Source organism: Ipomoea nil, unplaced genomic scaffold (genome assembly GCF_001879475.1).
Source record: "Ipomoea nil cultivar Tokyo-kokei standard unplaced genomic scaffold, Asagao_1.1 scaffold1026, whole genome shotgun sequence".
Classification (NCBI taxonomy): Eukaryota; Viridiplantae; Streptophyta; class Magnoliopsida; order Solanales; family Convolvulaceae; genus Ipomoea; species Ipomoea nil.
Window position 1 is genome coordinate 3,439,486 of NW_017617454.1, and position 143,757 is coordinate 3,583,242.

Below are 143,757 nucleotides of genomic sequence, written 5' to 3' on the forward strand. Positions count from 1 at the left end.
TATCTTGAAAGTGTAAAAAGGTAAAATTTTTTATTAATTAATAGGTGATGTAAATAGCCAAATGGTGATACATTTTGCTATTTGCACCACTTGGTCAAACTTACAATTAATAATTTTTACTAATTCAAAATTTAATTAATTAAAAAAAAAACTAAACTAAACATCACCTTCTCTGGTGAGAAGGCAACCCCTCGCCCTCTCACCGGAGAAGGTGACCGGTTTTTTTTTTTTTTTTTTTTTTTTTTTTTTTTTAACTGGGCTGCCTTGGAGAAGGCAGTCCGGTGGGTCACCTTCTCACCGGAGAAGGCGACCCAACTGCCTTCTCCGGTGAGAAGGTAGTCCGTCGCCTTCCCACAGGAGAAGGTGATGGGTTAATATATATTTTTTAATTAATATTTTGATGGTTGTAAAAAATGAATAATAAATATTAATATTTGACCACATTTAATGATGGTGGACTTTTTTATTTGTACCACATATAAAGCTATTATACCTATTAAATAGGTGATTTAAATAGCAAATTGGGTGGTGCAAATATAATTAACCTAAATTTAACTATTTAGTATTTACGTTAAAATATATCAAAATTGGTAATTCACTTTTAAAACTCATTACTTCATTTAATGATTGAATTTTGTACTAAATTTATTTATGACTAAATGTGAAATTACGAAAAGTTTTCAAAATTAAATATATAGATTTTTGAATACTACTGACTCTATTACATTGTCTTTCTCAACCTAATGAAGCGCAAAGAGTCAACAACACCTTCACTGAAACTCGATCTCATGACCTCTCTCATATGAAGCGTAAAGAGTCAACAACTCCTCGAAATCACTACATGTCATCTTAGCACAGGACGCTTGGCTATTATTATTTTATTTTATTTTTTTTGAAAACATTAAATATTAAATTTGATTGATTCAAAGTAAAATAGAACAAAAGTTGTTTCAATAAAAAAATGAGAGTTTTAGGCTAGGTTTGACATAGCTTATAGCTTATTTTAATCTACTAATAAGCTATAAGTTCTATTTGGTAATATCCCCAAAATAAGCTCATAGCTTAAAATAATACTAGCTTATTTTGGAACGCTATCTCAGGTAGCGTTTCAAAATAAGCTCATAGCTTCCTAACTTTTTTTTTTTTTCAATCTTTATCCATATTATTTTAAAGAAATAACATAATTTACCCTTACCAATTAAAACCTTTTTTTTCTCTTATCATTTATCCGCAACTTTCACCTTTCACCACAAATAATAATAATAATAATAATAATAATAATAATAATAATAATAATAATAATAATATTATTATTATTATTATTATTATTATTATTATTATTATTATTATTATTATTATTATTATTATTATTATTATTATTATTATTATTATTATGCCCGCATGGTAGCTCAACTGGTCATAGAGGTGAAATTTTGGAAGAATGACCAGAGATCGAGTCTCATCAGCGGCAGTGTGGGAGCAACCTCTTAAAGTGAGGGGGGGGCTCCTTGTGCGCAGTGAGCACCGGTCTAGCCTCTGTGGTTCATGTTCAGTTGAGTCACCATGATTTACATCCTCCCAAATGCTTAGCCTCTGTGGTTCATGTTCAGTTGAGTCACCATGATTTACATCCTCCCAAGTTGAGTCACCATGATTTACATCCTCCCAAATGCTTATGTTGAGTTGAGTCACCATGATTTACATCCTCCCAAGTTGAGTCACCATGATTTACATCCTCCCAAATGCTTAGTCTCTGTGGTTCATGTTCAGTTGAGTCACCATGATTCTGTCGGGCCGGAGTGGGGGGCTCTTAGGGTTGGGGATGATTTACATCCTCCCAAATGCTTAGCCTCTGTGGTTCATGTTCAGTTGAGTCACCATGATTCTGTCACCATGATTTACATCCTCCCAAATGCTTAGTCTCTGTGGTTCATGTTCAGTTGAGTCACCATGATTCTGTCGGGCCGGAGTGGGGGGCTCTTAGGGTTGGGGATGATTTACATCCTCCCAAATGCTTAGCCTCTGTGGTTCATGTTCAGTTGAGTCACCATGATTCTGTCGGGCCGGAGTGGGGGGCTCTTAGGGTTGGGGTTCAGCCTTTTGGAAGAATAATATTAATATTATTATTATTATTATTATTATGATATTTGCAACAATATTGCTACTTCATTATAAGATGTTAGATCATGATTATGCTAATAGTTTTATTTCAAAATATTATTTTTTAAAAAAGATAAAATGTTAAATTTTAATATGTAAACAAACTAATTTAAATTTTATGAAGATGGCCTTGTTAGTATTTTTACATTTATCAGCTTATCAAAAAGCTAATTTTACTAAAAACTTTCCATCATAACAGCTAGCTTAACAGCTCTTCAGTTTTCAGCTCCGAGCTTATAGCTTTTTAGCTAAATTTGCCAAACAGAGTCTTATACTTTTGGTCTCACAACTTTTACTTTATTTATTTATTTATTTATTTATTTATTTATTTTTATTTTTTATATTTGATCCCATGATTTTTAAAATCTTGGCACATTTGGTCCTTCAATTTAATTTACGTTCACTACCTCACCGGTGAGTCAGTGACAAAGTACTTATCAGATTTATGTATTATAGTGTTTTGTTCAATTTAGTTATTGGCCCTGTTTGGTAAAATGGCTGTTAGCTGATAGCTGTTTGCTGTTGGCTGATTGTGTTAATTAGAGGGTATAAATAGTTGATAACATTAGCTGATGGTAGAAAAGTGTTTGGTAAATTAGCTGTTAGCGGATAGCTGTTTGGTATAATTTATTTTCTCAAAAAGCTAATTGAAAAAGTTGCTAGGAGTAACTTTTTTAATTTTAGCCTTTTGGAGTTGCAAAAAGCTAATTAACCAAACATTTATATTGATATTTTAACTAAATCAAACAATTAATAGTGGTCAAATAGGCCAAAATTGACATATAGGCCAATTTTTTACCAAACAGGGCCATTATATATTTATTTTGTTCAATTTAATCCATGTAATTTGAAAAGTGGTGCAATTAACTGAATTAAGAACAGTAATTAACTAAATTAAAATAGAGGCACAAAAATTAAATTGAACAAAATATTAGGTGATGGTTCAAATTTGGAGATGTGGCTAGAGGGACGCCGAACAAAATTTTACTTCTGAAACAGGGTTTAGGGTTTAATACTTTAATCAAGAATTTTTTTCAAATTCCAAAAATAAAATTCGAAGAAAAGAAATTTAGGATTTGCTTATCTAGTTAAATTTATACTGTATACAAATTCCAATGATTTTCCGGCGAGCAGCTGCTAAACTACTCGGAGGATTCCGGCTATCTTCTTCTGCCACGTCACTTCAGAAAAGATCTTCCATTTTTCTGTCCAATGCAGGTCTTTGTTAACTCTGTTCTGTATAAAGAAGAAGAAAAAAATCTCAAATTGAAGTTAGTTTATCTAATCTAAATGAATTCTTTAATGCCTCACTGTTTACATTTCAGGAATCGCGTTTGATTTATATTGCTTCTAAGTGTAATATTTGGCATACTTCTGAATAGTGTATAAGTATAATTAGCAAGATGATTCATATTTTATTGCATTAAGGAGTTTTATTTTTTTATTTTAATTTTAATTTTTTATTTTTATTTTGACACATAGTTTAACACTTTCCTTGTATTTGTGCATTTGCAGTTTTCCAATTTCCTTGTATGCTAATCCCTCATCATCCTACACTAATTCAGTTTCAGGAAAACTTGAGTGTGTTAATCAACATGGCTTTGAAGGTGATAGTTTGAGTAGGCACCCATTCAAATGGATATTTCTATTTGGACAAGCTGGTACAATTTTTTTTTCTTCAGAGTGTTATCTACATATATTTTGGTGTACATCCCAGCACACCTTGTTACTATGGCCTTCCATTAGAAAAGTTGATCTTTTGGCTTACAGTGTTAGAAACATATTTCATTAAACATATGCAACATAATTCTTATTATATCAGTAATCCTTGGAGGACAAGCTACTGTTGTGATGGCTGAAGATGTTTCGACTCCTGTGAGTTCTAATGATGCAAATGAGGCTAAAATAGCTGGATTGCAAAAAATTGAGGATGGCTCTATCACATCAAATATACACACTCAGAAATGGAGAGTCTTTACAGACAGTGGAAGGGATTTATTCTTACAGGTATGTCTTACCTGACTGTTTTGCTGATTCTCTAGTGTAAGCTGTTTTTGTTCTCATTTTCTAATTTCTATTATTAGTGTGGTTCACATCTGATCTGCAGTTCTGATCCTATTTTAACCAGGGAAAGATGGAGGATGCTGAGAAACTTTTCCTTGCTGCCATCCAGGAAGCTAAAGAAGGTTTTGGGGACACAGATTCGCATGTAGCATCTGCATGCAACAATCTGGTGGGTATATGTGCTTTCTGCATTCTCTAATGTTTGTCAAGGCTCATTGAATCTTTGATTTACACTGTGTCCTATAAGGTCTTTTTTTTGCCGCATTTTCCTTTTTCTTTCCCTCTTTTCCTTTAATAAATTCTCTTCTGCTGCCTTTCCTGAGGGATATGCTTGGGTATGTGGAGAAGACCATTACTGAACTTCCATTCTGCAACTGTTCATATTATGTTCTCTATTTTCTTCTGGAGTATTATCTACTATCTCTTTGGGAAATCTCTATCTATGAGTTTGTATCTGTGACAGGCAGAGTTGTATAGAGTTAAAAAGGATTTAGACAAAGCAGAACCTTTATATTTGGAGGCAATCAGTATCCTCGAGGAATCATTTGGACATGATGATATACGGTAGATGTTAATTTTCAAAGGTTATGAGTGCCTTTTCTTTATTAATGTGCTGCTTAATTCCATCTTCTTACCACTGCTAATGTGAATTTTGCGACTTGAAAGTTATAAAACTTGTACATTCCATAACAATCATAAATCCCTTTTTTTTTTTTTTTGGCATGCTTCTTGTTAAAACAGCGATTGCAAATGTAACCTGCATATTGATCAGTTGTTTTTTTTTTTTCTTGTTCTCTACACCACATGACATCTTGTTTGAGGTTGGGAGGTCTGTCATCAGATCCTTATAATTTGTACTTGTTCTTGATCTAGGGTTGGGGCAGCGCTTCACAATTTAGGTCAATTCTATCTTGTGCAACGAAATTTAGAACAAGCTCGTGTTTGCTATGAGGTAAAGCCACAAAAGAAATGGCAGATACCTTTTGCTTCTTTTTCTTTTACATCAGATGTGCTCATCCTTGATTGAGTTTTTCTCTAAAGACACATTCTGGTGTTTTAAAATCATGAAAATATGTGTTAAGTCCCTATAGAATAAAAATTTTCACCATAAAGATAGTGGCACACTTCTGACTCATTTTAACCCTTGAAAGATATGGATAATAAATACTATTAATCAGTGAGTAAGAATACTGTTTATTAATGCATAATAAAATGCTCAAATCTTTTTATGAATGTTTTCAAGTGTAGCCTATTTTCCTTGTCGCTAAACTAATATTCAAAATATATTGGCTACTCCTTAGAATATGGCTCTCATCTGCAGACACTTATTGGCTTTAGGTTGGTTTATAAGCTTCCATAAACAGAAGAAATGGCATAATATGTTAAAAGCACAGCTTAACTTGTGCTGTTTAACTGAAGAATGAAAATGCTTTTGTGTTGATAACAATACATATTATTATATTGATCAAAGTGCTAAAAATGGTCAATACACAGACTTATATATAAAATGACTCTGATTACAACCTATATTACACTCTTAAGGTTTATTTAGTAGTAAAAACAAATTAAAAAAAGTGTTGACAGAAAGATTAATTTGTTTCCAACTTAGTTACTCCGTATTATCTTTTGCAGTCAAATATAAGGCTTATTTAGAATGTGGCTTCAACTCAGAGGCATGTATATAGCATGGTTTGAAGCAATCTGTAGATGAGTAGACTCTTATTTATTCATTTACTTTACCTGGACTTTAGGCTGGACTAAGCCCCATGGTTTATGCCAAGTGCCTCCTCCGTATACATTAGGCAAATCTCCAGGTTGTGTAACTGGATGGCATGGCCCCAAGGAGTCAACTCCTAGACTTTAACCTTGTCTTTCTAACAATAAATAGGAAGTTTATATCAAGTTGGATATGCTACTAAAAATTTATATCTTGCATTTCTTGTCTGAGAACATTTGCTCTGGTTTTTTATCACTTTGATGGTTTTGAATCAGGTTGCCCCTTTTACATTGTAGATAGAAATACTTTGTCATAGAGAGCATTGCATGAAAATTGAAATGCATTTCCCCACTACTGATGCTATTTTATTTTCTTTGTCCAATATGCTTGGCAGCGTGCTTTAAAGGTATGTGGTTAATGGTTTAACTTTAAATTTGTCATTTATTGTAATTAATGTTTCTAATATTGTCATACCTTCACCCTTTTGATTGTTCAGATAAAGAGGCGTGTGTTGGGGGAAGCTCACCCTGACTATGCTGATACAATGTATCATCTTGGAACTGTAATGTCATGTTCTTTATATCTTCCCAATGCATATATCTTCTCCTTTTATATGAAGTACTGCTAATTAGATGTTTAGATGTCATACATCTTATATCAAGGCTAGGACGTATATGCATGCAAGATGTTATGTTCTCCCGTCATGGGCAAGAAATCATAAGGAAAAATGAACAATGAATAATAGTTGGAAAAGGAAAAGAAGAAAACACTGGGTTTGCTTGAGACCCAGAACTCCGTTAGACCCAATGCATATATCTTCTCCTTGAGACCCAAAACATAATGATCAATTGTACGTTGCTGCTTCTAAGGTTAGCAATCTAAATGGATTGAAAGTATTAATATGTAGTGACTCGAATACTATTAGTACTTCAACTACTAACGTTGTTTACCATGAAGTTTTTAATAATGTGTAATAATCAATTTACTTAGCTTCTTATTATTTAATTATAAATTTTTATTTTTGTAAATTAAATTTTAATTCAGGTATCTATTTATTATACTTAAATTAGGTCTATCATAAAGAACTTAAAATTTTAATTCATGTATCTCTTTCTTTTATTATAAATGTTACAACAGTACTTCATATTTAATTATATAAATTTAGATCGTGCATCGCACGGGACAATATGATATGTTCACGAGATATACTTCTCGTTATGGGCCTATGAGAGACAGAGTTTGAACGATTGGTTCTGTTCTTCCCAATCGTGAAGAAGGGAAAACAGAATGAGAGAAGAGAGAGTTGGGGAGAAGTTGGAGGAAGAAACTTCCTTTTGACTTTATTCAATTTCCAACTTGTCTTTCAATCATATATTGCTGTCCTATTTAAGGACTACCAACATAATTAACTAAGGAAGGAAAGATAATTACCAACTATAAAGAAATTCTGAAATAATACTAATTGAGATAAAAAAGTAAAGAGAATAAATCAGATTGCTTAAATCGAGGGTGCCAATCTGTAAGATTTGCGCCCTTTTGCAGTAGTACTGTTGACCAACGAATGCATCATCACCCCCGTCCTGGAGATCAAGCTTGTCCTCAAGCTTGAAGCAGGTGACAACGTTCAGGTTGAATTCAGGTGATGCCATCGCGTGCGTCCAGGCTGAATTCAGGGAAGTCCTCTGTGGATGCAAGCCCACCAGGCGGTTCTTCACCATCCTCTAATGTCCACAACATAAAAAGGTTGCGGCATTTATGACCCTGAAAAATTTTTTCATCACAGTTGTAGCATAAGTTTTTGGCCATGCGCTCGGCCTTTTGTTCGGGTGTGAGGAATTTAAATTTGGGTTGTTGCGAGTTGAGTGATGGATGTATGGGTAATGGAACACGGGCGGATGACGGGGCATTTTGTGTACTGGCTTGTGGAGGGGCAGGCTTGGATGACAAAAGGCCTAACAAGTGGCACTTGCGCCCTTTTGCAGTAGTACTGTTGACCAACGAATGCATCAGAATATCTAGTTATTCTAAATAATACTCCCTTTTATAGGGTTGATTACAAAGATTCCTAAACTAAGAATGATTAATTATTTGGTAGTTTCTAAATAATTAAACTACCTAAGCTAATTCGAAGACCAAGAGTAATAAGTTAAAATAACTATTTAGTTTAGTAATTTCTAAATAACTATTTAGTAGTTTCTAAATATCTAAACTATGTAATGCAATAGTAATAAAATAAGACTTCCTAAATAATCTTGGCATCAGCATGTATCATAAGATTTAATTGAAGCCTTTGTTTCTAGATCATGCCTACAAATAAGATTCCTATCTTTATCTCATGCAGTTTTTTCCTCCATTAATATTTAAAACACTGTGTTTCCTTATCAGTTCTAGGAGACACTCAATATGTTTAAGCGCCTTCCAGATTCAACTGCTATTCATTCACTTAGGGTGCACTTGGGAGAGATTGAAGTGTTCCAACTCCAAAAGGCTGTTTGGATGAACTGTAGTTAGAGCAGTATACCACTCCAATCTCACTGCCACCTTCTCTCCCAAATGCACCCTTAATTAGTTGATACTCAATTGGCTTGCACACTGTTTAATTTTCAGTGACCATTCTTGATGTATTTGGCTGTCAAATGTGGTTTTCTTTTGGAGAAAACTGCAGTAGTGGTTAAATCCTCAAATTTCTTTTACTGACCAAAAATACAAATAAAATTCCAGGTTCTGCGCCTCCAAGGGAAAGAGAAGGATTCTGAGACCCTTATTTGGGATTCTATTCGGATTTTAGAGGTTTGGTATAAGTTTCTTAGAATGACAGATTATGGGTAACCTATTGTTAAATAATTTATGCTACTTTTCTTAATCTTATGTTTGGCAAGGTAGGATGTTGGTCAAGGTGAATCTATCATATGCACCAAGAGGATGCAGCATCTTGCTGAGGTTGTTCTTCCACTTGTTGTGTCCATAGGATGCTTCTGTGAAACTTTCATTATGCAGGAAAACAAAACTATTTTTTAAACTTACAAGCTAATGGTTTAACTTTCAAAAAAAAACTTATATGACTTATCTTAGGGTTTACTCCTTTATACAGATGTACTTGAAGTCCAACCGAATTGCAGAGGCATTGAGCCTGCAGAGAAAGATCTTGCATAAAATGGAACTGTCTAAGGTTATCAACTTTTTGGTCATCTTCTTTAATCTTTAACATTGTCTCCTATTAAATTAATTTATGCAACTTTTTTCCTCATGTTGTTTCAACTACTTTTGCTTTTCATGTTTTTATGAAATGGTTTATCTCCCTTATAGTAATCCTCTATATCCATGCATTTTCTTTTTCTGATTTTTAGGGATGGGGTTCTCTGGACACAGTACTTGCAGCAGATCGCCTTGCCCTAACCCTTCTGACTCAAGGGAGCTTAACAGATGCTCAACAGCTTTTAGAAAGGTGAATTTCAGTATTTTAACTAATTGTTGAGAGGTTAGAGTGGTGTACTTCCTGGTGTGTATAATTTGGTATGAATTTCTGGTGCAGATGTCTTGATGCCCGGAAAACTCTACTTCCTGAAAATCACATTGAGGTTTGTGAAATCTCAAACTTGTACAATGGCCCAAATTCTGTTAATTTATATGCCGTGGTTGCATAAAACTGCTATGGAAACTAGTGGAATATCTTGCCATCCGATGCCCCCTCAAATATATATATGATCGAAGGTGTGGTGCATGGTGATAATAATGAGTAAAATATATGACATTTTAAAATATGGACAGGATGGGACTATGAGAGCAACCCTGCCTTCTATACAACAACAACAACAATAATATATGACATTTATTTTATTAAAAAATACTCAGTAATTCAATTCAAAAGTACTTTTCCAAAATAAATATATTGTTTTTTGTTTGAAAATATAATTCAAATAAATATTGATGAATATTTTAGAGAGTCTCAAACATCTTCAATAATCAATTATTATTAATACATGTCTAAATAGATAGTATGATTAAGAGAATGCCTTGTTTTTGTATGAATATAATTTAAATAAATTGCAGGATAGTTATTATGAGTATTGTTTAACTTTAACAAGAAACATTAATTAGGATTTCAAACATAATTGTTAACATGATGTCAATATTTTATTAGTAAGAATATATATTTGATCTCAATTAAGACTGAGAAGTGTTACTACAACAATGTCCTTAATTTATACTCCATACATACATAGAGTATATGTACTTTTTTACAAAAATATTATAAGAACAATAATTCAAACATATGATGTCCTTTTTATTGGAGAAATAATTCTACTCAAAATTATTTTTAAATAATAGAGAAATCATTTTGTTTCAAAAACTAACGGAGTAATTTAAATGAGAGCAAATTCCACTTTTAGTTCTTGACTATTGTGGCGTTGCCACATTTAATCCTACTCTTTTAATTTGCCTTGTTACATCATTGACTTTCATTTGCTTGCTACAATTAGTCATCTATTTAAATTTTTGTCATGCCTCCATTAATAAAGAGGGCTGACATGTAATTCATCATTCAAGCCTTTTGCTCCAACATGTAATTTTCTCTCCCTCTCTTGTAAACTCTTTTAATTAAATGATAAAATTACACGTTAGCTATCTTTATTAAATAGTGGAATGATAGAAATTTAAATGGATGACTAATTGTGTCAAGCAAAGGAAGGTCAAGGATATAATGAAACAAAATAAAATGAGTAGGATTAAATGTGGTAATGCCACAATAGTTGATGACTAAAAGTGGAATTTGCTCTTTAAATGAATAGCAACGAATAGTTTACATACTCTTAAGTTTTGTTTTTTGTTTTTATTTTTATTTTTTTAATAAATTTTTTATAGTCAATTATGGAACTTATTTAAATTATCAATGTGTGAGTAACAGGAATCTGTTATCTTCACATTATTGCCCTAATTCCCAAGTAATGTTTGCATATCTTGAAATGCAAGAAATTTTATTTACTTTATGATGTAAATTATATTGTTTATAATAATTTCCATGTTAAACATGCCTACTTTGCATTGTAATTTTTAATAGATTTATCTCATTTAGTTCTTTTTTAGTAGATTGCAGGCAATATTCTTCATATAGCTAGACTGAAAATGCTTAGCTCCAATAAACTAAGGAAGACGAATGTTACTCAAGCAATCACTGAGCTTGATATGGCAAAGGATCTTTTAAGCCAATCAATTAGGTAAATGGGGTATTACCTTCAATTTCCTTTGCTTGTATTGTATTCTACTATTCTCTTGAACACTCAATTACTGAAGTCAAATTCATGAGTAACCTATGTGTTTACAAAGTTTTCTTTCTTTTGCTTGTATTTTAGTCTCTTGAACACTTAGTTGTTAAAGTCAAATTCATGAGTAACCTATGTGTTTACAGTTAACAACATCTTGCTTATGCTTCTTTCATGTTGCTATGTGGGTCACTATCGCTAAAAACTGCCTTCCTTTGGTTCTTCCCAAATCCTAACAACCCTTGTCATCTATAATACATTGAATTGTTTAGTAGGTTGATTTCCAACGACCCTTTTCCTCAAATTGATATAAGCACTGGATGAAAGAGAGTACTGAATTGATATGGGGGACAAGTATAGAACAATGCAGCTAATTAATTATTAACACTTAACAGTGCCATCAAATACAATTTCCTAAATCTGTGTTTATTCGAACATGGCTCTTTTTGCGGTATGATGTGTGTGTGTGTGTGTGTGTGGGGGGCGGGGGGGGGGGGGGGGTGCTTAAGAAGGATATGCTTACAATGGGTTTATCTATCTATGACTCTTTGTAGCTGGCCTCGTTTAGATTGACATTAAGTCTTAACTAAATTTACTTTTCATTCTCTCTATATAATGCAATGGTACAACAGAACTGCTTTCTGAGTTCTAAAGATAGAACTTCCACTTTTTGGAATGAATATGTTTCTTAAATGCACTGAAAGTCAAGGAAAATTCTTACTGAATTTAGCATTCTAGTTAGTCATATACTTTGCATAGTGATGGCAATTGGTCAAGGATGGCTACATCCACCACCAGACCCACCCTTACACTTTCTCCGCCCACTCCTATCCCTGCAGGCCGACCTGCAGCAGGTGGACTTTTTAGAAACCCATCCCCGGCCCAGCAGATGTGAGTACCCACTACAGATACCTATCACTTATTATCTTATTAACAAATTTTAAATAATAATAATAATAATAATATTTAAGTTATTTGCACATAATAAAATAATAAAATTCACTACTTATACTAAAACATAAAATTATAAAAATATTCAAATATAATAACTAAATTGTTAATATTTTTTTTTTTTCAAATAAACTTATTAGTTTAGAATTAAAAATAGTAAAAAACTTAATGACAATTATAAAAAAAAAAAGTTTTAGAATTAACTACATACTAGTATTTATTTTACTATTAATATATATATATATATATATATATATATATATATATATATATATATATTATGGTGGGTCGGGTTGGGTTCTATGTGGGTTTTGTATATAATTTTTTAAGACCCACCACTCGCTATCATACAAAAAACCCTATCCACGTCGGTGGATATCCACAAATGGATTGAAATTGTCATCCCTAACTTTGCATAACTCACAGATGATATTTAATGGTGCCTTTGCAGAACTTTTCGTGAATTTTTAAAGGACAATGCAATTATTTCTTTGTGATTAACTATATCCAGAAAAGTGCTTGATACAAAGAGGTAAAAATTCATCAACTTTCTTCTTGTTTGCCACCAGTTTTTGATCTTTAATAATTTTTGGTCATAGGGTAGCCCGAAAAGTTCTAGCTCAAACAGTAAAAGAGAGAGGACAGCCGAAATCCTTTGGAGTATCCAAGCAAACTGGAAGATACAGACAGTTAGCACTAATGACCCTGGTCAGCTTACCTGTTTAAGTATTTTACTGTTGTAAAATGGAAAAAAAAATCTTGTGGATATCCCTTTTCTTCAAGTTTTTCACCAACATTTCTCTATGAAGTTGTGCTAAAAATTTAATGAACATGTTAAAATTGTTGAAACCTTACTATTTCTCTTGTTTATTCTACAGTAGCTTGCAATTTATTGCTGTATGCCTGTATGACATTTGTTTTCTTGTTTGTTATGCTTACCTTCTATAAGGTGCTGATACACTATGTACCAAGCTGCTTGCTTCACTGCTGCTTCCACAGGACTCATTTATTAACCAGCAGTGGTGAAGAAAGCAAATCTATATATTATTTTCTCCTTTTCTTCTTGTCAACTATAACATTATTTTGTATATGCTGTTGTTTTTGCGTTGGGTTATACCTTGGTTACTGTTCTGGTGTAATTCTAGTTTCTGCTTGGATGTTCCTGCAGTTGAAATCACTTAACACCCTTGCATTGTTGGAGGTGGCAAAAGTGGAACTTCAGGAATCAAAGGTCAGTGTACTTTCTGTGACCTCTTATAGATATCCATTTTCTTCCTTTGGAATGTTAAGTGGATGCTCTTGTGATTATGTTATCAATTATGTGGAAGCTGTTCATTGAATCAGTTATGCCATTGCATTATCATGTTGGAGAATGGAGAACAACCTTTTGTATGCTACTGTCATATTGTTTCATAATCATTGTTAGTTGAAGATCCTGCCTATTTAAATATATGATTTGTCTTTGGTGTCTTCCAAATATAGGATTGATTGTTTACTTTTCAAGAGGTTGGTTCATGTTAAACTTCATCTGAATGCACATTTTTTATTTAACTCTAAGCATACCTGTTCTGCCTTCAGTTCCTTGGACGAACATCCATCCAACCAAAGAACTCTCCTTTTTCAGCTTTTATGTAAGTCTATCCTATGAAGTAGTCCATCCTCCAGCACCAAACTGATATGCACTCTGATGAAATTAGGTTTTACTTCTGTGGTTCCTTGCATTTTGTCTCCAATACAGATGAATATCAGTCCTTTATGCAACGTTACAACAAGGATAAGACTTATGATAGACCGTTTGTATTTCAATTCATTTTCTTGAAATCCAAGCTTGTCTTTGTATGTATTCTGATGGGCATTTTTTATTAGGAGCATTGTTTTCAAAATTCTAGAAACAAGATGCTCATAAAATGAGAAATAGGACCACCATTTTAGCTGTCATAGTTAATATTCCGATGTATTTTTCTTTCTTTGTCATCTCAAATAGGTGGATGGTCTTGTTGGTGAGGCTGAGAATGCTCTTCATCAATGCATTTCTGCTTTCAGGGAGGTATGCATAATTCATTTTTCAAAATCCTTGTTAACTTTGGATTTTAGTAGTATGACTACTCTAGGCTTTAGCAAAGGAAGAAAAGAACCTTTTCTATTTGCTCCAAGTCATTCCTAATGCCCAATCTTGCAAGTTGAATGAAACTTGACCGTAGATCTGAAACTCTTATGATTATAATGCTTTGTAGAACTGTTTGATGAAGACGGTATACAAGTTAGCTACGCAATACATAATAGACATACTATTTCATGATAGCAATGTTAACGATAGAAGTGTTTTTGGATGACTTAAGAACTTGTACTCATCTAGTTCTATATAGTGGTGAAATAATATCACCAGGAATGCCGTAGAGTCCATATAAATGTGAACCGATTTGGGTTTTTTGCAGTTTGAGACAGAGAAATCGTTGGCTGATATCCCTGAAGTAAAATCGGATTATCTTTCATGCCTGAAGCATCTGTTTGTTCTAATAAACAGCGGTGGCAAAAGCCTGACCGCTGATCAGTCCAGAAAAGCCGATTTACAGCAACTGAAAGCCGAAATTATCCGCATGGAAATGGAACTCTCAGCCAAAGGAGGACCCATAAGCTAAGTCTTTACAATATTTAATTTTAATTTTTAGACCATTCGAATAAATATATTTTATGAAATGACTAATAATGCATTCATTAACGAGCCGACAGTCTAAATAAATAGTTTTTATTTGTGGAATTATTATTATTATTATTATTATTATTATTATTATTTGTCCTTATAGTAGTTATACGTCACTTGATGTTGAATTGTTTGATCACATTCTTCTCATTAAAGACAACATGCGACTGTACGATTAAGCAATTCGGACATCGGCTACGTGCCGTGCAAAAGACTCGCGGGATTATTTAACACCTCCTTCGAGCCCTTCCCTTTCGGCCTTAATAAATTATTTTTATTTTTTATATCATGAATGTTAGAAAGGACAAAAATCTAAAAGGTGAAATCAATTTCGGATCAGAACGCTTGTGCAATGGCCCATTTAAAGATTCCAACTCCATATAGTAATAATTAGTATAATAAGACACTTGTACTGTATGTTTTATTATTATTTTTTTTGTTAGGTCAGTTACCATCACCAGCACAGGGGTTAGTATACTAGTATTGTACTACTGTCTTTTAACAACTGAGCATACCATTAGCCCTTTTCTCAGTTAGAGAATCACCCTTTCATGTGGTGTTTACGTTAAATACTAAAATTTTTAAGACGGCTTAAAGCAATTTTTTCAATTAGCTTTTTGAGAAAAGAAATTATATCAAACAGCTATCAGTTAACAGTTAATTTACTAAACACTTTTCTACCATCAGTTAATATTATTAACTAGTTAAATCCTCTAATTAATGCAATCAGTTAAAAGATACGCTAAATATTAACTAGTTAAACCATCTAATTAACGCAATTAGCTAAAAGCTATCAGTTAACAACTATTTACCAAACATGGCCATTAGCTACTCCGTATTTAATATAGTTTAAAGCTACAATAATTAATTCTTCGACCTTGTATTAGCAGATCGGGTTTCATAAGAGTAATTTTCATATAAGGTTAATATGATTTATGATGCAGATGCATCATTGTTTAGTATATAATAATATAATATATAAATATAAATGTACAATTCATCTATTTGCTTAACTTTTTAGTTGGGATAAAACATATTTTTTTAATTTGATATTCAAGTTTATTATATAGAGGTCAAGTAATCAACTTGCACACGTAACTACGTAAGAGGCATGTTGAATATATAATATATAGTTGTTCATCTATTTTCATTTATCAGTTTAGACTTTTTTTTTTTGAGACGTAAAAATGGCATTCAATTACCACTGAGTTTATTTAAAGCTGAGTTTTTCAACTATTGAGGCCAGAATATTTGTGATGGAGAGAGCGGCAAGCAGACCAAATTTCTTGACCCCATATTGCCACCCAACACAAGCCTTTCCAATGGCCCAGTGAAATAAATGGCCATTCAAGTCTGACATGATCACTAAAATGTAGGGAATCAATGATCTAACACTAGTACACTACCAACCCAACCTCTTCAATTCATTTCCATATTTTTCTCTCAAACAAACTAAAGTACTAAAAGGCGGTTCCTTTGACCCTTCTGGGCAATCTTCAAGAACAAGAAACATGGCGTCTTCTGCTCCTTTGAACTTGTCGGACAGAAGAAAAGGTAGGAGAAGAGCCAGCGCTGATGACGCGGCGGCTCTGGTGAAAGCGGCGGCGTGGGCATGGTATGAACATGGGTCAGGGTCGGAACGGCCGTTGCGTGAAATGGATTATCAGCTGGAAAGGACTGAAAAGATTATTCAGAGACCTTCCAGGTATAAGCTGGAAGCTATAAGGGAAGTAGAAGAAGGCAAAAGAATGGCGAATCATCATCAACGCTCAAGTTCGACGATTCCGATGATATTGTCGTCGTCCCCTACCCCACCTACCCACACTTATATCTCCACCCTTCTCGACAAGTACGAGATTCAGCGAATATCGCTGCAGCTGGACCGCTACATAGAAAACAGCCACGGTGACTACTGTTACGGCGTTCTCGGCAACGCTACTGATCGCCGGAGAGTGGCGTCGGTGTCGGAGAGTGGGACCAGCAGCGAAAGGAAGACCAAGAAGCCGCCGCCGCCGTCGTCGTTTAAGGGGTTTTGGCTGAGGCATGCAGCGGTGTGTGGGTCGAGCAGTACTGATGTGGTGGAAACTGGAAGCGTTGGCCGTTCATCACGGTGGCCGCCGAGAGGGAAGCGTGTTTTTCCGGCGGTGAAGACCGTCGGGTGTGGACCACGGCCATCTTGCATCTAGCGAAACTTGGCTACTAGCCTTTGTAAAATAGGGCGTCGTACGTTGGTAAGCGCGCAAAAAGTGTCACGTTGTTTCTTTATCGTACGGTGAATATAACCGTGTTCTACTGTATTTTCAAAATTTATCTCATTTTTACATGATGTAGCAAATAAATATTTGATATTTTTATCATATGGATTTCAGAAAAAATTTCTATATCAAAAATTTGTGAGAAAAATAGACATTAAGAATAAAAAATAAGAGTTCAAGTAGTATTTTTCATATATTACTGTCTAAGTTTGAGGTTGAAGTTTAAAAATATGTTAGAATGTATTCAAATATTTTCTGTAATAATTAAAGTAAATGATACTTATATTCAAATTTAATTGCATTTTTGCCTTCATTAGATTAGTGTTAAAGCATTGATGAAAATTTCTCAATTTTTAATTAATAAATATGAAGAATTATATATTTTCACCAATATAATCATTTTTAAAAATTATAATTATAATTACAATTGTTATTAGTTATATTTAAATTAAACATGTGAAAATTTAATTTAATTAATAATTATAATATTTTAATTCAAATAATATGTTATTAAAATTATATATTACATTGTATAATTTTTAAAAATTTAATAACAACATTAAATAAGAAAATTTGTAAAATAATAATAATAATAATAATTACAAGGCCGTTGCCCGTTGCATAGCAAGCCAATGACCCCAATTGGCGCCTAGCGGGCGCGTGTTGCCGTGTTGGTGGAGCCGTGAGTTTTTTTTTTTTTTTTTTGCAAAAACTTTGTTTTGTAGGATAAGTTTTTTCTCAAAACCCCACCTCCCATCATTTACCCCCCTTCCCTTCTATTTTTAGCTCCGCAAAACCCCACCAAAAAAAGTTAAGTTGCTCTTAGAAAAATTTCAAATATGCAAGATTGAGATTTGGGATAGAGCCTATATTGAATCGACAAAATTAATAACATGAACTTAAAATTAAGAAGTTCAAATTGAGTACACAGTTTAAAATAATAAGTGAATTTTATTACTAGATAATATTAATAATAAGTTTAAGAGACATATTTTTTTACACTTTTAGTAATGTTAACATAATATATATATATATATATATATATATATATATATATATATATATATATATATATTAATTTAACCATTTAGTTTGGATGAATTTGTATTCGGATGCAACCCCAACCAAATTGGTAGAGTTGTTGACTTAAAGTTTCAAGTTCAACTCTCAGTAGTAGTGAAAAATCTGCTGATGCAAACTCTCCTCAAGCTTAGAACTCGCTCTTATGTGGTAAATCATGTGCAACAGATTCAAAAAATTAAAGATGATAATGGTAATAATATTGACAATAATTTTAAAATCATACTTCACTTACTTAGTCACACCTTTCGAGATAGACAATATATATTTTTAAAAGTACAAATAGTCATATATATCTTCCGAAATATTATTATTATTATTATTATTATTATTATTCTAATATAATTGAGATATGATGATATGTTGAAAAGTCTTAAGTAAATTTCCGGCCTAAACAAATTAGTGTGGTACTATAAAAGTCCAAACAAAGCACTATAAACACTTGGAAGGACAAAAGCCATAAACTTAATCACTAGCTACGGTAATTAATTATTGTTTGACTAAATGCATTTAATTATTAATGGCTATAGATGCTAAGATAACGCTACACATTATTAACCACCATTTTTAATTTCTGCACACTCAATTTATGTGAAAATTGTTTATACATCATATTTCTCAATAGAAGACAATGCAACTGTCCAGTTTACCTAGATATATAGGTATGCTCCGATTGATCTGTAAGGATGCATGCATGTTAATTACATTTAATATTATTATTATTATTATTATTTTTTGAATAGTTATTACTTTAATACTCACTAAATTAAAATTAAAATTTTAGTGTTGTAATAGAAATTATTTTTGATATTGTAAATATGATTAATAATACTTGGGCTAAAGGCCTAAAAAATACAACTCCTATCACATAATTGGGCTTGCATAGTAATAATCCATGAAATAATATGTGGAGTTTTTTTAATTGCACGCAACTCCTTTACGTTTTATTATTTACACTCTCACCCCAGTAGTTTTTCGTGGAAGCTAAATTTGGCGATCTATTTCGTGGCACGACGCCGATCGCCGGAGATGAGCGCAGTGCGGCTGAACTTCCGAAGAGCACCTCCCCAACTCCACCAATCCTTCACCACCGCCGCCGCCGTTAAACCTTGGTTCGCCGCGCCTCCGCCGCCGCAAAAGCGCTACCAAAACGATCGTGTCGATCCGATCCTCACAACCCTTTCAGAAGCCATAGCCAACAAATCCTTCCAAGCTTCCCTCAAGAGCCTCCTCCCATCTCTTAAGCCCAGCCATATCGTAAACCTAATCAATACTAACCCTAGCTGTCTCTCCCCTTCCTCTCTCTACTCTTTCTTTACATGGCTCTCCTCTCACCCCTCCCTTTTCCGCCACACCCTCCACACCTACTGCGCCATGGCCCACTTCCTCTGCGCCCACAATATGCTCCCGCAGGCTCATGCTCTTCTCCGAACCGTTGTTTCCAGAAAAGGAAAGGACTCCGCTTCTGCGATTTTTGCCTCCATTCTTGATTCTAAAGGTACCCTAGATTCCACTCTTCGGCTTGCCAATTTCCTTATCATTGTTTATCTTGATTCCGGTTTTATTCCCGATGCAATTCAGTGTTTTCGGATTATTAAGAAGCATAGGTTACGCATTCCGTTTGAAGCTTTTTATCGAGTTATTGATCATGTGATGAAAATGAATCCACCGTTGGTAGCTTGGGGTGTTTATAAGGAGATTTTGGAATCCGGGTATCCTCCTTGTGTGTATTGTTTTAATATATTGATGCATAGACTATGTAAGGAAGGAGAAATGAAGGAAGCTCATTTGGTGTTTAATGACATTGGGAAATGGGGTTTAAAGCCTAGTGTTGTTAGCTTCAATACTTTGATTAATGGATATTGCAGGTTGGGTGATTTAGATGCAGGGTTTAGGTTAAAGAGTGTAATGGAGGACAATGGGGTCGTTCCTGATACTTATACATACAGTGCTCTGATCAATGGGCTCTGCAAGAAGTGCTCAATGGGTGTTGCAGATGACCTGTTTGAAGAAATGTGTGAGAGAGGTTTAGTTCCTAACGGTGTGATCTTCACAACATTGATTAATGGGCACTGCAAGGCCGGGAGGGTTGATCTAGCCATGGATTTCTATCAACGCATGCTCAGACAGGGCGTCAAACCTGATTTGATTACGTATAATACACTAGTCGATGGGCTTTCTAAGAGCGGGGACTTGATCGGAGCACATAAACTTGTCACTGAAATGAATGAAAAGGGTTTAAGGCCTGATAAAATTACATACACTGCACTTATCGATGGGTATTGCAAGGAGGGAGATTTGGATGCTGCATTTGAGGTCCGAAAAGGAATGGTTGAAAATGGAATAGTTCTTGATGGTGTGTCGTACACCTCCTTTATTACAGGTTTATGTCGGCAAGGGAGAGTATCGGTTGCAGAGAGGATGCTAAGAGAAATGTTGGGTGCTGGTATAAAACCCGACGATGCAACATATACCATGGTCATCGATGGCTTCTGCAAGAAGGGCGATGTTAAGATGGGTTTTAAGCTTCTGAGGGAGATGCAAAGTGACGGGCATGTGCCTGGAATTATAACCTACAACGTGCTTATGAATGGTCTATGCAAGCATGGTCAAATGAAGAATGCCGATATGCTCTTGCATGCTATGCTTAATCTAGGCGTTGTCCCAGATGACATAACGTATAACATTCTGTTGGAGGGACATTGCAAGCATGGAAAGTCTGGAAAGTCCAGGAATGTTGATAAGCTACGCAGTGAAATGGGGCTGGTTTTTGACTATGCGTCATATAGTTCACTAATTAGTAGCTTAAATAAAAGTTAAGACACCACGATGACGGACCATATGATGTGTTCGTGTAAATGGATCAAGTGATGGCTATACAAAATGAAGCTTGGTAAAGAAATACAGAGGACTGCAATAAAGCTACATAGTGAAAGGGCTTGTGTTATACTTCGGATTTGCACCTCCATAAAATCCTCGACGCCCTGCCCTGCCCCAGAGCGTGGTGAGTGGAACAGAAAACTGCAAGGTTCCAAAGTTAACTTCCCGTTTTATCGAGGATCTATTAGATGGTGTAAAGGCAGCTCAAGTAGTTTTGAGTTTGCTAACTCATTGAATTCGGGGTGAGGATCAGTGTAACAATGCCATACCTGGGTCTGCATGGCTGCATCCTTGCATTGTAAGGAACTGGGTAATCTGGCAATACATGTTCAAACTCCAAACAGAAGCTACATGATGTGATATGAGACTTAGAATGATGATATGGGAAAGTTTTGCCTATATTATAGAAGAGCAACTTTCTCAATATCATTTCAGAATCTGCAGATAGGAAAAGAGGCTATTAGTTGATATGCCTGCAGGCAGGCTGCAGCAAATCTGAACAATCATTATACCATGGACCATATGTACCATTGACATAAGGTTCATTATTAATATGCTGAATATTCAGTTTTAGTACATTGAATGTTTATTTTTTGTGTACTGAATGTTCATTTTTAGAATTTTAGGTAAACTACTAAAAAAGTGAACTTTCAGTACACTAAAAATGAAACATTCAATATACTAAAAATGAACATATTTATCTGTGGTTCATATCGCAATGTGGACCATTTTCCATAGTATAATTTGCAAAAGTTGATCAATGGTTATATCATGGACCTGGGCCCACCTTATATTGTGGACCATGCTCCAAAAATTATGTCTACATTTAATATATTATGTGTCTTCAGTTAACAAATTAAATGCACATAATATGTTAAATGCATATTATATGCTTGCAGTTGACATATTATGTGTCTATAGAATATATGGCTTGGATTTATGTACATGCACATAATCGGTTAGTTACAGACATATACTATATTAATTATAGACACATAATCTGAATGTTAACTTGGGTCAGGATCTACCATGAACCCTGGTCCATGGTACAATTTGCCAAAGTTTGATATGCTGGGGTGAGCAGCTTTTGCATGTAAATGATGATACAGTAAGTATATGTTCATCTGGCAATCTTTAGTTGCAGATTAGATTATTAAAGGGTTTTGCGATGCTATGTGATATTTTTGTAGGGTACTGTAAGTGCATATATAGCCTCATGGCCCTCATATAATCATTTTAATTTTTACTTACTCCGTAAAAAATATTAATGGTGGTCCAAGTTGTAAAGCTGAAAATGGGTGGTACATGTCTACAAGATTGAATAATGGAACCATTCCAATCTTGAAAATGAAAGTCACTTTGGACATTGGCACGGGTTTTAAGATTATGAATAATTGCTAGCTTTCATAATTAAATCATTATCTTCTTTAATACTATAAAATTATATCATGTATACTGCTTAGAGCATCCATATTTGTGGATTATTTGGAGATATTTTAGACATTAATTCTCCCCACTCAAGATAATAGTTAATGTGGGGAAGAATTATTTGAGAGATAATTCTCCTGCAAATGAAGGGAGATTTCAGACAATGGTGGGTCCCACCAAAAAATTAAAATAAACCATCACAGGTGACAGCCACGCGTGGCTGTCACCATAGTGCCTGACTAGCGCGTGCAGTGCACGCGCCAGTCAGGCGCGCCTGACATTTTTATTATTATTTTTTTTTTATTTTAAAAATTTAATTTCCCTTTTTTTTTTCCTTTTTTTCTCTCCCCACCCATCTTCTCTTTCCTAATCACTCTTACATTATCCCCCAATTCTCCCCAACAAATGTGGATGCTCTTAGGAGAATATGTAATTATTACTTTTTAGGATTATATTTTTCTTTTTCTATAGGGTATCCTATCAAAACTTTCTCCACTGCACTTTATGAATTACGGAGTCTTAATTATGTCTGAATTATAAACTCAAATTATGCAAATATTGATGCAGTGTATATTATCTAAGGAGTAATATTCAACGTTTCACAACAGTTATGTTAAAAGCAAAGAATAAAAAACCCCAATGAAGTTGCTTTAATATTTCATACCTTCATGGAGTACATTGTAAAAACATTATATTACATATAAAGATAAATGACATAAAGATAAAGTCAACTATTTAAATACAACTTATTATTATTAAATATTATTAAATTACATTTAAAAATCCATTAATTCCTTATCAGCTTGGAGTTTGGAAGTAGAAAAGCAGTAAGAACAAAGGCGTTGAGTTTGAAAAATGTGTACCTTTTGAAAGTTTTGCATTGGATCCAGCACAATAATTGATGTGGGGGCTGCTTGCCAATTGGCTGCTGCTGCTTGTCAATATTATGGATTATGACATTTTTCCAATTCAATTTTTTTTAAAAAAAAATATTAAATTTTGAACCTTATAAACCTGTGATCCAGACTCATGAAGACATAAACCGAGTCGGCTTAAAATCAAGTTGAGCCTCACACCAAACTATCTGTGGTGGAGTTCGATCCCCCACCCAGTCGCCTAGCTATTCATCTACTAGGCCACTACCTAAGGGCAATTCACCATTTTCTTCCTTGTGACAAAGAGGTGACCTGAAATCACCCATCCCAGGCGTCTCCACACCTGACCTAATAGGATTGTGGATGAATAAATCATAGTGATTCAATTGATCAACAGAGGCTAGATTTTAATTTGCTCACTGTGCATAAAGGAATCGCGCTCCCAGCCTCCCATGCCCTAAATTTTTTTCCTTGTATATATGGCTTTTGTCATCTTCCTTGAAAGTGATCTTAGGTTGTAGATACAATCATGCATTAAACTGTGTTGTTCCATTTGCAATACGGAGCTGAGTTTTTGAATTTGAAACTTGAAGAAATCAAATTTAGGTTATTGACAGATGTTTCTTGTGTTTTGTCTATACTGTTTGTCGTGTCAACTGTCAAGAATTAACACAGTGAAGAGATATGGTCAGATAGATTAGATAGCTAGCTAGCAAGTATATATATATCTACTTAATTAAACAATAATTTTGACATGTTTGTATTATATTATCTCTTTGAGCATACATAGTATTTCCCATGTTAATGTCATGAACAATTCAAGATTGGTTTAGTTATAAAACTTTAAATAATTGATAGGTTAACTTAAGCCAAGTAAATTTCTATCCATCGATGGTTTAGGGTTTAGCGACTGAATCTTTAAAAATTGACAATGAGGGACTAAATTATATAACGAGCAATATTTAAGGGACAAAAAGTATGATTTTCTCAACCCTAGCCTATTTCTACTTTTTCAATCATTGATGGTAGAAAATTGTAAATACCTCCAACAATCTTAGTTGACAAAAATTTTCTACAATTCGCATTCATTAGTAGTCAATGTAACACCAATAACTTTTAAAGGCTAGTCAGTAATAGCAACAAGAATTTTTACAGATCACTTAGTGATTGCAAAATTAACTAAAAAGCTATCTATTTCTTATCAAAAATTTCAAGATTTTGATTACTTTAGAGTTTTGAGTAATCGAAAAATACCATTATATTTTTTTTAACAGTAAAACATGCCATAACAATTATTTTACTGTTTTTCTGGGTAAACTAGCTAGATCTATGAGTACAAGATTGATAACTTCCTGATCCCACAAGAGTCCATGGATAGCTACATTTAGTATTTGCTACAGCTAACCATTTACTATACGTCAACATCGTGTATGTAAATGGTGTGGATGATCTTGGAAGTCATATTTATCTTTCTGGCGCCAACCTAGACCCAATTCACTAAACAATCATTTTGCTTTTTGCACTTTGTTCTTGTTAAAAGAAGCTCGTTTCTTGAATTGGTGCCCAATATATTCCTTTTCCAAACAGACATACTTTATTTGTCATGGAGTGTGTGTCCATATACATATATGTGTTCAAAACTTCAATTCAAATGTCTAGCATCTAACATAATATGAGTTTGGCCATGTTTAACTTCTTCAAGTCAGAAATATGCATTCAAAGTCTTAAAAGGAGTGACCAAGCTAAGTGGGTGTAGCTAGTATATATGGTTTTAATTTAATTTGTAGACAATTACTCCGAAGCCGAGGGTGTATATTGAGTAAATTTTGCTTTGTAACCATATATTATCTCACAAAGAACCACAAGAAGGTAAACTAATATATTTAGATTACCTATGACCACCAACAAGGCAAATAGGCCACTCATGCCGAGAGTCGAACTTATAACATTATAATTATCAATTAAAATAACAACTTAGATCAGTTTCCTCATTCTCCTTTCTTTCTTTCTTTTTTATATTTGGGTCGGACCAAATTTTTGCCATCCTATATGGAGTCTGAGTTAGAGATATAGGGATGTCAATCTTAGCTCTAAACCAACGGCTAGCCCAATAACCCTTGAAAATTGTAAGATTTGGACCGAAAAAATCAACCCAATAAAAAATCAAGTTAATTGGACTGGTCCTATAGGGTTATCGGATTGAGTCGGGCTAACCCAACGGCCTATCGGGCCCAACCATTGGATTATGTGTGTGTGTGTGTATACACACACACACGTATTGTTTATATATACATACACATTAAACATAATTTTATCAACATTATCCCGTTCTAACTCATCGACGTGGTAGGTTGGATTTTTTTTTTTAGAACTCATCTCGCTCCACTGGATTTGGATACATATTCTTATTTTTTAATTTTTGTTTAGTGATTTAGCCTGCTGGATTAGCCTAATAACCCGCAATTTAGGGTTAGGGCAAAAAGAAAAAAACAAAAAATTGTTTAGCCCAAACCGATAAACCTAACAACCTGCGTGGCTAGTTCAAAATTCAGCGAGTTGCCCTAGTTGACATCCCTAGTTAGAGATATGAAACACACTACTATACAAAGTAAGATAGCATATTTATGGTGATGTGAATGCATCTTAATTATAGTGGGCAATAGTCAACAGTGTAAAAGGTAGAAGGATAACAACAAGTCGAGGTGGGGGGTGGATGAAAGCATGCATGCATATAATGTGAATATATGTTATTTTACAGCTAAGAAGTTTCTCATAGTCCACCTAGTGATGAATGAATAGTCATTTCATGATACTTTTTTCAAGCTAAGGTTGTTGGCACATATAATAAACAAATTAAAGTTTAAAGTTATGGCAACTGGCTGAAGCTAAGTGAGCTACAATCAACCCAAACACTTACAAGGAAAGACAAGACACACACCACGAGGTTTATATATAAGCCAAATTTCTACTACATACTGCCTTCCACTGCACCCAAGGGCGGCGTTGTATCTTTTTCACTTTGGACTTTCATTCTCTTTGTTACATGTAATAATTATTAACTTAATCACCTCTTTAAATTCACAAGTTGCCCCGTTAAGAATATGAATAATAAATGTAGTGCAATTTAACTAGTAATAAACTCCACTTATATTTAATAGTTGCATACCAACATGATAAATATTATATACGATGGGTTCGATTGAGATGGTATTTACAAGAATCAAATCTGTAATTTTTTTGGTACGAGAATCATACTTCACACATTCAATTGCTCCTTTTGAGATAGGAATATAATTTTTGTTTATAGAGATGTTTAGTTTTTCTAATTGATTAAATATTTTGTTGGGCGGAGACCTGTGAAGGGGTAAGTCCAGCACCATGCCTCTCAAAAATGTGACGGTTTGAAATAAAGTTGCGTCTTAATCGTAAGTTATAACTTTTGGCATAAGTGGTAATAGGAAAAATTGTAGTTAAGAATTGTGATGGATATATTAGAAACGGACTCGAGGCAAACCGACTCGAATAATAAATACGATCCGGGATGCTTGGGGCGACTTTGGTCAAGGTTGACCTCGGCTAAGGTTGACCACGGCTAGGTTGACCTCAACCTCGGCTGGGATCGACCTCGGGTTGGGGTCGGCCTTAGCTGGCCGGGGGCAGCCACGACCCGGGAGGGGGGGGGGGGCTGTGGTGAATGGCGGCCTCGGTTGAGGTGGCATCGGCCTCAGGCGTGTTCGCGCGGACTCGGTCAAAGTAAATCTAACCGCCCACCTTATTCTCATGGGACAGTTGGAGGAGGCTTTGTTATAAAAACATCCCTTGTTGTCTTAAGGAGACACCTGATTCCTATGTCTGAATATTACATTTCCTTGTAATTCTCCTACAAACGGTTATCAATACAAAAGTTGTCTCCGTGACCTATATTCTTTGTCTTTTCCCATTTTACTATTTATCATTTATTATCGGGTTTAGTAATTCGGGCTACCCTGAGTTAATTAAATCCATCAAATTGAATGACAGGGGGAGGGGGAATTGTAGTTAAGAATGCCAAGTGGAGGGAGAAATATTGGATGAAGGCCGGTGAAAGGCAAGTACAACAATTGGTGGTTAGGGGACTGTGTGGCAGCCTATAAGGAAATAAATGGTCAAGTCCAACAATTAGTATAGCTAGAAAAATTGTACAATGATCTATAAGGAAATTAAGTTGCGCTTGATCTTAATATATTTCAATATTAAAGTATTGTGAATTGTAATTAGTACCTAAAAAAATTGTAATTGATATATTACGTACGTAAATTCGAATATTTATCTTATGCTATGGATTTGACATTTTGCTTTTATTATGCTTTGTGCCTTGTTGTGTTGTTTTCAGTCACGTTTCAATCCAGTCTGGAAAATGAAATAGGGATAAATCATAGGAGTATATATTTGTCGTCAAAGTGACCAAGTAAAGAGAAAGGGAGATACGTAAAAAGACTATTAAAAAAATATATTGGAGAGAAAGAAAGATATATTCAATCTCAATTGATAGTTGTAATATACATTTATTATTTATATTAATCATCATATTCTACATGCGCAAAAGTAAATATTCAATGTAAAAAATGATTATATTAAAATAATTCAAAAAATAATAAATAAATGACACAAGTCATATAATCTATATTATATTTATCTACAAGTATTTAAAATAGTTTAGATAAAATATTGTATATAGTTTATTCATTTGTGATAAATTTGATAATTTTGATCAAGTTTATTTGTACGTGTTGATTAGTTATATATTATAATGGGTAAATATGTAAATGAACTTTATATTAACATATATTTGGATTAATATAGTATTCAAAATTAGGTAATTTTTTGGTAAGTAATGTATTCAAGTTAAATATATTTAATTAACGGAATATTTAACGGTGGAAGAAGTCAGAAGATGGCAAGTAAGGTTCAGGAAGTTGGAGTTGATCAGAACTATCCTCTGTGATCAGGATGTTGCGGCTGATCGCCTTGCTTCCATTGGAATTTAGTAATTAATATTTAATTAACGAGTTAGGCTTGTTTGCCTGGTTTCCCCCATCACTGCTGGAAATCTCGCGTTTTCCGTCCAACATTTGTTGGACGGAAAACGCGATATATTGGTCGGAAACGACGTTTCCGTCCAACATACCGACCAAAAGGAACGTTCGGAAAAACTTCCGTGGAAAATTCCGTCCAACTATGATTTTTGGTCGGAAATAGCGTTGAACGAACAAAAATTGGACGGAAAATTCGGCAAGTATCCCACCATTTTTAAAACGTGAGAATTTCCGTCCAACCATGTGCGTTGGTCGAAAATTCCGTCCAACTACGTGCATTGGTCGGAAATTCCGACCAATGTTGGACGAAAAACTCACATATTATATTTTGTAATTTTCCTTCCAACCGTTGGTAGGAAAATCTTAAATCATATGGAATGTTTTTATTATTTTTATATTACCAAAATTTTATTTATATATGTTGTAAATAAATTATATGTCATCAACAAATTCATGGACACACTAAATTGAAAATTGAAAATATATTTAAACATCAAAATTCTTTACAACAAAAATTATGGTCATGTTCATTAAAAATAAAAAGGTCATGAAAATATATACTACTCAATTGATACTACTTAAGTATGTTGCACCCAAATAAGCCTTCAAATCCGGCACTACTTCAATGGCTTTTCTCTCTTGCAACTGCAAATGATCCAGCAGCAACAAAATCATCATAAGCAACCTGAGATAAACATTTCATCAATTAAACTTGAAATGCACCACCATCCATCAAAAGCACCCATACATGTTAGGGATAAATAAATTGGGATCTCAACTTTAATTCTTAACAGACTGAAAAATGTTACAAAAGCTAGGCAGGGAAGAGCAAGACCATATATAATATGTAATAGTCCATTCTATCTACTCAAGTACTTACAGCTCAATAATGTAACAAGTCACTACTCACCTGGGCATCAACGTTAGCATCATATCCCTGCAACAAATTAAGCTGCAGCCTCCAATATATCTTGATCCAGGGAGTAAGTAGCCATTGCCTCCAATAAGTGCAGAAATTGCCTACAAGTAAAACAAGGTGAAGTACCGTCACTTGATGAGAAGATTTACAACTCCATCCCCACTCCGATCCATATCCATCCATGAGAAATCGTGGGAATAGGAAGAGAGAAATCCACCTCTCGGCACTAAAATCATAGTGAATTATTATCATAAACTCTATCATAGCTTGAGCATCATCAAGCAGCTTGCATTTCATTTAGCCAGTGGCAGCAGTGCAATAAATATATCAGATGCCTGTCTCACTACACATAGTTGGTTTTACTTTAGTTGGCTTATTACTGACAGTAAATAGCTTGATCTATATGGGGCAGAATTGGTTTAATTTCAGTCCCAAGTTCTTGCTCAATTTTATACCTATCCATACGACAAGTATGAACAAGGAATGATTAGCACATTATTAGTCTCTCTATCCTTGAAAATGAATTAAAAATCAATTATATAATAGTAAACTACAAATCCTACAACTCTGCAAGGATGAATTTAATATACCCTGTGCAGATAAGTTTCTGAGTTCTTAGGAAATCAAAATTAATCACAACATTGAAAGCTTGAATGTCTATTCCTCTTGTGAATAAATCTGCAAATAAAAAATAGCTTTGAGATTCAAGTATCACCTATGCAACAAGGAACATATTTCCATATAGAGAACCACAGGAAAAGGCATACCAGTACAAACAAGATTCCTGCAGAAACCATTGCAAAAGTCATGAAAGACGTTAAATGGGGAAACAGAAGGGCTCAACATCCGCCTATTATATCATTGAAAGTTAGTTACTTGTAGAAATAAAAACCTTGAATGAGATTGTTGTCTGGATCAATTTTTTCTAGTGCAGCAATACAGAAGGCAAATGTTTTGCCAGTTCCATTTTAAACTCTAGCAAGAATATCACTCCGAGATGGTATTACTTCATCAGAAAAAAATAATCATATCTTACTTGAATTACTTCATCAAGAAGATTAACTTCCAAAACTCTAGCTCCAATTCCCTGGATCTTGTGTGGACCTTATGAATTAAATCAAAATCAAATGTCTAAGTTCACTTCAAAATAAAATTAAGATCTTGAATTCTCAAGAACAAAGTTATTGAACAAAAATATCCACATGCATACTGGAAAAATTAAAGATACCAAACAGAGGCCTCTGGAAACTTCTAATTTATAATCAGTTATAGCCTGTGCTCTTTAAGTTCATAGATTCTTCAGCTTGCATTCGCTTTAAAATGTTAGCAACACAAACAAATGCTTTCCCTTTGGCCCTCACATTTGGTATGCCACTGCAGTCAAATGAATAAAATAAAAAAAAATAAAAAGGAAAGTGAATAAAACCCTTTGGCCCTAAGCTGATTGCATATTCAAATCAACAGCAAGAACAGGTGATTAAGTTAATAAGTTTATCATCCATGGCCCTCCGTTCGCTATTCCCTGAGATATCCATTTCTAATAAAGGAGAAACCAGAAAATCCAATTGTAAAAGAATAGTTTACAATATTTGTTTTAGTTTTCTTTTCATAACCCAAATTCACATCTCTTGTGCGTATATCCTTCTATAATACTTAGCAAACTATATAAACATGATAACAACTGTATAATGGGCTATTCAAACCATATAGCCTCAGTATAAACACAAAATTTGAAAATCAATTTCTTTGCCTTTCGGCTGTACAAATATATATGTTGTCTATAACAATGATTATCATCACTAATCAATACTTAACCCTAATCAAATGATAACAATAATAATAAAGAAAAACCTAAGTGTATACTGTAGACTAGAAATTACCGGCTGTGCTGCGAAGGGGAAAGCGCCGGAGGTGGCGATGGCTGCTTGCGACGAACGAACAAAGCTGTGTGGAAAACTGGGCAACTGACGATGGAGGTCTGGAGGTGGCGATGGCGGTCTTGAGGCGGCGATGGCGGTCTTGAGGCGGCGATGGCGGTCTTGAGGCGGAGACGGCGGCTTGCGAGTTGCTACGATTTGAAGGAAGAGGAATGACTAGGTCTGTGCATATGCGGCTTAGGAAAAGAACTAATGTTTTAGGGATTTAGGAGAGGTTGAAAAAGAAGAGAGCGGAAGATGCGTAGGTTGTAAAGTTGTATGTACCAAGAAGGCGCCCAAGAGCAAAATTTTGGTGGGAATTTAAAATTCTTACCATTTTTAATTTATACCTATTAGTCAATTTGAGTTTACCAACCAACACTACAGGTTGGACAGAATTTCCTTCCAACATTGGATGTTGAACGGAATTTCCGTCCAACGCGCGAATGTTGGACGGAACTTCCGACCAACTTTCCGTCCATCCTTCTTTTGCGATTGAAAGTTGAAGTTTTTATTAAAATACCGACCAACTTACGGTTGGACGGAAATGTTGGACGGAAATAGCGAGATTTCCAGCAGTGCATCCCCCCGATCTAAAAAAAAAAAAGATAATTTGGTCCAAAAAAGATTAAAGTACAACATCTTTAACAAGCATTCTCACACATGTAGATATATAATCTCTTTATTCGTGATAATTCAAACTTATGACATGAATTTTGTTTCAACTAAAAGCTGAATTGATAATCGGACTATACACATACATACACACAATCGCGCACACATAATGAAGAATAATTTTGGTCGAATAATTGGAATATATTATATATTCGTTGTATCCATGGAGTAAAAAAGTGGGATATTAGTAAGTTAAATAGTCAGGTGAATGTGGATGAAACAAATGAAAATGGAGACACTTTATAGTGAGACGGGAGAAAGGAGTTGTCTTCCGGATAGCATGCAATTCAATTGCCCAGCCATGGCGTGGACCACAATATTGTATCTCATTTTATCTTTAATTCCATGAGTTAAATTATGTTTGAGTTTTTAAAATAAGATCAAACACGCTTAAAAAAACTCTTATATGTATTGTTTTTTTTTTTTTTTTTTTTTTTTTTTTTAACATTCAATATCAACATGTAATTGTCATTTATATATATCATTGCTATTGGTCTAGTTCTAGTTCCAATCACATTATTTTGATTTCAAGTTCAACTAGAACTTGTGATGTATAGATTAACAAATGATAATTCTCTTGAATATAATTTTCAATTCAAGAATCTATTTAAAATAAATTGTTATAAGCATTATATATATTATATAAAACTTAATTGAATATAATGTGGTTTATATTTTTGGTATTTTTATTCTGATTTTATGTAAAAAAAAAAAAAAACAAATTATATTTAACCTAACTTATTGATGAATTATAAGGCAATTCAATTTCATGAACTAATCCAATAACCTAAATAGTAGGTCCAATCTCATAGTTCCAACTTCCAACGATCAGTTTTATAGAGATTTAGCTCGACTCTTGTTGATCAAGAAATTTCTTAGTCAGCTTAACTTGGTTTACAAGAATTAGCCAATATGCACTTACAATACTAAGCTAACTTGGATGGTCGGGAAATTTCTTGAATGTCTTAATTTGCTTGATAAAAAATAAATAAATTAACACAGTGTCAGTTCCGATTATGTCTGGCCAGTGCGATCGCACAGGACCCTCAATTTTTGAGGGTCCAATATTTTTAAATATATATATATATATATATATATATATATATATATATATATATTAGACAAAATCTATTATTTTTTATACTTGATAATTTTTTTTTTTTTTGAATTCATATATTGGTCTTAAATAATAATTAGATTGGACCAATCAAATTAAAGCCAACATGAATATTTCAACACAAAAAATTAAGAAGCGTTACAATGACTAGGACTAGGACGATACGACTAGTCTGCCAAAAGTCTAGAAGTGGCATCCACTAAACACAATTGAATCATTGAATGGACCGACCACGGCATTTCTACTACCTTAGTGCTGCATGTTAGGTTTACTCTTTCCATAGAGTCATACATTTCAATTGTTGCCTACATACACAGCTCAGTTAGTTACAGAATAAAATTTAGAAATAATAATTTGGGATCAAGTCTTATTAGCGATAGTGCATATGGGAGTAACCTCTCAAAATGAGGGGATTTCTTGTGCTCAGTAAATAAAAGTCTAGCTTCTGTGCTCAACTGAGTTACTATGATTTACATCCTGCCAAATGTTTTGTCGGGCCGGGACGTGAGGAACCCTTGAGTCCACTTGAATTTGATTTTATTTTAAATTTTCAAACTAGTAAAGGACAATTTGGTCATTTTGTAAAATTTTTAAAATTCCTCTCCCTTTGTCTTCATATATATGCTATTCTTATTCAAAACCTTCACTAAATATTGTCTTGATTGAGGAGGATCTGAGAAGCAAAAATGAGAAGCATGAGATTACCTTATAATTGAAGATACACCGAAATGTAAATTAATACGTTAGTTTATTACAATTTTTCTATTTGTTTTATGCAAACTACTCTTTTTGATATCATATTGAGTTCATACCTTAATGTGTAATAATGTATGTAATTTAATGATTTTAATATACTAATTGATTGTGTGCAAATGTTTATACAAAAGGTGAATGCAGTGAATTATTATTATTTTAATATAAACAATATTTGCCAAACACTTTTTGTTCAATTAACACCTTTGTTACTTTTCTTAAAAAAAGATCATAGAGTTGTATAACTAATGGACTAAAAACATTATTTTCTCTTAAATTTATATTATTTTTTTAAAAAAAAAACTCTATTCATAATTAGGTTTATAATATTAATGAAAGATAATAAATTTTGCAACTTATCTCTATAGTATAAGATTTAATGATGAATAAAAAAATGTTGGCAGGGCACGTTATAATGCCAGACCCTCTACATATACATATATCACGAGTACAACATATTTATACAATCACACCATATGTACCGCAAAAGAACATCCTATTTTTTCTCAAAGAAGAAATAAAATTAAAAAAATAATAATAATAATAAAATAAGCTTAGTTTTAACTCTACACAGCCTTGCTACAATCGGCTTTTCCGAAGCCAATTCTGCGTCTGATCAAGTCAAACTCCACCCAGAGATTTTGCTGATGGAAGTTTCCGATGATGTTGCTCGCCACTCCGAGCGATTCCGACCGTCCGATGCCCAGACAATGGACCCCACCTTCGACGTTGTCGGATATCCTGTCTCTGTTGACCACGAGGTCCACCCTGTTTTCGAATTCGAAAGCCATGTCGCCTATCAGCCGTCCGATCTCCGTCGGGTTGCCGTCGAAGCACATGTCCAGGGCTCCGGCGTAGACGTAGTCCTTCTTCAGTTTGGAGCCGGCGAGGCGGACGACTTCTTCCCGGACCTTGTTGTACGCCTCGTCCACTAGGAACGTGTACTGCGTGCCGGAATCGATAATGGTCTGGCCGGACCCGCCGGCGTCCGGCCGGAAAACGGCCGCCGAGATGTTGAGTTTTTTCCCGCCAATTTTGATCCCGGTGAACCCGACGGTGTAGGCTAGGGGGTCGAGGTTGGGGGAGCGGCGTTGGGTTAGGGAGAAAGTGAGGAGATTGATGTATTGGAAGGTGGGGGAATTGGGATTCCGGCCGAGGTAGAATGCTCCGGTGGGATTTATTCCCCGGCCGGGTTGCCGGACGGGGACGCAGTAAGAGAATTTTTGTATCTTCGCCTGGGAGGCAAACGATAACCTCCCGGTGTTCATGCCCAAAATGCCCTGCGCCTCCGCGGATTCCGCCGCGCATCCAAGAACCAGGGGAGGGGTGGTTTGGGAATTGGGGAACGAGAACTTCTCTCTGACCAAATTGCCCTCCGCTAAGGTCCCATCCGCGTAGAAATACGAGTAATGGCAGAGGCGGTTCTGGTCACAAGTGGTGGGAAGGGTAAAATCGGGAATTCTGGGCTTGCACATCGGGTGGCTGCAAGGAAGAACAGAGAAAGACGACGACAGAGACGGGTCAAACGCCGCCGTGGGCGGCGGCTTCCGGGGAACTTTCTTGTTGCACTGAATCCACGACAGCTGGCTCCCGGTGTCCAACACCATCTGTTGATTCTGCGGCGGCGTCCCGATGGGGAGAGTGACCACCAGCGCCATCGAATACTTAAAACTCGACTTATAATTCAAAGACCGCGTCCCCGCCGCCGACCCTCGGGGGACCAGTCGTTTACCCATCAGAGACGACGCAAAAACCTTCCGCGCAGAAGAGCCGCCGCGCGCGATAGGAACGGAAGTGAGAGGGAACGAAGCAGAAAAAGACCCGCTCTTTCCATGAGCCGCAAAACTTGAAAGGAAATTCAAGAAGAAGAGAGATAGAAGCAAGAAAGAGGCAAAGGAAGCCATGGGAGATGCAGAGAGAGAGAGAGAGAGAGAGAGAGAGAAAGTAGGTAGGGTTTTATCACAGGCAATATTAGGGCGAACCCAAGAAGAAGCTATGGAGAGTGAGGTAGGGGAGAAGATAGAAGCTTAGTATTTATATGAGTTTGAATGGAAGAAAGATCGAGAAGAAAATAAAGCAACGCGGTTTCGTTGTAATGGGGATGTATGTATAATGTATGTATGTAATGATCACCGTTACCTACTTAATGTCATGCAGTTTATTAAGAATTGCATTCCAAACCACTATCCTAAGTCTCGGGGATTGGACGGTAGTCTCTAATTTGACCAGCATGAGAGGGAGTTCGAACTTCCAACCTCTTAGAGACAAGAGTATACGACCACAACAAAGTAAATCACGGTAAATCAATGGCTTAATAGCGGTGTTACAAAAATCACACCTAAGCGCTAGGCGGTCGGTCTCCTAGGCGTTCTAGGCACCCGCCTAGGTGGTCCCCAGGTGCCTAGCGATTTTTTCAACATTGCTCAGCAGACATGACACGACAAGAGATTTGCCTACTTTGAACATAATCTCTACACTGTCGATACTAACTTTTAAACCTTGATTTCTTCTTGCAAATACTATCTACTGAATCAGTGAGCTAAGCTTGTACGGACAGAATCACATTAATCTTGAAATGTTAGTGGAGGGGAATTGTCAAAGCTTATTTCAATTATTTACAATTTCTCCAAAGTGCTGATATTTATAATATGACCAATTCCATAGAAATTTGAAATTTTGCGCCCACACCCCAATTATTGTGGGCAAAGATATTAATGTGATGCAGTTAATTAAGCCAGCAAAGTTTTGTGTACTTGTAAGGTTTGTTTTGCGTGTGGTCCTCCAAATTTGAATTTCTTTTACTTTTTCAGCTTAGTTTAACTTATACCAAATTTGTTTGTACTCTGTCCTTGATGGCTTCATTAATCTTCTCCGCTACAAATATATATTATTATATATATATTATTATATTTTCCTGGTTAAAAATGGTGGTACAATAAATTAGCTGTTAGTAATTGACACTACGGAGTAGCTAATTTGATGAATCCAAGAAATGAGACAAAGGAAGGTGCGGCGTGTACATTTTTCCTTAAATTGTCCCTTTCTTGATGCCCTTTATTACAATCTCAATCTCCATCTTTCCCTACAATACTTGTCAACCCAACAATTACAACTTGTTTACTTAATTCAAATTATAATTATATTTGCCAATGACTTTGTAGTCCTATGACACGAAGTGGTTCTCCATAATGTGAAGTCATAGGTTCGAGCCCCATGCATTGAAGTGATATTAACTTTCTATACTTCAGTATAACAGAGTCAATCTAATGACGGGGACCTGAATTTCTTTCAGTTTTACTACAAACAATCAATACTTACTTTAATTTTTATAAGTATCGAGGACAAATCGAAATGGGGCGTCGCCAAGTGGTAAGGCAACGAGTTTTGGTCCCGCCATTCGGAGGTGATTGATTTCCTTAAAGGAGGTGGTTTTGAAGCTGCTAAGCACAAAAAACACGTTAATTACTTTCCAAGATCACAAGGTAAGAAAAGCTAATTAAGATGCTTGGCAGCATGCCATTTTTATACCTATCCTTGAAGCTTTCTTCATTTCTTTTTCTTTATTTTTTTGGGGTAATAAATTATGGATTATTTAAAATAATTGAAATAATTTATTTGAACTTTAGTCATTTCTTTACAATTCTAAAGAAATGATGCAAGAAAAGCTATGGTTCTGGTACGCTCACCTACTCGAGCACTGGAATCTTCTATACACAAATGTATGAAATGGAGTTATGATTGTTCAACAAAGGGGGATCCATTCCCTTCAAACTTGCCCTTTTAGCTGGCTTTTACTTTTACTTTCCTATTAATAAAACACAATTACTATATATCAAAACATGCATATATATCTATGGTCGTCTTCTTCAATGACCTATAGACCGACACTGGTTGCTAGTTGTGAATTTTACGCGTTAAAATTTTAATAACGAGCTATTATATGTGAATAGTTAATAATTAGTTCCACATACATAAAAATCATATGTTGATATGGAAAAAATTGACATATATATATATATATATATATATATATATATATATATATATATATATATATATATAATATGTGGCATACACCCACACTCTTTTTTTTTTTTTTTTTTTTTAGTTAGCCGTTTAGACATTAGACGCTACGCTACCACCAGATTAGCGTTTATTGTAACCATAATTATTACTTTTAAAAATTTTAAAATTTAATTGATTTTTTGTTTAAAGTTCAGAACTTCATAATATTTTTTAATAGGAGTGGGGGACTGGGGTGCACTCACTTTGAAAGGAAAAAAAAAAAAGTTAATTAACTCAAATTTTGATCGATGAGTGTTTTTGGGTACTTAGCTTCTAACACGCACATAGGCCAGGCCATATGTGATATGTCTATTTTCATAATTTGATCGGCGGTAATCCTAGTTGTGGGACAGAAAATGTGGTGGGTCCCCCTGCACCTAAATCATACAATATGTTACTAGTAATAATTTTATAGGAGATGTTGGTGCACATAATATGTCACTAAATATCATATTCCATTTCCTAATTAGTTAAGGGAAATAAAAATTAAAAGAAGCTCCCACATGGTCCATTCTCGTTAGCTTGATCTTTTGCAGACACTGATAATCTCTTCCCATCCCATTTAAATGCCTCCAAATCTAATCAAATATTTGATTTGGATAGGATGAACAAAGAACATAAAACGATTTCCTATATTATATTATATTATATATATATATATATATATATATATATATATATACTTTTGTTCAAATACGGTTGTGCCATCCCATGCGGTCGCTTGACAAAATACACCAACAGTGTTAACAAAAGGTCCCAATAGTATTAGAAAAAAACACAATAATGAAATGTACAAATACACCAAAAAACACATAATATATCCCAAAAAATGCATCATATAACTCTCCATCCCCTAATGGTGTATTTCTGAACACTGTGTGGTGCTTTTATTTATACCTAATGATGCGTTTTTTGTGATGCATACCTAATTTGTGCATTTCCTAACATGGATGGTGTATATTTGTATAACTATTGGTGCGGCCGCTTGACAAAATACACCAACAGTGTTAACAAAAGGCACCAATAGTGTTAGGAAAAAACACAATAATATAATGAAATTCACAAATACACCAAAAAACACATAGCACACCCAAAAAATTGCACCATATAACTCTCCACCCCTAATGGTGTATTTCCGTACACTGTGTGGTGCTTTTATTCATACCATATGGTGTGTTTTTTGTGATGCATACTTAATTTGTGCATGTTTTTTGTTGTGCATTTCTTAACATGGATGATGTATATTTGTATAACTATTGGTGCTGCCACACCTGAACTCGCCTCTCTCTCTCTCTCTCTCTCTCTCTCTATATATATATATATATATATATATATATATATATATTCAAATTAATACAATTTCTTAATATAATTTTTTATTCTTGTCTTGAAGTATGCCAAAAATTAATACACAGAACACGCTGAATATTTAATATTTTACAACAAATTATAATAATTAAATGAAATAAGACATTAATTCCAAATATTCACCAGGACTATGTGGTCTAATGGTATCCAGATTGGACTTCCTTTTGGAAGGTTGTGTGTTTGAGCCTCAGTGGAGGCGTTATTGGTTCTTTGTGTTTGGTTCTTTGTGTTTCAGTAGGTTGAGAAAGTTCCAAATATTTGGGATTATACAATATAATTTTCTTGTCTCAAAGTATGATGAGAAGCAATATAATATAATAACCTAGTAAGTAATGCATGGGCACTAAGCATTAGCATTCCCATCTAATAGGTTGCTAAGTCGTCATGATTTATCTATTCACTATTTTGTCGAGTCCGGAGATGAGGAAATTTCTCATTTAGGGTCATATCGGAATTAATTGTATTTGAATTTTTTGGTACATTCAAACTTGAAGAAGAAGCTATGTGCATTAATGGTTTGTGCTAGCTCATACCCATGATTTCACAAGAAAACCTTGTAGGTGAATTAATTATGTTGAATTTGATAAGTAGCAATAATTTTTTCCAACTGCAATCGTGTCTTGGTGTCCAAAAACTATCAGTGGTTTTTAGAGGTACATGGTACAACTATATCCCATTTTCACAACATCTAGTAACCTACTTTTACCAAATATATTATTTAGGAGAAAATACTATATCGAGTGTTATTTTTTACTCTTAATTTCTACTCTTAGTTTTAAGTTTGAGTTAATACCCAAAATCGTCCTCGACTATAGTGGTTTTTCTTAATTTCGTCCTAAACGACTTTGGTGATCTAATATCGTCCCAGACTTTTGTGTTTCGCTCAATTTAGTCCCAGACTTTTGGTGTTTTTGCTCAATTTAGTCCCTCATTTGTTATTATGTCCATTTGGTGTTAAATAAATAAACAATTTAGTAATTTTAATATTGGCATCTCTTTACTCATAGACATGTGAACTGCGAAATCCTTTTTTTTTTTTTTTTTTTACGAATTACTCCCAGAATTACTCCTAAAATTGCGAATATAAAATTTGATTTGCAGGTCCGGGAGTAATTCTGGTGTAATTCGTACAAGAAAGAGGAATTTCGCACTTCACAAGTTGAAAGTAAAGAGAGATCAATATTGACATTACTGAATTGTCCCTTAATTTAACACCAATTTGACGGAATAACAAATGGAGGACTAAATTGAGCGAAACACAAAAGTCTGGGACGATATTAGGTCACCAAAGTCGTTTAGGACGAAATTGAGAAAAACCACTATAGTCGAGGACGATTTTGGGTATTAACTCTTTTAAATTTTTATTGTAGACATTGTTTTTGGGACCAACGTGATGTGAATTGTATATCCTTGTTTGACAGATTAGAAAGATTAAGTGAGAGCAGAATTTGAGAATATATATAGTAGAACTCTACATGAGAAACCTGTAATCATTAGAAAGATCTCACTAGAAAGATTCTATACGACAAACTCGACTGAGAGGGTGTTGATGACAATAATTGAACTTCTGACTTTCTAATATAAAAATCATGGCACATCCACTCAACCACCCCTTTCGCGACTCTACTATACATATATATTATTTGATTTTCTTAAGATGTCAATAAGTATCCATACCTTTTATACGGGATATATTCATACTTATATGTCTGCTGTACCAAATATTGACTCAACATCATAAATTTGTTGAGCGTATAAGATCTTATATTCCTTATATTATGAGATTGATATGAATTCGACTAACCTAGAGTTCTTTATCCTAGTGTGCACATATATATAAGAGTCAATGTAACTATACAACTTTATAGTTGTATTAACAATCTATTCACACTGTAAAAATTTAAATATTATTTTTCATAGTGTATATCGAGTATATTTCAAAATTAATTTCCTTGTTGACAATTTAAAAAAAAAAAAAAAAAATATTCTCTCCAATTAGTATTTTAAGACCTCGATAAAATTAAGAACCAACAAAGATTTGCGAGCTTACCTACTACATCGTGTATTCATATTTGGGTGTGGATGACAGCACAAGCTTTATAAATTTTAAAATGATGAGAAAAATATAGAAGTATTTTATATTATTTAAGTTTGGCACAAAGCTAAATAAGACCAATTGGGGCAGGGAATTCAAACTTTAAATTAAAGAAAAAGCTACCTAAATTAATTAGTTGACCAATAAAATGTTTTATATGTTTTTTAGAGTTTATTTTTCACCCAAAAAAAAAAGGTATTATAAGACAGTGTCATAATAACAATTATATAGATATATACCGAGTTAAAACTCAATAGATGTTGTACAAATATGACTTTAAATCATAAACTTAAAGATATTGGTAAATAATTTTTTAGATTAGCTAGTCAAACAACTAAAATAAATGCTTAACAATTAATTTTTTTTTTCTCTTAACGTTTTGATCTAAAATACTAAAATAGAAAATGCTTGTTTGAGTAGCGTTTTAATCGTTATTTTGGATTTATTTTTTTTACAAGTAGTTTAAACTTACTTTAAAATATGGTTGGTTTTAAGTTGGTTAACAACAAAAGTAAATAAATAATAAATAATAAATAATTATCAAATTTCAACAAGTTAATGAACTTTGTCTACCTCAAGTGATCCGATCGATCATAACTACATAAGAAATTTTTGCTGAAAATAACATATGGATTCAACACGTTTATATATAAATCATACCATAGCCAAATTAGCATGATTTCATTGTTAAGATTAGACACAACCGAACCATTCTTCCACATAAGCTTCAATCATAAGTATGAATTATTGGGCTCCGACCTAATTGAGCTTGCCAGATAGTAAGTTTGTGATCTTTGATCACAAGCATGGTTGAAAAAATCGCTATAGGCGCTCTTACGGCACCTAGCGCCTAGACGTCCGTGTATTTTTTATTTTTTAAAAATTTATTTAATTTTTTTAAAATTTTTTAAGACCTGATAATTATAAACTATTTAATACTTTAATAGTTAAAACTAAAATATAAATATTAACTTTAAAAACATATAGAGTTTGAACAATTTAGAGTTATTTCATTCAAAACGATATTTTTTTTGAGTAAAATAACTCATTTAAAAAAGAAGGTAACAATAGCTAATCGGTCGACTAGGCGTTTAGGCTACCTAGTCGGTGCCTAGGAGACCTAGTCGACGCCTAGGAGGCTTAGGCGGCCTAGTTGGCCGCCTAGACTACCGATTATGGTAATACGTAGGCGGTCGGTCAAATCGGTGCCTAGGTGGAAATTTTGCAACACTGGTCACAAGTTCGACTCCTAGTTGAGGGCTGCTATTGAACTCTAAGTTGAGCCAGTCAGTCAAGACTTGCCTAAACTGATTTATCTCTTTAAGGTCTTGGTGATTTTCACTCAATGCGATTTTCACTCAATGCGCACACTTAGATAACGACTTCTATCACTAGGATTATATGGTCTAATGGTACCCGGGTTGGGCTTCCATTTGGAAGATTATGAGTTCGAGCCTTAGTGGAAACGTTATTGGTTCTTTGTGTTTCAGTAGGTTGAGAAAGTATATGAACAGATACTACAATGTATTAGAGTCAGTAACTTTCAAAAAAAAAAAAAGATAACGACTTCTATCATTTACTAAAACAAAGTATGAATTATGGATAAGCTTGAGCCAAATGGCACAATGAAGTACCCATCTTTTTTTGGCTTTATTGTGTTACAATAATCTTATATTAATTTTTGAAATAATAAATAAATGATCCTGTTTTTCGCAATTGTCACTGTCGGACTGAAATATAAATCAAGGGTTATGATTATGCACATGAGATAAGGATGAATATAACACATTGACAGTTTGACGCCTGCTGGATACATTGTTAATGATCATTCCGTCGTTATCTTTGAAAATTACTTGTGATTGCATTGTTAAAATTTTAAAAATTAAATTTATATCGCAAATAATTTTTTTGGATGACTACAATCTGATGTATCTGTAGCCTGAAATTTGAATATGTGAGTCGGTGACTTTCTATTTAAAATAGAAACAGTGATATAATTAAATCATAAGATATTTGGTTATATATATCATCAATAATTAAAAAGTTAAATTTACACCAATCGTAATGGAGAGTTGAGACATAAAAGTGTGATTTATCTTATTTCACACCCCTCTCATGACAGAAAAGATGGAGGTAGGATAGATCTGATCTAGATATTTATGAGGTTGTTGAGAATAAAGCAAAATTCTTCTTTTTCTGCGGTCCTTCCCAAGTATACTATGGTGGACACATGTCTTGTATCTATCCGGCTGGAGTCCAGTGAAAATGCATGCATATGTTTTCTTCATTAATGTCTCTTCATAATGAAAAACTTGGACCAAAGAATATAAATATGATGATTTAATAGTTCAGCAGGCATGATTAAATTTTAAAATATTTTATAGTGTAAGCTCACTATCTGAGAATATTTAATCCTAACAAATTTATATAATAAAAAGTATAACTCTTTGACATGTTAAAATTTAAAATCTTAGTTACTAAAATTTAATCTGATTAATTAGACTAAAATTCTTTTTATATTCTGAACCTCATAAATTTGTCGCAAACCCTAGAGAAGATAAATCATATTTATCTAGTTTTGCAAGTTGCAACCCACCGAACTGTAGTGTTGATGGTTGCGTCAGGCAATTTATATCCTACACCACGGCACGCGTTGCACTATGCGCCCAGATGCGAAACGACGTCGTTTTAATTATTTTTTTTTTTTGAAATTTCCCGCCCCAGTGAATGACAGTAATTTTTTCTTTAAAAAAAACCCGCTGTTCAAGAATGTATATAATGTTATACTAGAATACACATAATGTTATACATGAATGTACATAATTATATAACAAAATATACATACTCTTGTTAAAAGATAATACACATAATCTAACATAATACATAATAAACATAAACTTTTAACATAATACACATCAACTCTTAACATAATACACACAAATTTTCTGATTCGGATGTACATAATTGTATAAAAAGAATATACATAATTGTATAAAAAATACGCATAACTGTATGAACCAATACACATAACGTTGTGAACAAATACACATAATCTCAGCAACTTCCTACCGCGCCTCCCAACACTACCTCAAAACGACGTCGTTTTGAGAGGTGCGCGACGCACATTGCTATGTGCGCCGTAGTGTAGGATATAACCATTGGTTGCGTCAGGTGGTGATGTGGCATTACACCCAGATTTGGCAGTCGGCAGGTAGAAGTGTGTATGAGAAATGAATACAAATATATTATATTATTTACAGCTCCATTTTTATATGCTCAAAGTATGCCTGCTTTAGAGGGGACATGATTGAATATATGTACTCATTCTATTATAATATTATTACTAGGTTTTTATTTTTGTATGAATCCACTTTCGATTTTAACGATAAAATAATAAGACTAAATAAATAAATTTCTCTTTTAATATACACCACTCACTTGACTATAGGTCATGATTGGACACCAATCTATATAAAATTTTCATCACTAGAAAATGCTTCAATCACAATAATCTTTGTCTATTAAAAATAATAATTAAATCAAACCCCAACTTTGAGATTCCTATATTTAGGGAAATAGCTAAGAAAATAAATTACGAAATGTTAGTGAATCAAATCAAAAGATTACCACCCTGAACAGTAAATGGCTGTTAGTTGTTACTTGATTGGGTTAATTAGAGGGTATAACTAGTTTATAATATTAGTTGATTATAGAAAAGTATTTGATAAATTAACAATTAGTTGATAGTTGTTTGGTATAATTTTTTTAATTTTTTTTTTAAATTCAAGATCTTATAATTACGTAGCACCAATTCATAACTTTAAATAAATTTACTTTTTTTAAGGGTAAACTTTGGCTTATTCTGGCTAATTTAAGTTGCAAACCATGTGACAAAAAGTGTGTTAAACCTTAATTAACTTTTTTAACAATGAAAACAAATACATATGCATTGTACATTGTCTGATACCAACAAACTTATAAACCCGTGAATATAAATATATTGTTGCCTACCTAGAATGACTTTGGTCTGCAATTTGCAGGATGTTTGTTGCACTGTCTAATATTTTTAATTCCAAAATAAAAAAATTAAAATAAATTAAAATAATATATTAGACCACTTGTACCAAAACTGCCTTATCAAGTTCAATTCCAGTACATTGAATATAATGCACAATTAATTTTTGTATTTATTGTGTTAACTTTCATGTATAAAATATGGGCAGCACTAATGTACACAACTCACACAAGTCACGACATCTGTATATGTACGAAGCCAATTAAACAGCTAACAGTTTAAAGTAAACTGTAAACACCTTACAAGCTAATGTAATTATTGATCCCCAAATATGGTTATTATATATCGGTGTTGTTTGGTAAAATAATTAACCTATAAAATGTAATTTTAGTTTATTTGATCACTATTAACTATTTGACTTGGTTAAATAACCAATATGAGTGTTTGATTAATTATCTTTTTGTAATAACTTATTGATTCAAAATGTTAAAATTTAAAAAGATGCTCAAAGTAGCTTTTTCAATAAGCTTTTTGAGGAAGTCATTTTGTATGTAATCAGTTATCAGCCAACAACTAATTTACCAAACACTTTTCTACAATTAGTTAATGTTATCAACTAATCAAACTCAATAACCCAATCAACTAACCGCTATCAACTAACATCTATTTACCAAACATCCCCATTATCATTTGACTAAGTTTTAAATTTGAGGACAAAACTAAAATTTTAATAGTTGTGGTACCATTTTGTGTATTATTTTAATAGTTGAGGAATCAATTTGAGACTTAATTTGTTTAAGAATTTCGTTATATTTGTTTTGTTTTTATTTTATTGTATTTTTATTTTTGAATTGTAAAAAATGAATCACTCCATGACTATACACTAATTATGTGTCTATTTTACTTTTTTTTTTTTTTCACTTATAAGATTTTTCACTTGTTAAGTACATGTTTATAAAATTAATATCTTAAGTCCATAATAAAAACTTACTAATTTTTAATTAAATATATATTTAAAACTATACCATAATTATATAATTATATGTCAAACACTCAATTTATGAACTTTTAGCTTTAAGCTTATTTACTTATAGTTGTGGCACTGTTTTGTTTTTTTTGTTTGTTTTGTTTTTTTTGTTTGTTTTTGTTTTTTGTTTTTTTTTTTTGTTTTTTGTTTTTTTTGCACAATAAAAAACAAAGTTGATACTACAAGTACATAATTTATTAGTTTCATATATATAATATATTAACTGCATGCACATAATATGTTGTGTTGTTAACTATAGATTTATAAACACAGTACACTTTGAAGTTCCTAATAAAAACTTTTTAATTTTCAACCAAAGATTTATTAAGACCATATTATATTCATGATTACATGTCAAGCACTAAATTTATGAACATTTAGCTTTATGTAGATTTATATACAATTCACATAGATTAGTGATAAAATTAATTGACATAATATATTTATAATTAATAGATTATGTATCTGTAATTAACCAATTATGCATCTAATGCAAAGGTGAATTTTGTTAGAATGACAAAAAATTAAAAATCCGCTAATTTAAATAAAATTACATTATTTTAAATCAAGATACACAATACAAAATGAATATGATCCATGTTGAAATGCAATAGACATGCATTTAAGGTAAACTGTTAACAACTTACACTTATAAGCTACTGTAACTATTGATACTCTTAAGAACAGCCATAACTATACAGCCCAATCCGACTACTCATCTGAATGGGCCAATCCTTTACCACTCGTTATATTATAGACCGTGGTGCATGTGCACCGCGGTAAAAAACGACGCCGTTTCTTTAAGTAAAGAAACGGCCCGCCGTTAGAGTTAACGGAGTCCGTTTGTTTGGTGTATTAAACACCAACTGACACTACAGTATATCCAAACCGACACTGCAGTTATATCAAAATGATACTATAGTTATAGTGAAATGAAACTGCAGTGTATATAAACTGAAACTGAATAACATTTCACATATTTGAATGTATATTCTACAATGAAGCTGTAATTATATCAAAATAATCATGTAGTTGTGTTTTAATGAAACTATAGTGTATATAAAATAAAATTAAATAACATTTTATCGAATGAAACTATATTTATATCGAAATGAAACTGTAGTTGTGTTCAACTGAAACTGCAGTGTATACAAAATGACACTGAATAACAGAGTTACTTTTTGCAAAAGGGTGCGAAACGGCGGAAATAAACACTGTTAATTTTCATTTAAAAAAAAGACGCGCGGTGCATAATATAATTTGCCTCCTTTACTGCTTTTTTCCTGAATACAAATTGAATCCCATATATTATCACGAGTTAATACCCAAAATGGTCCCTCGACTATGCTATAATTACCAATTTGGTCCTCAACTACCATTCTTACCCAATTAAGTCCTCAACTATGTAACTTTTACTCAATTAAGTCCTCAACTATACAATTTTTACCCAATTTAGTCCTCAACTATACAATTCTTACCCACTTTAGTCCTCTGTATTAATTTGACTGTTTGTTGACTGTCAAAAGTCGGGATAAAATTATAATTTTACAAGATTTTTCCTTCATCTCCATTTAGCAGCGCCAAACCATGCAGCAATACACTCCGATTAGATTTCGATCGTCAAAAAATCGTTGGAAATCAAATTCATGGGCTATCCGATGCATAACCACTACTTCAATTCTGACAGGTTTAGAACCCAACCGGAGCTTATTGCTACATGGTTTGGCGCTGCTAAATGAGGAGGAAGGAGAAAACTTGTAAAATTACAACTTTATTTTCACTTTTGACAGTCAACAAACAGTCAAATTGACAAAGGACTAAATTGGGTAAAAATTGTATAGTTGAGGACTTAATTGGGTAAGAATGATAGTCGAGGACCAAATTGGTAATTACGACATTGTCGAGGGACTATTTTGGGTATTAACTCTGTTATCATAGTAGTAAGCAAGTATTTTATTTGAGTGACGAGGGAAATCCGTAACCACTACTCAAGGGTATGTATTGAGTAAATCTTGCTTTGTGACCTTAGTGAACAAAGGAGCATAAGGAGGTAATATAAATTTCATAGTTGACTGGCTCCAACCAAAAAGGCCAATAGGGCGTTTCTGTTAGGAGTTGAACTTGTAACATTGTGATTACCAAGTTAACAGCCTGACCGAATTGGTTGGAGTAAGCAAGTTTATTAAGAAGGTGAATGGTTGAAAGATTGTGGACATCTGGGGTGAAGCTTTGCTTAAATTCAGTCCAGTGATATAGTGTGGTCTCCATTTTCTGCATTTGGAAAGGTTTTATAAGGTGCGTGGAGGCTTTATGTTCCCTTGGGGAGTTGAATCTTACACTCTTGGTATCACATCAATCTGCGTTGTGTAATACATTGCTAGTGATGAGTACCGGTATACGCCCTCCGCGACTCTTCGGTCAGGCGGTCACTCCCTCACCTTTTTCCGACCTTCGCCCTCGCTCCTCAGTCCTCATAGGCTCATATGTGTTTGAGAAAATTAATCCTGGAGTGTCTTGTATTGCACAATAGAATTTTTAATTATTAATTGTGGAATAATTTGTTAATCTTTTGGATTTTCAATAAATTAATCGTTTATTTTTAGTTGGGCCTGCAAAATGACCACGGCCTAAATCAAGGGGCCCTAACATCAATCGTACAGCCCAAAACCCCGAGAAATTTTTGAAGCAGCGAAGCACCATGATTCGTGGCAATTTTTTCCTCTCATTCTTAGAAGATCAATTGTGAAGCTGGTGAAAGAAGAAATCGTATCAGTAGCAGAGCTCCATAGAAACACTGTCGCGACTCACGGCGAGCTCTCAATTCCAGAGCATAGCCTGAAATCTGCTCAGCTGAGCCCTAACATCCATTGAAAGATTCACAGCGCCAAGTAAGATTATTGAGTACTAGAGCATATGAATATGAATTATGATTTACGAAGCAGGTTATTTTCTCTGTTTTGCTTGTCTTTTTGTCTATATCAATAACATTTAACTATGGTTTCAGAACGAAGTTGCTGTATTTCAAAAACTATTGCTATGGCTGATAAGAAGGCACTTTTTCGGGCAAAACTAGCACAGAGGAAAGAGAAGCGAATTGAGAGTCCTCTTGTAAGGTAACTAAACAAATTGTTTTGTGCAACAAAATTAGTGAAGGAAAAAAGTGAACTTTGATGAACTATGTGAGTGGGGATTCATGTAGGTAGTTATGGAATAATAATAAGTTGTAGGGAGTATCTTGCCTTTGGTACAATGAAATGATAGCTGGGGCTGGAGGGACAATAGATCCTAAATCATTTATTTAGGGAATGCACCTTTGCAATGGCATGTTGGAACATAAAATTATGAATAGTGGGAAGGATTCCTTATGGGACTGGATATGGATTTTAGCTATAAACAAACTATAGTCTACACGTATTGATTGTGATCCATCACCCCTTGGGTATTTCGAGTTGAATACTGTACAAGCAGTGGATGGAAGAGCAAGTACAGGTGCTTGATTTGGAACTTGAATGGAATGTGGGTTGCAGGCTGTGTGGTTAATATTGGTGTGGTGATGCATACCTGCATGGTGGAATTTTGGGGAATATGTGAAGGCATCCATGTGGCCAAGGTAAGGGTTAACCAAAACCTCCTGGTAGAGCAATGACAGTTGCTAGAATCATGGAAAATTCAAATTTGGCTGGGAATAGAAATACATTGATTGTGGACTGTTGATTGCTAATCCGGTAGGGCTGAGTGAACAAAATTCAACATGCCTTTCAGAAGAGGATGAAGTGTTGGGACCTTCTGGCCACCATGGGACAGGAAGTGGTGGGACGCTTAAGTGCTCTAGTCTTCTAGTGTGAATGCCGGATATGCTTTTTGGGTGATGCCATGAGTAATGAATTTTGGAGAATTTTTCTTTTCTTTTTTTGGGCGATGCACCCAAAAAAGAAAAAAAGGCTTAGGAATAAGTCATTCTGAAATAAGTTGAACAATATTTTGTATGTGTTGTTTTGCATCAGCAAGAATGGCTAAAACAGTAATATGAGATTATAGCTTAGAGGAACTAATGCTGTGGGTTGTTGTCATAAATAATAAGTAATCTGCTAGAATAACAAGCTATGGAGTACTTTTTAATGCTAGTTTAACTAAGTTGATGATCTGAACATGTAAAAGTGGGCACACCTAAATTTGGATTACATGTACCCAAACAGTTGTTTGTTATCTCGATTGTTATTGACTATACGTTCCAATTTTAGTCATTAGTTTGTGTACCCACTAATGACTTTATGTTCCGCTGGGTACACAAACTCCTATGTTACTGCTGACTGCAATCACTAATTCTTCCTTCTTCTTTTGGGGGTATCTTCCTTTTTCTTTATGTATTTGTGTTTTTTATTTTTTTTTCGGGTGCACCTTATTCGAGCTCTTTATTGAGATTTGCAATATTTCATTTTTCAAAAATATGACTGAAGTTTCTACTTATTTTAAATAAAAAATAAAAAAAAGTATTTCTCTTTTGGATACAGGTATAATGAGCTTGAGCAACCTGTCTGTAGAGTTTGTGATGTTATCCTGAAATCTGAGACAGACTGGACTGTTCACCAAGCTTCTCGTAAACACAATGCGGTAGGATTTTATTGTATTTATTTGAAGTGCTAGGCTGACTTTCTATATGGGATGAAAATGTACTCTACTCAACAGGATACTATTCTAGGTTTGCTGTTTCAATAAACGATATTTCAGGAATAAAAAAAAAAAAGGAAAAATAAGCAAAACCCAATTTATCATAATCGGTTATTTAATGAGCTAGACATCATCCTTTTATTCACTGAGCTTGACATGCATCCCTTTATTGTTCTGGTCTTCCAGAAATAGTTTTAATGCATTGCTTTTATTTTTTACGTCATGTTGTTTGCTTTTCATTTTGATTTCCATGCTTATGCTTGCACAGGCAATCAATAATCTCAAAGCCAATGCTGCTGCACTAAAGCAAACCAAGAATCTGAAGCCTGGGCTTTCTAAAGATTTAACTAGGCCTGAGCCTGAGAATCATGAAGAGTTGCATAATAAAGAAGCTGAACCTGCAGGATTGTCTAAACGTCGACAATCATCTTCTCTTCCTCCCAACTTCTTTGATAGTAAAGAAACAAAGAAACAGAAAAGTGGTAAGACTTTTATTGCTGGAATCTGGCCTAAAACAGAGTAATAGTTTAGACCCTTCATTAGGATGTATACAATGAAGAGAAAGAATAAATTGTTCCTTTTGCAAATTGTACTGATTTACAAGGTTTAGCCATTTAGGTATCTTAGGATTTTAAGTCTGTAGGACATGCCATTTTTTAGCAGCCAAGAGAGTAAAAGGAATGTGTAAATTTACCTCTGACAACTTTTACTCCATTTAGTGGACATGCTTTATGCATACATCAAGTTTCTGGTATATCTTATTTCTGAGCATTCTTTTTACTGCACACTAAGGACTTAAATAACTCAAGTAATATATTGTTGGAGCATCTCATCTGATTGAGTTGAGAGGTCATGACTCTTGCAAACATACTGCAGTCAATGCTCAAACTGAAGAATTGCAGCCACCTATATCAAGGAGCAAAGTGGACATAGCAAATGAAAATGTTGACTCAAAGATTTCTGAATTGGGGCCATCCAGGGAACAACTAGCAAAACAGAGTCTTGGTTCAGAAGCTAGGAAGGCCAAAGGAATTCTTCCTGAAGGATTTTACGATAATAAAGATGCTGATTTGCGTGCACGTGGCATTACACCAGTCAAACCTGATGTCAAGTAAGCTTTAAGTTGTTTGTCCTTGTATCTTGATTGTGTTCTTACTCTCCCTCTAGAGTACATACACTTGGATATGGATTACTGATAGAATGAGATACTGTAATACCCCATAAAATGTGGGAATGCCCACTTTAGACAGCCAGAAGTTCATTAAGCTTTTCTTTTTGGGTAGGGGTGTGGGGGAGGGGGAAAGGAGGGGAGGAGGGGTGGTGGCACCCGCCACCCTCTCAAACCTCAAATGAAACCATTGTGCTATCTTGTATGGAATTGGCAATTCTATATTTTTGTAGTCTTCTATTCATCTGTTATGAACTTCCTGAACAAGGTCTGCCTAGCAGCCATTGTATAAAGGGTTCTTGGACATGCTATTTCTGCAGTAGATTGTGCCATACTGCTATTTTGATCAACTTGATATACTGTCAAGTCAATTGAACGGCAAATAGATTGTCTAGCCATATGGTCTTCTATGTTCTCACTATTTCTATTGGCAATTGTTGGTGACTGCAATCATAGTCATCCAGATGCAAGAAAGTATGATGTTGACTGTATGTAAAATTGTGGACAGGGATGAGTATAAGGAATTTGAGAAGTTGATCCAGGAGGACTTACAGGAGGTTGACAAACGTTTAGAGGAAGAGGAGGTCAAATTTCTAAACATTTTTGCTGAATTATCATTCCTGTTTCATATGATTTCTGTCATCCATCAAACTTGATTTATTAACCTTTAAGGTGCTCTATCTTGCAGTATGATGCAGCTGATACGATTGAAGAGGCTGAGACTGTGGAACAAAGGTAAAGCTTTCGGTGTGGTAATAACAAGTTAATGCTTTGTTATGTTAAGCTTCTGTTAATTTCTGTATGGCATTTTACCTAACATTTTCCTTCTCATGACTTCAGGGCCTGTAAGGAAAGAGTGGAGAGGTGGAAGAAGAGAAAGATTGAACTTAAGGCTGCCAAGTCTACCATTCGTGGCAAAGATACTAAGATCACTAACAAGGAGTCTAGCGATGAAGAGTCATCAAGTGATGCTGACAGTGATGAAAATTTAACAGTTGATTGGAGAGCTAAACATCTGTGAAATTCTCATGCTTTTGTTTTTCGGTAATGCTCTACCTCCCTGGTTCTTCCTTGCTGTAGTAGTAATAGTTTGTTTGTAAGATCTGAGAATCTGACACATTGTTTTAAGCTGAATCATTGTCTTCCTGTTGCAGATCTGAAAGTTGACTGAACCATTATTTGGTAGGAATTTAGATGCTTGTGTCTCCAAACATGAACTGCGAATTCTCATAGCTTTGTTGTTACGTAATGCAAATTCTAACACATGCAGAAGCTGTTTTATTGTCAACATGGCAAAGTTCAACCTCTGTAAGCCTCAAAGAATCAAATACGAGAGACATAACACAACACATGCTCATCTATCAATATGGCAATTTTGGGATATTTAGCTGATACATATATGTTTGCACAATCAAAGCTTCTTTTATGCTATCTGTTATTCTCCAACCGGTCTTAAGGTAAGGCTGCTCCGCTCTTAAGTTACTGTAAAAACAATTACTTATTTTGGGGTCTCAAGCGTCATATAAGAATCAAAAAGTAAACATGTCTATTAATTATTGTTTGTGTTGAATACTTTATTTTGTTTTACCCATTCTTAAGTGATGCAGATGTTCATTGTTTATTATTTCCATGATGTCTATTGAAACGAGGAACAAAAATGAGTCATTGCCTTGTCATCCAAAGTTCAGTTAATCTCTTGATAAATTAACAAAGATTTTATATGTTTCTTTTGCCAGTAAGATGCTTTAGGCTTCTTCAAACTCTATCGTCATTTGAATTTACCAATTGATCAAAGTTGTCGTGGTTAGCTGGAGATGTATTTTAAAAATTGGGTAAAACTGTTAGCAGCCATAATGGGAAATGTGAATCTCATTATTATTGTTGTGTTTTTCTGTTGCTTGAAATTATGGAAATATTTATAATCATTGAACACAAGATGCATTGAGTTAATTCGGGTCATGTAGACAAAATATTTAATAAGCAAACTCCATCCAGATTCATTTGTTGAGACTTTAACAATAGATCTATTCCATTGTTTGTTTTTGCATTTTACGCCAAAAAAAATCTTATTATCCGCAAACATAACAAACAACAGAAATGAGTTACCGTAACAATACTAACTCGTGAACAAATATGAGAAAAAAGAAGAGAAGAAAATATGATGGGGGAAAAGAAGCCCATAAGAACCCTCACTTATAGATATTTTCTCTTTAGTGAAAATTTTCAAATGTTATCATTCCTTGAAAAGTTGTGACTTTCTATTTTTACCAGTAAAAAACGGAAACTAATGTATGGAAATACAAAACAACGAACTGCCAGTGCTTTTTGTCAGTATTGGGACTAATTAACTACTAGCAATTCAGTTTGGCTCTCAAGTCGCAAGTCAGTGGCCATGTTGGTAAGAAACATTTGACTATTTCATAACTCTAAATCTAAACTTAAGAATCCCTCATAGTTTTTGTTCTAAAAATTAATGAAGCAAATAAATCGCATGAGGTATCTCAATTAGCCAATAAATTTTTAAGTAATCAAATTCATAAACTTCTCAACTTATTTTGAATTAGTTGACCAATTAAGTTGTATCTTGAGACGATAGAACTATTTCATGAAACGAAAAGATGAAACAATTGTTTTAGAGCGGGTTGGCGTATCGGCTGCCATGTATGTGCCTGTATCTCCCGTCTAGTCCCCCAACTGACTACCTCGACCGTCTTACCGACTGCTCATAGGTTTCATCCGGCTACCCGGCTGGCTGCCTGCAAGTCCCGCCCGGCTACCTGATTGGCTAGACCGACTGTCCTTCCTCCCGCCTGCCTCCGTCAAGCATCCTGCAATACGACTGATCGGTTCCATCATCCTGCCCAACCGACTGCCTGCTTTCCTGTCTTCGCCAACCTAGCTACCCACAGTCACTTGACCGACTAGATAATACTCCAACTGGTACTTTACCTTCCGTACTCGGCCTACCCGCCAACTCCATATATCTTCCATTGCCTAGTCCGACTGGGTGTATCATGTATGTTCATCTCATCAATAACTAATTTTAAACTACTTGAAACTTGATCGATATCCTGGGCTCGTACCATTTTTTTAATATTATTTTAAGATTTTAATATTTGTAGTGACACCCAAGTAAATAGGATTAGAGACGTACTAATGTAAATCTATCGCTAACTTTTTTTTTTTTTTTTTTTAAATGTAAATCGTTAACCATTCGGAGCTAAAAAGTCAACCTTTCATTTCTGATCGTCCCTTTACCTTTCAGCCGCATAAGCAGTACGTGCGGCGACAGAAATCTGCCAACGTTAAACTCCGTCCTAGTTCAAACCTGTCCGGCTACATAAACCGCAACTTATTAAAATATTTGCGGCACGTTAAACGTACGCACTGTCTATTAATTAACTCACTAAACAATCATTATCATAGATGCAAATGGAAGCTTAAGGTCAACGACCCCCATAAAATTAGCAATTTTTCTTGGTGACAACTGTAAAATATCCATATGAAAATGGCAGCGGCATGACGTCGTCAAGATCGTCTAATTAGTAATTACCTCGTTGTTCTATGTTGATTAGTTGCGTGAAGACACACGTTATTAATTCAAACGCACGCATGTTTAGCTTATCTTAATTCCCGGTGCTTATTTGATCGCATGCTTTGATTATCTTATCATGACAGTAATTAAAAACTTTGTTAATCGCAACTTGGTTGTTACCGTCATGGATTTTTTACCATGTTGGTCCTTAATCTTATCATGACAGTAATTAAAAACTTATTCAATTATATATTAAATTATTTATTATAACAAAAATCGGTGTGAGATCGATTCACAGATCCTTATCCGTGAGACGGATTGTCGGGTTGTAGATAACTGAGTGTATAAGTATCACAATTTCAGTTATAAATATTACAATATTTATCATTAGTAACAATCAATTTTATCATAAATAGTATCACAATTTCACATATAAGTACTACAAATCATAAGTAATGATTTATTTTTAATTCAAATTGATATTAAATTTTATATAATAAGTATCACTCCGATCCATACAATTTATTTCTTAAATAACATTTTATATATAAGTATTACGGGGTACAATATTTACATTAGAAACATATTTTATACATATATATCACAATTTCAATCATAAATATTACAATATTAAAATATTTATCATTAGTAACAATCATTTTTACTCTAAATAATATCACAATTTCATATATAAATAAATATTACAATATGAGTTAATTCTATTTTTTGTCATAGATTTATAGTGACAGTTTACTTTTAATCTTTTTTTTTTTTTTGTTTCCAGAAAACCCCCCTTGGATCGTAATATTATTGTGGCATGACCATTTTCAATCCCCTGTCAACAAAATCGTTGAAATGCCCTTAAATACGAGGATATTTCGCTCTTTTTTATATTTTACAGAATTTAAAAAGTTTTGAGTGACCAGGAAAACTCGTGGTCATGATCTGAGAATGTGCATAGGAATTTTATCCCACCTTGTGAGTGACTGACCATGATTAAAAAGTCAATAATTATCAAGTCAACAGTAAAATCTAAAATTGTCCCTTAACCTTGGGGTATAAATAGTTAACTATCCACAAAGAGTTGAACAATGTCCATTTTCCTCCTTCCTTCTCCTTCTCTCTCTAGATCCTAGCCAACAGATTTCCTAGATCTTCCACTAGTTTTCAAATCTCCCTTCACAAATTCAAACTTCAATGCACACAGCAACTTTCCAGCTTTAATTTACCAAACATATATTATATACACACACTCTTTATATTTCGAATGCTCATCAATGCACTGAAGCAGCAGTACCGTCTCCGTCGGTTACGCGGGCCAAGTTTAAATTGATTCCGGCATTTTCGATCGTCGGCGGGAGGTGTGGATCGGCGGATGATGACTAAGAGATCAGGTGTAGGGCAGGCGCCGGCGGAGATTAACGGTGGTAATGGAATCGAGGAGTATGCGGCGGATGATGATGAGTTGAGAGATAATGGAGTGGAGTATGAATCGTCGTCGAGAGGGAGCCGATTCAATTTGATCCGGAACGCGGTAGGACTGGCGTCGACTCGCCGGACGTCTAGCCGACAGACATTCATCGACGGCTTGAGAGATCTCTCGCGTGGTCGCGTCATTCTTCCCGATAACAGGTCAGTACATGCATACATTTCTCCCCCGGTGATTATTTGTATTGCAATCTCAACTAGATCATCTTTGATCTTATCATCAAATGCACCAGTATTGCTTCGCAACCAATCCAGTACTAAATACAATATGATGAAAAATTATAAAACTATATGGTTAGATAATAAAGTGAAAAATTATAAAATTATATTGTTAGGTAATACAATGTATTGCTTTAGATTCTAAAACAAGTTATCGTGAAATTAAATGAGTTATTCAGCATTTTTACTTTATTAGATGGATAATGATTACTCACTTGCTGCTTGACACGTGAAGATTTGGTGTATCCAGTAAAATTTTTTATTATTGATAACTGAAATCATTTTTGAGCCATAAGTCAGGACTGATGTTGAGCGTGATTCCCGCCAACGGCTTCATAGGCAGGTAACAGCTGGGCCTAGAGCGCTTTCACAAATTTGACAATTTCATGATATTTTAAATGAAGAAGGCTATCTTATCTCTACAAATCTTTCTTAGTCTAGAAAAAATAAATTTCACATTCACATTATTTAATTTGTAAATCTTTACTATTCACACTACAATCTACAAATTCAATTAACTTTTAAAAGTAGATCTCAATATATTAAAATAATATTATTAATTTATATTAATTACATTTAAATATTAAAAACTAAAAACTAAAAAAACAATTTTTTTTTATAAGAGAAGTACAAAAGCTGCCGCAAAGCTACGACGCGGCAGCTTTTGTACAGGATTTACAAATTTGTAGCAAATTCAAATTTGCAAATCCTATTAACAAAAAAATATATATATAAATGATGTGACAAATGCCACATCATCTTACAAAATGGGTAAATTGACTCGGATAATGTTAGTTTAATACTACATTTATTTCTATTTTTTTACTTAATTTTTTACTCTCTGGTGAAGTGTCATGGTATGATTAATTAAAAAACAAATAAAGAGAATCATTATTTTTATTTATTCACTTATAGGAATATACCCAGCTCTACCTTGTACTGTAACCTAGTTGGATCAGTATCGGATTTCGATGTCGAGAGGAATCATTTCCAACTCGGGCCGACTAGGAACCACGTGGCCTGACCACCTTGCAGAGAACCGACTAGGGCTTGGTTAGTAGCCATATTTCCTAGATCTTGAAACCTTCCCAATCATCTTGGGTCATGACGACTTGGGAAGCCCGACCCCGGCCACTTAGGAGATTAGGTAACAACTCTTCTAGCCTAGCAAAACAAAGGTAAAAAGCAAAGGCGTCAGGAATCTTCGGACATACGTAAGAATCAACAAAGGCCTTCTGTTTGTCTCTCTGCATGAGCCATAGTGTCCCACATGCCGAGCTTCCGGCATGTGTTCCCCAGCTCCTTATTGTGAGGAGGGGCTTTTTGGCATTGAATATCTTTGCATCCTAAGGTTGAGACCCTCTAACGCGCAGTTAAGTAACCCGAGCATTATTACTTAAATCAACAAGCAAACTGAGAAAGGATCTTTATACGATTTGACCCGAATATCTAGCATATTCGTAGGAATTACCGCTACATTATTCACTTTTCTTTACTAAATAATTTTTTTACACATAATGGGAGTTATACTTCATGAATTGAAATACATCTATCATTTTCCTTTTTAAATTTCATTAACCTGGTCCCGTTGCTCGTCGGTGACTAACTACTACTATATCTACTGCGGGTCGTTGTTAGCATGCAGTTGATCACTCTCTGTAAAGGTTAAGGCCAATGTATAAATGTCTAATATTGATAACAAATTAACAATTATAATTGAAAAGTTAATAGGATTTGATACGAGCTATTAATAGACCATCATTTTCTTTTAGTTGCATGCATTAAATGAGTAAATGACAAGAACTACAAGTCCGGCCACCCCTATGTATGAGGAGATAACATTTCATAAGTTTTTAATTTCTTCTTTATATCTGCATAGAGCCGAAGATATAATTATATTTTTGAATGGTAGGAGCCATCTCAGCCAAGTTGATTGATAATTAATTTGATAACTATTGTATAAAATTTTAAGTTTGACTCTAGATGAGAATTATCTATTGGCTATTCATTATAATGTTTTTTTTTATTCTCAACTTTTAATTTTATCTAATCTAATAATTTCTTTAAAGAAGAAATGCACTTTTGTTTCTAAGTTATTTTAAGGTAATCGTAGGATTGTCGTGCTCACTTATTGTTTCTAAATTATAATCAACGTTGTAAACTTCATCTTTTTTTTTTTTTTCCTAACAAGTCATGCCCATTTCTTGTCCCTAAGCTATAATTGGCGTTGCAAATTTCGTCCATCATATTTTGTTAAAAAAATATGAATTTGCAACGTCAATTATAGCTTAGGGGCCATGAATAAGCCCTACAATTATCCTATATTTTAGGAACTAAAAATGCAAATTTTCCTATTCTTAATTTATCAAATTTATAGTCCGGGAATGATATTTCAATTATTTACTCCACAAGTATTTATATTACTAACTCCTAAGACCTACCTTTCCCGCAAAATGGAAGATGCATGTAGTGAAGTGCAAGAGATGACACACTTGAAATAAATTGTAATAGGTTTCGTCGAGCATGGGAGAAGTTCATCCTAGTGTGGGCAATGTACTCGTCATTCTTTACACCAATGGAGTTTGGGTTCTTCAGAGGATTGCCGAGGAAGCTCTTATTCTTGGACATTTGCGGTCAGATAGCTTTCCTGGTTGACATTATCTTGCATTTTTTTGTTGCATATAGAGATAGTCAAACGTATCGGATGGTCTTCAAGCGTACACCTATCGCCCTCCGGTACGTCAGTCCTCATTTTCGTGCAATTTCAATTCCCTCCTGCAATATATATTGCACAAGCTAGCTAAACTAATTAAACCAACCAAGATCAATTAAGCATTTTTATGTTTTTGAGTGTTGTAGGTATCTGAAGTCTTATTTTATCATTGATCTTCTCAGTTGCATGCCTTGGGATATCATCTATAAGGTATTATCCCTTGTTCCACAATACATATACGTCTCTAGCCACATTTTTCTGTTTAAACTGTAACATTAAAATGTTCATCACGTTTGAATTATATATTAATTATCAGGCTTCAGGAAGGAAAGAGGAATTGAGGTATCTTCTTTGGATTCGGTTGAGCCGGGTGCGCATAGTCGATAATTTCTTCCAGAAGCTAGAAAAAGATATTCGGATCAATTATCTGTTTACAAGGATAGTAAAACTCATTGCAGTAGAAATCTATTGCACCCATACAGCAGCCTGCATCTTTTACTACTTGGCCACTACTCTGCCTGAAGACAGAGAAGGCTACACATGGATTGGGAGTTTGAAATTGGGTGACTTTAGCTACTCAAACTTCAGAGAGATTGACATCTGGAAACGCTACACAACTTCTATGTACTTTGCCGTTGTCACCATGGCAACAGTTGGTAATCCATTTATCTCAAAACCTTAACATACTTCAATTTCTTTGCAAATGCTCTTTCTTAATATAATGCAAACTGTTAATAAGAGGATTTTTTTATTTTTTTTATCATCACTTGATGTGTCCTGTGTAAAGGCTTTAACCATATACCTCAGAAATCACATCATGTATCAACAGGCACATGGCTAGCGTAGTTGGTGGATTAGTATGTCTCTTGGAACACATGCCCATTTTGAGGATCTTTAGACTTTATATTGTTATTTTCATTCCTCATTCGGATGAGAACTTATATTCTATGGATAAGCGAACTCTAAAAATTGTTCTGGATATCCGATCTGTAGGAAGTTGAGCACTGACATGGACTTGTAACTCATGAACTGTGGTTGGCATTCCTCAAAGAGTCAAAGCTCATGGTTTTTCTCTTGTGTGTTTCCATGTCAATTGTCAACCTCTACTCTCTCCTTCCATTTTCCCTCTTTCCATCATCACAGTGATTTTCCCTCAGAGTAAGACTCTTTGGGCTGAGGTCCATTGAGTCACAATACTTACCATTTTTACTGGTTGGTTCAACTCAACACCAAACAGTTCCAAGTGGTGGAATTAGGTTGTTTGTCATTAAAAAAAAAGAAGGGAAAAGTGCACAAGCAGAACTTTGTTTTTCTCTTGTAGTTTGATGTGTATAATAGAGAAGGTTGAACTCTATAAATGAGGCTCCACATCCTTCGGGTTGGGGAAGGGGGAAGGAAGATGTGCTCAATCTTACTATTATAATGTAAGATATCAGTCATGCTTTAATTATCTAGTTACATGTAATTGATGATACCATTTTTGGGGGGTGTTTGCAGGATATGGAGACATACATGCAGTCAATCTTAGAGAAATGATATTTGTCATGATTTATGTCTCCTTTGACATGGTTCTTGGTGCCTATCTTATTGGTAATATGACGGCACTAATTGTAAAAGGATCAAAGACTGTAAGATACAGGGATAAGATGACAGATCTAATAAAGTTTGTGAACAGAAACAAACTTGGAAGGGATATCCGTAGTCAAATTAAAAGTCACTTGCGTTTACAGTATGAAAGTAGTTACACTGATGCAGCTGTTCTCCAGGATATCCCTGTCTCCATACGTGCCAAGGTAATGAGATAGAAACAATCTTCATGTAACTTGTTTGTTATTTCTTTGCTCTTATTGGCATGGAAGTTCCTAGTCAATATATCATTCTTTCACAGATTATGCTCACATCCACCATCAGTATTGTATAATGGATATTTATCACTTCTGCAGATTTCACAGTCTCTATACCAGTCTTATATTGAAAATATCCCTCTTTTGAAAGGGTGCTCCTCAGAGTTAATCAATCAGATTGTAAGTCATTTATTCTTTATTAAAAAAAATTATTCCATTTTGAATTCAGACATTCAGTTTACTACTTTACTATTGAATTAAAATAACTGTTTACTATTATTATTTCTAAAGTATCGTTTTCTGATATATTTATAAATCTTGGGCTCTTGTTTTACTTGCTACAGCATAAGCATTTTCTATCCATTCTTTTGTTGTCTTCTCTATTTCCTTAGCTAGTTTAAACTCTAAATTGCATGAACCAAACAGAACAAGAAGAATGAGATGTTACTTGTGCAGTTGTGTTTGGCATGAACTATATAATTATTACGTCCATAATGAAATTGTTACAGTACTTTTAAGACAAAGATTTACATTGAAATTGTTATTTTTGTTATATAGGCAATTAAAGTCCATGAAGAATTTTTCCTTCCAGGAGAAGTGATTATGGAACAGGGAAACGTAATAGACCAACTTTATTTCGTCTGCCATGGTTTGTTGGTAAAATGCTTCACCCTCTATGTCTCTTAACACCCACTCTACATTATTATCTTCTTCTTTCTAGTGTACTGTGTATTATGATTCTTTTTACTAGTACCATAACTGTTTATCCTGTAATAGTACACAGTTTTTAGTGTTTGGATATTGATAGTGGCTTTGAGGTTTTTTCTTTGTGTTGAAAAAGTCCTTACAGGGGATAACATAAAAATTTGTCTGTCTCTATTTGACTAAAATGCTTTGGGTACTGGTTAAACTTGTCATCTTTTGGTTCTCTATATGACTCACGATTCAAACTTCTTAGAGTGGTTAGGTAATAAAAATTGTAATTTTTAATACAGGAGGAAGTTGGCATTGAGAAAGATGGATCAGAAGAGACAGTGGCCAGTCTAGAGCCCAATAGCTCATTTGGTGAAGTTTCCATTCTTTGCAACATCCCCCAACCATATACAGTTCGTGTTCGTGAACTATGCAGACTCTTACGGATTGATAAACAGTCATTCTCCAATATTCTTGACATTTTTTTTCATGATGGCAGAAGAATCTTGAATAACTTGTTAGAGGTAATGTTGTTACCTGCTTTTGATCTTTTGTTCAGTTGCACAATTCAACCAGCAGTACTTACAAATATTTGGCAACTTAGTTCTAAGTATCTGTTCGCTATTTTTCATTTATGAACTTATGCTGCAAACATCCAGTACCTAAAAGACATTTGGATCTCAGGGAAAGGAGTCTAATACTCGCATTAAACAATTGGAATCTGATGTCTCATTTCATATTGGGAAGCAAGAGGCGGAACTTGCTTTGAAAGTCAATAACACAGCTTTTCATGGTGATCTGCATCAGCTTAAAAGTCTCATTAGAGCTGGAGCTGACCCCAACAACAAAGATTATGATGGAAGATCCCCCCTGGTATGAGTTTAGCCAACACATTATAAGAATAAGATTGAAGTTTTTCCTAAACAGATTATTGAAATGAGCTATTTCACTTAATAAGATGGTTTTCCCAGCATCTTGCTGCATCTACAGGGTATGAAGCTATTGCTCTTTACCTTATCCAACAAGGTGTTGATCTTAATGCACCAGGTACATTTCTTGAGTGTTAACTGTGGTTCAATTGGAGGAAGCTTGGTTTTGTATTACACCGAAGAATTTACAGTATGTAATATTTCATGAACAGATAACTTTGGGAATACACCTTTACTTGAAGCCATCAAGAATGGACATGACCGTGTTGCTTCAGTGCTTGTTAAAGAAGGTGCGAGTTTGAAGATTGAGAATGCGGGTAGCTTCTTATGTGAGATTGTTGTTAGGGGGGATTCTGATATTTTACGAAGGCTATTATCCTATGGTGTTGATCCAAACTCCAAAGACTATGATCACCGGACGCCTCTTCATGTAGCTGCTTCTCAGGGTTTATATTCAATGGCAAAGCTGCTTCTAGGAGCTGGTGCTTCTGTTTTCTCAAAGGACAGGTAGGTGCCATTCAATTCATTCTTCAATATAATTCCACACTCAAATTACATCTGATCTCCACATCAGTATTATATTATATATACTCTTTGAAAATTTTGCCATAATTAGGATGATGCATGCATGCATGCTTGAGGAAGCTAAGCTGTAGCTTTGCCTTGAGTTCAAACATTATATTATATGTAATATGTATTATTTGGTGGTTACGTTACGTTGCAGATGGGGAAATACTCCAGTTGATGGAGCAAGAACAAGCGGGAACAAGCAGCTGATTGACCTTCTGGAAGAAGCAACATCTGCTAAACTCTCTGAATTTCCTGGATACTATGAAGATAGTGCAGGTATTTCTTATCAATATAAGTTAATTATGAAAAGAAAAAAGTCAAGATTAAATTCAAAATATTAATGACGGTCAATTATATTTGTTTTTCATTTTCACTTGTGATTAGAAAAAACACACCGAAGAAAATGCACAGTATTTCCTTTTCACCCATGGGAGCCAAAGGATGCTATGAGAAAGCATGGAGTTGTACTTTGGGTTCCGCAGAGTATTAAAGAGCTGGTAGAAATAGCATCAACGCAGCTTCAACTTACTTCTGCCTCATGTATACTAACAGAAGATGGAGGTAAAATTCTAGATACAGATATGATTTCTGATGGACAAAAGCTGTATTTGATCACCACTGAAACACAATGAAATTTCATTCCCCCGTCCCTGTAAATAGGTTATCCTTAGCATGTAAGCTATTATGTTGTTACACGTACACATTGAGTGCAAATAAACAAAAATGGTTAGACCTCATAGTTCCTAGTTGCCAGAGGGGGAAACTTATTCTTTTTTGGTTAATATTCACAAGTTTATATCAATAATATAGTTTTATACATGTTTGATTTTATATATGCTTTTCAATAGTTTTTGCATTTGTATTGTTGGCTTGGATTGGTATTTCTCTTTAACGCAATTAAAAGTGTTTTGAATTGTGTAAAATAAATATATAACTTATTAATTAGTTGTGGTCACGACTCACGAATCAATTCAAAATTAAACTAGCTATGAACTCGGCTAGAACTAGCATGCCTTAAGTTTATAAAATTTCAAGTCTGGCTCAGAGTTAGATGAGGACTTATAAGACTGGTCTTGAATTTATAACTTTTTAGTTTATGAAATGATTGTATCTACTACCTTCTTTGTCACATTTTACATGTCATGTTTACAATCCATTGATTAAATAAATTATTTTTTCTTTGCTTAATATATATATATATATATATATATATATATATATATATTTTGTATTTTATAGTAGCTTTATATACCCTGTGTATAAATTTTATATACTAATATTAACTTCTTTTTTTGAAATAATATACTAATATTAAACTAAATATTATGAAAATTTAAATTCAAAATAACTTTAGTCAAACCTGGTTAATTAAGCTATACACATAAAATGAGAGAAAGGGAGTTATTTTATTAGGAGGGAAGATGCTTTTAAATAAATTTTTAGCTTATTAGTGTAATTTTAAAATTTTAAATATATGAAAGTTAATAAATCTGAATTGATTAAATAAGATTAAAGAGGAGTGAAGAAGAGAAGTCCGAAAAATAAAATTGAAAAAGAAAAGAGAAAAGTAAGTTGAAATGAAAGAAAGGAGTTAAAAAAAAAATAAAAAAGAAAAAAAAAAAGGAAAGAAATATTGATAATATGCCAAATCCAAACTTGTTCATGTCATTCAGTTTCAAGTCGCCACATCTCGGAGAATCCCAACAGGCAGTCAATGGTGCAGTCAATGATTCAACAGTCAAACCGTCCCTGCCCATTATGCCCCTAGTTCAAATTTCCGATTACTATGACGCAAAGGGTTATTTCCGTCAAAACGAACTCAAAACCTCCAGGTCGAGCGCCAAATAGCAGCAGCCACCCACCATTTTGAAACTTAAGTCAACATAACGAACTCTGAAACTGAACCCATTTACGAATTACGATCGTCTTCGTTTTTCTGCATGCAAAGATTTTGAGAACTGTAAAATCTTGAATCCCTTAATCGGAAGCTGGAAAAATGTCGCCACCGATTCTAGAAGCTTTCAAGAAGAGGAAGAAAACTCCCAAGTTCTTCGGCCTCCACAGTTTTGCAGAGGCGGGGTACCCCATTTTCCCCACCGGCCCATTTGTCGACAACATCCGATTCTTCCTTCAAGAATGCGCCGAGCTTGAGGATTACGAAGTTGAAAGAATGCCCATCTGGATTACATTTCTGGTCCATGAAAGCAGGGGTTTTGCAGCTCCTCTCTACACCATTGAAGAGACCGTCAATCGCTCGTCCCACCAAGTCTGCAACCACTGCCGATATGCCGGTAAGGCCCAGTCCTTATATTCTTCAATTTCGTTTCCCTTTTGTTGATTGCTGAAATTGGTTTTGGGAATTGAGGTTTTAGCTTCATTGTATTTTGTTTGTTCTAGGGTTAATGGGGATATGGGAACTGTATTTCAGGTTGGAGCCAACATTTAGTGTCGAAAAGGAAGTATCATTTTATAATTCCTATCGATGATGAATGGAATCAGCCGCTGACTGAAGGTGTTCTGGATCTTCAAACCCATCTCCTTCACGGGATGATCCACTGTAATGGGTTTGGCCATTTGCTCTGCGTTAATGGAATAGAAGGCGGGTCAAAATTCCTGTGTGGTAGAGAAATAATGGACTTATGGGATCGTATCTGTACTAATCTTCAAGCTCGGTATGAAAAAACTTCCTTCAATTATAGTTATGAAACGATTAATTAGTATTTGAATTTGATATATTGAATTGTTCTTATTGGGTTCCAGCAACATTTCTGTTGAGGATCTGTCTAAGAAACACTCGATGGATCTGAGGCTACTCTACGGTGTTGCATACGGTCACTCGTGGTTCGGGAGATGGGGATACAGATTTGGGCGTGGATGTTTCGGAGTGATGGAGCATGATTATGAAAGAGCAATACAAACCCTGAGCTCCTTAGAGCTTGATCATGTTGTTGATGATTTCAATCTCTCCAGAAATGGTGTTGAGATTAGGCAAATAATTTTATCTTACAGAAACCTCAGTCGAACTCAGCTGTCCACTCTTCGGGATCTATTCAGATTCATGCTCTCTCTCAAGTCAAAAGCTCCAGCCCTTCCAACAGTAAGACCGTGTTCTTCAAAGCGCTTGATCAGGACCACTATTCCGAGTAAGCCTTTGGGGAAGGACCGATCAGGTAGGTGCAGAAAGTTTGTGAATCTCGCGGCATGTATGGATAGCAGATGGCCGTTGAGAAGGCTGGAATTCACAGCTAATGTGATTGTCGATGCATTGAAAGAGAAGAAACAAGAGAATAATAAATCGGGCAGTTATGGGATGACTAGGCAAGAGGTACGAGATGCTGCACGTGTCCACATTGGGGATACCGGGCTGATTGATCATGTTCTCAAGTCAATGAATAATGTGATTGTTGGTAGCTATGTTGTGCACCGTGCTGTGAATAGAGCCACGAGGGTGCTGGAGTACACGCTCCAAGAACTCAAGAATCGCGATCAGACTGATCAGGAAAGAGTTCTAGTTCCTGAGCCGGATAAACCGGCTTCACTTACTGCAGTGCCTCCGGTTGATGTTTTTGGAGATGTTTTTTGTCTCTACTCTAACGTACTCTTGGGCTATAAAGAATCCGACGTTGTAAGCCTTGCTGCTCAAACTATTCTCGATACCAAGCATTTCGTGAAGGAATGGCCTTTCAGAGATGAGCTCGACGACTTGCTGAGATTCATTTGCATAGTAGTGCCAAGCTCAATTGACATGGAAACAGTACTGCCTAAGGGCATAATCCCGAAAGAGCACATTGTGGTTCCTCTGCATTCAACAATTGGCGATCTGAAACTAGCTATACAGGCTGCAATGAGGGACACTTACTGTGCCATGGAGGAATTTGTAGTGACAGACATCAAGGGGTTGGAGGGAGTCGGGGACGATGAAGTAATTTTTGGCATCGTTGAGTCCGGTACACAACTTTTCATGAAGGGTTTGGGGTTGGCTTTTGCGGGTGACCTGAAGTTTGAGGATAGAGCTCATAACTGGACAGTCAAGTGCAAGTGCGGGGCTCGAGATGATGACGGGGAGAGGATGATTTCGTGCGATGTATGCGAGATATGGCAACATACTCGGTGTGTTGGGATTAAGGACGATAAGGCTGTGCCACCATTGTTCGTGTGCGAGGTATGTTGTGGTAGACTCGCTCCAACAAGAACACTCGGTGGGTTTGAACTTGGTTGCCATGAAACTGCCCTCATTCCTTGGCAAGTTGAGGCTGATACTGCACTCTACTTCTGAATGTACGTTTTACTTGTATAGCTTTTTATTCTGCTATTGTTAGTCCTTTCTTTTTGTGGTCATCTGTTCTGTTCTGGACAATTGTGTAAAGCAAAAAGGATTCAAGAAAACAATTCAAGGATAATGTTTGTAATCATGCATATATGATAAACCAACTTCTTTTTCTGAAAATATGCCTCAGTTAGCTTTTGTTGGTAAATGACTGTTAGCTGATTGTGTTAATTAGAGGGTATAACTAAGTTGATAACATTAGCTGTTGTAAAAAAGTGTTAGCTGATAGCTGTTTGGTATAATTTCTTTTCTGAAAAAGTTGTTTGGAGTAGTTTTTTGAGTTTTAGCATTTTGAAATTGCAAAAAGCTAATTAACCAAACAATTATATTGATATTTTAACTAAATCAAACAATTAACAGTGGTCAAATAAGCCAAAATTGGCCTATAGACCAACTTTTTGGGACAATGTCACCAAGAATTGTTCAATGGCTTCTCCAACAGAGCTGAAAGGTACATTTCATTGAGCTCTGGGCCTCTATCCATCTTCCTGCCCACCACCCACTTCACCTTGCTGAATCCAATGCTCTCAATCAATGGCGTATAAACCTTCTCCAGCTGCTCCCCCACGCAGAAGAAATGGTCAAGCCAGAACAGCCCACCGGGGCGAAGAACCCGATAGATATCGAAGAACATGAAGTGCAGCAGCGTTGTGGGAATCCAGTTGCTGAGAACATGCATGGAGTGCACAATATCCAGCGTGTTGTCGAAGAAGGGAAGTCTCTGGGAAATGCTTAGATACAATGGTATAACCCCTCTTGATGCTATAAACGAATTGAAAGGACCATTGAGGTTCATGGAAGTTGTCACGATTGTAATGTTTCTGTCTCTCATTCTTACAGCAAATGTCGCCACTCCCCCTCCAATGTCGAGGCCTATTCTTATCGTGCCGGGTTTTTTCACTGCAAGAACTTCGTCAATGGAGAAATCCAGGCCGGCGCCGGCGCCGGAGCTCGCCCAGCGAGCTTTTTCGCGGCCGTTGAGATCAAAGCAGTCTTTACAATCGTCAAAGCCTTTCTGGGTTTTCATGCGATTGATGAGACATGAGTAGCTTTTACATTTATATGCGGTCCAGACGACGCTGGAATCGGATGGAGTGGTCCATAGGCTTTCCGGGAGAGGGTAAGGCTCGGCGTATTCCTTCGGCGCCGCCGGGCGGCATCGCCGGCGAGGGAGAGGCTCGCAGCCTTTGAGAAGAAGCTTCTGCGCTAGGAGCTCGTCGTCCGGGCAGGAGCCGTTGACTTGGTACGACATGAAGCGGCGAAGTTCGTCGGGAAAATCGGTGCACGGCCGGCCAACTGGGGGGTTGATGTTGTCGGAGTCGAAGTTTGTGTTGAACCCAAATGGAAGCTCCTGCGGAGACGTGAAAGCGAGGAACTCCGGCGGGAGGTCTGAATCTTCAGCCGGAGAGTCATCGGATTCTTGAACAGAGTTCGTAGGTGCTGGTAAAGCAGAGTTCTTCACTGCAGATTTGGGTGCAATAGTGCTTTGTTGATCATATAGATAACAAGAAGGATTAAAGGTGGTGGCAATGAAAAAGGTGAGAAGATTGGAGGAGAGAAGAAGGATGAGATAGAAAAAATTGCAGGAAAAGGACTTGTGTTTATGAGGAGAATCCATAAATCCCACTTGGATCAATAGCTTAAAGTTGAAGAAGATCAGATCTGCAGGCGTGCTGAAGTTGTTAGCCTATGTATATATATATATATATACATATATTATATTCCTTCCGGCCCATTTTATGTGTTGGTTCTCTCCGTTCCATATAAATATCAAGTAGGACAGATAAAATGGGACTGATGAAAATGTTATATAATTCACATATTCTATAATGATTATATATATATTTGTGTTGGTTCTCTCCGTTCCATATTTGTGATCAACTGGCACTAGATGCTACCTTTCTCCACCCCTACCATCTTAGTCCTAACATGTGTTATTAATTCGAGTTTAGACTTTTTACTTAAGCACACATATCAGTAAATCTTCGAATCTTACAATTATATTATAAACTAAACGGTATAGTTTTTAGAATGAATAATTTTATCATTTTGGGGTTGGTATGTGAAGAAAAGAAGTATCGTGATCTGTGGCATGGTTGAAATGTCAACAATGGGGGATGCTCGATGAAATCTGATCTGCATGAGAAGAGAATTGAATAATTTAATTATTCCAAGAAATGAGGTTTAGTCTGTTTTACATTAAATTAATCTAGTATGTATGTATGTATGTATTTGGCTTCAGATTTAAGGTTGACAAAATGTTTGGTACGCTGTCTTGAAGCGTGATGATGAAGAATACATATTTTGCGGGATGATCCATGTGATATGTGAATGTGAATTCCCAATTTTTCAATGCTCTTGGAATTGAAGTCGCATAGATCCCTGCAAGTTTTAGGATTCACGTTTTTTTTTTTTGTTTTTTTGTTTTTTTGTTTTTTTTTTTGTTTTTATTTTTAATACTTAAATGTTTTTTAATTAGGCCAGAATATATTGAACTTTATAAACTTGTCACATGGTCATAAGGAGGTAAATCGAACCTACTTAGTTTTAATTTTTTTTTCCTTTTATTTTTTGTACTAAATGAGTTGAATAATACAAAAGATTGCACTCTAATCTCGAGAGTTTCGCTATTCTTATGAAAATATAACTAACTTTTCTAATGAAAATTTGTGAGGTTTACAAACGATTTGTACGGGTAATTGTTTCAATAACACTTAAGTTGAATAATTTTCCTTTTTGGTACCATAGATTTCTTCGATTACACATTTTTGTACCTTCAAGTGCAGAATTTGATCTTCAAATGCACACTTTTGTGCCTTCAAGTACATGGTTTTGAGCTTTCAAATGAACATTTCGTATAGAATTTCTTTTAAAAGAGTCATTAATCATCCTTATCTGCATTTTCGCGCCTAATCCTAAACTTTTATATATATATATATATATATATATATATATATATATATATATATATATATATAGTGAAAGGTTCCCGTGTGGTTGTGCGGTTATTAATGTGCGTGAGATTTGTACTCAATGTGCGTGAGTGTTATGCCTAATGTGTCTGAGATTTGTACTTAATGTGCGTGAATGTGTAAAATGCAACAGAAAATACGCATCTAATCCTAAACCTATATATATATATATATATATAAACCTTATATATATATATACTCATGATTTTTTACAAAGTAGTATTTGTTCTATACTTTTTTAAACATTTTTAGCCCAAAAAATCTAAGCCCCATCATTAAATTCAAATTTATCCATTCACTTAAAATGGTAATTGAGATGTCATCATATTATATGTTAGTATGTTAGTTGGTACGGGGCATGAGTTTAATAATATGCATGCGATTTGAATAAAAGTTGCCTTAATCTCTTAAATTTGAGTGTATAAATTAGTAAACGGGCATTAGATTTGGGAAAATTTTCGTCTTATGGAATATAATATGATTGTGTATAAGGGTATATATTAGTAAATTTTATTATTGTGTAATAACTTGTAAATTATAGGTAAATTGAATTAGTCATTTATTATTATTATTATTATTATTATTATTATTATTATTATTATTATTATTATTATTATTATTATTATTATTATTATTATTAAAACTTGCCTAATTATTGAAGAACGTAAATATGTATCTCTATAAAAATGTTATTTTTTCAAAGTAAAATTAGCAAAATGCATACAAATTTGAAAATTTTATACATAATTTTACACGTACTAAATTGGTCTTGTTTAAATAACTATTAGTGGATTTTACTGATTCAAATATTTATAGTTCATGAATATTTAATCTAAAATTTAATAAGCATTCAAAAAAAAAAAATCTAAAATTTAATAAGAGGCAATTATGTTAGTCCTTAATGAAATGAAAATTATGTTGGTAGTATAGTTGTATTAAGTGTTTGTTCTTTATGTTATTTGTGTTGTGTTTTTTTTTTGCAATTTTTTTTTCTATTTTACTTTTTCTATTTTTTTTTTTACATTTATTCTAACATTAGTTCTTAACTAGAATTAAAAATATGTTAGTGATATTAGTGTATTAAATGTTTTTATTTGGTGTTCTTTGTATTGTACATTTATTTATTTATTATTTGTTTTTGAAACACTCATGCATGATTTCTTACTTTCTCAAACTTTTTCAGCACAAAGAATCAATGCCTTATTACCATTCACCAGAGTTTAATCTTGTGATCACCCATTTTGAATGTAATAGAGATGTCATCACACTACATAATAGTTGACTTGTATTGTACATTTATAATTTCTTACCAAGTTTACCTTCAATATTTTTTATTTTTTTTTCATTTTGTTAGTTTTACCAGCGCTATGTAAAATAGAGGCAATATAATTGCATACATATGTGTATATGTAGTTTCTATAAATATAATATAATTTAATAATAATTTTAATGAATGCATGAATAATGTGTATCTATTTTTATATGATTTTCTTATTTAAAAATTTAATTTTTAAAAATAAAATCTCACCCTTTTTTTAGAGAAAGAGTTTAGTTTTTCCACTACTGGAAATTATGGAATTTCCGACCACCTGAAAGTGTCTTAAATCAATTCAAAAGCAAAAAGTGGTCGGAAATAGCAACAAAAGTTTTTCCGAATACCAAAAGTAGTCGGAACAAGACTTTTGACTTGATTTAGGATCACATTCAGGTGGTCGGAAATTTCATAATTTCCAACCGTGTTCATTTGTATCTTATTTGATGTGTGGAACATATGCATCATTGATTTATTGTCAACAAAATATTTCAATTTCATTTATTATGATATCGATATAAAAATCTAATTATAATAGAATAAATAATAAGAAAAACTAATTGTATTTGTTAAAAGTTATTTTTTTTTTTGAAACACAATACCTACTATGTTCAATGTATTTTTAAAAAAATTATACTAGATTATAATATTTATGATCATCAAAAATTAAAATTTTATCTTCAAATATTTATAAGATTTATGTCTTTATTTCTTTATTTATTTTGATAATTTAATTTCACTATCTAGTTGGTGTTCATGGGACATTATTCAATCGTACAGACTACAGAGTGTAAATTTACAATTACTTAATAGTTGTATAAAATTACATTAACTTTTGCAAAAGTTGTAAATGTGAAAAATAATATATATATATATATATATATATATATTTTTTTTTTTTTTTCTTTTTTTTTTTTCATTTAATCATTGACATATTCTAAAACCGCATGCAGCATGCTTCTATTATACTCCATGTGTTAAAATAAAAGCCTGTTATGCCACAACGAGATGGCCCATATCCAATATGATTGAATACTATGTCCAGCCCACCTCTTTTGAAACCAATCGTTATGCCATGAAACCGTGTTCACCGTCCATGGTGAATAGAGTCCCAAACAGTAACGGTGCCTACGGGCATCGTTATCTTTCATCAATCTTTTTTTTTTTTTTAATTAACAGCGCGACTTTTTTTCTTCATATTCACATTTTGCGGTTTCACTTCCTCTTCGCGCAAGTTTCTTCAACATTCATAAATTATGAATGTGCAGACATGAATTTATGAATGTGCAGTTATGAAATTATGAATTTTCTGTTATGAGATTATGAATTTTCTGTTATGAGATTATGAATGTACAGAAAATTCATAATTACATAACTGTAAGTTCATAATCTCATAACAGAAAATTTATAATTTAATAAATGTTTTTCTTTTATGAGATTATGAATGTACAGAAAATTCATAATTACATAATTGTAAATTTATAATCTCATAACAAAAAATTCATAATTTAATAAATGTAAATTCATAATATGAACATAGAATGCAAAACGCCGTTAACATCAAATTAACTTATTTTATTTTATTTTTCGGTAAAAACGATGTCGTTTGGGACCATATTCACAAAGCATGGTGAACATGTTTTCACGGCATAATTTGCGTTTTGAAACTATTGTAAAAAAAGTTGCCAATTTATATCGTGCACCACGGCGCACATAGCTATGTGCGCCCAGGCACAAAACGTGCGCATTTCATGCTGACGTCACTCTGTCCGTCCGAACAGATCAAACTCCATTATGTGTATTCAGTTAAAAATTTATGTGTATTGTGTTATGAGTTTATGTGTATTCAGTTAAGTGTTTATGTGTATTATGTTAACCAAACCTCATTATGTGTATTCAGTTAACAGTTTATGTGTATTGTGTTATGAGTTTATGTGTATTCAGTTAAAAATTTATGTATATTATGTTAGCCAAACCCCATTACGTGTATACAGTTAAAAGTTTATGTGTATTATGTATTATGTTAGATTATGTGTATTCTGTTATGAGTTTATGTACATTCGAAACATAAGATTTTTTTAACAACTTAACAAAATGACGTCGTTTTGGGAGGCACGGGGCGCACAGTGCTATGTGCGCAGTGGTGCACGGTATAACGATTGGAAAAAGTTCATTATAATATATCTTCTAAAATATCAATCAACATTGTACCAATTTACAATACAACCTTATATGCTATTTGAGTTATATTAAATAATATTGTTGGAACAATTTAACCACAACACTTTGTAATGAGACATACTATGGGGGTTGTAATTGCACTAATATAACCATATACGCTATTTAAGCGTGTTGATGTAAATTAAACCGTTTATAACCCAACATCGGTTTCAGAGATAGGAGTAGACAATTCAAGTGTAATAATAAGGGGATTGTCCTTGGTAGCTCTGAGCTACTAGAGCATGTTGTACATTACATTTAGTATATTATCACCCCTTCTTAAGATTGTTTGTCTCATTATTGTGAGTGTCAACAAGAACATAAGGGAATTGTTACAAAATTCAAATATCCATAAGACATTGGTGGGATAGTTAGTTCTTTCAAGTGAGTACATTGATCAATTAATTTTCTAGATACTTAAATAAGAATGGCTTAAATTTTATGTACCGCATAATTGAGTCTCCTTGGACTGCCAATTTACCTCAAAGGTTAACCTTATGAGGAACTACTAGATAGTATGAGAACAATGTAATCAACTAATCATAGTACTTGGTGTAAATAGGTTGATGGATAGGGTACCAAGGCCTAGTCAGTCGACCACGGACTGGTCGGTCGACCCTTGTTCTTAGCGACTGGTCGGACCTTTGGGCCTTGGCTGTGTGGGCGATTCAAAGAGACTACATACCAGACTGTATAAATAAGGTGGGGAACATGAATGAAACGCAGATCAGTTCGGGCATGAGTCAATTATCTTGTAGTAATAGACACCTAAAATTTTCAATAATAATAATAATAATAATAATTTTCATTGGTATATACCAAAGAAGAGTATGATTGTATACATTTATGTACGGAATTGCCTAAGCTAAACACAACAAAATTGTTTTACTTTTCCGGTCCGTCTCCGATCATCGATCAGTATGACCTTTTCAAATACTTGAAGCCGGTGGACGAGTCCAAGCATTCAACTCTATCCTTGTAAAGATTCATCAGCTTCAACAACTCCGTCGCTCTCTCCTTCGCTTTCTCTCCGCACCCAACTTGCAGAACCACCAGAAGCTTCTGGAAAGCTCCCAATTCCAGTGCTTCAATGGCGGCCCTTTCATCTTCACCTTTGCACAGTTTCCATATTGCCGAGATGCACAGCTCCGTGCCCACTTCCGAAACCCTCATGATCTTCTTCACTAATAACGGCATCGTTAATGGATGACTGCAAGCCTTCTCTCTCCCTTCTTGGCTTGAACAGACGCCGTCTAACACCGCTAACGCCGTCTGGCAGACATTTTTGTCGGCGTCGACGAGGATTTCCAGGAGGACGGAGACCAGGCCGGCGTCCAGGAGCTTTGAAATGACCTTTTTGCCATTGGGTTGCGAGGTGATCATGTGGTACATGACGGTGAGGGAAGCCTTGGTGGTGGTTTTATCGGAAGGGCAGATCGGTACTTTCACTGCGTTGAACAAAGCCTGGGGGATTTCTTGGTTGGTTTCTAGGAGGGCGTTGGCGTAATTTTGGTCCAAATGGAGTAATTCTTTGAGGACTATTAGTGCGTTTTGAGTGGCGGATAAATCCTCGCCGTTCAAAAACCATGCCATGCAACGTAATGACGTTTTTGACCCTAGCTTCGACCTGCCTTCTTCTCCGACAACGGGGAACATCCATGTTAGTACGGACAGCAAATCCTTCAACAAATCCGCGTGTTTCGCGCCGGGAACTCCGGCGAAGAACTCGAAACACGCCGCCAAGGCTCCGCCGGCGCCGTTCTCTCTAAGGCATTTCTTGTTTCGCTCACTCTCTTTACCCCAAACCTTAATTCTCTCGAGCAACTCCGCGCACTTCGCGTCGTCCCCACGCTCCGCCGCGCCCTCCATCCTCGCGCAAACCTCGGAAACCTGGGAAGGGCTCACCGGAATCCTCGGCGTCGGGATCCTCTCGACGCCGTGAGACTTGTTCTCCACGCACCACCCTTGGATCATTTTCCTGATGGCGTGGTTGGGTATGAGATCACGCGCCGTCGTCAAACCCTGATTCGTCACCGGGCACGTCTTGCTCCCCGCCTCCAGCCACCGCTCGATGCTCTCCCGGTCGTACGTGATTCCGGTGGACAATGTCACCGGATCTTTCATCAAGTCCAGCGTTATAGGACAGATGAAATTGGTGGGAATTGTCAGCTCTCCCAGTGAACCCACCCCGGAAATCTTCTTTTTCCGGCCACCACGCCCGGCGGCTTTGCCAAACTTCTTCAAAAAAGTCATTTCTGATCTGTAACGTTCAGAAGACTCGAACTTTAAAGCTCTTAAACTCTGATCTGATCTTCGAGTTACAAAATTATTGGTATGTATGTTAGCTATAAGATGAGGTATATATGATGAATGGAATGGAATGGAAGGAGTAAATGTTTATATATATACCCTTTAACGTGGGTCAAAGGTAGGAATGGGAAACGTTCAAAATATTAAGGTTGTAGCAGTATTTGAACGTTGACCGTTGAACGTTTGAAAAGGGCAAGTCCAATTGTTCGTAGAGCTGGCGAGTATTTCATAAATTTAATTTTTTTTTAAAAAATATATATTATTTTATAGTTAATATTATTTTTAAATTAGAAAAAACCGAGTCGGATGACCGAGTCAGGGTCAGCCAGTCGGTGCCCGACTTGTCAATTGCTAGACATTTATACCACACTGCTTTGAAGATGTACGTTATTTAATTCTTTTTTGTGGTGCTTAGCTTTTTCTTTTACTCTCTATTCATTATTTATTTGCTCCCTATTCTCATATGTTTTTTATTTGTATATTTTTCTAATTCCAAAATAAAGAATGGAGAATGAAACAGTGGAAAAAAATGAAATAAACAGAGTCAAATATTATATATTGTATGCAAAAACCAATGTGGCACTTTGCTTTTTAATTGGCCAGCGGCCTCCTATAGTTAGGGTATACTCTTAACACGCAAATTATATTGTGGAAACGTGTTCATCATGTGCATGGTGAACACAGGGGTAGATCCATAATTTCTATACTGTAGATTCATAATTTTTTTTTTTTTTTTTGAAAACGTTGATTCATAATTTTATTTTTTCATTTGTTGTTACAGATATTATGAATCTATAGTACAGAAATTATGAATTTACAGTATAGAACTTATGAATCTACAGTAAAAAAATTATGAATCTACAGTATAGAAATTATGAATCTACAATATGATATAGAAATTATGAATCTACAATATAGAAATTATGGATTTACCCCTGTGTTCACCATGCGCATGGTGAACACGTTTCTACAGTATAACTATTGGCTCATAACACCTCATGGCCTAACAAAAAAAAAACATTATATGTTGTAAACATTATTTATGGTGACACTTTAAAAAGAAATAAATATATTTTATTCCCTTAATTAAAGTTATAAAACTTTAACACTTAACATACGCGAATTTCCCTATCTATTTATCACATATGTTTTTCTTTTCTCACTATTGTTTGGAATTGAGCCCTTCGGCATGCATTTTATTCTTCTACTCAAGAAATATATGCGTTAAAATTATTTTGCAGAACAAATAGTCAATACCCTACTATCGAGATCCAATTCTATGACGACCTTTCCTCATGAGAGTCACAAAAGTGTCATCTAAGCACAAGGTGCTGGGATGGACTACATTAAAATTATTAAAATTTAAATATATTGCAACATCAATCTTGTTTTATGGCTGCACTTGGAGAACTCAAAAATGTCATGACGCCAACTTCTTATCACACCAAATAAAAGAGGAGGGGTAAACCTAGCTAAGATGGTTAAGGATACAAATTTGTAATCATAAAATCACGAGTTTGAGTTGATCATCTATAGACAATTTAGGCTTATTTATCTTCTCGTAATCCTTTAGGATCACAAAGCAGAGTTATCCAATGTATATTCTCGGATAGTAGATATGAGTTTCCCTCGTCACTCAAAAAAAAAAAAAAAAAAGTAAAGGGGGAGAGAGGGTATAGAAATTAAAAAATAAAGCGATAGGGAGTTAAGTGTTAAAATTTGAAAATTTTAGGGGTCAAATTGAATTTAACTCTTTTTTGTAATGTCGCTGTGGAGTACGTGGGCAACATGTCTAGACTTCCACAAAAGCGTATGAGTAATATTTGTCCTTTTAGTAGGGTCTTCGTTAATTTTTATGGGAATGGAATGAGAACGGGTCAAGAGTACTACATTTATCATTATTATTTTTTTGAAAACCACATTCATCATTATTAATTTATTTATTTTTAACAACAATATTCCTTAAACTGGTAAAAAAAAAAAAAGGTGCAATATAATCTTAACCTTATTTACTAGGTTATTGTTGATTTATCATATTTTCTGTATGTTTCTTTTTTTTTTTTTTTTTTTTTTAAATGTCGTGATGATTTGAAGAATACATAAGCTTAAGATTTAGCACATTCACCACTACATTTGAATAAAAGTACGTATATATAAAAATTTAGTCAATATCAAATATGTCGTAACTTGCTGAATATGAAACATTGCGACTCAATTCCAATTTCTTTTACAAGTCGAAAGAGTGAATAAATTTTTTTTTTTTTTTTTTTTTTTTTTTTTTTTTAGTTTGGAGCTTAGGGCTCAATTGTAGTGTTCACTTCACTTATAGCACTTATTTAATTCCTAAATTTAAGCCACATCTAAAATATCATTATTTTGTTTTCACCCTTCACTCGTGATTTATGGAGTTTTTCAATATCTGCATATATCTTATCTAGTGTTGATATCGACATAGAATTATAAAATAACCAAAATAATTTGGTCAGATAAAACCATAAAGGTTAAAACTTGATATTATGTAAAGGAAACGTAGACCTTAGTTCTTATAGTTAACCAATGTAAGAAGAAACATGAGACTTAATTAGAGTCCCACACATATACTTTTATCATTCATGCCTACCCAGTTCAATTTGGGGAGCTTGTCGCTAGTCTTGGACTTGACTATGAAAGTAACTGATGCAATTCGAAGAGCACAACAGGTCCGGAGCTATTGTCGTTTCCTTGATGAGCTCATGGCAGGACGAAACCAGTGTGGCATATATGAGGATAAGGCTGATCCGCGAAGTATGAGGAGTCTTTAGACACCGCACAGACGTTGTGTGCTGCGACGCAGTGACATATGATTGGTTACATATGGGAGAGTTAGTGTCCAAGCTCTTCTACATAAGATGTAGTTTAGAGTTTTATTATTATTATTATTATTATTATTATTATTATTATTATTATTATTATTATTATTATAACAAAAAGCTAATTAATTACTATATCCTATTATATATGTAATAATTATTTTTAAAAAGTATATAATAGCTACTAAATAAAATTTGTATTTATTAATATTAACTAGTTCTTTTACGCGCTCTGCGCGAATTGAATAATGTCCAATGATTATTTTTAAATAAGTATTTCAAACTATATCAATGCAATATTATATCGGAGATGTTCATGTATAGGTAAATAAATATTGATTTTTTTTTATTTAAATCGATAATTTAAAGTATATAAATACAAGATAATATATAAGAGATTAATTATATTGTCACTAAAATAAATGTTTGTAACTTTGTAATAACGCTAGTCTAAATAATTAGTCTAAAAACGATAGTCTAAATAAATACTTCTTTTGGTTTAAATTTCTCTAATTCTTCTTAATTCTCTTTTGGGTAGCATTGTCATTGTCTTCATCTAAAATACATGTCCTCCTTTTTTTTTTTTTTTTTTTTTTTGGCAGTGTGTCTTGTGCAATTGAGTTACTGGTGGTAGCATGGATGGATTCATCGTGCAATGAGATCATGGCCTAGGAAGCTTTAGATTTGTCTTGTTGTGTATATGATGGGATCTTAGTTGTACTATTAACTCTTTATCTTACACAAGCACCTATTGATATTTGGTGGTGGTAGTTTTTCCCCTACATGATTCATGCGTTGTGAGATGGGTGTCGTATGTTATCATGTGAAAGTATTGAACAAAATATTAATATTTTTATATTTGTATAAAATACTTGGTGTGTGTGTGTGTGTGTGTGTATATATATAAAACATATTTTGTATTATAACTTTGATATTTAGTTACAAGATAATGTAAAAAGAAGACAATGAACAATGTAGTGAATATAATAAATTAATAAATTTGAAGGTAATGAATCCTTGAATTGTAGAAAATAAAGATAATATAACTAATGAAATTATATCTCTTTTTAAAATTTTATAATGAATAATTTTTTTTTTTAAAATAAAGGCATTATAGACATCTAATTCTAAATTAATTAAATGCATATATATGTATTATTTTTTGTTGTAGCTACTAATTTATTTAATTTAATAAGAGTAATAAAGTGTCGTACATACTTTTCATCAACAATAATGAAATCATTGATTTTTTAAAATTTACATTCGTTGTTGATACAAATTGTTTTGAGAGTTTGTGAATGACAATTGTTACAATTCCTGTGAGTAGAGGATGATAATAAATAATTCAAAATATATAGTTACAATAGATATTGTTATAATAATATAGTAAAAATTAACTTAGAAATTCTTTAGAAGTTTTCATGCATTGATAAAATTCTGATATGTAAACTTGTCCAGTTGGAGCCAATGAGATGTTAACATTGCCATTTTTTTTTGGAAAATGGTCCTACCATTTTAGAGTCTAGGTGTAATTGTATTTATTATCAACAACTTTGTAGTTAGGTCGCGCAGGTCTGACAAAGATGTAAGAACAATTTTTTCTGATAAAAAAAATAATAGTATAATATTTGTAAAGTAATGTACAATTGTACCATTATAAAAATACATACAAAAAATATTAATATCATAATGACCTAAATCATACGAATAATGCAAATGTATAATTGAAATATTAAGTTTTGTTCTGATCAAAATAATCAAAAGAAGATTAATTAAACGAAAAAAAAACTTAACCTAAATTTATTATTATTATTTTTAAGGCATAAAAATCAAATGATTTTTAAAGTTCATTATTTATAATCTTTGATTTTTTTTTTGGTGAGGATTTATAATCTTTGATGCTTAACTTTGAATGTTATGTATTTAATGAGACTAATTATTTGACCAAACTTTTTGTTAAATTTTATATTATATATATATATATATATATACTAGTTTTTTACGCGCATTGCGCGATTGGGATAATGCCCAATGCTTTTTTTTTTTTTTGAAATAAGTACTTTAAAGTATATTAAGGCAGGATTATATTGAAATTGTTCATGCATAGATAATTGAAGGTTGAATTTGCGTATTTAAATAGGTAATTCTTCTCCCAAAGGTTGATTCCCCAACCCTAAGGGCCCCCCACACTCCGACCCGACAGAGCCCCCCACACTCCGACCCGACAGAGCATTGTGGGAAGTTGTAAATCACGGTGACTCAATGGTTCAGCAGACAGGGCCAAATGCTGATACGCATAAGGAATCTGCCCACTTTTGACATAATTCCCGCACTACCGCTGCCGAGGTTCAAACCTTGGTCTCTTCTCCCAAATACTACCCACTAAACCATTGAGCTAAGCCCGTGCGGGTTAAATAGGTAATTCTAAGTTTACAAATGCAAGATAATATAGTCAAGATTGATTATAATTGTCAATAAAATAATTGTATAGGTATGGTTGAAACCAAATACGGGACATAAGGGAAAACAAATAAAAAGTAGGGCATAAAATATTAAATATATACTAATATTGTTTGAGGAGATTCCGACATTAGGATTTGTGGTTAAGTTCTATTAAGACTTTAATATTAGAATTAGATTAATGGTGTAGTTATAATTCTATATTAGACTTTAATATTAGAATTAGACTAACGGTGAATTAACGGAAAAGTTAAATGGATAATCATATAATTAAGGATAAATTATAAAATCTTAAAAGAAAAAAATTAAAACCTGAACAATATGAACCATTCATTTGATTTAAAAATTTGGCGGTCATTTTTTCTACCCAATGTTAATAATTAAATAAATTCGCTGGTCAAATCCGCAAGTATAATCCTCTAACGCTAACCGCTAACTGCTGATTGTCAAACAAGGACATTGCGATGTAGTTCTCACTTCAATTTGTTGTGTGATTTGAATACTATCTTTGTCACAAAATCTCTCAAGTAATTAATATGGTTGGCTTTATTAATTATATATTTTTTTAATTTTTCATGGTATTAATAAAATACTTGGTAAATAAATATATAGCATTATTTTGTATTATAACTTTGATATTTAATTAGAAAAATAGTGCACAAAAAAGATAATAGATAATGTAGTGAATATAATCAATTGATGAATTTAAATGTAAAAATTTTTACATTTTGAGAAAAATAAAGACAATATAACTAATGAAAATATTTCTTTTAATTAATTTATTGATAATTAATAATTTTTTTTCACTGAATAAAGACATTGTAAGGATAATGTAGTGAATATAATCAATTAATAAATTTGAATATAAAGAATTTTTATATTGAAGAAAAATAAAGACAATATAACTAATAAAATTATTTCTCTTATTTAATTTATTGATAATGAATAATTTTTTTTTTTTTTTGAATAAAGACTTTGTGGACACATAATTCTAAATTAAAAAAATGCATATGTATTATTTTTCGTTGTAACTACTAAATTATTATTTATATAATTTAATAAGAGTAAAATAGAGTACTAATTATGCCAACTTTGATTGGGATGAGGTTCGAACCTAAGACCTTTTTTTATTGAAATCAGTGAGTAAGTTAACGGTGAACTAACGGCAATTCTTAAAATTTTAACGGAATTAGTTACGGTGTGTGGGTATTTTAGGAAATTTTAGTGTAAAATTTAAATCTAATCAATCTTTTAATCAATCTGAGCCATACATTTGATTAAAATCTGTGACCGCCATTTTTCTACCCATTATAGGCCTAACTCTCTTGGGCTCTTATTAGTATAGTAGATCTTATTAGTATAATAGATAGTAGATATATATATATATATATATATATATATATATATATATATATATATATATATTTAATACACTTTAACATATTCGTAGTATATATGTTTAACAGTTATGTCAACTCTAATTGGGATGAGGTTCGAACCTAAGATTTTTCTTATAGAAATTAATTAGTAAGTTAAAAATAATAAATAGTTAACAGAATATTCCGTTACTAAAGTTTGTTTTAACGGAATTTAGGTTATTTAAGAGAAGAAAATAATATAATAGAGAGTAAATAAGAAAAATCATTTTTAAAAAATACTAAAATCAAAATAATATGAATCATTCATTTTAAAAAATAATGTCACCTACATTTTTTTATTTTCAATTAAGGGTCTAATCTTATTGGCTTTTATTAGAATTGTAGATGTAAATGTAGATAATTATTTTGTATATAGTTGGTGACATTTGTCAAAAATCAAAAGATCGACTTGTTTCTAAAACTATCAACCATAACTAAATTGTTAAAGGCAGATGCAAACCAGACAGCAGCTTTAGAAGACCACTTTTGGTAGTTAGTTATTTGGTGCTTAGCTAGCGATTGATTGTGTTAACAACCAATCTTGGAAACGATCTTCACATTTTTTTTTCGTCTCACACAACTTTATTTAGACTTTATTTCAATGACTAGTTTTTTACGCGCATTGTACGATTGGAGGGTAATGCCCAATGTATTTTTTTTTTTAAATAAATACTTTAAAGTATATGAAGGCAAGATTATATTGAAATTGTTCATGCATAGATAATTAAATGTTAAATTTGCGTATTTAAATAGACAATGTTAAGTTTACAAATGCAAGATAATATAGTCAAGATTGATTATAATTGTCAATAAAATAATTGTATAGGTTTGGTTGAAACCAAATACGAGACATAAGTGAGAGCAAATAAAAATTAGGACATAAAATATTAAATATATACTAATATTGAAGAGCTAACTGCTGATTGTCAAACAAGGACATTGTGAGATAGTTTCTCACTTCAATTTGTTGTGTAATTTGAATATTCTTTTTGTCAATAAATACCCCAAGTAGTTAATGTGATTGACTTAATTATATTTTTTATTTTTTTTTAAAATAATAATAATAATAATAATAATAATAATAATAATAATAATAATAATTATTATTATTATTATTATATACCCTTAGGTTATTTTACATATTAATCTTTTTTTTTTTGAATGATTTTACATATTAATCTAAATAACTAACTTTTTCAAATATGTTTTACCAACCATTGATATAATTCGCTGGTTAAATTCACTAATATAATCCGCTAACAGATGATTGTCAAACAAGGACACTGTGAGGTAGTCTCACTTCAATTTGTTGTGTGATTTGAATACTTTCTTTGTCAACAAATCCCTCAAGTAGTTAATATGATTGACTTTATTAATTATATTTTTTTATTTTTTTCATGATATTAATAAAATACTTGGTAAATAAATATATAGCATTATTTTGTATTATAACTTTGATATTTAATTAAAAATAGTGCACAAAAAAGATAATAGACAATGTAGTGAATATAATCAATTGATGAATTTGAATGTAAAGAATTTTTACATTGGAGAAATATAAAAACAATATAACTAATAAAATTATTTCTCTTAATTAATTTATTGATAATGAATAATTTTTTTTTAATAAAGACATTGTAGGGACAATGTAGCGAATATAATCAATTGGTGAATTTGAATGTAAAGAATTTTTATATTGGAGAAAAATAAAACTAATGAAATTATTTCTCTTATTTAATTTATTGATAATGAATAATTTTTTTTGAATAACAGCATTGTAGACACATAATTCTAAATTAAAGAAATGCATATTTATTATTTTTTGTTGTAGCTACTAAATTATTATTTTAATAATTTAATAAGAGTAAAATAGAGTACTAATTATGCCAACTTTGATTGGGATGGGGTTCAAACCTAAAACATTTCTTATTGAAATCAATGAGTACGTTAACGGTGAACTAACTGAAATTAACAGAAAAGATAATATTTAACGGAAAAGTTAACGGATAATCATATTCATTAAGGATAAATTAGGAAATCCTAAGGAAAAATTAATATCTGATCAATCTGAGCCATTCATTTGATTAAAAAATTTGACCGCCATTTTTTCTACCTATTATAGGCCTAACTCTTTTTTCTATCCATTATAGACCTAACTCTCTTGGGCTCTTATTAGTATAGTAGATATGTCTCAGTGCCAGGATACTGAATAGTCAAATAAAGAGTTTATTATTACTTCAAAAAAGTTATAACTCGTAGTGAATACCTACATTTATTTTCTTATATTGCATATCAGTCGACGTCGATAACATGATATGATACTGGAATCAACCCATTTTCCAAAAATATTATTTTAGTAGTAATATTTCGTAACAAAAAGTTATTTTAAATGCAAAGTCAAATTTGAAAGTAATAAACAAATTATTCAAGAAAATAAAAGAAAAAAATGATTGATTTGACTAATGTATAATAGCTAACAGAATAATGATTTTAGGAAAAGATTACGGGGCCAATTGACACTATGCCTCTAAACTTTTGAAAAACATTGAATTTGTACCCGATACAAACATCTCTTTACCATTCATTTTGGAGTAGTATATTAAGTATAAAGAAGAGTTAATTCTAGTGGAAGTCCATTGTCTTTGGTGGCAATTTTAAATTAAATCTAGACTATCATTTTTATCATCTAACACCCTAGATTATCATATTTTGGACACTTTTGGTCTTTCTGATGATTTTTCGGTGAAACCCTATTTTAGGCAAGGGTATTTTTGTCTTTTCAATTTATTATTATTATTATTTTTCCAATTACTTCCAGCGGATGTCTCATGTCTTTGGTGGCAATTCCAAATTTACTCCCGGACAATCGTTTTCGTCATTAACAATTCAAAATATCATATTTTGGACACTTTTGGTTATTTTGATGATTTTTTCCAGTGAAACCCTATTCAAGGCAAGAGCATTTTCGTCTCTTCATTTTCTATATATATATTTTTATTTTTCAGGTTTGTACACCGTTTTTTTTTTTCTCTTCAGTCGTGGATTGCACCTTGGTCCTAGTATTATTGTGGCATGATCATTTTTTGTCCTTTATCAACAAAACCATTTAAATGCCCTTAAATACAGGGCATTTCAGTCCTCAAATAATGATTTTTTAAATAAATAAATAAATAAATAAATAAATATATATATATATATATATATATATATATATATATATATATCGGGTCAATCCACTTTGTATTAAAAAACAGATAGGAATGTCCTAGTATTTTACGTCATTTCAAGGATCTTATTTATGGAAGACCAAAAATGGTTATACTAGAATAATAATAGAACCAAATTAAAGGTGGATGTTCTAATAAAAAAGGATTAAAAGTTGACTGCCACCTATAAATCTAGGACAAAATATGAAATTCTCATGGTAAAAACAATAGTTTGAAACTAAATTTAGAATCACTACCAAAGATAATGGTCCTCCACCGAAATTAACCATATAAAGAATTATCATGCCAATAAATAAATAAATAAATAAATAAATAAATAAATATATATATATATATATATATATATATATATATATATATATATTCCTGTAAATACAAACTTAAAGACAAATCTGGGACATTTATTTTTCCATTCTATGGTCTTAATTTGCTCTAATGGTTTGGATTTAATATATGGTACCAAGATATATTTTGCCTTTTACTTGTAAATTAGTCAACATTTAATACAAATTTTCATATTTGATTGAAGTATAAAGGTATTGAAATCGATATACTATGACAAAATATATCAATTTTTAAAGAAGTGTTTTGAATAAAATGAGTACATTTATTTAAGATCGATGTTATACTTAAAAGGGAACAGAAGTAAAATTAACTAAACTCTTTTTCATCAGTTTCTCACTATGATGTTTGAAACTTTGAATAATTATATAGACTAACACAAAATTTGATGTCATTGAGCTGGAAAACTTACCTAAAAAATCATGACCACACTAAAATATTCAAGCATGCTGCTTATACAGTTGCATTTTCTTTTCATACGATGTCAGATATGTGAAATTTAAGTTATTCCAATAGACTTTTGCATGCTAGTTACTATGTGTGTACCATTTTTCTTTGTTGGACAATATTAATATCATGAAGTACGTTGTTTTTGCCATTTTTTATTATATGAAATTGGTGTTATTCACATTATTGATTTGTGGCTATACAAGTTGTTAATTACTATAGTTAACTGCACCACTTTTGATCCTTCGAATAAAAAAATTAATTAAATTTCACTAAATTTTATTATATAACTTATCGATATACAACCTCTAAGTCATTGATTTAGTAAATGAGAAGTCTTACTTAAGACTTACTTTTAGCAATAGGATACATGTTCTATTTCTACCAGGAACTTTAGGAGTTTGAGTTTAACTAGGTTGAACTTATTACACACAAATGTATACAATTTGGTATTAACTACACAATTTGGCTATAGAACTCTTACCATATCTCCACCGATCTCCGATTTCCTCTCTTTAACTTATAGGTTGAACCGTTGAACACTTGAACCTTGATTTTTGGCTTGATTGCTTGAAATCCTTAAAGCCTTATCCTTGATTTGTGAGTTTTTTTTTTTAAAAAAATTTTTAATTTTTTTTTTAAATTTTTTTATTGAACAGTTAACTACTTGAAGTGTTGAATAATAAGTGCATTCATGTCCATGTTTTTCTCATATATAGACTTATTTTGAGTGATAAATATTTTGGTTTTATGCAAAAAATGTCTTAATTCCTTTGTTTATATCTTTAGGTGCCTAAATTGTTGATGAGTCGAAAACAATTTTGTGCTTTTTGGGGTATTTTGTATGCACTTGGAGTCAATAGGAGTCGAGAATAAGCTAAGAAGATGACTAAAATACTTTCAAGAGAGCTGAGCCAAAGAATGGTTTTTTCGATGGTGTTGATCAGTTGGGAAAACCAAGGCAAAAGTGGAGCAAAAGAGCAAGGCATTGCAATTATCGCACAACTTGTCCACTACTTAGTATTTTGACCATATCTCAACACAGGAATGTCCAAGTCAAGTTAATTTTACACCATTGGAAAGAAAACTCAAATGGATACAACTTTTATGAAGACCATTAAGCCTAATTGTGACGTTTAAATGGATAAAAACATCAAGTAATTCTGACAAAAATGCATAGGCGGATACATGGGCGCTTACACGCCCATGTCTAAGCCCGGGTACCACTGTTCTCCAAAGTGATTTTCTTATTGTTTTCCACATGGGCCCCTACACACTCGTGTCCCAACCTGTGTAGTATCCCCATGTTCACCATTTAAGCTTGTTTTAGGTCATTTTTACTCGGTTTTGACCCTTATTCGAACCCTAGTTGATTTCTTTCATTTCCTTTCATATTTTTATGTTGTATTAGGATTAGATTTAGGTTCCTAGACACTTAGGAAGCTTGTATTGAAGGACTTATATTTAGATTTCAAGACTTTATCTTCCATTTCAATAAATAAGTCCTATTTCCCTTTTATCTTTCATTTGCAATATTTATGATTTATACTTATGCTTTTGTGTTATTTATGCTTATGAATCATGGGTAGTTAGTTTATGGGCTTGAGTTAGGGTTGTATTATCTATTTACATGGTTTATTTGTGATTATTGCATAAAGAGTAGAAATGCCTAACCTAGTGTTCTTTGAGATTATAAAGGAATTGTGTTAGATTATTTGTAATGTTTTATTGTTCACATTCATTAGCATGTTTTAGAGGATTCTCTGTCTCAATGAGAGTTGGTTCAAGATTCTAAGTCCCTCCTTGCATAATCCCCATTCCCAACTATGGAAATGGCAAAAATAGGGGGATTTAGATGCTTGTTGTGCTTGAAGGACTTGGAAATTGGAATTGATACGTCAGGATCTTGTTTAGATGATCACGAGAGTGGTTTTTAGACTAGAATTCCTATGTGTATCTCCTCAATTCCCCGGTTATGTGTTTTCCCCTAATTCTATAGGTTTGCTTGCATCTAGTAGATTTTGCTCCCTAACCTAAGTTATGCATATTTCCTTTATTTTGTAATTATCTCTTGTTTATATGTGTTTGTTGTTACGTTATATCATGTTTATGGTCACTTAGCTTCTCACTTCTTTTCCAAACTTAGTGATTAGTTATTTGTTTTTGCATATTACGTGTCTTAACCCTCAATCCCCGAGGACGACATTGTACACACATACGCTCACTATCACATCTTTGCTACATCATTGAACATTAAATTCGCCATTTCTAGCCTTGGAGGCTGGAAAATTCAACCTTCAAGGCCAAAACTTCAGAAGTCGAACACTAGAAAATTTTCAGTCTTCAACATTGTTGTGTCGAATACTGGCTTAATTTTTAGACATGGCTTTGTTTCACAATTATTGCTAACATATATAGCTGAGATTTATGTATGAGAGTATATGCTTGCATGCTGTTATTTGTGTATCTTTATGAGAGTTATATATGATTGGTGATTTTGTCTTGCCATTATGCTAGTTTGCTTTTCATGACTCCACAATTGAGTGATGATTCTCTTGTCAGAAAACAATTATATTATCATGTACATTTTTATGATTTATTTACTTATTACGCCAATAGGGATCGGAACTTCTCCTTTCTCCTTGTTGGCTTCTATAAAGAGATCAATAAATCTTGCTTTGGGCATATATTGTAAATGTATTCTTCTTCTTTGATTAATTTTAGAATAAGAAGTTTATTTAGTTTTGTGGATTCGGTTGCTTTGTTGTTGTTGGGTTTAATGAAACATATACTGAGATTTGGTTTGAACCTATATAATTAGACAATGAAATGACTGCCAATTATGAAATTTTTGTGTTTTGAATGGAACATGGTGTAGTTTTCAGCTTATATGGTTTATTTTGAATGGATGTTTGCACTAAAAAAACTATGAAATGTTTAGAATTGGATTCCTTTTTTTTTTTTTTAAATGTTACTGGCCCTATTACATTGTAGTATCTGTTCATATACTTTCTCAACCTACTGAAACACAAAGAACCAATAACGCCTCCACTGAGGCTCGAACTCATAACGCCTCCACTGAGGCTCGAACTCATAATCTTCCAAATGGAAGTCCAACCCGGATACCATTAGAATTGGATTCCTTAATTGAATTAAATTGAACTTTTTCAACCTGAAACCGAACCACAATGTTAAAGCGAATTGTTTCATTTTTTTAAAAAAGAGCAAACCTAAACCAATAAAAAAAAAAAAATCACATTGGATATTGAAACGCCTACACCTAATATTGGATATGATAATTGGTCTAAACTAAAAGTTTAAAATATTCAGAATAATTTTATATATTGCATCTTCAAGAAAGTACTTGGAGTCAATTAAAATCTCCTGATATCATGCTGGCAAGAACGCCAACTTGCACAACTAACATAAATATTGGCTCAGTCATCACCTACAACAAATCCTTAAAAGGGACATTTCAAGATCTCAAGTAAATGGTCTTGTACGATGTTCTAACAACCTGCCTAGCCATTAGCCACCCAATTTTTATTTATTTATTTATTTTAGTAATAGTGACTCTATTACATTGTAGTATTTGTTCATATATATATTTTCTTAATTTTTATTTATTTATTTATATTTTATTATTATTATTATTATTATATTATTATTATTATTATTATTATTATTATTATTATTATTATTATTATTATTATTATTATTATTATTATTATTATTATTACTACAACACCCCTTAAAATTAAAAAAAAAAAAAAAAAAAAAAAAAAAAAGAGAATGAAAGACACTACTTTTTATTGAGACTATTGTAAATTTGTAATACAGTCTGTCCTTTTGAAGAATTGTGTAGATTAAATATTCTGATTTAACGTAAACCCTAAGCAACAGGAACTGTAATTATACAAGTCAACACTGGACAGGAAATTGTTTGAAAAATGGAATATGCCTTATTTTCACAAGACATGCGGCCACCGTAAGATTTTTTAAAATTTCCGAAGATTTTTGAAAGTTAATAATTAATGATTAGTTGCTAACGATTAGGTTAGGAGTTAGTTGTTAACTAATTATGTTAATTAGGTTGATCAGCTGATAATATTAATAGTTTATAGAAAAATATTTTATAAAATTAACAAATAACATGTGAAATTATTTTTGAGAACATAAATATATATTTTATAACAATAATTTATTACTTATATAATAATTACATATGAATAAAATTATTATTTTTAATAATAAAAATAACAATTAAATAAAATTTAATTCAAAATATCATTTTAACTATCTTTTATAAACACATTAATATTTAAAATAAAGTAAAATAATATGTTTTAAATAAAATGTTTTAGAAAATGAGGGGAACAATAAAGGAGCCTCCTGAACACCAATATGAATGAAGTTACTATTTACGTCAGAGAATTCTAAGAGTATAACTTGCAGGGATTCCTAGTATTAGGAAGATGTCATTGCATTCATTTTTTTTTAAAAGAAAATATCAGATTTGATTCATTCAATTTTTTTAAATGTAAGGTTGAGATTGATTCTTAGTTTTTTTCTGAATTTCCATATGATTTAATATCCTTCCTCTCTCTCTTGAACCTTTATGGGCAGTTGTAATTAATCATCATTTTTTTTATAAAATACTTTATTCTCATTTGAATCTTAATGTGAGATGGAGGAGAGAGGGTGTATGAAAGAGAAAAAAAAATTGATTTTGCATAAATTTGGTTTTTTGTGGGGCACTCTTGAAGGGAGAATGAAGAAAAAAAGAGACAAATTTATTTGTGTGATGCGCATTGTGGTGCGCGCGCCATATGGGTGCGTAATTATTTCTTTTCTTTTCTTTTCTTTTCTTTTTTTTTTTTTGATTGACAATCATTTTTTTTTTCTCACGCTTTTCTTTTCTTGTAATTTGACAAAATCTTCTTAAAAATTATACCTATTGGGCTTGCTCTTAAATGTGTCTTTATCCCTACAATACTCTTTCACTTTTAAAAGTAGGCCATACTTGATTACTTTCACATCATCAAATTTGTAATTCCTTCATTAGTTTTTCAACATTCCTGCAATATTCTCACTTTAAAAAAACACTCCCACTTTCAATAAATAAATAAATGAATATAATAATAAAAGTATTAAAAAAAAAAAGGAAAGTTGTTGCCATTTAGGATTTTATTACTATTATTATTTTTTTTGTGTCATTTTCAAAAGAAAGCTTACAAGACATGTAAGTAAAGAAAAAAAAATTATTTTACACAAAAGCATGTCATGTCCTCATCTGGTATCAGCAAGTTACGATCACCTCTTTCTCTAATGGCAACGCTCGGTTCTGATGATGGCTCTGTCGGCAATTCGTCCGAACGGACTGTCTCCGAGGCTGCTCTTGCGGCTCCGTTGCATTCGGGTGTCTCGTTCTCTTCCGCGCATCATTTTGTTTCAATCAAATTGGCGTCTCGGAACTACCTTTTTTTACGAACTCAGCTTCTGCCCTTTCTTGATGGTCAAGGGTTATTAGGTTTTGTTGACGGGAGTACGTCGTGTCCATCGGGTGGAGTCGCCGGTTGTCCCGGCTGATGCCGGAGCGATCACTGCAGTTTCTGTCTCTCCAACTGCTGTTGCTTGTGCCGCTTGGTTTCGTCAGGACAAGGTTGTACTTTATCTCCTTATTTCCTCCCTATCTGAGGAGATGATGCACCTAGCAGTTGGTTGGACGTCTTCCCGGTAGCTCTGGTTTTCGATCGAACAGAATCTTGGATCGACGACTCGGACTCGCGCTCTTGGCCTAGTTGGTGAGTTGCAAGCATTGCGGCAAGGCGATGCCTCTATTCTTGACTATCTTGGTCGTGCGCAGGTTCTCATCGAAGACTTAGCGCTGGCTAGTCGTCCGATTACTCTCGAGGACCAGAACATGTATATTTTCCGTGGCCCCCGGTTTGAATACCGACCTCTGGTGGCGTCGTTGGAAAGAGGAGGTTCGGTGTCGTTGAGCGAGCTGTCGGACTTTCTGGTTTCTCAGGCATTCATATGTGCCAACGATGGTGCTGGGGTTGTTGTTCCTCCGGTGGCTATGGCGGCTCAGCGAGGCGGTCGCTTTGGAGGGCAGCGTGGCAGTAATAATCACAATCGTCGTGGAAAGGGTCACAGCTGTGGTTGAGGAGGCGGTGCCCAGTGTCAGATCTGTGGTGTCAATGGTCACTCCACTGCCTCCTACTTTCTGCGATATGACGGTGCCCCTGGGCCTCGGGCTAATGTCGCACATTCAGTGGATGATGCGACTTCCATTGGTGCCAAATAGTGGTTTCCAACATTGGTGCGTCTAATCATGCCACCTCGGTCCCATCGCTGATGACTTCTGCCGCTTCATATGCTGGTTCGGACACTCTTCGTGTCAGTGACGGTAAATGCTTAACTACTGCTAGTACTGGGTCTACTTCGGTAGCTTCTCCTACTAAATTGTTTCGGTTGTCTGATGTTCTTTATGTTCCTGGGTTATTTGCGTCTTTGTTGTCTGTTCAGCGTTTTGCTAGGGACAATAATGCTTATTTTGAGTTTCACCCTGAACGTTTCTTTGTGAAGGATCGTTTAACCAAGGAGGTCCTCTATAAGGGTCATGCGTCCGGGGGTCTCTATTCTTGGCCTATGTCTCGCCAGAGTCATGCTGCGCTAGTGGCCTCTCGTGCTTTTTCGTCCGTTTGGCATGGTCGGCTGGGTCACCCGCATTCTCATGTTCTTCGTCAGATTTTAAATGCTTGTTCGCTTAATTCTAGTATTAGTGATAGTTCTATTTTGTGTCGTGCATGTATGTTGGGTAAATCCTCTCGGTTTTCCCTTCCCCGTGGTGAGACTACTACTACTCGTGTCTTAGAGCTTGTTTATACTGATATGTGGGGCCCAGCGCCATTACTTTCTGTTAATGGATTTCGCTATTTTGTGTTATTTGTCGATGACTATACTCGTTTTATTTGATTCTATCCCATGAGTGCCAAAACAGACTTGTATGTCATATTTGATCAGTTTCGGTCACTTGTTGAATGTTCATTTGGACAAAAGATTATTTCTGTTCAGTCTGATTTAGGGGGAGAGTACAAGCATTTACATAACACGTTTGTCTCTCTCGGTATCAATCATAGGCAATCGTGTGCTTATACTCACGAGCAAAATGGTCAGGTAGAGCGTAGACATCGTCATGTTGTGGAAACTGATCTGGCCTTACTGGCTCAGGCTTCGGTTCCGCAACGCTTTTGAGATTATGCGTTTGAGACTGCGGTCTATCTCATCAATAAAATGCCTACCCGTGTCCAAAATAATGAAAGCCCTCACTTTCGTTTGCATCGGTCTCCTCCTTCCTATTCTTTCTTGGTTTCGGTCGATTTTTCTCCATAAAAAACTGATGTTTCGTTATTTATCTATACACGTGATTCTGTTTGCCTGTACCTCCTTGTGTATGTGGATGGCATTCTGGTCATGGGTTCTGATGGTTCTCGTGTTACGCGTTTTCTTGCGGAGTTGGCATCTGAATTTAAGATTCGTGACATGGGGGTTCCGTCTTTCTTTATTGGCATAGAAAAGGTCCCGTGGAATGATGGCTTGCTTCTGTGTCAGCGACGCTATATGCAGGATATTCTGAAACGTGCAAATATGGTTGACTATAAGCCTCTAGTTACTCCGGTTTCTCTTACTCGGCCCTCTACGGATGTTCCGACTCCTTATGCGGATCCCACGCAATATCGGAGTCTTGCTGGGGTGCTGCAGTATCTTACCGTTACGAGACCGGATCTCTCCTATGCGGTGAATAGGCTTTGTCAGCACATGCACTCTCCCACCACTGAACACTAGGCCATGCTCAAACGCGTTTTGCGTTATATTAAAGGGACTATTCACTTCGATTTGCATATCCGTAAGATTTCTTCAGTTGCGGTTCATGGATTCTCAGATTCGGACTGGACTGGCGATCCGGATGATAGGAAGTCCACTTGCGGGTTTGCGGGTTTTCTTGGCAACAATCTGATTTCCTGGGCCTGTCGGAAGCAATGCACTGTGGCTCGGTCATCCACTGAGGCTGAGTACAAAGGCCTTGCTGATGTCTTTGCAGAGGTTACGTGGCTGGTTTCTTTGCTCCGTGAGCTTGGGGTCGGTATGGCGGTGGTGCCTTCTCTTTGGTGTGATAATTTAGGGGTCACGTATCTTTGTGCCAATCCTGTGTTTCATGCTAGAATGAAGCACGTGGAAATCGATTACCATTTTGTTCGTGACAAGATGGCTAAGAAGGAGTTACAGGTGCATTCTATTTTCACTAAAGATCAAGTGGCGGATCGGATGTCTTCACAAAACCGCTACCTAGTCCACAGTTCATGTTTCTTCGTGGCAAGCTCAATGTAATTGACTGCCCACCTTAAGCTTGAGGGAGAGTGTTAGGAGTCTATTAGTTGTGAGTAGTTATATTGTGATAGGACTCATATTAATGTATTCATATACTCTTGTAGAATTTAGTATGATGAATAACACAGACAACACATTCCTCATCCAATCAAGCCCCACTAAAATTATGGTGTTGAATAGATACATCTTTTTTTTCTTTTTCTTAATGATATTTGATCTGCTTAATTTAAAAGTCTTATAATTAATGTTTATTATATATTTTTTTTGGAAACCATACATTGTGGTCCGGGTCTTTCTCTGTCTGTTTAACGGTCCAGGTCCACCCGATTCGCTCCAAAAGGCACAAAAGCTGGCCCAAAGGGAATCGTCACTTGTGGGAATCAAACCCGGGTTATCCCAAAATTCTCCCCCACAAAGAGAGTTCATTTGACACTTGAGCTGGCCCTCTTCGTCCCTTTATTATATTATTAATGCATGAAATATATCGTACTCCGTGGTATAATTATTTGAGTGTACCCATCAATTTGATACAGTGTAAATAGATTGGTGTAATAATTAAATAAATCACGCAAGTTGAATTTCTAGTAGTTTTCAGACTAATTAAATACAACTATACAAGTCATGATCAAGGAGCGTAGCTACTAGCTAGCTACTTCAAAAATCAAAATTCAAAGCCCTTTATCACGTGTCATCAGAATATGACCTAACTAGCTTTCAAAAAAATAAATAAAAAAATGATCTAACTTCAATTCAATTTTAATTGTATTTGATTAAAGGTGGATGTGATGACCAAATACCCGAAAACGATGATTCTACAATATAGTAATTTAATTACAACCTTTTGTGAATTTTAACGGCAACCATGTAGGACTTATAACTGACATTTGATCCTATTTGTTAAGTTATTGAGTTACCATAATTTACATCTTCTTAAATGCTTTGACAGATCAAAGTGAGTGCCCTTAAAGTTATGGATTCAATAACCTTTTAAATACATCGGCACAATCAATTAAAGCATTACAACCTTAGCATCCATTGTATACTATGTTATGAGCATAATAGATGATCGACATGAGAATTGATTAAGATTTAAAAAAAAAAAAAAAATTCTTGGTTGGCAACTTGAGGATATATACAAGAGTAGAGCTTTACGCCCGTTTGGTTTGCGAAAAATATTTTGAGGAAAAATGAAATTAAAATTTCATGAAAATAAAATTATCAGAAAGATTAATTACATTATTTGGTTTGTGGAAAATAAATTACTAGGAATGTTAATTCCATTGTTTGGTTGAGTTTGAAATGGTAAAAAATAATGAGTATAAAGAAAATTATACCCCTACACAATAATAACAACAACAATAATAATAGTAATTAAGAAAAGTTGGTGATAGCATAATTGGCCTACTTGTTTTTCATGAAAAACATTTTCTATGAAAAACAAAATACCAAAAGGGACCAAATAGAAAATATTTTCTTCATTCTTAAAAAAAAAAAAAAATTCCATAAACCAAACAAAAAAAAAAAGCTAATTTTCTTTAAATTAAAAAATGAAAAAAAATATTTTCTAGCAAACCAAACATGTACTTAGTCAATTATCAATTAAGTCCGAACCTTTTTTTTGAATGTATACGGAGTGTAGTATTTATAGATTGGCTAGCCATAAATTGTTATTCTATTAACAAATAGAATGATTACACTTGGCTTTGGACCATTTGCCTTGAGATTGAGGGTGTCAGCAAGAATCTAGAGAGATTATAAATCCTTTGAAGCGTCGGTAGGATTGTGCATTTGGTTAATCGAATCATTTTAATCAAAATTTTTAAAGTTTTAACAATTAATTGAACCAAATTTCGTATTACCTAATTAATTGAATTAAAATTTTTTTCGAAGGTTAATTAGTCGATTAATCTAAATTTTTAAAACTTAAAATATTACCTATAAATCTATAATAGTAAATCTAACTACCTCAATACCTATAATAATAAATCCATAACTTCAATCCAAAATTTAAAGTCTAAACATTCCTAGTCCATAGGGATTTCATTTTAGTTTTAGGAATTTAACATTATTTATGTATTTATTTATATATTTAAAATTTCAATTAATTCGGTTAATTAACTGATAGTTTCAATCCGAATTAACCATTAACTGAAATTTTACAAAACATCCAACCATTAACCAAATATTGAAAATTTTCGGTTCAAATCGGTTAACCGAACTTTTATCAAAGTTTGCACACCCCTAAGCGTCAATGTGTCATTTAGCCCTTTTGAGTGAGCAGGTCGATCGGCCGACCTCTCGAGTACTTAAAGCGAGAAACATGTTTGGCTACTTATAGCTGATCAACTCAAACCCTAAACCCTATTTACTCCACCGGGCACGACGGGTCTCTCACCCAATAAAAAATAAACTCCGCTTTGTGACCCTAGTCACTAAAGAATTTCAAGAAAGTAAACCAGTCTGGCTACTCATAGTTGATCGATTCAAACCAAAAAGATTAATAAGCTATTCTCGTTAAGAGTTGAACTTATAACTTTATAATGATCAAATTAATAGTCAGTCAAGTCAGGAGTTGCTCCCAGGTGGTATACTTTTTTTTTTTTTTTTAGCTATGGAGTACTTTCCGGGTTGATTTAAAGGCTCCAAATTAAATCAAATCAACCATATCTATCAACAGTCAGCAACACGTGAATTAAGTTTATGCATAGGTTACAACGGGAAGATCAGAGATGATGAAACCATAACCACGTACGTAATTGCTGACTGAAACACAACAATGGCATCGACTTCGTTCCATGGTTAACGTTGTCGGATATGTAATTGCGCACGTGAGCCCGACATCTATGACTAAAATACCAATCCGGCCTTATCGAAAGCAAAGCTGGAAATCACTATTATCGTACCACTTTATGTTGTCTCAAATGTATATTAACGTGTGAGATTACATATTCCCCAGCCCATAATATGAGCAGTACGTGTTAATGGTGCATGATGTTTTCATGCGCAAAAGTGCAAAAAACTGTGAAAATAACAACAGATAATTAATGGAGGACGTGTGGTCCCTGTGCACATAATGCCCAACTGCCTACTTCATCTTTTTCCTAGAAAAATATACCTAGTGCAGCCACATTGAAAATGTGTGGAATCATAATTCATAAAGATTTAAAATAGTTGGTAAGCGGGTTGCTATCCTTTTGTTAGGAACAAACGCTTATCACTATGTCAATTTAAAGTTATAGCTAGTAGCGAGGACACAATTTTATTTTCTTATATACCGTCACATTTTCTAAAGATAAGGTGCTAGATTTGACCATTTAGGCCACGGTCTAACAATCCTATTAGGATCAAAGGCTTACCACTCACGCCAAAAGCTATAGCTAGTAGTGAAATCCCAACTTTACTTCTTTACTTATAGATCATCATCACATTGTTTGAAACGGGCTGGGTGCTGGACTTGGCCCTTAGGGGCTTTACCGGCCTCCGCCCAACAATCCCCTAACCATCAGGTATTAGACATGGCCCCTTTACCGGCGCCGCCCAACAATTCCCCCCTCCCAGCAAACCAATTTTAATTGTTATTGCTGGGAATTTGACACCACTTGTTAGGATCAAGCGGTTACCGCTCACACCAAAAGCTAGTAGGGAAGGCACAACTTTATTTCCTTCCTTATAGATTGCCATCACATTTTTCGAGACAGGTGGGTGCTGGACTTAGCCCTTAAAGACTTTACAAGCCTCCGCCAAACAATTCCCGAGCCACCAGATACTAAACATGGCCCCTTTATCCGTTTATCGGCCCTGTTCCACAAATCCCCTTATCCACCTGGTGTTAGACTTAACCCTTCACCGGCCTTCCACCAGACAGTGGGAATACTGGGTGGTATACTGGTATATTGCTAAAAAATGAGAGTAATGAAGAGTTTGAGGGGAAGGGGGTGTTGGGAGTCAACAGATTACTCATGCTAGCTAGAGAAATTTTTTGCACAACATTAACAAAACTCCATGAATGAGTTAATCATGTCCAAATACCATTCTGCACTAATGGAACACTAAAGTTAAGCGGCCAAAAAAGTAGACAGGGAAGGAAATACAAGAGACATATGAGATTACATTATCACACGAGAGAGAATGAACAGCGAAACATAACGTAACGACTCCTCGATCACCTGCCATCTGCAGATGTGAATGAATCGGCGAATCCATATGGTCGGGTAGGTATGCTCGTTTGGGTGTTGTCCAAGCTAGGAAGATACGAAGAAGACGAGGAGTCGTCGAGCTGGCTCGTACCTTCATACGCCTGCCATTTCTTTAGTGCCTGTGGCAGGGACATGTCTAGGTCAGTGCCATAAATGTCGTCTGATGAGCTCTGCTCCGAGGGCCTCCAAAGCTCGACCAAAGAAGAAAGGACGTTGACCACGTGACCCATGTCGGGCCTTTGATATGGCTCCCTCGCACAGCAGTGCCCAGCAAGCTCAGCTACGGTGCTGATGCTAGCGAGCGTTTCCTCGTCGAGATCAAGGGTCGGGTCGATTGCCTTATGGAAGGTGTCCTTGTTTAAGTACATCCTTCGGAACCATGTCACGAGATGCATGCTCTCCTCGGGTTGGCTCTCGTCGAGAGCCTTTCTGCCCGTGATCAGTTCCATCAAGATCACACCAAAACTAAATACATCTACCTTCGTAGTTACTCTCCCAGTTACTGGAAAAAACGAATGGAAATAAAATGGATTTAGACCCTAGCACTACAAGGAACTTTAATGGTATAAATTTATAAAACAACTACATAAATGACTATGTGCATATAATGCCAAATTCATTCTAAAAAATACAATTTACACAAACTAAAAAAAATACACACATGAAAGAAAATAATCTTTTACGGAGTAATACTTTTGGAGAGAATGCGATACCCTTCACTTAGAAATCTTGATTTAATATTTTTGGAGGGAGTTAATACCCAATTTAGTCCTCAACTATGGTGATTTTCTAGATTTAGTCCTAAATGTTTTTTTTTTGGTGATTAATTGAGTCGTCGGCGGTTAAAATCAAGGACTAAATCAAGAAAACTCACTATAGTCGATGACTAAATTGGGTATTAACCAATATAGTCGAAGACTAATTTGGGTAAAATCACTATAGTCAAAGACTAAATTGAGTATTAATAAAGGAGAAATTACCAAGCTACATTTACAAATGACTCAATTAGGAAAACCATTGAAGTTGATGATCCAATTAAGCACAAAAAGACATTTAAGACTAAATTGAGAAAAACTGCTATAGTCAAAAACTAAACTGAGTATTAACTCTTTTTGGAAGAAATACTAGCTCATGTGTGTTAGTTAATTAATTTTAAATCATTTACTTATATATTTACCATTGCCTTATTTTTTTTAATTTAATTTTGAAGTTTACTGAAATACATGAAGATATGTTAAAAATATTAAAGTAAAATGGCCATTATAACATAAAAGATAATCCTCAACCAAACAAGTTTATTTACATACCTCAGTTTAATCAAACACAAAAGTCTAACATTTCCTACATAATCTGAGCGCAGCAAATTATATCGTGGACCAGGGCACTATGGACCCTGGTCCAATACACAAAATTCGACTTCATAATGCACAGAATTCATGTTCATAATACACATACACATAAACACGATATAATGAACCTGAATTCAGTGTATTATGTCAAGTGTTTGTGTCCGTAGCTATATAATACACAGAATTCTTGTTCATAATGCACAGAACTCATGTTCATTATATCGTGTTTATGTGTATGTGTATTATGAACATGAATTCTGTGTATTGGACTAGGGTCCACAGTTCCACAATATAACGATTGTCTGAGCGCCCCTAAATGCAAACCAGTGCCAAGGTTGGTTCAACTTTCCAATGTTAAACTACTGGAATGTGGTGTACTTCACCACTAGCCATCTTGGATAACTTGTCAAATAACTGCTTAGCTACCAAAAGTTTTCATTACCATTGAATTTCATTCATGTTTGAGGACTAAACGTAACTAAATCCAGGCCATGCCAAGGTTTATCAAATGCTTTTAGGTCCAACGTAACCTTGCTATGTTTAATTACTAAAATGGGTTGGACTTCACCACTAGCTATCTTGGTTTAGCTGTTAAAAAATTACTTTTAAAGATTGAATCCAATCAATTTACTAATCTAACCCATGGCCTTATAAACCCATATGTTCTCTCTTATTTTATCAATGTGGGACACTTAACAGCTACCAAAGTTTTAGTTGTCGGTCATTACCGTTTGATTTCATTCATGTTTGAGAGTAAATTTAATTGAGCATGGCATGCATATACATACACAAAGGACATGAATAAATGAAGTTAAGGCAAACCTGCATATTCGGGTGCCAAATATCCAAATGTTCCAGCAATCCTCGTCTCGATTGAGCCTTTCCCTTCAGGGGCAAGTCGAACAAGTCCAAAATCCGCTACCTTAGCCCTCATATCATCTCCGAGAAGAATGTTGGAGGGCTTTAGATCTCTATGGATGAAGCTTTGGTGAGCCAAAGTATGGAGATACTCTACTCCTCTAGCAACATCTAAAGCGATTGTCAATCTTCGGGTCCACCCCAGGGGCTTCACGCCTTCCTCGGCCCAGTTGAAAAGATGTTTGCTTAATGTCCCTTGGGGCATGTACTCAAACACGAGAAGTTTCTCGTTCCCGTCGAGACAGTAACCAAGTAGAGCAACGAGGTGCCGATGCCTAACTTTCGTCAGAACAGCAATCTCGGATTTGAACTCGGCTAGCCCCTTCCCGGTGATAACTCCAGACTCCATTCTCTTCACAGCAATCTTCGTCCCATCGTGTAATTCTCCTTTGTACACGGTCCCGAATCCTCCTTGGCCTAATATGTTCTCCTCGCTAAAGTTGTTCGTGACACTCTTCAAGACTTGAATCGAAATTACCATATTCCCGGCCTCGACCATTTGGATATCGCTAGTTTCAGTGGTGGAAACGGTGTGGGTTTCACTCGCTGCACCTACACTAACGCTCGACCCCGCCACCGTGATCTTCACGCTGTCGTTTTCAGAACCCGAATGGCGAGGATGAATCACCATGGCGTTTGGACTCTGCACTCTGCTGAACCGCTTTTGTTTGCCCTTGTATAGACAAAAAGCCACTAATCCGATCAAACAAAGCACAAAGACACCACCGATAACAGAAAATACCACTATTCCAATCCAGCTCTTAGATTTCTTACTAGCATTTTGTAAATTTTTACCCTCATCAGAATTAGGCGGACCAGAAGTGCCCGGAGAAGTTTTTCCTACCTCACTCTTATCCTTCCCAATATCAGGGTTCCCATTCGTCTTTAACATCACATTCTTCTTGAAAACGGGCACTTTCCCGTAAAGCTGGTTGTTGGAAACATCCAATTCAGTTAGACTCGTCATGGTAGTGAGCTCCTCGGGAATCACCCCCGTGAGATTATTATCAGCAAGGACTAATCTTTGCAGTGATTTAAGTGAAGCAAATTCCGGAGAAATTGAACCCGTAAGCATCATATTCTGAAAGTTAATAATGGTGATATTCCCATTGTTGCAAGTGATCCCAAACCAATCTGCACAGGGGTTGTTTCCCTTCCAATTCCCCGCAAACTTTGTTGGATAATCCATTGATTCCACAATCGAAAGCAATGTATTTATTCTAGGGTCACAATCGCCAGGCTGAGGCAAACAAAAACTGTTGGTATCCTTCACCATATCAACAGAAACCGAGTCTTTGAACTTTGGCATTGGTCCTTGAAGCAAATTATTCGTCAAATTAACAACTTTCAAGGACTCGAGATTCACCAAGGACAATGGCACGGGTCCTACGAAAGAATTATCTCTAAGACTCAATACCTCCAAAGCCTTCAACCCAGAAAGATTGGGCAATGGACCAGTAAACCCATTGGAATGAAGCCAAACCTCCTCCAAGAATGTCATGTTCTGTAAAACATCAATGGTTCCACTGAGTTTCTGCCCATTCAACCACAAAGACTCAATGGGCAAACTAGAAAAGCCCAATGGCAACTCACCTTCCAAGTTATTGAGAGCTAAATGTAAGTTTATCAGCCCAGGAAAGGCATCAGAGTCCAAAAAACGCGGAATTTTCCCCTTTATATTTGCAGAGTTTGCAGAGAAATTCTGCAGGGCCGAAGCGTTTCTAAGATTCTCAGGGATTTCCCAGGCAGCAAAGGGGTTATTATCAATCTCAACAGATTGCAAAGAAGACATCCCAGCAAAGAAATCAGCAGGAACTGAAGTGAACTGATTGTTACTAAGCATTAACACTCGCAATGAACCCAAACCACTCAAGCTGGGCAATGGTCCAGAAATGTTGTTCCATTGGAGCTCTAATCGCTCAAGCTGAGTGAGTTTAGAGAGTTCAGAAGGAAGAGTACCTTGAAGGCCATGGTGGCCAATTTGGATCCGGATAACCCGCTTGTCCTGGCAAACCACATGGTCCCACTTGCATGGATCCGGGTCGGACCACCCCAGCTCCGATGGTGGGTTCAGGCTCTTCTTGAGAGCCAGCATCACAGAACCATCATCTTCTTGAGACTCTGCGTACAGAAAAACACTGGGAAAAATCCACAGTAACAGTAAAGCTGAAATCTTTATCCCAAAATGTTTCATCTTCTTCATCTAGGAAAAGATCCCGATAGCAAAGAGAGCAGATATTGAGACTAAAGGGAGGCTTTTTAGGCAGAAAAAGAGAGCAGATATTCAAGATTTTAGAGGTGCATTGAAGGAAAGGAGGAAGAAGAAAGGGAACAGCAAAGACCAGACCAGAGAGCTTTGGGAGAAGAGAGAGAGCACATGAGGAGAGGGACCCACTTAAACTGGAAAGCTTTTAAGAAATCAGAAAAATGGAGTTGTATGTATCCATGTATGTATTGTGAGGTTCAGGGAGAGATGAGAGTAACCGTAAAGGCTGGATGATTCTTGGGAACATGCCACACGATGCCAGCTTGTCTGTGTTTGTCAATGGTTTGTCTACTTTTCTTCAATCAATATTTTGTAGATTTTTATAAATTTCTGAAATTATAAGCCACATTTATATAATCACTTCAAATTTTTATAAATTTTATACGGAAAACATTCAAAAAAGTTATTGACTTTTTTTGTTTTCGTTTTATGTAATTAAACCTTTGACCAAATAACATAAACAATCTTTAATATTCACTGCATTTAAATAAAATTTCACCATATTAATCCATAACATTTATGAAAAATTACCTTAATTATGTAAACCATTTTCATTACACAATACTGTGTGCAGAATAAAGCTATAAGGACAAAAAAAAAAAATCACCATTTAATATGACAATAAAATTCTTATTAGCAGTAGTTATCATAAATTGGTCGATTCACCTCACTTAAAATTAAGTCTACTTTCTTTTTTTGTTTGAATGTTACTGACTCTATTACGATTTAATATCTGTTATATCACATGGTGAAAATTTTCTTTAAAAAAAAAAAAAAAAACTTAGGTGATTTCAGCTTCATCGCACTAATCCTAAGCCCACATGACCCCTCCGTCCTCCTTAAAAAAAAAAACCTTAGGTGATCTCAGTTTCGTCGAACTAATCCTTTAATAATAATAATAATAATAATAATAATAATAATAATAATAATAATAATAATAATAATAAAAACTCCTACATCCTTCTTTAAAAAAAAACTTAGGTGATCTCAACTTCGTTGCACTAATCCTAAGCCCACAGGACCCCTCACCTAGAGCTACTATAGAAGTAAATTACAAGTCGCACAATTAGCTCACTAGTCAAATCATAGTCTTCATGTGTGTACAATCCAGACCTTCCATCGTCCTTGGGCCTTTTCGCATACAATCCAGACCTTTCATCGTGCCTTTTCGCATACATGCTCCTCATAACTGATATCTCTAGACATAACTATTAAGTCAAATGATGAACCAAGTGCGTAAGGAACAAATGGTTAAATTTTTTTGTTCATGTAGTTTGGTCCATTATGTAAAATTAAGCAAATAATATACTAATTAACTAATAACAATGTCTTTATTGATTCCAATAATCTATTAAACCCAAATAAATAAAAAAAAAAATCTTATATGGAACTAGCATGTGGGTTTGTTAGTGAAGGAATCCTATGCAAGACTTTCCATTTTGTTATTAATAGAAAACTTATGGAGAAAGGGATTAGGATTGGAAAGGAAATTAAAACATCATGTGTTGACATGAGTACCCTTTGCTGTCTGGATCAGGGTAGGGTACTTAGTCCTAAGATTATTGTTGTTCTTACTTTGTTTGTCTACAAGTGTAATGACCTAATAAGCTTAATCAAAACAATATAATGTTTTTGTCAGCTGTCCCTTTAGCTCTTTTATATTATTGCCTCTTAACAATAAGTGTTAATGAGGTGTATAATTCTTTTGCATATTTATCATTTAGCTCTTTTATATATATATAAAAAAAAAAGTACATTTTTATATAGTAAAAATACTATTTATCATTTAGCTCTTTTATATATATATATATAAAAAGTACATTTTTATATAGTAAAAATACATTATTTGTGTACATAAAATATATTATTTGAATACTAAAAGTACATTCTATATTAATTTATAGGAATAAGGTCCAAATTTACCACTAAACCGTCTGAACGTAACCTAAAAATGCAATTAGGCCACTGAACGAAAAAAAAAAAAAAAAAAAAAAAAGTACAATTAGACCACTGAACACCCTAAATGTATGTAATTTTATCGGATAACAGGTTACCATTCATTTTATCAAGTTACTTGCTTACGTAGATGATGAGTTAGCATTTTAAATAATTTTTAATAATAAATTTTAAATATAAAAATATATTTTTTTTTTAAAAAAAAAAAAGAAAGAGAGAAAACGTCGGGGTAGCCTCTGACCACCCATTCCCCCCCCCCCCTTCGCCTCCGGCGGAAACAAAGGAGGGGGGAAGGGGGTGGCGTGAGACGAAGGACTCGTCTCACGCCACCCGCCTTTCCCCCTTCCTTCGTCTCCAACCAGAGATGGAGGAGGGGGAGGGGGGGGGGGGAGGTATTTTATTTTTAAAGTATTATTAAAAATTATTAAAAATGACAACTTATCATCTACATAAGCAACCAGCTTAATGAAATTAGTGGTAATCTGCTATCAGGTGAAATTGTATACATTTGGAGTGTTTAGTGGTCTAATTGTACTTTCTTTTTTTTTTTTGTTCAGTGGCCTAATTGCATTTTCAGATTACGTTTAATGACCAATTTAAACTTTATTCCTAATTTATATACTACTAAATAATGTACATTCAATACAAAAATAATGTACTTTGTATTCATGATCCACAGACTAATTTGCCTTGATAATAGGCGTAATGGTAGTTTTGTTTAAATTGGGACTGATAATGTTAACGTTTACCTTCATTTTATTTTTCGACGTATCATAATAATAGCCCATGCTTATAATAGGCTATTTAATTACCCCATAGATGTGGGCTTATCCACTCAATCTTTCATTTTCTGAAGCCCATCTAGGCATATGGACTTAATTCAAGCCCAAATCATATCATGGGGCAAATTATGCTGTGAAACCGTGTCCACCTTGCAAGGTGGACACAGTTCCAAAACTATTATAATTGTAAATATAGAGTTCTGTAATTGTAAATATAGAGTTCAATAATTGTGAACATAGAGTTTTATAATTATAAACATAGAGTTCAGTAATTATGAACATGGAGTTCTGTAATTGTGAATATAGAGTTCAATAATTGTGAATATGAAGTTCAAAAATTATAAACATAAAGTTTTATAATTATGAATATAGAGTTCAATAATTATGAACATAGAACTTTACACACCTTGCAAGGTGGACAGGTTTCACGACATAACAATTGATATCATGGACCAGTGGTCATATGACATCATAAACCCACAAAAGTTATATCATGGACTTGGGTCCACCTTACAAGGTAGACTTGGGTCCGAAATACACAATTTACATTATGAATGTTCACAATTTAAATTGTGAACATTTAGTATGTAAATTATGAACATTTAATATATAAATTGTGTATGCAAACTGTGAACATTTAGTATGTAAATTGTGAATATTTGATATATAAACTGTTTATTTTTTTTACCCAAATCCATCTTCCATAGTGGACCTAGATCCACGGAATAATTTGTCATAAACCCAAGTACATAAAATAATATTGCAAGTACATACAAAATTTAGGTACATAAAATGGCACCAAAGCAATAATATTAAATTTATATATTTACAGTTGTGAATTTTTGTACTCATAGTACTGAATTTTTATTTTTATTTTTTGAATACTGTTGACTCTATTACAAGGTAGTACTGAATTTATATATACTTATAGTAGTGATTTTTTTAAAACCAAATTTATGTACCTAAAGTAATGACTTTATATACTTATAAATTTATTTTAAAAATTTAAAAACATCAATATAAATATAATTAAAAATTTTTGGATTATAATTCACCTTGCAAGATCTTTCAAGCTCTAATTTTCTCAAAACATCTCTTTTTGTCTCACAAAACTTTTTTTTTTTTGGGCGTTTCTTCATCTAGTGGCCACCGGCCTCTGGCCGAAGCTTTAAGCCTTTGACAGAGCCTCGTTTCTTGGTCAGCGGTCTACTATTTTCTTTTGTTTTTTGTTTTTTTAGTTTCATAATAAATTTCAATACCAATTCAGCCACCAACCCTTCAAGGAAGTTGCATTAGTTCCAAAGATCTAAAGTTTAAGGATTCCTCCATATTTGGATAAAGAGGTGGTTTGGTTCTAGTGGATCCGTATAATAAAGTTCAAGAGGTGTACTGCTACTTCTCTTTTCTTTTGTGTTCTGGTTTTTGTGTGTGTGTGTGTGTGTGTTTTTCTCTCGTTTGTGTGACGAGTTTGTTTTCCTCTCGTTTCTTTGTGCGAGTTCTTTTCTTCATAAGTGTGAAACATATAAGTTGGTCATGGCGCATGTGAATTTCATCATGGGTGACAAATATGACAATGAAAAAGAGTATCTGCAACTCAATTCGATGGATATATTGTCAATGAAAACATATGGAAAACATATACTCAGGTGGTGTGCAAGACTTTTCAACCAAAGTCAGTCTTGACTACGTTTGATCAATTTTTCAATGATATTAAAGAAGCGTTAAGTTCACCCAACGAATTCAGTTTCAAATTTGTGAAACAGTCTACGAATCAAGTTCTTTGTAGCATTGCTAGGGAAGTTGTTTCTATGTCTGATTGTAACGAATGATATACCGTTCTATCCATTCTATTTGTAATCGCTTTAGCTTATGATTAAATGAATGGTATGCAATTGATTGAACTGAAGACCCTTCAAAAAAAAAATTGTCACTTATTGAAAAATATAGTAAAAAAAAAAAAGAAAAAAAAAAGTTTCTAAACAAGACAAAGTAAAGATGAAATTGTCATCGCTGATGCGTAGTTGACACTTACTCACTTAGGTTATTATTTTTATATGATATTTTAATTTAGTTACTTGAAGAAGAGAGTTTTAAGCCTTTCGACATCTTTGATTTTATTATTATTATTATTATTATTATTTTTTTTTTTTTTTTTTTACACTTAGATGATTTCAGTTTTACTGGACTAATTCTAAGTTTACAAGACACGTCTCTAAAGTTATTGCGGAAGTAAATCGCAAGTCGCGGAAGTACAACTTTTTATTTCTTATTTTCTTAGACTTATTGTTAAGTTATGTTGACAGAACATTTAGTAATAACAATAATGTCAAAAGCAAAACTCGTGATTTGAAAAGTTTTGAATTCTTTAGACTTTTAAATTTTTGGGTTGGTACGTTTAGACAAAGTATTTAATTAACCACTTGTTTGATGTTATCCAAACTACTCATTACTTATTGATGTGATAACATTTGTGCCATTAAAAATAAAAGAAATGCAAAATTTGTCTACTAATTAAAAACAGTATTTTGTATTCTTCCCTCAAATAATGCTGTTTATTGACAATTACAGAACTAGGATTCAAATTTATTGGTGTGAATATACTAAATTTAATATTACTCTAAATGATATCTACTATACTAATAAGAGCCCAAGAGAGTTAGGCCTATAATGAGTAGAAAAAATGACGGTCAAATTTTTTAATCAAATGAGTGAGTCAAATTTTTTGTGCTATAAGGTGTACATTATATTAATGTCATATTCTTCTAACATTGTATACTTAAATAAACATCTTATGTTCATAATCAATGCAGAAAATTTGGAGAATTCATTCATGAATGACATGAATACTGCTGAGGGTAGGATGTATACGAGTTGTGATTCGGTCTGTAAATCTGATACTGGAGATATGCTATCTGATTTGCACACGGTAGAGTTTTTGAATGGCTTACGGTGTTTTGGAGTACTGAATCATTCTTTGACTATAAAAGTTGGGTCACCTGTCATGCTATTGAGAACTATTGATCACTCATTGGGACTATGTAATGACACAAAGCTTATTATTACGAGGTTGGCTGATCATGTTTGGAAGCTCAAATCATGTTGGAACGAACGTAGGAACAAAGGTTTTAATTCCTCGAATGTCGTTAACACCTTCTGATTTAAGATTGTCTTTCAAGTTCCAAATAAAGCAACTCTCTTGATGTTATCATATGCCATATATGACAATAAATATTTCACACATGGGGTTGTTTTTTAGAAAGCCGGTCTTTAATCATGGTCAAGAGTTAGTAATCATCGGGGATTAAAAATTTTGATATGTGGGGATAATGTAGCACCTGTAAGTACGACTAAAAATGTCGTATGCAAAGAAATTTTCAATAATGTGTAATACAATTGTAATTTTATTCATTTTTTATTAAGTAATTCATATACTATTATAGTCTTTATTTTATCATTATTGTTAACTTTACTACTATATCATATGTCCATGCATCGCACGGGTGCAACTACTAGTTACTCTAAATGATATCTACTATACTAATAAGAGCACAAGAGAGTTAGACCTATAATGGGTAGAAAAAATGACGGTCAAATTTTTTAATCAAATGAGTGACTCAGATTGATCAGATTTTAATTTTTTCTTAAAATTTCCTAATTTATCTTTAATGAATATGATTATCCGTTAACTTTTCCGTTAAATATAATCTTTTTTGTTAGTTCACTGTTAAGTTACTCATTGATTTCAATAAGAGAGGTCATAGGAAGGTCTTAGGTTCGAACCCCATCCCAATCAAAGTTGGTATACTTAGTACTCTATTTTACTCTTATTAAATTAAATAATAATTTAGTAGTTACAACAAAAAAATACATATGCATTTCTTTAATTTAGAATTATGCGTTTACGAATGTCTTAATTCAAAAAAAAATTTATTCATTATCAATAAATTAAATAAGAGAAATAATTTCATTAGTTTATATTGTCTTTATTTTTCTCCCATATAAAAATTCTTTACATTCAAATTCATCAATTGATTATATTCGCTACATTGTCCCTACAATATCTTTATTAAAAAAAATTTATTCATTATCAATAAATTAATTAAGAGAGAAATAATTTTATTAGTTATATTGTCTTTATTTTTCTCCAATGTAAAAATTCTTTACATTCAAATTCATCAATTGATTATATTCACTACATTGTCTATTATCTTTTTTGTGCACTATTTTGTAATTAAATATCAAAATTATAATACAAAATAATGCTATATATTTATTTACCAAGTATTTTATTAATACCATGAAAAAATTAAAAAATATATAATTAATAAAGCCAATCATATCAACTACTTGAGAGATTTGTTGACAAAAAGAGTATTCAAATTACACAACAAATTGAAGTGAGAACTACCTCGCAATGTCCTTGTTTAACAATCAAAAGTTAGCGGTTAGCGTTAGCGGATTTGACTAGCGAATTATATCAACGGTTGGTAAAAAGATATTTGAAAAAATTAGTTGTTTAGATTAACATGTAAAATGACCAAAGGGTATAGATATATTTAATAATAACAATAATAATAATAGTAATAATAATAATAATTTGTATATATAATCGCACTCAGGTGTGAATGCTTCGCCCAGACGCGAAATAGGAATGGATTCTGTCCGTTCACGTGTCCAGATCTAATGGATGAGAAACACTGATTTTTTTAAAAAATACGGTGGCATTTTCGTAAATAATTGAACATCGAAGTGCAAGTAAAATGTATTACAAGTGCATGTAAAATGTATTATAGGTGCAAGTAAAAATTTACACTGAGCATCAATACTAAGTGCACCTATAGTTATAAGTAGTTGCACCTATAGTTCTAAGTAGTTGCACACATAGTTATAAGTAGTTGCACCTAGGTGCATGAATGTTTGCGGGTGGTTTTCAGGGGTATTACTACCCGCTGAACTCAGTTCAATGAATGTTAACAAGGCAAAATTACATGCACTTACAGGTAAAAGTAGGTGCACCTATAGTTATAAGTAGTTGCACCTATAATTATAAATAGTTGCACCTATAGTTATAAACACACCTAGGTGCATGAATGTTTGCGGGAAGTGAATGCTAACAAGGCAAAATTACATGCACTTATAGGTGAAAGTAGGTGCACTTGTAAGTGATTTTGCACTTCGATGTTCAATAATTTACGAAAATGCCACCGTGTTTTTTTTAAAGCTATTATATCTGAACACGTGTCGCGCGCTGATTCGTTCGCATATTCCTTCCTGGGCACTTATTCGCACCTGAGTGCATCCCTATATATATATATATATATATATATATATATATATAAATATAATTATGCCAATCATATTAACAACTTCGGGGGATCTATTGACAAAAATAGTATTCAAATTACACAACAAATAGAAGTGGGAAACTACCTCGCAATGTCTTTGTTTAATTTGGCAATATCCTTGACTATATTATCTTGTATTTGTAAACTTAAAATTACCTATTTAAATACGCAAATTCAACATTCAAATATCTATGCATGAACAATTTCAATATAATCTTTTCTTGACATATTTTAAAGTACTTATTTTAAAAAAACATTGGGCATTATCCCAATCGCGCAATGCGCGTAAAAAAGTAGTACAAATATAAGTATAAGTTACATTAATAAACAAATATTTTCTTTTTACAATTACATTTACAATACATTTTCATGCTTTGAAAATGTTGTATAATTTTTTCTTTATCAAGTTTTCAAACACACTCTTTAATAAAAATAACCAAACAATCAATAATCAAATTATCTCTCATTCGATTGCATTATATATTCTTCACTGTTATCAAATTTATCATTGTTGAAAAAACATTTTCAACACTTGCAGTCGCACACCGAAAATATTAGAACTAATTTCACAAGTAAAAAAAGACTAATAGGTATACACTATTTTTTTTTTTTTTTTTTTTTTGTCTCAACTAATTTTTCAAGAGAGCCAATTCAAACTCCTTGGATACTAGAAATTGCAGAGTTAGAGGGCAAATATCAATAATATAAATCTAAAGTAGACTATCAAGTGTCAAAATATCCATTGATAAAAATTCAAAGGGATAAAATTTGAGCTATACGAATCAACTTTTCATTATCAAAACTTGCAAATGAGTTCGTTGAATTGAGACACACCACACAAAGAAGCGAAAAAAGAGTTATTAATAATAATAATAATAATAATAATAATAATAATAATTATTATTATTATTATTATTTTTATTATTATTATTATTATTATTATTATTATTATTATTATTATATTTTAAGAATTAAATTTTTCTATATAAATGTTAACCCCCATTATATTTATTTTAGTGGGTCCATTTTAAGATTTTTCAAAAAATATATATATGTATGAGCAATAAATATCAAAATTTAAGTGGGGTCAATTTACCCCACTCAAGTAGAGGTATAAGTGACTCCGTTACTATCTACCGAACTAAGTCCGTGCGGACGACATTATCCATCACATGTCTTGTTCTCATAATGCCCCTCTTTTCCTCTTCAAGAATAGCCCAGATGCCCTGAATTATACACTACTACACAGCAGGCTTTTAACGTCGGCTAAATAGAGCTTTTAACGTCGGCTATGTACCGTAGTTGTTGCGGGCGTCGTTGTAAATATTATTTATAACGTCGGCTATATAAATAGCCGACGTTATATCGTATTTAAAAAATAAATAAATAAATACTTACAACGTCGGCTAAAAGTTAATAGCCGACGTTGTAGGTATTTTAATTTTTTATAAAATACCTACAACGTCGGCTATTAGCATATAGCCGACGTTGTAAAGTATTTAAAAAAAAATTAAAATACTTACAACGTCGGCTAAATGCTAAGAGCCGACGTTGTAGGTAGTTTAATTTTTTATAAAATACCTACAATGTCGGCTATTAGCATTTAGCCGACGTTGAAAGTATTTTAATTTTTTTTAAAATACTATACAACGTCGGCTAAGTGCAAATAGCCGACGTTGTAAACTTTATTTATTTATTTTTTAAATGTATTCAACGTCGGCTATTACTTAATAGCCGACGTTGTATGTTTTTTTTTTTTTAATATACAATTTATTTGTCCATTTATACCCAAAAACCTGCTCAAATCTACTCACAACCACAACCATAACGTAAACCTGCTCAATTTCTCACAACCACAACCAAAACCTGTTCAATTATTGCACCACAACCACAGCAAAATATGTAGAATCTAATATTTATAATGAAACAAGTAATAAAAGTAATAAATCTCACAATTTGATACTAATTAATAATACAAGTTAACATTATCGAAAGCTAATATCAATTTGTTCAATTTACATACTTAACCATACATCAACAAAGAAAAAGAAGTCGGCCCATACATCTCTTACTTGATCAATTTCTTGTTGAGTGTAGCTCGATCTACCAACTCTCTCAACAATCTACAAAGTTGATAATTATTAAATAATTAGTAAGCTAGCATTTTTAAAATTAGAAAGAGAAAGGTATTATATTAAATTACATGCCTTATCCATTCCCACGCATGCTTCTTTGGAAAGAATTTCAAGCATTTATTTCATCACATAATATCCACATGCCGTACTTCCAACTTGTTGAGCACACTACATTTGAATTAAATTACATTTAAAATTTTATTTAATAAAAAATAATAAAATATATGTAGTTTTACAAATGTATAAAATACTTACCAAAACCTTAGTCCATTTTGGTGAACGAGTTGATCCATTGCTTCTCAACAACTTTGCTGAATTGACACACCTAAAATTGAAACATTAGGATCAACGTAACACTTGGAAAATATATAAGTACTTAATACATAATTACTGCAATTATAAATAGTACCCCAAAAAAAGAAGTTAGAAGACTCTTAAACCAGTGGTTACTGTTTAGGATTCTCCATTCAGCCTGTGTAGGGCAACCTGCCATAATGAATGGACTTTAAGAAAGAAGAAAAGGATGACAGCCAATTAACAAGTTCATATACTTATAGCCAGCCCGATGGTTAAGTATCGAGCTCTAACGACCATTTGTATTGACTCAAATTCAAAGAGACGACAGAGTACGTTTGAGTCGTTTAAGCATATAAGATTAAGAGTTTGAACTTAATTTCATCCAACGAGATGCAGATACCAGCAAAGCAGTATGCAAGAAAAAGAAAGAAAAAAAAGGTATAATTTATATTTGACAATGTTCATAATAATCTTGTGGGATGCCAGGATACTTGCAAGCATTAGTGACAGACTCAGAGGATAGGCCGCCTTCCTGGTTCAACAGGTTCTCTGAATCCCCGGGAGCTACTGCCATCGATCTCTGACCTTTTGATGTCTCTACCACCTTCACATTATATCACACAACAACTGATTTTCAGTTCCCTGTTATGTGGGAAAATGTAGGTTTAATTTGTACATTCTATTATATAGAGCCAATACCTGCTGTCTTAATCGTTCATTTTCTTCCATTAAATGCACTCCCTGCAATTTTTGAAACTTCAATTCACCACTGTGAGTACTCAACCTTAAAACAACACTAGTATACCTTTTCTTGAAGCTGGTTTATTTCCTTCATAATCTTTTCACCCTGACAAATTAGTTGAAAAAACAAATGTTTGTGAAAAATATAATAGACCATATATATAATCATAACAATAAACCATAATATCACTGGGTAGCACAAATTAAACCTTATTGTTGATAACATGGCCCAAACCTATTTGAAGGGACCTCTCCAACTGCTGCAACTCTTCAATACTCAATTCTTGAAGCTCCTCTCCCCTCATTTGCCTGTTCATATATAGCCAAGACTACATCTTGATTTTAGTATGCATCATTTAGCCAAGAGTACAGAAAACAACACACAAATTAAACTCACCTCAACTATTGCATTTCACTAGAAATATCATCACAACTTAGTAGGTTAGATGTCACATTGGTTCTAATGGGATTTTTTTTTTTTTTTCTTTTGGTGGTTCTTGATATTCTGGAGCAACGTTAGTATAAATAGCAAAGCTTATAAATTTGGAATGGTAACTGAGATGTCATCACACTACATGGTAGTTGACAGCTAACTAAACTTATTACTTACAAATTTGACAAAAATAATTTTATAAGCCATTGTTAACAGTTGCACATTACATAATAGCTAATGTAATCTCATTTAATTTCTTACAAATCGAACAAAGATATATAACCTTTCATTACTCAATGTTGATGCAGCTAATGACATTAAGCTAGGTACAGCTAAAGACTAGGCATTAAGCTCAACTTTTCTAAGTGCAGCTTTGCCAAGATCAATGCCACACACATCAGACAGCCTCACTAGGTACAGCAAAACATCAGAGAGCTCTTCTCCTAGGTGTGTCTTTTCTGCCTCTTCCCACCAATTCATTAAATGAAGTCCAACAACAAATTAATCCATCAATTCATATCTTCTAAATTTTCAACTAACCTCAATATTCGTTAATTCTAGAGTTGTTAATCCTATATTATATAATTTTAAAAAATTATTATTAAATACTTAATTAATTTTTTCGTTATTAAGTTAGAGAATTTTGTAGAATTATACCGATAACAAATTACCAATTACAATTACAAATTATATACAAATAATTATCGATTACAAAACAATCTAGAATATACCAATTACCAAATATATACAAACAAACACTAAAATGCAAATAAATGGACTAAAAATCGAAATTAATCAATAATAATTACAAATATATACAAATAAACTCAAAAATACAAATAAATTGACTAAAATTCAAAATTAATCAATAAAAATTACAAATATATACAAATAAACCCTAAAATGCAAATAAATTGACTAAAATTCGAAATTAATCAATAAAATATACAAATATATACAAACAAACCCTAAATTGCAAATCAATTTAATAAAATTCGAAATTAATTAATAATAATTAATATATATATATATATATATATATATATATATATATATATATATATATATATATATAACGTACCGGCAGTGTCCGTCGATGGCGTAGTGGCGGAGGGAAGCGGCCGGTCTGAGATGGTGCGGCCGCGGGGAGGAGAGGGTGAAGCGACGGCGGCGGGGGTTGAAGTTGCAGCGGCGGCGGCGGGGGAATGAAGTTGCAGCGGCGGCGCGGGGACGACGTCGGCGGGGAAGGAGTGTGCGTCGGGGACGACGTCGGCGGATTGCAGCGGCATCGGCAGCGGCGGGGGAGGCGGTGGGAAGAAGAGATGGAGGAGATGGATGAGAGGGGAGGAGATGGATGAGAGGGGAGGAGATGGAGGAGATGCGATGCGGTGGTCTGAGATCGGGTCGTCTGATCTGTCTTGGCTTTATTTAATAACCTTTATAACGTCGGCTACTTTAGTTAGCCGACGTTATAAAGAAAAAAAAAATTAGAAAAAAAAAATTAAAAAGAATACGACGTCGGCTATATAGTCAGCCGACGTTTTATTATATTTATTTTCTTTTTTTTTTTCTTTATAACGTCGGCTAAAGGGAAATAGCCGACGTTATATATAAATAATTTTTTTTAAAAAGTAATAAACAACTTACAACGTCGGCTATTAATATAGCCGACGTCGTAGGTTACGTATTTCTTTTATATTTTTATGTTTTATTTATAACGTCGGCTATTAATAAATAGCCGACGTTATAAACTTAATTATAAAAAAAAAATTTAAATGTTTTTAACGTCGACTATTTATATAGCCGACGTTAAAGACCCGACGTTGTATGTGAATTCTGTAGTAGTGATACTTGAATAATGAAAGTTTAGTCATGGAATTCGCTACTCAATTTTACTTTCTAAAGATGTGTCATTAAAAAAGCTCTCACTATTTTATCCATATCATATGGGTAATTTTAATAATTGAGTAATCGTATTCACCCATTAAAAAAAAAAAAAAATCCTCATAATTTTCATCATAATATGACATTATTTGATTATTTGATTTACTTTTTCACTAAAATTAGTAGAGTTAGTCCCAGGGAAATTTAGTAGAGTTAGTCAATTTATGACACTTAATGATTATAAAATATATCAAGAATTTAGAAGGGAAAATGACACTTTTTCCCCCTAAGTTATATACTTATAGCACTTTTTCCCCCTCAATTATTTATGTAAGCACATTACCCCCCTCAATTATTTTAAAAGTGGTGATTTTTCCCCCTGATATATTAAATTGACATTTCTACCCTTAAAGTAAACATTTTATTTATTTTACTTCTCCAACAAATTATTGTGTATATGTAGCGATGACCACGGTTTGGTTCGAACTGAACCGGACACTATAGTAATCGAATTAAAAGTTTTCGGTTATGATTCAGATCTAAAACCCAATATTTGGATTTCTATTTATTAAATTTATGAATCAAAAAAACTGGACCCTGAACCGTGAACCGGTGGTTCCGGATCCGGTTCGCGATTTTGAACCGTCTTTATTTTAAAATTTTATTTTTATTTTAAAATAGTCTAAATTCAACAAAAAATGTATTTTATTTTTTCAGTTCGGAACATGAACTGGTCATTCCGGCTCGCGATTTTAATAAACTCTAAATATCGCGTTTGATTCTAAATTGTAATTGGAATATTTTGGTTTGGTTGCTATAGTATCTCTTTGGTTTAAACCAAATTATAGTAATAATTTGTTAGAGAAAAAAAATAAATGAAATATTTATTTTAAGGGTAAATATGTCCATTTAACATTTCAGGGGGAAAAAGAGCCACTTAAATAATTCAGGGGAAAAAAATACTATAAGTATATAACTTAGGGGGGAAAAGTGCCATTTTCCCAATTTAGAAAGAAAAAAATTAAGAAGGTAAAAAGCATTTTCCTTTTAACAAGTTAACCTATTTTTTCCTTTAATTTATCTGATTTTAATATTTTATTAGTGTAATTAAGTAATCTCTCCGTAGCAAATGGGTCAAAATCAGCGTAAAAGAAAAGAAGTCAAGACATGCGGACAACTGAATGAATTAAATTGACAGAATATCGAGCACGTGCGACACCTCATCAAATTAATTAACGTTTTAGGATTGCAATGTTTGCATGATTAATAACTTATTCTTATCCAAACATTTATGTAATTGTTTTCATATCTATTTTCTTTTTTTTTCATTATATATAAACAAAAGTTTTGTATTATTCTTATACAAGCTGCTAACTACTATGTAATGTGACAACACTTCTGTTATCATTTTAAATAGGTGATTACAAGATCAAATCCTAGTGGTGGAGTTTTTGGGCTGAAAAAATTTAAGAAAGTATAAAATAAATGCTACATTGTAAACAATGTATTTGTAATGTGTTCAAGTATTCGATTTTTGAGTTTACATGATTGATTTATTTTGTGAATTCATTATATTTGATTCGTTGATGACTTATTTAAATAATTTTTTTTTAAAAAAAAAAAACGAGAGCTTCCTTATTATTATTATTATTTTTTTTTTGAAAGGAAGAGGTTCCTTATTTTTTTTTTGAAAGGAAGAGGTTCTTTATTGTTGTTATTATTGTTGTTGTTGTTGTAGTAGTAGTAGTAGTTATTGTTGTTGTTATTATTATTATTATTAACAAACAACTAACTTACTAAACAATATTTTTTCTCAAATGAAAAATATTATCTGTTGATCAAAACAGTTAACACAATCTACTATATATTAACTATTAACTAAGACAATCCATTACGAGCTTTTGCTATTTGCTCAACACTCCGATTACTCCCACCACGTAATTTGTTTTAATTGGGTGAAACACTTTCACTATTCACCAAACACTCCAATTATAACCACAGAAATCAATGAGTCATTTCTGGTGGAAGTGACAACAAGAGAAAGCATGAATCACACCAATTAATAGGGTTTTTGTTGTAAAAATTATGCTTGGGTACTATCCAGTGAGAGTATTTTCATCTAAAATTATTATTGCACCAATTAATTTAATGAAAAATTATGCCACAAGTCATAGTTATGCATTCTTGAAATATTTACTTTTATGAAAAATTTAATAATCTTGCATTGATATACGCTAGGATACCGAATGATACTTTGATAAATTCTGAAACACTAATTTAAAAAATACACATTGCACATTGGACTGTTCACGCTACGCCCATGTGGTAACTAGTACTTGGATAAAAGGCAAATAAAAATGACTAGAGTTGAAAAGCATAAAGTCAAAAGTTCAAACTTATATGTCTACAACATCTTTAAAAGAGTTGTCATCGAATAAGATCCGTTCAGATTTTGTTAAATTAATTTCATCCAACATAAAACCAAATAAAAAAAAAAAAGAATCATTTCTAAAATTAATAATCAATTTTTTTTTTTTGAAAACAAATTAATAATCAATTAACACATCACATAATAATAAAGCTTAAAATAAGAATAGAGTTAATACCCAAAATTGTCCTCGACTATAGTGGTTTTTCTCAATTTCGTCCTAAACGACTTTGGTGACCTAGTATCGTCCCAGACTTTTGTGTTTCGCTCAATTTAGTCCTCCATTTGTTATTCCGTCAAATTGGTGTTAAATTTAGGGACAATTCAGTAATGTCAATATTGATCTCTCTTTACTTTCAACTTGTGAAGTGCGAAATTCCTCTTTCTTGTACGAATTACACCCAGAATTACTCTCGGACCTGCAAATCAAATTTTATATTTGCAGTTTTAGGAGTAATTCTGAGACTAATTCGTAAAAAAAAAAGGGATTTCGCAGTTCACATGTCTATGAGTAAAGAGATGCCAATATTAAAATTACTTAATTGTCTATTTATTTAACACCAAATGGATAGAATAACAAATGAGGGACTAAATTGAGCAAAAACACAAAAGTATGGGACGAAATTGAGCGAAACATAAAAGTCTGGAACGATATTAGGTCACCAAAGTCGTTTAGGACGAAATTGAGAAAAATCACTATAGTCAGGACGATTTTGGGTATTAACTGGATAAGAATATTTGTAGTATAATCATGCAATAATGAGTTTGCTACTTTTTCCTTTCAATGTCTCCAAATTTAATTTATAGGGAAGCAGAATTGCCGTCTTAAATTTCTTACCAACTATTTTTCTCACTTCAAAATTTTTCCAATATTCTACTTCTATCACCATCTAAAATTATGACACGAAAATATCTTTTATTTTTTGTTTTCTGTTTTAAGATTAGTAGAATTTGAAAATATATGTAAAAGAACTTACTCTTTATCAAATATCTATATAAGGGCAAATTATGCTGTGCAACTGCATGCTGCACACGGAATTGGATTCATAATTTTTATATTATAGATTTATAATTACTGAACTCTATATTCACAATTATAAAACTATATGTTCATAATTTTCAATGTTCATATTCCCAATTGTTGAAACTATATGTTCATAATTTGATAACTATACAGTTTAGAAATTATGAATCTGTAGTATATAAATTATGAATCTATAGTATAGAAATTATGAATATACAGTATAGAAATTATGAATCTATAATATAGATGATAGATACCCCAAATTGACCGTCTGGATTAGAGGTCAGACAATAAGACAAGGCAGCCAGACAGGGGATGGCTCATTATTTAATAAAAGGAGGGTCACTAGGGACCCCTTAGCCACGATGCGAGGCGCCTCACAATAGCTGTCAAGCACTCTTAAAGCGGCCAGCCCGCTAGCCGGCGTGTCCCCGGGCGAGCTCTCGGATGCACCATGGTTCCCCGACCGAACACCCATGGGGTTCGGGCGGGCGACCAGGCCGCGTGGGCGGTGCGTCCCTAATTGTATGTCTTTCCGGGACCTGGTCGAGCGACCAAGCTGTACAGACGGGACCATTCCCGACCGGCCACACACCAGAAACGCGTTCAGCGGATTCTACGGAATTGATCTTCGCTCATTAGGCAGCTTCCTTAATTAGTTTGTGCGGAAAATGCAGTAAGTTGACAGCACGTCAACCCTATCCCCGTTTAGGCTGGGCTACACGCTAGCCCTACTTACCATGTATGAAACCTACATTTATGAATAAATATCCCCCTGGGATCATCGTGTAGGAGGTGTACGCTTTTGAGGGTCAAACCCTAGAGAAATAATATCACATTATTCTATCTTTATTACTTCACCTTTATTTTCACTATCTCGCATAAACATTATTCCATTATTCGATAGTGTTGGCCTGCCGAGCAGCCATCGGATTGTGAAAACCAATAATAGAAAGGGAAAAGAGCCAAATAGACCCTCGAACTTTGGCTTAAAAGTCAATTAGGGCCCTAAACTTTTTAAAGGTGCAATTACACCCATCAACAATTCATTTAGGTGCAATGAAGCCCAAAAACAAGTTAATGACCTGCTATCACATGTCATTAGGGTTCAGGCCACCTTCCAGTGAATTTGCTGACAAAAAAAAGTGACCGACGAAATTTTCGGCAAAAAAAGTGATCGGAAATTTCGTCGGTCGCCGAACACTTTTTTGTCGGAAATTTCACTGGTCACTTTTTTTTTTTGCCGGAAAATTCGTCAGAAGGTGGCCTGAACCCTAATGACCTGTGATAGTAGGTCACTAACTTGTTTTTGGGCTTCGTTGCACCTAAATGATTTGTTGATGGGTGTAATTGCACCTTTAAAAAGTTTAGGGGTCTAATTGACTTTTAAGCCAAAGTTCGAGGCCTATTTGACTCTTTTCCCTAGCTAATAGAAATTATAGATCTATAATATAGAAATTATGAATCAAATTACATGTGCACCTTACATGGTACACACAGTTGCACAACATAACGCTCCCAATATAAGCTATTGACATGAAGTCCAAAGTTATACCAAAAATTCATTTACCATGCACACAAGGCAAAATTCATTCTAAAAAGTAAATTTAGAAGGAAACATACATACAATTCTTAGATGAATGAAATTTTCTTAGTATTTGTTATTTAATTCTTGTAGTCCCTTTCAGGCTTTCACAGCTCATACTATAAAGCATACTTTATCAACAAGACTTGACTTGACAGCTTCCTTTGTACAAGCCTTCAATCTTCCCGTCTTTCATAATCAAATCCCTATCTGTCTCTCTCAAAACTTGGAAAAATTCAAAGCTCATGCTACCTCCCATTTCAAGTGTCCCAGAATTTTCAAATTCTTCTTAATAATTCATGGGGATATAAACAAACAAACAAGCAATTATCAATTATTCAAGATGCGATTGAAGCCCCTCAGCTCTCTCGATCATCAGCAATGGAGTTCTCATCAGACGATAACAAGTTGAGAGTTGAAAAGCGTTACAGAGGGGTGAGGAAGCGGCCGTGGGGGAGATACGCGGCGGAGATAAGGGATTCAACCCGGAACGGAGCGCGAGTTTGGCTGGGGACATTCGACACCGCGGAAGAGGCGGCGTTGGCGTACGATCAAGCGGCGCTATCGATGCGCGGGAAGTCGGCGTTCCTCAACTTTCCGACGGAGAAAGTGCAGGAGTCGCTGGACAACATGGAGTACTGGTGCGAGGAGGGTTCGTCTCCGGCGGCCACGCTCAAGGCGACGAACAAAATGACGATGAGGAGAAGAAAACTTCAGAGGAAGAAGAAGAAGAAGAAGAAAAATGATGACGATGAGAATGGTTCAGTTCTGGTTTTTGAGGACTTGGGAACTGAGCTTTTAGAGGAGCTCTTGACTTCATCATCCATGGCCGCTGCTTAATTAATTTAATTTATTCTGCTGGCCGGCCGGGTTCAACCACAGATCAGATATATGCTGCTTTAATTTGGTTCTTGTACATGCAGTTGTTAGAATATTAAACAATATATATGATAATGTTTTAGCTAATATAAGTGTAGCAAGTATTGTTAAGGATAAGAATAATGTTGTACTCAATAATAATGCTCTAGTTAGTACTATTCTTCTCCCAACTCTAAGGGCCCTCCACACTCCAATCCAGCCGATCATATGAAATGATATAGATCATGGTAACTTAATGGTGAGGATTTGTCTACTTTGTCCACTTTAGGTATAATCTCACACTATTGCAGTCATGTTTCAAATATTGATCTCTTATCTCAAATATTACCCATTGAATCAGTAAACTAAGTTCGTGCGGACATGTCAATACTATTCTGCCAATACAGTTAAACTGAAATTTGACTGAATTATTGTTAGTCTTCCTCCCAATTTTTTTTTTTTTTTTTTAACACATGGAACCAACAAGTTATAGGTGATATATTACTATATTAGGTACCCACTTCGGCACAGTTTAATTAATCCAAACTAAGTTGAGAGGTTTTATTTTGATAATTAAATATTAGCGCGTGATTTTAACAGTAATTTTATTTGTTTTTTTTTTGTTTTGTTTTGTTTTGTTTTTTTGTTTTTTTGTTTTTTTTTTTTGTTTTTTTTTTTGGGAATGAAAGGATTTAGATTTAAGAATTTGAAAATCAGAGAATTTAAAAGATCAAGCGAAGTAACAGTTACCCAATTTTTCCATTTCCTACAATTGTATTATGGGATCAATATCACACTTTAATGGTTTGTTTGAAAATTTTAAAATATTTTTTGAAATATGATTTTTTGGAGCATAGTCGTTTTTTTAAAAAATATTTTTATTTTATGGTGTTTGACAAAAAACTGAAAAAAAAATTATCTTTTTGTTTATAGTTTAATTTTTTTTATATGAATAAAATCTATTACAAAAAATAAAAGAATATATATAAGGATCCAGCAACTAATAAGTATTCCGTAATATTATATATGTATGAGGATTTGTTTAATTAATTGCTTAACTCTAAACTTGGAATTATTTAAATTTTTACGTAAATAAAGAAGACAAGTGACACCATTACAAGTAATTAAAGAATACATTAAGAACCTCACCAAAAAAAAAAAAAAAAGATTATATACATTAAGAAAACGTAAAATAAGGGATATATATATATATATATATATATATATATATATATAAGGTTCTTAATAAAGAATACATTAAGAACCTCACCAAAAAAAAAAAAAGATTATATACATTAAGAAAACGTAAAATAAGGGATATATATATATATATATATATATATCCCTTATTTTACGTTTTCTTAATGTATATAATCTTTTTTTTTTTTGGTGAGGTTCTTAATGTATTCTTTAATTACTTGTAATGGTGTATATATATATATATATATATATATATATATAGTGAAAGGTTCCAGTGCGGTTGGGTGCTTTCCGTGTGGTTGATTAATGTGCGTGAGCTTTGTACTTAATGTGTGTGAGTCTTGTGCTTATTATGCCTGAGTTTTATACTTAATGTGCGTGAGTGTGTAATGTTAATGTGCGTGAGTTTTGTACTTAATGTGCTTGAGTCTTGTATTTAATGTGTCTGAGATTTGTACTTAATGTGCGTGAGTGTGTAATGTTAATGTGCTCCTGTACATATACGTCTTCGTCTTCTCTTCCTCTCTTTTCCCTTAATCCTCTCTTCCTCTCTCTCTCTCTCTTCTTCTTCATATACGTCTTCGTCTTCTCTTCCTATTCCCTTAATCCTCTCTTCCCCTCTCTCTGTTCTTCATCATATACGTCTCCGTCTTCGTCTGACCTTTGTGTTTAATGTGTGTGAGGTTGTGGTCTGAATGTATTTTGTTTATAGCTTCCTGTGCGATTGCGTTAAAAATCACGCACATTAAGCACAAACCTCTCGCACATTAAGCACAATACTCAGGGGCATTAAGTACAAAACTTACGCACATTAACATTACACACTCACGCACATTAAGTACAAATCTCAGGCACATTAAGCACAAGACTCACGCACATTAAGTATAAAACTCACGCACATTAATCAACCGCACAACCGCACGGGAAGCCACAAATGCACCTGATCCCTTCCATATATATATATATATATATATATATATATATATATATATATATATAGAGAGAGAGAGAGAGAGAGAGAGAAATATGTGTCTGTGTGTGTGTGTGTGTACACGCGCGTATGTATGTGTAATATTGTTTAAAAGTATTACATTATTTCTCAATATAGTATTATATTTTTTAGTATAAGTATATTTCCATATTGACTCCACGACTTATATCTATCTATGATTCTATGAATTAACCAATAAACCAGATAGGGCGTGCTGTGCTGGTCATTTACTATTCCTTGTTAAAATATTATTTTTATTAAAATAAACTTATAAATTAAAAATTATATAGTAAATTCGTCATAAAAGTTAAGAACAGCTATAATACGAAAGAAGTAAATAAATAATTTTTATATTGTAACTTATTATATTAAAAATAAATATAGAAATAGATTAATATAATAATTTTGAACGAAAAAAATTAAATAACAAAGAATTATTAATTTTTTTTTTGGGGGGTTTGTGTGTTCGTTTCGACGATTATTATTATTATTAATTTTTTTTTTTAAAATAAAAGTATTTGATTTGGTTCAATCTAACATGAATTTTATCTGGGCTAACTTGGTCCGATCCAATTCATGATCAAATACTAACTGAGTATATTGTGGGTTGAATTTGACACCACTTTTAGGGCAAATTATATTATGCACCGCACGTCTTTTTTTTTTTAAATGAAAATAAATAGTGTTTGTTTTTGCCGTTTCGCATCCTTTTGCAAAAAGTAACTCTGTTATTCAGTGTTATTTTGTATACACTGCAGTTTCAGTTAAATACAACTACAGTTTCATTTCGATATAACTATAGTTTCATTCGATATTTATAGACTCAAATATGTGAAAATGTTATTTAATTTTATTTTATATACACTATAGTTTCATTAAAACACAACTACGTGATCATTTTGATATAATTACAGCTTCATTGTACAATATACACTCAAATATGTGAAATGTTATTCAGTTTCATTTTATATACACTGCAGTTTCATTTCACTATAACTACAGTATCATTTTGATATAACTGCAGTGTCGGTTTAGATATACTATAGTGTCAGTTGGTGTTTAATACACCAAACAAGCGGACTCCGTTAACTCTAACGGCAGACCGTTTCTTTACTTAAAGAAACGGCGCCGTTTTTGACCGCGGTGCACATGCACCGCGGTCTATAATATAACCACTGCACTTTTAGAGATTGGGAAAGAGTCTATTGAGCGTGAGAGTGAAATTTACAAAGTAAAAATTTTGGATAATTCATTTTCCTTTCATCATAATGAGTTTTTTGTTTTGATTTTATTATTATAATAATTATTATTTTTTTGGATAGTCGCGAAAATTTAGATGTTGGAAAATAATATTTGAATTTTATTTTTGGGAATACTAGGTAAAATATATATGTAATAGATATGAAATTTTACTGCCACCTAAGATCACAAGGTGACTTCACGAAAACATATCTTAGGATAGTGATAAAGACTTCCCTGTAAAGCAAAGAGATAAAATTTTATAGAGAGGCTCTACTCAAACTACCATATCAAAGTAGAAAGTAGCAAAACATAAGAGTTAATTACCGAAATGGTCCCTTGACAATAGCGAAATTATTAATTTGGTCATTGACTATTTTTTTGACCAAATAAGTCCCTTAACTTTAAAAATCTTAACCTATTTGGTCCTCTGTTTGTTTGACTGTTAGTCAACCGTTAACTTGGGACCAAATTGGTAATTCGCTATAGTCAAGGGACCATTTTTGTAATTAACTTTAACGGTGGGCAATTCGGTTCAGATTTCTCGAACCGAACCATACCAAACTAGTTAGATTCGGTAATATACTGAATAACCGAACGATAATAGATTCTTGTATATCGAACGGTTTGCTAAAAACTCGAACCGAACTGAATTGTTCGGTAAAAACCGAACGGACCGAATACCGTTTGAACTTTGAATTGCTATTTTATTATATATTAGACTTTGGATATGGACTATGTAAACACCATAACACATAATATAGAATTTTGATAACAAACCATAAAGAAACCAAATAAAACATTTACAAGAGATACCTGTGAGAATATGAGTTGAACGGCAGAGCAAGCAACAAGAGACTTGGATTTACTTTTTATTTATTTATTTATTATTATTATTATAATTTTTTTTAAAAAAAAAAAAATCAAACGATATTCGGTTCAGTTCAATTTTTTACCGAACAATTCGGATTGGTTTTTTATCGAACCGTTCGGTATAAAGAATCCAATACTGTTCGGTATATTACTGAACCAAACTAGTTCGGTTCGGTTTGGTATGGTTCGGTTCGAGAAAATTAAACCGAATTGCCCACCCCTAATGTTAATTACCAAAATGATCCCTTGACTATAGCGAACCTCCCAAGTTAACGGTTGACTAACGGTCAAACAAATGGAGGACCAAATTGGTTAATATTTTTAAAATTGAGAGACTTAATTAGTTAAAAAAAATAGTGAAAGACCAAATTAGTAATTTCGTTATAGTCAAGGGGCCATTTCGATAATTAACTCCAAAACATAATTAAGCTCCTATATCACAAAGTGATCAAACATAAACTCCCGCAGCAAGTAGTAAGAACAATGATCCAAAACCATCCATAGATGTTCCCTCTTGTCAGACGACAGACGACAGGCTCGCCGGCCTATATTGTACGTTCTTATATTTAATTATATAATGATAAATAAATTCATTTATACAGTTCATGTATGCTCCCGTATAACGTTATTGGAAATGTTCCAAAGACAATTAAGATTGACATTATATCTTGCATGTAGTCACATTTTCTGTTTTTAATTAGGTGGTCGATCAGATCACATTTGAATATTTGATGAAAGTGGCGTGAACCCCATCCATTTCTCTATATGTTGCAGCTCAAAGAGTCAATAATACTTCACCTTCAGGATTCGATCCTGTAACATCTCCTTAAAAAGAGATATATAAATGTCATTTGAACACAATGTGCTTGGCAAATGCGCAACACTTAATTACATATATCATATATGCACCATATATGCATGAATCGGATATGATTTTTTTTTCTTTGGGTAATTCTTTGGGATCATTAGAAATCAAATAAAGCATGTGGAAATTTCCAGCTCCCTTCTGTAGGCAATATTTGGAGAAAGAGATCAATGTTCGAACATCGGCAGCGACAGTTTGGAGATTATGTTTAAAGTGGACAGATCCCTTGTGTGCACCGAGCATTTAATCTTGTCTGTTGAGCCATTGAGTCACCATAATTTATATTTTCTCAAATGCTCTGTCGGGCCGGGGGATTCAACTTTTGGGAGAAGATATATTACGAATGTAAAGATTGGAAGAAGGAAGAAGAAGAGAACGGTTATTGATTCTTGATTCTGGGATCTAACCAATCCAACAGTGACTAATGGAACAGTAGCCATTGGCCTTATATACACTGTACAGAAGAGAAGGAAAGGGAGGTTGCAAATACTAACCAACTAACAGACTTATTAACTGCTAGATAACAACTAAATTTAATCCTCTAATATCCCCCCGCAAGCTGGAGTGTACATGGAATGGAGCCCCAGCTTAGATACAAACTTTTGAAACAACATTGGCTGCAGGGGTTTGGTTAGAATATCTGCTGTTTGGCTTTCTGTAGGGACATGTAGCAGTTTGATAACCCCTTTTTGAACCTTTTCTCTTATAAGATGGCAATCTATCTCTATATGCTTGGTCCTTTCATGAAAAACCGGGTTCTCAGCCATAGCAATGGCAGACTTACTATCGGAAAACAACACAGCTGCTTCATTTAAATGAATTCCCAAAACTTCAAGGAGATAAAATAACCACTGTATTTCACATGTAGCAAGGGCAAGAGCCCGGTATTCAGCTTCAGAGGATGACCTTGAGACAGTGCTTTGTTTCTTTGATTTCCAGGTCACTAAGGCATTTCCCAAGAACACACAAAAACCAGCTACAGATCTCCTTGTATCAGGGCAAGCTGCCCAGTCTGAATCAGCAAAGCCACTCATTTTCAAGCTTGAGTTTGCAGGAAAGAATAAGCCTTGTCCAGGGCTACTCTTGATATATCTCAACACTCTGTGTGCTGCCTGCAAATGAAGAGTGGTGGGGTTGTCCAAGAACTGAGATAGTTGTTGCACAGCAAAGCAAATGTCTGGTCTGGTGATGGTTAAATATAGGAGCTTTACCACCAGCCTCCTGTATTGAGTATTATCCTCTAAGGCTGTACCACCATTTTTGGACAATTTGTTTGTCTGCACCATAGGGCATCTCACAGGCTTACTTTCAAGGAAGCCTGCATCATGTAGCAAATCTAGAGCATACTTTCTTTGTGTCACTGAAATTCCTGTCTGATTTCTAGCAACTTCAAGTCCTAGAAAGAATCTGAGATTCCCAAGGTCCTTGATTTGAAATACTGAATGTAGATGCTGTTTAATCTGTTGTATTTGACCTTTATCACTGCTAGCCAAGACTATATCATCAACATATACAAGGAGGGCAATAAAATCATTACCAGATCCTCTAGTGAATAGGGAATTGTCACATATGGCTTGCTTGAATCCCATGCTAGTCAATTCAGTGGTTAATCTGGCATTCCACTGTCTACTTGCCTGTTTCAGGCCATAGAGTGATCTCTTCAATTTGCATACTTGTCCAGGCTGTTTGGGGACAAAACCTGGGGGTAGAATCATATACACCTCTTCCTTAAGATCTCCATGTAGGAATGCATTGTTGACATCAAGTTGATGCAACTCCCATCCCTTTGCAGCTGCCACAGCAATTAAGGTTCTGATGGTTGTGACCTTAGCCACTGGACTGAAAGTGTCAACATAATCTATACCACAAGTTTGAGTGTACCCTTTTGCCACTAGTCTGGCCTTACACCTCTCTACTGTCCCATCAGCTTTATGCTTGATTTTGTAAACCCATCTACACCCTATTGGTTGCTTAGAGGGTGGAAGAGTGGTCAACTCCCATGTATCATTGGCGTGCAGTGCATCAATCTCTGCTTGCATAGCAGCTTTCCATCATTCATATTGAGTGGCTTCATTGTAAGATTTGGGCTCCTGGATGTCAAGAATATTTGTAGCAAAAGTCTTGAATCCAGGGGATATCTTCTTGTAGGACAGAACTGCTGAGAGAGTGTGAGGAGATGTCCTAGTAGCAGGTAATTTGTAGTCATAGTCCCTGAGGTATCCAGGCCTTGAAGTTTGTCTACTGGACCTCCTAGGTTGCAGTGAGTCTGGATCAGATTGTGGCAAAGTGATTTGCCTCAAGTCATTCTGATTTTGCCCAAAAACAGGCATGTGACCATTATGTTCTGTAGGGCAATATGGAGAGGGAGCTTCTGTAGGATTATTCTGCACATAATCAGTCAAATGATCATCTGGTTCTGTAAACCTATCACCACTGCTTACCTCTTCTCTTTGTGAGACCCTTGTCAGGACATTGTCATCCATAATGCCACCATCACTTGGCAAAATTAGATCCTGAGATGATCCCTGGTTACTCAGATGACTTGCTGTCTGATAGGGAAAAATATTTTCATGAAATACCACATCTCTTGATACAAATACTTCCCTGGAATTCAAATCATAAAGCTTATATCCTTTCACCCCATTAGGATATCCAAGGAATAGACACTTTCTGGCCCTGGGTGCAAACTTGCTTTGGTGTCCTTTCTGCACAACAGCATAGGCTAGGCACCCAAAGATTTTGAAATGACAGTATTGAGGGGGCTTCTTGAATAAAATTTGATAGGGTACTTGACCTTGTAAAGCTGCTGAGGGTAGCTTATTAATGATATACACTGCATGCAATATGCAATCTCTCCAAAAACTGTCTGAAAGTCCTGCCTGGAACTTGAGGGCTCTTGCAACAGCCAAGATGTGGCCATGTTTCCTCTCCACTACACCATTTTGTTGTGGAGTATATACACATGTTGATTGGTGGATGATTCCCTTTTCTTGGAAAAACTTATCCATCTTGAATTCCTGTCCATTATCTGTTCTTATGCATCTCACCATTTTTCCAAATTGTGTCATAGTGAGAGCACAAAAATTCTGAATCAGTGTTCTAACTTCACTTTTACTTCTCATCAGATGAACCCATGTGGCCCTGCTATAATCATCCACAATAGTTAGAAAATATCTGTGTCCATACATGGTATGTACATGATATGGTCCCCAAATATCAATGTGCACAAGATCAAAACAATCATTTGAGATAGTGAAGCTGTTATTAAAGGGTAATCTCTTTTGCTTGGCTAAATGACATATATTGCAAACTTCATCTTTATTCATCCCCATATCTACATCTGATAAAGGCAACTGCCTTAGTTTGCCATATGAACAATGTCCTAGTCTAGCATGCCAAATGCTACTGGAATTACAAGCATTAACCCTAACTTGTTCCAATTTTCTAGAGGCAGAAAAAACAGGTTTCACAAGGTGATATAACCCTTTCTGTAAGCTAGCCAAGCCAATCATCCTCCCAGAGTCCTGATCCTGTATAATGCACAAATCAGAATGTAGCAGCAGTCTACATTTGGAAGCTTTAATCAATTCACTAACAGAGATTAGATTATAATGGAATGCAGGCACACAGAATACTTTTTGCAGAGTCAAACTGTCTTCACAAATAGACCCTATATGAGTGATTTCAGCTCTATCACCATTAGGTAATTCCACAAACATACCTTCAACCCTTTTTGCATTGGTCAACATGTCATGATGACAAACAACATGATGGGTAGCCCCACTGTCTAGTATCCAACTAGCTTTATTTTCAAGAAAGTGTTTGTGATGAGTACCTTCAAGTTGTGAATTAGGGGCAAAGTTAGCAGCAATGAGATTGACTTGGGGTGTCATTCCTCCAGCTTCATTCAATGGTGAGGAGTTGTGAACCATACTATCTCTTTGCAGGAGCTGTCTAAGCATTCTGTACTCATCTTGGTTCAAGGTGACAGAACTATTATTCTCACTGGGAGTTTGATCATCAGGGATGAACTGTACTTGATTTGCAGAACCAGCACTTCTATTTCTTGGTTTCCACCCAGGTGGATAACCATGTTTCTTGTAACATTTCTCTATGGTGTGTCCAGTAAAACCACAATAAGAACATATAGGTTTCTTATTATTGCTATTAGGATGGAACTTCTTAGATCCTGAGCCATTCCCCTGAGTGAAGAGAATACTCCCTGCTTCTTGGATTTGCATTCCTGCTATTCCATTGTTAAGCCTTCTCTCTTGTTGTTGGACCATCATGAATGCCTCATCAACGGAAGGGAGAGGCTTGGTCATCATTATTTGGGATTGAACGGATGCATAGGTTTCATTGAGACCCCTTAGGAACACAGAGAGGTTATCACTTTCTAAGTGATGCTGTAGTGTTTCTAATAATCCACAATCACACATCTTCTCACATTTACACATAGGTAATGGTCTAATAACCTGAAGCTCATCCCACAAACATTTCAATTTTGCAAAGTAGGCACTTACAGTTAAGTCCCCCTGCCTTATCTGATGGATTTCAGCATGAAGATCAGAAATTCTGAATATGTCTGCTTCGCTGAATCTAGCCTTCAAGGTACTCCATATTTTCTCTGCTGTCCCAACCCAAAGAATGGTCTGTGCGATTTCAGGGGAGACAGAACGCATAATCCAGGTCGACACCATGTTGTTGCACCTCTTCCAGTAGGGATATTTCACTTCTCCTGCATTTGGCACAGCAATGGTGCCATCAACAAACCCTAGTTTGTTCTTGGACAGCAGTGACATCTCCATTGCCCTTGCCCAAGTGTGGTAGTTCCTGCCGTTGAGAACTGATGAAACGAGAACCAGTGAGGGGTTCTCGTTTGGGTGCAAGAAGAAGGGGCTGGCAGCATCGTTTGGATCAAAGATTGTTCCAGTGGGAATCGGAATCGAACTCGCCGGTGCTGTATTGGGTGATGTCGCCATTGACGGAGCTGTTGCAGCTGTAGGCAGTCTGCTTGTTGCGCCGTTCCATGCCATAATCGCAGCTTCAGTGCTCTGATACCATATTACGAATGTAAAGATTGGAAGAAGGAAGAAGAAGAGAACGGTTATTGATTCTTGATTCTGGGATCTAACCAATCCAACAGTGACTAATGGAACAGTAGCCATTGGCCTTATATACACTGTACAGAAGAGAAGGAAAGGGAGGTTGCAAATACTAACCAACTAACAGACTTATTAACTGCTAGATAACAACTAAATTTAATCCTCTAATAAGATATATGAATTCAGACATGGCCTGGCAACACACACTTTGTTCAAAGTTTTGACTTTTATTTCGTTCAAATTAAACCATTCGCATTCATATAAATACTACGCTAACCATCGTCACAGATATAGGGAAACTTCCTACTCCGATCCCTTTTGTCTCGAGATTGAATTCAGACAAGGAAACATATATTTAGATCCATGTTGTTTTGTTGTGGCTTAAGCGTGCACATCGCTTTAAATTTATTTATCACCCCATATATTACTATATTGTTTAATAACAACTGTATTGAATTATCTAAAAATCTGTCAACAAATTTGCGGTTGAATAGGCCATGGCTATAAAATATTAGGCAAATTATATCATGGATCAGAGTCCATTTTGCATGGTGGACTCCAATATAAAATAACGTTGATTTATATTAAGTGTTAATTAGTGTATCATGTTTAATAACGTAACATTCATCTTGTACTATGTTCATAATATTTGTTCTATATGATCATAAACCTTAATGGACTTGAATCGGAAGGAAAGCAATCAAAAGAAGAAGATCCAAAAGAAGGGAATCAGAAATATATATATATTTCAAAGATATTGTCTACTGTCACCACAACAAAATGGAGCTATTGATGAAGCATTCAAAAGACTAAAGTAAATCAACTTTGAAAGGAGTTCACACGAGGAAGAATGAAAAAAGAGTTGTTAGACACATTGCAACTTGTCTGAATCTACATGCTTACACTCGAGACAATTATATTGTCGCAGCAAGTTTTAGGGATTGTGGTAACTTTTGAATCACTAGGTGTCCTGAGCAGGCCCTAACTATAAAAGACATTATTAAATTCATACTATATATACTCAGACTAATTCCCGTTGCTGGACCGACCCAATTAAGGGGCAAAGTGAGGATCCCTTTCTTAAAAGAAGATGCTGGAAAATGGATATATTGTGATATATTGCTATCTGAGAAAGAAACTAGCTACTAATAAGTACTCAACAAACCAAACTAAGGATTCTTTAAGTCCTACACTCAACTTCAACAATCTTTCTAGCTATACAGGTCTTGGGTCTTGATGCACTAAACCAAACTACCATTTGGGTCTTGAGATCACTAACAGGTATTTGGGTCTTGATGCACTAAATCAACATGTTTATGTACCTAATTGTAACTCTCAAAAGTTTGAGGGTTTAATTGACTTCTCAGGTAAAATTTGATGGTGTATTTGACCCTTTTCCCTTATTATTATTATTATTATTATTATTATTATTAGTATACAATGATATTTTAGTCTTTATATCACTTTTTTATTTTCATTTCCAATATTTCTATTCCTCCCTAGCAAACAATGTTATTTAATTTGAATTCAATTCATTCCACCTTATTCTTTTTGCATAGAAATTACAATTAATTTTATCGCTAATTTCTTCCTCCCAACTAAACGTAGTGTTATAGTTGTTGAAAGATATATAGTTACTTGAATAATAGTTTTTTTGTTGGTCGGCGTGATTTTGTGGTGTCATACGCAACATTGAACATATACTAACGCCAAATTAAAAGTGTAGTAAAATAAATAAGAAATTAAAGAATATATATATAGGTGGGCAAATAGGAGAAGAATGAAGAAGATGAATAACCGTACGCCATGCATGGACCATCCGCCGACGGAAGACGACAACGCCCAGTGGTGAAACACAAGACTGTGATATCATATTAAAAAATAATATGGGAAACAGTTAATTATATACTAAATAAATTAAAGCGAATGACCAGCAAAAAACGCCCAAACTGGTTAATTGGTCATTCATAGATTAATGTAAAAAGGGATTCCATCAGATGTAGACTAGCTGCAATAATATTTCAAGAAGATTAACTATTGCGTTAATAATAACTATATATATATATATATATATATATATATATATATATATATATATATATATATATATATATATATATATATATAAGGTTCCCGGGCATTTGTTGCTTCCCGTGCGGATGTGCGGTGGATTAATGTGCGTGAGATTTGTACTCAATGTGCGTGAGTATTGTGTTTAATGTGCCTGAGATTTGTAAAATGCAGCAAAAAATATTATGTCAGCTTCTTCCCCATCCCCAGTAGCCATTTGCCCCCTCCCCGATGATGATGATGCGGAGGCGAGCTATGGAGGTTAAGAATTATGAGAATAATACAACAGAAATCCACACTTTGTTGCTGTGCAAATTTTACTATGCGTGCGTTATTTATATAAACATTCAACTGCATTGAAGGTAGCTGATAACCCAGAATCCATGGCCAAATTGAAGGAAGAAGTAACAAGAAGCTTGAGCGTTAATGTGCGTGAGTTTCTGTTCTTCTTCTTTCTGAGATCGTAATTCTGAAATACTCAGGCACATTAAGCACAAATCTCACGCACATTAAACAGAATACTCAGACACATTAAGTACAAAACTCACGCATATTAACATGACGCACATTAAGTACAAATCTCAGGCACATTGAGTACAAATCTCACGCACATTAAGTATAAACCTCACGCACATTAATCCACCGCACATCCGCACGGGAAGCAACAAATGCACCTGATCCCTTCCATATATATATATATATATATATATATATATATATATATATATATATATATATATATATATATATATAGAGAGAGAGAGAGAGAGAGAGAGAGGTTTAGGATCAGGTGCACATGTCACTTCCCGTACGAAAATGCGGTTTGTGCACTTGAAGGCTTAAAACCATGCACTTGAAGGCAAAAAAGTTGCATTCGAAGGCAAATAGATGTGCAATTGATGCAATTTATGGTGCCAAAAAAGGTGGTTATTCAACTTAAGTGTTATTAAACCAATTACCCATACAAATCGTTTGTAAATCTCACAAATTTTATTAGAAATTTAGTTATATGTTATTGCCCAGAAGTTGTGCACTTGAAGGCAAAGAAACATGCACTTGAAGGCAAAAGGGTTCACTTGAATGCTAAGTTTTTTTTTTTAATTTTATTTTATTTTTATTTTTACACAATAGTAAGACACACATACACTTGTAGGCATTAAATTGAGCACTTGAAAGCATAAAGAGGATCACTAAAAGGCAAGGGCGAGAGAAAACAAAAAAGAACACTAAAAAGGAAAATTCGAAGGAAATTAATTATGCACTCTTAGAAAGGAAAAACATGCACTTGAAAGCTACAAAACGTGCACTTGAAGGCCAAAGATTTGCACTCAAAGGCACAAAGATGTGCACTCAAAGGAGAAACTAAGTACTGAAATAAAAGTGATGCACTCGAAGAAGAAAAAATGTGCACTCGAAGAAGGAAAAATGTGCACTCAGATACAAAAGACAAGCTGACTTATTTTCTCAAAATTACAAGAATCCCACCTCACGTTTTTTTTTTTTTTTTTTTTTTTTTAATTATCTTCAATATGGGCTGTTGATTTAGACCCCATCTATGGTTGAAACTTAACCCTATTTTTTACCTTAAGACTTCCTGCGCATTTGATCTGCATATGTGTGTGTGTGTGTATATATATATAATTAAGTTCCAATGTGGGTGAAGGTTTCCTGTGCGGTTGTGCGGTGAGTATGTGTGTGAGTTTTGTACTTAAGATGCGTGAGACTTGTGCTTAAGGTGCGTGAGTTTTGTACTCAATGTGTGTGGATGTGTACTTAATGTGAGTAGTTGTTGAAACTTAAGGTGTGTGAGTCTTGTGCTTAAGGTGCGTGAGTTTTGTACTTAAGTTGCATGAGTCTTGTGCTTAAGGTGCGTGAATTTGTGCTTAATGTGAGTAGTTGTAGTTGTTGAAACTTAAAGATGCATGTGTTTTGTGCTTAAAGGTGCGTGGGTTTGTGTTTTGAAGATGTTTTGTTTGTGTGCATAATGTGCGTGTGTTTGTGTACTTAAAGTGCGTCAGTTTAATATTTAGTGTGCGTCCAACCGCAGGGGAAGCCCCCTCCTGCACCTAAACCCTTCCATATATATATATATATATATATATATATATATATATATATATATATATATATATATATATGTTCTGGTGCGGTTAGGGTATCCAGGTGCGGTTGTGCGGTTTAATTTGGGCCTTTCATCTCGCTTAAATCAACGTTCAGGATTATCAAAGTTTTTTAAAAAAAACGCGGTGGCAATTTTGTAATTTTTGCATCTAGGTCAAATTTAAGGTGAGCGGATCTGTGACTAATGTGCGTGAGTTTTGTGCTTAATGTGCGTGTGTTTTGTGCTTAATGTGCGTGAGTTTTGTGCTTAATGTGTGTGGGGTTGTGTTTATCGTGAGTAGTTGTTAAAACTTAAAGTTTGTGAGTTAATACTTAAAGTGCGTGAGTTTTGTGCTTAATGTGCGTGATATTGTGCTTAATGTGCGTGGGTTTTGTACTTAATGTGCGTGAGTTTTGTACTTAATGTCAGTAGTTGTTGAAACTTAAAGTCTGTGAGTTAATATTTAAAGTGCGTGAGTTTTGTGCTTAATGTGCGTGATGTTGTGCTTAATGTGTGTGGATTTTGTACTTAATGTGCGTGAGTTTGTGCTTAAGATCTAACACTTAAGGTGCGGCTTAGCTTATACTTTGTTCCAAACACGCGTTTTTTTTTTTTTTTTTTTTTTTTTTTTTTTTTTTTTTTAATTTTCATTGATTTGAACCGTTGATCTAAATTTGATCAACTGCTCAGATTTAACCGCACAACCGCACGGGAAGCTATACCCGCATATGAGCCCTTTCCTATATATATATATATATATATATATATATATATATATATATTGAAATATATTTATACTATTACAAATTCACATTTTTTTAAGGTAGGATGAATGCTTCTTTAAAGTCTTTCAAAATTATATATTGGCCCTGTTTTGTAAATGGCTGTTGGCTGTTAGCTGATAGTTGATAGATGTTAGCTGTTAGCTGATTGAGTTAATTAGAGGGTATAACCAGTTTATAACATTAGCTGATTGTCGAAAGGTGTTTGGTAAATTAGTTGTTAGCTGGTAACTGTTTGATATAATTTTCTTTCTCAAAAAGTTAATTGAAAAAGTTGTTTTGAACATCTTTTTGTATTAGGGTGATTATACTACTTGCCAAACCAATATAAAATCCCTCTCTATCAGATGCTTTACACATTTACATATACTACGGCCTGTGAGGCTCGGTCCCGAGTCATTGTTTTCAAACTTTACCCATGTGATCAACTGAGCTGCACATGCTTCAATATACTTGCCAAGCTCTATTGAAGAAATTTCCTTTAGTGGGATTTGAACTCATGTCTTGTTTTGATACCAATTGTAGAAATCAATTGCTTAGTATTACATAAAAAAAATTATAACTAGTAGTAAAGATATAACTTTAATAATTTTCTTATACTTGCTTAACAACTAACTAATGTCATATTTCAATGATAAGATGTTGAATTTGGTCATCAAAATTTTCGTCCAACAATATGTTTTTTAATATTATTTTTATTTGAAAGTATAGCTTGGTGCATTTACTTAACATATAATATATTAGTATATGATTGTATTTAGTGTAGAAAGTTAGTACCTAAATGGCCAAGTTCCAATAGGGCGGCGAGAAGATGTAAATAAATTAAACGACAACATAATAATTGAGATGATGAAGATGTGATAAAAGACTACAATGAAAGATTTTAAGGCTTATCTCTTTTTTTTTTTTTTGAAGTTACCGGCTCTATTATATTGTAGTATCTGTTCATATACTTTCTCAACCTACTGAAACACAAAGAACCAATTACGCCTCAACTGAGGCTCGAACTCATAATCTTCCGAATGGAAGTCCAACCCGAGTACCATTAGACCACATAGTCCTGGTATTTTAAGGCTTATCTAGTGAGCTAGATAGGTTAATTAAGTTCATATGTTGTAATAATTGAGAGTTCTTCTGAAAAAAATAATTAAGAGTTAATTTCATTTTTTGTCATAGATTTATCTGTGACATTTCACTTTTAGTCTTTTTTTTTTTTTTTTTTTTTTCAGAACATCTCCATTTAGTCCTAGTATTGTTGTAGCATGACCATTTTTTGTCTTTCGTCAATAAAATCGTTGAAATATCGTTAAATACAAGGACATTTCGATCTTTTATATACAAAGTGGGTTGACCTGCTATATTTTTATTTTCTTGAAAAAAAAATCATAATTAAAGACCTAAATGCCCTTATATTTTACAAAATTTCAACGATTTTGTTGATGGATGACCAAAATAATACTAGGACCAAATGAGGATGTTCTGAAAAAGAATGACTAAAAGTGACACTGCTGAAACATATTGAATTTCCGATCATCTGAAAGTGATCTTAAATCAAGTCGAAAGCAAAAAGTGGTTGGAAATAGCAACAAAGGTTTTTTCGGATACCAGAAGTGATCGGAACAAGACTTTTGACTTGATTTAAGATCACTTTCAGGTAGTCGAAAATTTCATAATTTCCAGTAGTGTGAATTGTCACCTATAAATCTAGAACAAAAAATGAAAAAGGGACAAAATTTGGCATAATTTTTAAGTGACAAAAGTTAAATTTAACGAATTTTGAATTTAAAATTAAAAAAAATAAAAGTTTGAATGATTTTTGTAATACTAGTTTGTTATGATTTATTTTGATCTGTATACCTTTAATTTCCTGGAAGGAGAGATATAGCAAAAGTCAGCAAATCCAATCAATTATGGCAATTAAGCAACAGAAAAATGAACTGAAGTTGACTGAATATTTAAAAAATTGTGTAATAACAAAGTTTAACTTAATTGGAAATTAAATTAAATTTTGACAACCCAATAATCACTTTCAAAACTTCTACCAATTCAAGCCCCGTCTAATCCTGCCTTATGGTTCGCTTATATATTATATTGGATACTATATGTCTATTTCACATATAACATAATTCGTCATTGTCTGATCTATCATTGATTAAATACTGCAAATAATTTTCCAACATCCTATAATCGCCCAAATTTTATAGTGTCAGGGTGACGGATGCTATATAAGTATATATATCATTTTATTATTCGTCAGCGTTGAATTCTCTCTTCTTTAAATCTTATGCGCAAGCAACTGAAATCTTCTGCGAAATGAAATGCAAGAATGACTTGCAAAGCTGCAGATTCCTCCTCCAAGAAAGAAAGGCAGTTCGTCGGAGTTCGGCGGCGGCCGTGGGGGAAATACGCCGCCGAGATTAGGGATTCGACGAGGAATGGGTTGAGGGTGTGGCTGGGGACTTTCGACAGCGCCGAGGAGGCGGCGTTGGCTTACGACCAAGCGGCGCTGCTCATGCGCGGCCCGGAGACTTTCCTGAACTTGCCGCTGGCCACGGTTCGCGACTCGCTCAAAGGAATGCGGTGCGGCGGCGACAAGGCGGCGACATCGCCCGTCGAGACGTTGAAGGAGAGTTACAAGAGGAGGAGTAGCACGTCCATGTTCGGAGGGAACAACAAACGAGGATTCGACGAGTTGGATAATGTTTTGGTTTTAGAGGATTTGGGTCCTGAGCTATTAGATGAGCTATTATCAGCTTCTTGAATTGCTAATTTCATCATCAGCATCAACTGCTAAACCTACCTCGTACAAACCAAAATGTCTATCATTTCCTCATTTAACAATTTCTCTCCTGCATTATATATATATATATACACACAACAATTTATATAGAATTGCATATTTGGGTACCGGTCCTTAGCTGGTTCATAATCTTCCGATCTGGATAGATGGGTGTGTGTGGGTGTGTGTTATACTCCGTACTTGCTTAGCAGTCAGCAAATGGTGACCTACTCTGATAAGTATTGTCAGATTAAGCACTTATCATTATGCCAAGAGTTATAACTAATAACGAATACTTAATTTTAATCAAATAAAATCTAACATTCTCATAATTTAGCAATCTAACATTCACTAAAGTAATTTTACATTATGTGAACCAATATAATTTAAAAGTCTCCATCTCATTTTATGTGTTTGGTTCAGCCGTTCAGTTAACAAGGCTTGAGTGAAGTTATTTTTAATTCAATTTTTATAATATTAAGTTTATTACTTGTGTATAAACTTTATATATATTTAAAAACTACATTAAAAGTTAATTTTAAAATATTAAAGAAAATATACAAAAAAAAAAATGATTTGACCAATAAATAGTAAACATGACTGGTAAAATGATATATAAAAGTTTGGGTCCCATACATCCCCAACTTTTTTTCATAAAATTAAGAGAAAAAAAGATATAAATTTTTTTTAAAGTGACAAGGGAAGTCCACAATACTATCTAAACTTGTAACAGTTTGACCAAATTGGGTGAGGTTGCCCAAGGAAATTAAAGATGTAATTTCATCATATGTAACTCTTGCAGCTAGTAACACTAACCACTTTTTATTTTATCTCTAAAAAATGTTTTTTTTTTTTTAATTTAAAAAAAAAAAGTAGTGTAGGTTTAAATCCATGCTAATTAAGAAATTAAATATTAAAATGTAGTTAATGACATAAATTCAATCAAGTGTTGACTCTTGAACTGCACGCCCTAGTCCAATAGAATTGGAGGTGAGTAAATCACAGTGACTCAGTGTCCAATTAGTGAGAGGAGTCAACCCTACAAAAGGGTGA

The 143,757-nt window shown here is 33.8% G+C and overlaps 15 protein-coding genes and 2 long non-coding RNA genes across 34 annotated transcripts; 9 read left to right on the plus strand and 8 right to left on the minus strand.

Annotated features, from left to right (window-relative positions):
* The first annotated feature begins 3,122 nt into the window (after positions 1–3,122).
* Positions 3,123–14,954, plus strand: LOC109180378 (kinesin light chain 3). 2 transcript variants are annotated; one of them, XR_002054059.1, is made up of 18 exons: positions 3,123–3,378; positions 3,726–3,821; positions 3,983–4,167; positions 4,289–4,393; positions 4,688–4,788; positions 5,098–5,176; positions 6,336–6,347; positions 6,438–6,503; positions 8,663–8,731; positions 8,825–8,881; positions 9,033–9,110; positions 9,289–9,386; positions 9,474–9,519; positions 11,030–11,157; positions 12,758–12,861; positions 13,322–13,384; positions 14,138–14,200; positions 14,589–14,954. XR_002054059.1 is itself a non-coding variant. In XM_019329906.1 (18 exons), the coding sequence occupies exons 1-18, from the start codon at positions 3,276–3,278 to the stop codon at positions 14,790–14,792; spliced, it is 1,662 nt and encodes a 553-aa protein (XP_019185451.1). In that variant the 5' UTR covers positions 3,123–3,275; the 3' UTR covers positions 14,793–14,954. The 2 variants fall into 2 exon arrangements, 1 of the variants encoding a protein (XP_019185451.1); XM_019329906.1 differs by having other exon boundaries at positions 12,753–12,861.
* Positions 8,362–9,284, minus strand: LOC109180387. Its single transcript, XR_002054071.1, has 3 exons — positions 9,201–9,284; positions 9,148–9,152; positions 8,362–8,372 (listed from the first exon to the last, which is right to left on the minus strand). It is a non-coding gene; the product is annotated as an uncharacterized LOC109180387 (long non-coding RNA).
* Positions 14,955–16,026: 1,072 nt separating the features above from the next.
* LOC109180383 lies at positions 16,027–17,408 on the plus strand. The gene is made up of 2 exons (XM_019329912.1): positions 16,027–17,064; positions 17,099–17,408. Exon 1 carries the CDS (start codon positions 16,366–16,368, stop codon positions 17,038–17,040), a length of 675 nt encoding a protein of 224 aa, XP_019185457.1. The 5' UTR covers positions 16,027–16,365; the 3' UTR covers positions 17,041–17,064; positions 17,099–17,408.
* LOC109180386 lies at positions 17,087–43,890 on the minus strand. Its single transcript, XR_002054070.1, has 3 exons — positions 43,859–43,890; positions 24,674–24,680; positions 17,087–17,146 (listed from the first exon to the last, which is right to left on the minus strand). It is a non-coding gene; the product is annotated as an uncharacterized LOC109180386 (long non-coding RNA).
* Positions 19,153–21,478, plus strand: LOC109180377 (putative pentatricopeptide repeat-containing protein At1g09680). 3 transcript variants are annotated; one of them, XM_019329904.1, is made up of 2 exons: positions 19,153–20,710; positions 21,136–21,478. In XM_019329904.1, exons 1-2 carry the CDS (start codon positions 19,219–19,221, stop codon positions 21,195–21,197), a joined length of 1,554 nt encoding a protein of 517 aa, XP_019185449.1. In that variant the 5' UTR covers positions 19,153–19,218; the 3' UTR covers positions 21,198–21,478. The 3 variants fall into 3 exon arrangements, with proteins under 3 accessions (XP_019185449.1, XP_019185448.1, XP_019185450.1); XM_019329903.1 differs by having other exon boundaries at positions 19,153–21,049; positions 21,143–21,214; XM_019329905.1 differs by having other exon boundaries at positions 19,486–19,687; positions 19,771–21,478.
* On the minus strand, positions 28,887–31,551 carry LOC109180384. 10 transcript variants are annotated; one of them, XR_002054068.1, is made up of 7 exons: positions 31,247–31,551; positions 30,595–30,740; positions 30,403–30,470; positions 30,134–30,216; positions 29,957–30,044; positions 29,358–29,467; positions 28,887–29,132 (listed from the first exon to the last, which is right to left on the minus strand). XR_002054068.1 is itself a non-coding variant. In XM_019329915.1 (4 exons), the coding sequence occupies exons 2-4, from the start codon at positions 30,173–30,175 to the stop codon at positions 29,012–29,014; spliced, it is 285 nt and encodes a 94-aa protein (XP_019185460.1). In that variant the 5' UTR covers positions 30,176–30,216; positions 30,403–30,566; the 3' UTR covers positions 28,887–29,011. The 10 variants fall into 10 exon arrangements, 3 of the variants coding, with proteins under 3 accessions (XP_019185460.1, XP_019185458.1, XP_019185459.1); XR_002054066.1 differs by lacking the exon at positions 29,957–30,044 and having other exon boundaries at positions 30,082–30,216; XR_002054064.1 differs by lacking the exon at positions 29,957–30,044 and having other exon boundaries at positions 30,082–30,150; positions 30,259–30,470.
* On the minus strand, positions 34,203–53,234 carry LOC109180379 (aspartic proteinase PCS1-like). The gene is made up of 3 exons (XM_019329907.1): positions 53,227–53,234; positions 37,758–37,760; positions 34,203–35,820 (listed from the first exon to the last, which is right to left on the minus strand). Exon 3 carries the CDS (start codon positions 35,729–35,731, stop codon positions 34,394–34,396), a length of 1,338 nt encoding a protein of 445 aa, XP_019185452.1. The 5' UTR covers positions 35,732–35,820; positions 37,758–37,760; positions 53,227–53,234; the 3' UTR covers positions 34,203–34,393.
* LOC109180382 (zinc finger protein 830) lies at positions 49,072–54,183 on the plus strand. Of its 4 annotated transcripts, none has more exons than XM_019329910.1 (10): positions 49,072–49,285; positions 49,402–49,510; positions 50,909–51,008; positions 51,334–51,547; positions 51,942–52,176; positions 52,742–52,817; positions 52,922–52,968; positions 53,074–53,277; positions 53,388–53,413; positions 53,503–53,878. In XM_019329910.1, the coding sequence occupies exons 2-8, from the start codon at positions 49,434–49,436 to the stop codon at positions 53,252–53,254; spliced, it is 930 nt and encodes a 309-aa protein (XP_019185455.1). In that variant the 5' UTR covers positions 49,072–49,285; positions 49,402–49,433; the 3' UTR covers positions 53,255–53,277; positions 53,388–53,413; positions 53,503–53,878. The 4 variants fall into 4 exon arrangements, 3 of the variants coding, with proteins under 3 accessions (XP_019185455.1, XP_019185454.1, XP_019185456.1); XR_002054060.1 differs by adding an exon at positions 53,970–54,183 and having other exon boundaries at positions 49,073–49,285; positions 53,388–53,690; XM_019329909.1 differs by having other exon boundaries at positions 49,073–49,285; positions 53,388–53,878.
* A 2,669-nt stretch (positions 54,184–56,852) lies between these two features.
* LOC109180158 (potassium channel SKOR-like) lies at positions 56,853–64,963 on the plus strand. Of its 2 annotated transcripts, none has more exons than XM_019329631.1 (13): positions 56,853–57,400; positions 59,987–60,211; positions 60,335–60,398; positions 60,505–60,844; positions 61,686–61,981; positions 62,132–62,212; positions 62,591–62,689; positions 63,028–63,249; positions 63,410–63,598; positions 63,697–63,772; positions 63,867–64,161; positions 64,379–64,500; positions 64,609–64,963. In XM_019329631.1, exons 1-13 carry the CDS (start codon positions 57,144–57,146, stop codon positions 64,854–64,856), a joined length of 2,514 nt encoding a protein of 837 aa, XP_019185176.1. In that variant the 5' UTR covers positions 56,853–57,143; the 3' UTR covers positions 64,857–64,963. The 2 variants fall into 2 exon arrangements, with proteins under 2 accessions (XP_019185176.1, XP_019185177.1); XM_019329632.1 differs by having other exon boundaries at positions 57,313–57,400; positions 59,987–60,108; positions 60,371–60,398.
* Positions 64,964–65,858: 895 nt separating this feature from the next.
* Positions 65,859–68,565, plus strand: LOC109180189 (PHD finger protein MALE MEIOCYTE DEATH 1). Its single transcript, XM_019329677.1, has 3 exons — positions 65,859–66,515; positions 66,653–66,896; positions 66,985–68,565. Exons 1-3 carry the CDS (start codon positions 66,221–66,223, stop codon positions 68,498–68,500), a joined length of 2,055 nt encoding a protein of 684 aa, XP_019185222.1. The 5' UTR covers positions 65,859–66,220; the 3' UTR covers positions 68,501–68,565.
* A 393-nt stretch (positions 68,566–68,958) lies between these two features.
* LOC109180266 (probable methyltransferase PMT19) lies at positions 68,959–70,225 on the minus strand. 2 transcript variants are annotated; one of them, XM_019329758.1, is made up of 2 exons: positions 70,016–70,224; positions 68,959–69,982 (listed from the first exon to the last, which is right to left on the minus strand). In XM_019329758.1, exons 1-2 carry the CDS (start codon positions 70,167–70,169, stop codon positions 68,961–68,963), a joined length of 1,176 nt encoding a protein of 391 aa, XP_019185303.1. In that variant the 5' UTR covers positions 70,170–70,224; the 3' UTR covers positions 68,959–68,960. The 2 variants fall into 2 exon arrangements, with proteins under 2 accessions (XP_019185303.1, XP_019185302.1); XM_019329757.1 differs by having other exon boundaries at positions 68,959–70,225.
* A 5,719-nt stretch (positions 70,226–75,944) lies between these two features.
* On the minus strand, positions 75,945–77,422 carry LOC109180646 (U-box domain-containing protein 21-like). The gene has a single exon (XM_019330344.1). The coding sequence runs from the start codon at positions 77,306–77,308 to the stop codon at positions 75,971–75,973; it is 1,338 nt and encodes a 445-aa protein (XP_019185889.1). The 5' UTR covers positions 77,309–77,422; the 3' UTR covers positions 75,945–75,970.
* An 18,165-nt stretch (positions 77,423–95,587) lies between these two features.
* On the plus strand, positions 95,588–96,502 carry LOC109180255 (uncharacterized mitochondrial protein AtMg00810-like). Its single transcript, XM_019329745.1, has 2 exons — positions 95,588–95,911; positions 96,026–96,502. The coding sequence occupies exons 1-2, from the start codon at positions 95,588–95,590 to the stop codon at positions 96,500–96,502; spliced, it is 801 nt and encodes a 266-aa protein (XP_019185290.1).
* Positions 96,503–100,469: 3,967 nt separating this feature from the next.
* On the minus strand, positions 100,470–105,521 carry LOC109180505 (receptor protein kinase TMK1-like). Its single transcript, XM_019330129.1, has 3 exons — positions 105,216–105,521; positions 102,870–105,178; positions 100,470–101,200 (listed from the first exon to the last, which is right to left on the minus strand). The coding sequence occupies exons 2-3, from the start codon at positions 105,166–105,168 to the stop codon at positions 100,665–100,667; spliced, it is 2,835 nt and encodes a 944-aa protein (XP_019185674.1). The 5' UTR covers positions 105,169–105,178; positions 105,216–105,521; the 3' UTR covers positions 100,470–100,664.
* A 10,670-nt stretch (positions 105,522–116,191) lies between these two features.
* On the minus strand, positions 116,192–116,797 carry LOC109180256 (MADS-box protein JOINTLESS-like). Its single transcript, XM_019329746.1, has 4 exons — positions 116,697–116,797; positions 116,552–116,593; positions 116,446–116,487; positions 116,192–116,350 (listed from the first exon to the last, which is right to left on the minus strand). Exons 1-4 carry the CDS (start codon positions 116,790–116,792, stop codon positions 116,192–116,194), a joined length of 339 nt encoding a protein of 112 aa, XP_019185291.1. The 5' UTR covers positions 116,793–116,797.
* A 7,131-nt stretch (positions 116,798–123,928) lies between these two features.
* LOC109180507 (ethylene-responsive transcription factor 1B-like) lies at positions 123,929–124,866 on the plus strand. Its single transcript, XM_019330131.1, has one exon. The coding sequence runs from the start codon at positions 124,223–124,225 to the stop codon at positions 124,679–124,681; it is 459 nt and encodes a 152-aa protein (XP_019185676.1). The 5' UTR covers positions 123,929–124,222; the 3' UTR covers positions 124,682–124,866.
* A 17,357-nt stretch (positions 124,867–142,223) lies between these two features.
* Positions 142,224–142,753, plus strand: LOC109180508 (ethylene-responsive transcription factor 1B-like). The gene has a single exon (XM_019330132.1). It carries the CDS (start codon positions 142,252–142,254, stop codon positions 142,684–142,686), a length of 435 nt encoding a protein of 144 aa, XP_019185677.1. The 5' UTR covers positions 142,224–142,251; the 3' UTR covers positions 142,687–142,753.
* The last annotated feature ends 1,004 nt before the right edge of the window (positions 142,754–143,757 follow it).

Excerpts from the sequence above, each read along its gene's own strand:
- LOC109180378 (XM_019329906.1), top strand. The coding sequence starts at position 3,276 with ATGATTTTCCGGCGAGCAGCTGCTAAACTACTCGGAGGATTCCGGCTA. Across the intron at positions 6,504-8,662 it reads CAATGTATCATCTTGGAACT|GTTCTGCGCCTCCAAGGGAA; the intron begins GTAATGTCATGT and ends ATAAAATTCCAG. Across the intron at positions 9,111-9,288 it reads ATAAAATGGAACTGTCTAAG|GGATGGGGTTCTCTGGACAC; the intron begins GTTATCAACTTT and ends TCTGATTTTTAG.
- LOC109180383 (XM_019329912.1), top strand. The coding sequence starts at position 16,366 with ATGGCGTCTTCTGCTCCTTTGAACTTGTCGGACAGAAGAAAAGGTAGG.
- LOC109180377 (XM_019329903.1), top strand. The coding sequence starts at position 19,219 with ATGAGCGCAGTGCGGCTGAACTTCCGAAGAGCACCTCCCCAACTCCAC.
- LOC109180384 (XM_019329913.1), bottom strand. The coding sequence starts at position 29,663 with ATGAAATGCAAGCTGCTTGATGATGCTCAAGCTATGATAGAGTTTATG. Across the intron at positions 29,093-29,357 it reads ATGCTAACGTTGATGCCCAG|TTGCAAGAGAGAAAAGCCAT; the intron begins GTGAGTAGTGAC and ends GATCATTTGCAG.
- LOC109180379 (XM_019329907.1), bottom strand. The coding sequence starts at position 35,731 with ATGGCTTCCTTTGCCTCTTTCTTGCTTCTATCTCTCTTCTTCTTGAAT.
- LOC109180382 (XM_019329910.1), top strand. The coding sequence starts at position 49,434 with ATGGCTGATAAGAAGGCACTTTTTCGGGCAAAACTAGCACAGAGGAAA. Across the intron at positions 49,511-50,908 it reads ATTGAGAGTCCTCTTGTAAG|GTATAATGAGCTTGAGCAAC; the intron begins GTAACTAAACAA and ends TTTTGGATACAG. Across the intron at positions 52,177-52,741 it reads CCAGTCAAACCTGATGTCAA|GGATGAGTATAAGGAATTTG; the intron begins GTAAGCTTTAAG and ends AATTGTGGACAG.
- LOC109180158 (XM_019329631.1), top strand. The coding sequence starts at position 57,144 with ATGATGACTAAGAGATCAGGTGTAGGGCAGGCGCCGGCGGAGATTAAC. Across the intron at positions 60,399-60,504 it reads CTTGGGATATCATCTATAAG|GCTTCAGGAAGGAAAGAGGA; the intron begins GTATTATCCCTT and ends ATTAATTATCAG. Across the intron at positions 60,845-61,685 it reads TGTCACCATGGCAACAGTTG|GATATGGAGACATACATGCA; the intron begins GTAATCCATTTA and ends GGGTGTTTGCAG.
- LOC109180189 (XM_019329677.1), top strand. The coding sequence starts at position 66,221 with ATGTCGCCACCGATTCTAGAAGCTTTCAAGAAGAGGAAGAAAACTCCC. Across the intron at positions 66,516-66,652 it reads CAACCACTGCCGATATGCCG|GTTGGAGCCAACATTTAGTG; the intron begins GTAAGGCCCAGT and ends ACTGTATTTCAG. Across the intron at positions 66,897-66,984 it reads TGTACTAATCTTCAAGCTCG|CAACATTTCTGTTGAGGATC; the intron begins GTATGAAAAAAC and ends ATTGGGTTCCAG.
- LOC109180266 (XM_019329757.1), bottom strand. The coding sequence starts at position 70,169 with ATGGATTCTCCTCATAAACACAAGTCCTTTTCCTGCAATTTTTTCTAT.
- LOC109180646 (XM_019330344.1), bottom strand. The coding sequence starts at position 77,308 with ATGACTTTTTTGAAGAAGTTTGGCAAAGCCGCCGGGCGTGGTGGCCGG.
- LOC109180255 (XM_019329745.1), top strand. The coding sequence starts at position 95,588 with ATGGGTTCTGATGGTTCTCGTGTTACGCGTTTTCTTGCGGAGTTGGCA. Across the intron at positions 95,912-96,025 it reads GACCGGATCTCTCCTATGCG|ATTTCTTCAGTTGCGGTTCA; the intron begins GTGAATAGGCTT and ends CATATCCGTAAG.
- LOC109180505 (XM_019330129.1), bottom strand. The coding sequence starts at position 105,168 with ATGAAGAAGATGAAACATTTTGGGATAAAGATTTCAGCTTTACTGTTA. Across the intron at positions 101,201-102,869 it reads TTTGGCACCCGAATATGCAG|TAACTGGGAGAGTAACTACG; the intron begins GTTTGCCTTAAC and ends CGTTTTTTCCAG.
- LOC109180256 (XM_019329746.1), bottom strand. The coding sequence starts at position 116,792 with ATGAGGGGAGAGGAGCTTCAAGAATTGAGTATTGAAGAGTTGCAGCAG. Across the intron at positions 116,594-116,696 it reads GCCATGTTATCAACAATAAG|GGTGAAAAGATTATGAAGGA; the intron begins GTTTAATTTGTG and ends CTAATTTGTCAG. Across the intron at positions 116,488-116,551 it reads TAAACCAGCTTCAAGAAAAG|GGAGTGCATTTAATGGAAGA; the intron begins GTATACTAGTGT and ends CAAAAATTGCAG.
- LOC109180507 (XM_019330131.1), top strand. The coding sequence starts at position 124,223 with ATGGAGTTCTCATCAGACGATAACAAGTTGAGAGTTGAAAAGCGTTAC.
- LOC109180508 (XM_019330132.1), top strand. The coding sequence starts at position 142,252 with ATGACTTGCAAAGCTGCAGATTCCTCCTCCAAGAAAGAAAGGCAGTTC.